The sequence below is a fragment of the Mus musculus genome, chromosome 9 (genome assembly GCF_000001635.26).
Source record: "Mus musculus strain C57BL/6J chromosome 9, GRCm38.p6 C57BL/6J".
Lineage (NCBI taxonomy): Eukaryota > Metazoa > Chordata > Mammalia > Rodentia > Muridae > Mus > Mus musculus.
In genome coordinates, this window is record NC_000075.6 from 122351108 (window position 1) to 122495286 (window position 144179).

The window sequence follows — 144179 nt, forward strand, 5'->3', positions numbered from 1 at the left end:
CCATATCGAGCTCATGAGAATATTTTTATGAGCCCTCAGCCCTCTATCATTTTAGAATGGATTCTAGGAAGTGCTCTCCCTCTCTCCCTCCCTCGCCCCTCTCTTCTGTGGTCTGTGGGGATGATGATGGTGGTGGTGGTGATGGTGGTGGTGTGTGTGTAATTCTAGTACCCACACATAAGCTCTCAGCCTTCCGGAGTCTAGAGTCTGGCAGGGTGGAGTGCAAGTTCCTAGAGGCCACCACCTGAAAGTAAGGGCTGGAGGGTCCAGCACCACAGGATGCGCACTTCTGCCACTCAGGCTATTTCTGGCTGGGGTCTCACTCCAGGCTACCTACGGCTTGCCTAGCGCCCCGTCCAGGGCAGTCCACACGGGCGGAATGACGCATTAATGGTCATTATTCCGACGGATGACTACCTAGGCTCCCGCGGCGTCGGGCTGACCTTCCTTACCAGTGCCCCCGCCTCCGCGCGACAGGCGGGCAGCGCATGCGTGTCTGCGAGGCCGGGCCGCTGGGACGCCGAGCCTGCGGTGGCGCGGCCGCGCCCTCGGATCGTCCCAGCGGGCGGACGACGCATGCGCGGGCGGTGCGGTCTTAAGGGCGGCCGCGGCCCGGGGCCGCCCAGTCGGCCTGTCAGCCGGCTTCGAGGTGTGTCCCTGCGCTTGCGCGGCGGCGGTGATGAAAGCGATGGCGGCGGAGGAGGAGGTGGACTCGGCAGACGCCGGTGGAGGGTGAGGATCACCCGGGAAGGGGGGGACGACGTGGGTCTCGTGCGCTCTGGCGACCCCGGGCGGCCAGCCGAGGGAAGGCGCGGGCGCCCGCTCTCTCGACCCGTCGGGGCAGACAGGCCCGGTCAGGGCCGCGGGGCTGCGGGGAGGGAAAGCGGCTGCTGTTGACGGCCGTCCCGGTGATCCCGAGCGCGGCGGAGCTCAGAACTCCGCGCCGGGAGCCGTGCGTCGCCAGGGTGGGAGAAGGCGTCGGACTCGGAGCCTCGCGGGACAGCCGATCGCCGCCGGTGCGCCTGGGGCGCTTGCGTCCCACCTCCCGCTGCCCCGTGCGTGCGCTCCCGTGACCCGGCGGTCTGGCTTCACTAGCCCTGGCAAACTTTGTGAAAGTTGAAGGGCAGATGCCTAACAGGAAGGAAGCCCTTAAGTTGTTGTTGTTGTTGTTTTGTTTTTTTTGGAAACCGGAGTCACTCTATGTAGCCCTTGCTGGCCTGGAAATCTGTAGACCAGGGTAGCTTTTCAACTCTGCAGAGACCCAATCCTTTTGCCTCAGCCGTCCAGTGCTGAGATCACATGTGTGAACCACCACACCCAACTTCTTCATAGACATAGTAAGTTATTCTTTTTTGTTTTTGATATGTCATGCCCTTGTGAGTAGAACAATGCTTGGTGGAAAAATTAAATTACTATGAAAGTTATTTCACTGATTCTCAAAAGGCTACTTGTTTTATATGGACGGGACTATACATCTCCTTTATAAATTATTTTGACAGTTGTACTTCAGCTATTTGGAGACATTTGTATGGGAAAGATAACCATAGGGTAAATAGATTATGGTAATGTGAAAGTAAGTATTTTGGAAAGATGTTAGGGGAGGAATATTTTTGAAATGCTAGAAACTACACTCTTCAAGTTTTGTTTAAGTGATAATTAACAAGTGGAGCCACTGTTTTGGTCTGTTGTTGAACTTCCTAGTTATATTGACATGAAATACAGAGTGTCATGTGGTACAACTAGGACCTGGTAGCTTGGGTTTCTATTAAATTTGTCAGGACATTTTTCTGGCTCTGAGAATTCTAACTTGTGGGCCCTTTTGGTCTTGATACTGTGAGGCTCAGGAATCCATAGCACAACGGTGAGAGTGACATGGCTCTGATGATGGCTGGAGGTCACTGAGGGCAAGACTGGTTACAGTCCCTAGTCAGAGGTAGACCTCTCTGGTATTTTTGGCAGGACCCGTGAGCAGTGCTGGATAACCATGCAAACAGAAAGAAGGCTAGGTTCTTGCTGGGTGCTCCCCCAGTGTGGTCATGATAATCCTAGAGTCTCCCCTGTGAGTAGATCTGACCACTCCCATTTTCATTTGGAACCGCCACTACCAAGAAGCAGAGCTAACTGGAACCTGCTCCTTTAGGTGTCTGCATTCAACTTTAAGGCGTTTTCCTCATATTTCTGCTACTTCTCAATGGGATTGGGACTCGTGGGATATTTGCCTGCCGTTTTGAGTTAAGTTCTTCAAGACATTTGGGTTTAGATGATGCCATAATTTGGGTCTGGTCTGAATGTCCTAAGAGACTTCACATGTTGGCATTTAATCCTCATTGAGAAGAACTGAGTAGAACTCCAGTGTGATGATAGTTCCTAGAGGCAAGGCTTTGGGATCAGTCAGTAGAACCAAGCCTTGGTGATTGAACCCTTGTGGTTTTCTGAGAAGAGGAGGAGAATTCAGTGTATGCACAGTGTTCTCAGCTCCCTGTGTCTTGCCTAACCCTGATATCCTATGCTACCCTGGGATTTTACCAGGAAAAGTCTAACACTAGGAGTAATCCTATTTTGTACCTCCGGAAGTATGATGAAAACACCTCATTTCTTTACAGATGGGGAGATGATATTGATAAAGCAAGCGATTATAAGCTGCCATCCTATAGCATTTTGGAGCATGTAATTCTTTCCCTTCGTGGCTCTTGGTGGAGACAAGTTTACTGGGAAGCTTTCAAAATCCTATCCCTTTCAGTTGCAATACAGTTGAGAAAGCCAAATATAATAAGAATAGGGTAGATTTCTGCAGATTGCTTTAATGATATCCCAGAGAATTACATAGTGGCGGAATTTGGGGGAAAGCCATCACAGAAATTCACCATTGCAGAGTAGACCAAGAAACAGGTGGTTTTCAGGGCATGCTGGAGTTGATCTGTACTGGCAAATCATTGCTGAATTTTCAGGAATTTTACCACACCAGTACCCTGAAACCAGCCACAGTGGGAATATTTACACCATGGGAAATCAGCAGATTCTATTAAAGAAGACCGGATTTCTCTCTACTGCCTCAGTTGATTTGCCACATCCTGCTGGATATATGTTAAAGTCTCTTGTATAGTTCTGTGCTTTGGCGATTGAAGAGTGAACTTCTTTATCTTATCTCATAAAAAAACTGCTAAGATCTAGACATTTTTTCCTGCTGCTATTGCTCTGTAATCCTTGCTCCAAGTCTTTTTCAAAATCTTGAAATTCTTCAATGCTAATCCCAGTGCCAATGCCCTTACTTATTCACACACACTATTGACTTTTTCACACACCCGTACACACACACACACACACACACACACACACACGTGCGCACACACAGTGACCTCATGTGAGCACTGCACCACTGAGCTACATTCCCAGCCCTCTTCAGTGTTCAGTACTACACTGAAACTCTTATTAGACAGCTAACTCATATTTACTCTCTTAACTGAGACCAGTAGTTAGTTTTATTAGGACCTATTCTTTTAACTATTTTCTAAATACAAGAATTCCTTACAAGTTTATTATAGCCTTTTAATTTTTTAAATTTATGAACAGCTCTTGAACTATCTTTTCTTTGAAGGACTGAGATCTCATTCTCTTCTGGGCTGGAGTATAATTGTACTGTTTGTTTCTGCCAGTTGTTTGTATCTACTTTTTCACATTTAACATGTAACACGTTTAGACCATACCTTGCTTACGTCTTCCTTCCTTTAAACGGTGTAAAGTGTCCAGCTTGGCCCTCTACTCGTCTCATTGTTTGAAGACAGTTGCATTCTTTTGGCTATTCACTCTTAAAACTGGCTTCTATCAAATCTGTTCCCTTTATTGTCTCTGGATAACAAATCAATTATCAAGTCCCCATAGAGTCTAACAACCTGCCCTTTCTTGTCCCACTGTTCCTCGGGAGCCACCTAGTTCAAAACGTTCACACTCTTTCTCGGGGGTTTTTGTAAGGTTGCTAACACACATTGTACACAGCTCATTCTATTACTTCCTTTATCCAAGAGGAGTGTTCTTCACACACAGCGGCTTTATAGTTATGGTCTGTTCCAAGTCCAGCTGCAAAGCCATTTGGAATCTGAGTGGCTTCTACTTAGCTTTGGGATTTTTATTTCTTTTCTGTGCACCTGACTCAAACTCTGACAAGCCATATTTTCATGCTTCCTAAACACATTCCCTGCTTCCCTGCCAGTCATCGTGGTTTGTTTCTCTTCGTTTCTGTAACCCAAAATTGATTGTTTCCTTCTTTCTCTAAGGTCATGGTATTTTGTATGTTTGGTGATGCATGCCTATCTATGTATATGTGTGTATATGCTGCATGTGGAAGCCAGATGAGGAAGGGCATCCAGTGCCTCCCTCTGTTATTCTCTGTCTTACTCTTGAGACACAGGGTCTCTCACTGAACCTGAAGCTTCTGTTCTGGCTCCCAGGCTCCCTGGGATCTGCTCCCAGGCTTTGGGTTGCAGGCATGCTAGGACATGTTTCCTCGCATGGGCCCTAGGATCTGAACTCAGGTCCTCATGTTTGCACAGCCAGTGTTTTACCCGTTGAGTGATCTCAGCCCCCCATGGTATTTCTTAAAAAATGTTTTGAAGTTGTAGCCTTGAACTTTTGATTTTTCTGCCTCCACTTCCCAAATGCCAGGACTGCAGGCATGTGGCACCACAATCAGCTCTAACGTTCCTTTGTCTCACTTAGATACTATTTAACAATGTACGTATTTATATATTTATTTTGTCAGCTCAGAACAAGGCTTTTGTTTACTGAAATGTTTGGCAGAGTCCAAAGGGGCTTTATAAATGACAATCCTTGGTAATTTCTTACTACACTTTCAGCCATTATAAACATGTGCTGACATGAGCACTGAGCTTGCAAACCTAGTAGTTAATTATTCACACCTTAGGGGTGTGGCTTATTTTCATAATATTCAGAAATGTTTGTATTTGAATAGGACAATTAGAATCACACACCTAAATTTTCCTGGAATATTGGAAACAGGATTCTATTTCTTGACCTTAGATGAACCAACCCATGCCCCTCTCTGTTCCTGCACCGCAGAGTAGGTCTGCAGTCACAGACCAGCAAATGCAGATGCCAATCCTGTGACAAAAAACAAAGCTGATAAAATCAGGGTGGGCCACACAATCAAAACATATGCTTCAGGATTCAAAGATGTGAGCCATAGTATTTAACACTCATCTGGAAGCTTTATGGACTTTTGAAGCAGCCTTGAGTAATTGTTAGGTTTTTATGTTAAACGTAACGCCCTTGATTGAGCTACAGAAAATGTGGATAAGCTCCTTTTAGAACTTAAGGAGATACTGCTCCAGCTGTAGAGCAGTGAGTGTGTGTGCTCACGTGCAACTGCTTCCCGTGTGCTTGGCTCCTTTTCTGTGTGAGGGAAGGTAGGAAATGCCATAGAGAGGTTATGTGGGTATGCGTATGCTTGTGGGTATGTAAACTCTTGCTTTTATAGGACAGTGTAATTCTATGTAGCCTAGACTGGTCTCCAAAATCTCAATTTTTTTCTGCTTCAGCCTCCTGAGTGCTGGCATTACAGGCCTGAGTCACACCACTCAGCTTTTAAAAGATTCTAAATTAACATATGGGTGTATTAGAGGACAAGTGCTGTCATGGATGTAGTGGCCAGTTGAGAACCTGAATCCTTTCAGCTTCATATATCTAAAAATGTATTCATCACTTAAATTGTACTTATATGTGACATATTCTTTCCCCCTCTTTCACAAGAATAGGGTTTTAAATTTCTGTTTCCAAGAAAGGATGCCCAATTTGAAACTGTTTAATTCTTCTTTGATTGAAGACTTATGTTAGAGGAGTATGTATAACACCTCTAATTTGTATATTTCTTTTTAAAACCCCCAAAGCTTCATGGTTTCTTTAAATAAGATACAATTCTTTGTTTAGATTACTTAACAGAGAACAATAGTAAGCACATTTTCTGGGCTTCATTATATCAGTAGAAGGATGGCTACTATTTTAAGCAAAATTGTAACATAATGAAATCCTCTTTACTTATAACCTAATTAGAAATGTTACGTTAAGTGCCCAAAAGAGTGTGTGGAAATTGGCCAGGCTTCTGTATATTTTCTTCAGGATACTTTGAAATTTCTTTCACCATTTCACAATATTTATAGATTGTGCAATTCAGGTTTAGTAACACTATAGATAGTCAAATGTCTCAGAGAACAGAACAGGAATTACCAGGAACTTAAGTGTTCATGGCATGAGGAACAAATCCATTGCTAGTGATAGTTACACAAAATTAGGTAGAAAGTTCAGGGGGACATGCAGGATAATTAAAATCAAACTTTTTTTTTTGTAAAATATGTTAATCACAACTACCTGGCTTTCCTAAGAGTTATCACTTTTAGTATGGTTTTCTAAAACTTTCCTTACTAATTTTGTTTCCACTTGGGTGGTTATAGATGTAGATCAAGAATCTTAATTATTTTCTTTTTAAAATTAGATGTTTCGGGGCTTGTATCTTCTTAACCAAGAAGGTCAGTGCCTAGGTCACAGGGCTTTTAGAGAAAATCTTATGGCACACACTGGCAAGCCTTCCCAGTGTTGTGTGTTTACTTTGGGAAAGTTACAGTCTTTACAGTGAATGGCTTTTCTTTGTATTACAGTTGATACTTCCACTCTCCTCTGACATCAGCCCTTGGCGATGGCTAATAGTGCTTGCTTAAATAGGTCATACTTTTCTTTTTTTCCAAAATTGTGTGGAGACAGCTATCTCTGTTTACTGGTCTACAGATAGACCTTGTGGATTTTTACCTAGAATCTGTGACCTCAGAAGAATGGCTCTGAGTCTGTCAGGCTTAGTTCCAGTCTCCACATGCTAAACCCAGGGAATGCCAGACAACTGGATGGCCTCAGAGACCCAGTGGATAGACACAGTCTCCTTGGAGATGTAGTTAAGTTACCTGGCAGACAGAGGAGAGGATTAACCAAGGACTAACAGAGATAGCAAGAAAGTGTGAGGACTTCTGAAGGGTAGGCAGACATTGCTTTTCACTCTATAGGTGTTCGTGGGAGCTGCTGTATGTTTAGTGCCCTGTCTTAAAGAAACAGAATTAGAAGTCAGATTCCATACTCCATCTTACCAGAAATCTGATTAAAGCAAACCTGGACAGAAATTCTGTTTGGACTTAGGGGAAATGCTTTCTTCACAGTTTTATTAGGAATGATTTTTTTTTTTAAATTTCAAATATGCTATAGAAAAAGCTCACTTGTAAAAAACAGCCCTGCATTGATGAAGAGGTAACTACAAAAATAAGAGCTTTGTTGCCCCTTCATTTTTAGTGTAACCCACCTGGTACAAATACTAAATTGAGGGGCAAAAAAATCATGGCTAATTCCAGCCTTTAAAGATTGTTTGTGTAGCCAGGTGTGGTAGTTCTTACCTGCAGTTCCACCACCTGGGTGATAGAGGCAAATGAATCAAACATTTGAGGCCATTCCCAGCTGCTTAGCAATACAAGCTTGGATTTCCTGAGAACCTGTCTCACAAAAAAAAAAGTTTGCTTTGTGGAGTGGTGAGTCAGTGGAGGAAGACCTCTGCCTGTATTGGCGTCTGCTTCATAACTTTTAAAATTCTAATCCTTGTACAAAGAAAGTTTCAGTCTAAAAATTGTTTTTAATGATTGAACCAAATACTGCATCTGTGATTTCTTTCTCCCAACTTATTTATGTCATTTGGAGCTATGGTAAATTTTATTTCAGGTGTTTTTTTTTTTTTTCTTTTTTTTTTACTGACCCCTGGTCTTGCGCGCAGTCGACTGGCCAGGAAGAATGACGCTGCAACAGGATCCTTCCGCACACACGTTTATTGGGAGAGCTTGATTGCAGAGGCGAAGAGACCCCAAGCCCAGAACTGGTGCTGCTTATATAGGCCTAGGAGAGGCATGACTCACACCCGGATTGGTTGTGCTTGGGTTATGCTAATCACCTCATTTGCATGACAACATCTGATTGGTAACTTCTCTCCCATCTTGGCAAAAGAACCTTTACTGCCTATGCATGTGTGGTGGCCAGCAGTAGCCAACTGCCACTCTGCAACTGCCACTCTGTAACTGCCACTCTGCAACAGCTTCCACATCTCCTCCTTTTTGTTTTAATAAAATGAGGCTGGTCTAGGCCTGTGCAATTATGTCCATCCGCCGTGGCTCCTATTTTAGGTTGTTCCTCTAATGTCACAGCCTTTCCCGTCATAGGGTAACCCTATCGCCACTGGGCCCCATGTCTTAGGTTGGTCTGTGCATGAGGAAAGTTGCCCATCTCTGGATACTGCAGTGCTGTGTGACAGTAACTGCTAAATGACCTAGGGCGAACTCTGCAAAAGAGGCCAGCCAAAAAATGAATTAGTGGGGAAATCATGATCACCCTATCGCGTGCAGTGAGGAAACCTCAGGGATGTGCAAGGGCTGATCAATGATCGTTGAGTCTCTCTCATCTCAGTGTCGTGGGGTGCAAGAGCAGAGGACTCAGATGTCGACTAATTCTTGAGCATAGATAACCAACCTTCAGGGGAGGTGCTGTTTTCAATAGCTAAAAGTGCCTGAGTTATAATCACCTTGTCACGTTTTTTTGTTGGGTTCTGAATTTGCATACCAACCAGAGCATGAACACCAGTCCACAGCATATGGCAGCACCAAACAAAATCACTCCCACCCATTCCTTAAAGTAAGAAAAAGCAGAGGTAAGCCAAGAGGTAAAGTCTCCGAGGGTCATTGGTTCCACTCTGGTCCCATTAAGGTTCAGGATCTGTATCTGCAGCCTCGTCTGCAACCTTTCCAGCTCCTGCAACCAGTTCCCCTTCAGGTAATTCGATAGGTCTGTACTTTTAATAAAAGAATCATTAATATACCTAACGGGAGTAGTGCACATGTGCGGAGTGGATGCCACACAACTCATTTGTATGACATCCATCATCTGTTCCATGTTATGTTGTAAAATATCCATTCTCTGATTCACTAACATTAACCCTGAGGCAATATGAGAATCTGCCCTTTGCAGGGTAAGCAATGCCTAAGACTTTTTTTTTTTTTTTTTTTTTTTTTTTTGCTATCTGACTTATAGTGTCAGCAGTATTAATTTGATCTGCCCAATTAATCTTTTTCTTTAAAAAAAAATTACAGGGTGTAAAAGGTTTATCCACATTATGCACAAAGCATAGAGTATAATTTAAATGAAAACTAGTACTCTTATACACCCGTGGCTCTTGAGGAGTTTGTCGTGCATAAGGCACATCCAAAAAACATTCCTTTGCAAAAAACAAAGGCTAGGTAGAAGAATTGGAATGTACCGGTAAAGGTACTGGCCATGATCTTACTATGGCCCACAAAGGTATACTTATCCCGGTCTCAATCATCAGGAGCAGGAGGATCATCTTGGGGTTCATCTTGATCTTTCACGGTCCTTGTCAGTCGCGTCGGAACCCAAAGTGGATTTTCTTCACCCTGCGGAAAAACACAAATAGCTCCCCGGGATCTAACTAATATAGGATCCAGGCCATACCATTTATTATCAAGGACATTTTTCCATTTGACCATTTCATTGGGCGATTGAGGCCATTGTCCGTGCCTTTCAGCTGGTGATCTTCCAGCATCATCCAATTTTAAAAAATTAAGAGTAAATATTGTAAGGGATAGAGCCATCTTTGGTGTCATAGTCTCTATCCCCCCTTTTTGTTTTTGCAAATATTGTTTCAAAGTACGATGGGCTCTCTCAATGATGCCTTGGCCCTGTGGATTATAGAGCAACCCAGTAATATGTTTCACTTGCATTTGTTTGCAAAATTGGCTAAATTTAGAAGAAGTATACACAGGACCATTATCTGTCTTTAGCACTAAGGGCTTGCCCCATGTAGCCCAAGCCTCTAAGCAGTGAGATATGACATGAACTGCTTTTTCCCCTGTCAAGGGAGAGGCATGTAGGACACCAGAACTGGTATCGATGGATACATGTACATATTGTAATTTCCCAAAAGATCGGATATGCGTGACGTCCATTTGCCAAACATCTAGGGGTCGCAATCCACGAGGATTAACACCCACAGAAGGTGCATTAATAAATTCTACACATTTACCACACTGTAGGACAATATTTTCTAGTAATTTTTGAAAATCATTTAGTGTTTTTAGATGATCTTTTCTTATACTAATCTTTTGTGGGGTAACACATCATAAAGTAATAGTGGCTCCTAAAAAATGACTAACATTAGAATGCTGTGCTTTTTCTGGTGGAATAATCAAGCCATTATTTTTTAAAGTTTCATTAAGCAAGCCATAAGCTTGCTGTATACTTTCTTCTTCTGGTCCACCTGATAACACTGTGTCTCCTTTCTTTTTCCTTTTTCTTTTTAAGCCCTTCTCCTCTTCCGACATACTTTCTTGTTGCTCTGTAAGGAATTTCTGACCTGTCTTAACTGCCTCTACACACAGTTTCAAACAGTAACAGAGTCCATATATCAGAACAAACAAGACCAAAACTATCAGACCTACCCACAAAGGGTCAATGGGAGAAAAAAGCATAACTCATGAACCTTAACTTGTCCCAAAGCCGGGAGCCTTATCGTCTCAATCCTTTCTTTCCTTCTCTTCTCTCTTTTCCTTTTCTCTTTCCCTTTTCTTTTTCCTTTTTTTCCCCCTTTCCCTTTTCCTTTCCTTTCCTTTATCACTGGTTCCTTTTATTTTTCCTCCCTTTTCTTTTTCTTAAAAAACATATCCCCCTTTAACCTGGGGACCAATTTGGGAGACTTACCGGTACCACTGTTCCTCAGCTGAAGAGTTCTGAATCCACGCTGGATCCTTCTCAGCAATCTGTTTTACAGGAACACTTATTTACTGCTCCCCAGCTGAAGAGTTCTGAATCCACGCCGGATCCTTCTCAGCAGTCTGTTTCACGGGAACACTTTATTAACCGCTCCTTCCTTGTGATGCAGTTCTGGATCCTCCCTGTAGCAGGGGGTCTTCGCTTGTGCCTGAAGATGTTTCTTTTCCTGGGTTTTCGGCACCACTTCTTGCGTGCGCTAGACTGGCCAGGAAGAACAATGCTGCAACAGGATCCTTCCGCACACGTTTATTGGGAGAGCTTGATTGCAGAGGCGAAGAGACCCCCAAGCCCAGAACTGGTGCTGCTTATATAGGCCTAGGAGAGGCGTGACTCACACCTGGATTGGTTGTGCTTGGGTTATGCTAATCACCTCATTTGCATGACTACATCTGATTGGTTAACTTCTCTCCCATCTTGGCAAAAGAACCTTTAATGCCTATGTATGTGTGGTGGCCAGCAGTAGCCAACTGCCACTCTGCAACTGCCACTCTGTAACTGCCACTCTGCAACGGCTTCCCACACCCTGGCAAATAAACTGTACTATGATCTGAAGGATATCTGTTTAATAAAAGTGATGGAAAGTGGTGAAATTCAGTTATAAAAAACTTCCTGTTCATAATTCTATGATCAAATAAAGGCATGATGCTTGGTCAAAAAAAAAAAAAAAGAGCTTCAGTTTAATGATGATTTAAAAACAAACAAAACCACGTTACCTTCTTTTATCAATATTAAAAAATTGTTAATTAATTTAAAAAGTTGCGTAAGCCATATCATTCCCTAGTTAGTTTGTAGATAGATATGCATACTCAGGAGTGGACTGGTACTAACATCTTCTTACCTCAACAGTTGATCACTGTAGCACTTTTGAGGGGTGCCCATGGTCTTCTTGTCTTGTCAGTGCATAAGTATGAAACTGGCATTTTAATGCAGGCCATTATATATCAAACTATATGGCTATGAAACCAACCAGATATATCTGCTAATATTCTCCTTTTGATTCTCTCTATTTGTGTACACACACACACACACACACACACACACGGTACTACTGAACCTACTAGGAAATTTTGTCTAAAGAAAGTTAACTGTAGAAATAAAGGGATTGACTCATATTGTAGCTACTAGGCCATCATGCTTTCAGTCACATAGCCACATGCTGAGGACTCTTGCCTGGATTCTCTTCCTTGTGTCAATATTAAGCTATTTTTTGTTTTAAAGGTTCAGACCCTTGCCTGGCCCATGTACTTTGTTGTTACAGAACCTGAGGCACACTTGTTAGGCCAGTGACTGCCACCTCTAGTTCCCAGTCACTGCTCTCAAGTGCTCACTTGCCCACCAGCCAGTTGGTGTATTTAGTACTGGATATAAGGTCAGCTTTTGAGATGGATATAACTTTTGGTGTATTCACTATGCAGTAGACAGATAAACATGTAGGAAAAAATAGCCACCGATTACACAGTAACTATATCTGTAGCAAGAACTGATCACACCTCTACGCCCTGGCATCAGGAATAGTTTTTCTGAAAAAGTGAGGCATTAAGACCAAAGGAAGAGCTATGTGAACCTTGGAGATAATTCAGTCTAAAGTTCTGAGAGGGGTGAGGCAAGGCAAGAGGAAAGCTGGGTAGGAGCAGATGGGACAGTTTGTAAAGTTCTTGCCTCACAGGACCTAGGAGTATGGGCCATCTGTAGACAATAGACATCTTCTCGGGCATTTTGAGGGAGGTAATCTCCTGTAGACAACAGGGATTTGGGGGTCTTTCAGAATTGAACTTAAAGTATCTACTTTTGTTACTAACTGTATGTCCTTTATCTTGGTGTGAATCAAACTTCAGCTTTCACATCTGTGAACTGGGCCTAATTTGGACCAAGATTACCCCAAATTGTAAGTGTCCTAATCATCTGACATTAGTTACTAAGTACCTGCTATAGAGAAATGCATTTCACATTGCATTTCACAGAGCCTGTGAAATTTAGAAAAAGCCAAAGGCTGAGTGAGCAAGCCTCCTTTCCCAAGCAGCTTGCTTCTCTATGCACACCAGCTTTTTTTCTCTTGTTGCTTGTTTTACTCTATTTGAAGTACAGGAATCAACCCCAGGGCCTCCAGCATGCTAGACTAATGATCACCACGAACTGTACCCAGCCCCTATTTGAATGTAGTGTGTTCTCTCTCATGATGGTGGTACTGAGGCAAAACACCAGGAATCTTTATTACACCTTCTAACCACTGATCAAATTTAGCTTGTTTCAGTTTTAAATATATTCTTTGGCTAAATCTTCATGTCTTGGTCCCTCTTGCCAGTGCTTTGGTTCAGGCCCTTAACCTTCATATGGAATTGATCACTTTTCAAATTCATTCTTCATTCCTCAGGAGTGTCTCACTACCATTACTGAATCCTTGCCAGCTGCAGATGGCTGCTGAACTCTGTATTGCATCAAATTACTGCAGTAAGGTTTTGGTCTGCTGGTTGGCCTAAAGCTGAAAGTTCACCCACCTTGTAGGTGACTCCTAGGAAGTGTCGGTCATGGCCTCTCCACATCATCTGTTGTCTCAGACCTGCTCTCCCTGTTGAGACAGGCTGTGTCATTCCTCTCAGGTGCAGTTTATCAGTGCCAAGGCTGTTCTGTCAGGTAATCGCTGCTCTAGGCAGGCTGTGCACAGGCCAGCAGCTCGTTGCACTTTTTTCATGATGTCTAAAACTTTTTTTCTTTTTCTTTTTTTTTTTTTTATGAGAATTTTTAATAGCACACTTCTCATTTTAAGCCTGCTGTTCAGGTGAGGTGAAGCTATTCATATATACATAGTCTTTAACTTTTTGCTCTTCTACCTGTTAAGAGATGGCCTTATTTTGGGAGTGGTGTCCTCCCCTCCTTCCCCCACTCCCTCCCTTTCTCCATTTCTTCCTTTCTTATTTTTTATCCTTTCTGTGATTATTTGGAATTTGACTATCCTAGAGGATGAGGTAGCCTTTGTTTCTTACTTGTAGGTACCCGGTGCCTGTCCCGTTGACCTTTGCCACCTGTAGCTTGCCCTAACGGGTGCTGGCCCTCACGGGTGGTGGCTCTCATGGGTGCTGGGGTTCTCTGAGGCTTTTCCAGGATGTAGTAGCTGAGAGCATGACCTTACTTATTTGCATTTTGTTTTTGGTGTTTTAGGTCAGGATGGCTGACAGGGTGGCTTCCTACCTGGTGTCCCACATCTACATCACACCTTAAAGAAGCTGAAGAGAAAATGTTAAAATGTAAGGTTTTCCTCTTGTAAGTTTCTTCAGCTATTTACTAAAATCGACCAACCATAGTGCTTTGTCCTGGAACTGAAGATGAGATCCTGTGGTGTGATAGCTGCTGGCAAAGAGCTTTCTTGCTCTTCTGTTTCGGCATGTGGCATGGGGTGAGGGTGGGGCAGTGATTGTCGGTGTTTTGGGTCTGAGATCCCTGTTAAACTCTTAAAAGTAGTAAGGATCCTAAGGAGTATTGTTTATGGAGTATAATTATTGATATTTACTAGTAGAATTAAATTTGAATTGAAAATTTTTGTTGTTTTGAAAATAATAGTAATAAACTATTCTATGTTAAAATAATATATTTGTAAAAACATTGCCTATTTCCCTAAAAATATAATTAGAGGAGTGACATTGTTTTCAGGAGCGCAGATCTCTGTAATGAGCTGTATTTGTACATTTGTTTCTGTGTACTCACTTGTCATGTGACTTGGAAGCCATCACTATAACACTCATGAATGAGAGTAGAAGGGTAAATGGGTGGAGGGGCAGGGAAGGGAAGTCTGATGGCTCACACCATGCATTGCGATGGCTCATACCATGTGTTGTTGTGGCTCAGACCACATAGTACTTTTGCAGAGAACCAGAGTTCAGCCTCAGCACTCATACCAGATGAATGACAACCACTTGTGACTTCAGCTCCAGAGGATCTGATACCTTTGTCCTCCGTGGGCACCTGCACACATGTGTGTGCATGAGTGTGCTCATGTTTACCCACATAATTAAACATTAAAATCTTTTAATTAATTAATTAATTAATTTATTTATTTATTTTTGTTTTTTCGAGACAGGGTTTCTCTGTATAGCCCTGGCTGTCCTGGAACTCACTTTGTAGACCAGGCTGGCCTCGAACTCAGAAATCTGCCTGCCTCTGCCTCTCAAGTGCTGGGATTAAAGGCATTCGCCACCATGCCCGGCCTAAAATATTTTTAAAAGAATGGCAAATAAAGCTTTAATACTCTCAAAGACTCCCTTGATATGCCCAAACTATATACTTAAGAGCAGATTCTTAGTGTTCCAAAGTCTTATTAATGGACATATTCTCCACTGGAACCAGCTCTTGGACAAGTTACCTTGCCCAGCTTACTCTTCCTTAACTATGAAGTGAGTGTAGGCCACTCCTTTGCGTTCCTTTTGACTGTACTGTTCTTTAAATCCACATTTATATTGGCACCGAAGCCTGCTGTTTTCTCTTATGAGCACTGAAATTGATCCAAACTTCTGGTATTTATTGTACAGTTTTCTTCTGCTGGTAGAATCTACAGGAATTGGTAAAGCAAAGGCTCCCTATCTGTTATTATTTAATGTTTATGCTGATGTCTGTGTACACCTGTTTATCACCCTCTTTACTTTCTCTTTTGTACATTTGGCAGTTCCAGAGTAAGTAACCATAACTGGTTCCATTATTAGGAATGGTTGGTTAGTCCTTTTGTATGGGTTTTAACTCAAAAATGAATTTCTATGTACCTGGATAATACTGCCATGTACAAAACTATTGGAATTTTCACTGTAATTTGCCTAACCACAAAAAAGCTTTTGTTAGGTTTATTAAAATTGCTAGATGCCCAACATGTATACTAATGTCTAAGAATTGGCCTTGCTCTGATGTCAGACATGAACATAAGTGATTGAACACTAAGATGAGCTCTCTAGTAGGTGGTACAGATAATTTTTATGGGAATTTCTCAGGCCTATTTCAAAAGCTGAAGAGATTTGGCTTCTCGCACTTCCTAGATCACCTCCTTTTCTAAGTGAGGGGATTTCTTCCCAGGTAAGGGCAGGGCATCAGTTAAAACCCAAGTGAATGCTGCCTTTGTATGCACAGTGTGCATAGATGGACAGTGGCACTGTGTACAGAGGCCCTAAGGTTAGTTCTAGTCTGTCTTGCACATGAATATGCACAGATAATTAAGGACATTCCTAGAGTAGCTATTTAGTTAATAAAATATAAATCAATTTTAGTTTTATCTTTGGTTAGTTTGTGGGGTTTAAAGTATTTAGTTATATGGGAATTTGAACAGAAGTGTTTTAATCTACAGAACTGTATTATTTTTATTTTCTGGCCAATTGCTTGAACTCAGGTTGCTTCATGGTGAGGTGTTGATGTCATACTCTGTGATCCATCTTTTCCACTAAGCTTTAAAGTGATCTAACTGTCCAGCTGTGCGTTCCTGTAGATACGTTTAATCCTTCTCCAGGTTCCTGATAACTTTCCATGATCCTTTCAAGTTTGACCTCAGTCTCAGATGCTAATCTGTCAAGTGTTCTGCAAATTCAAGATACTATTCTTTTGTTATTGCCTACAAAGCTAGAGACCTTAAGTAATGGGTCCACTAAGTTCTTCTGCAGTGGTAGGCATGTAATACTCTCAATATGCTAGAGTGGAAGAAGTCAGGAGGTCACATGACTTCCAAAGACTCTCACCACAGATACTTGAGGCTTGTCTAAGGTACGTCTTCCCACATAGTTATAAAACATGGTCATTTAGGTTTGCTTGCTTCAGTTAGGCATAGGCTCCTTTAGGGGCTGATATAATAGCTAAAGTAACAGGACCAACGGTTATTCACTGTTTTTGCCCTGAGAGCACTCAAGCAGTGGAACTGAGCAGAGTCCCTCTGTCTTCACCAGGTGTCCCCTGCACTTACAAGAAAGAGCCTGTGCGCATATCCAATGGAAACAGAATATGGACGCTGATGTTCTCTCACAACATTTCTAGTAAGACGCCACTTGTCCTCCTTCATGGTTTTGGAGGAGGTCTTGGACTTTGGGCCCTGAATTTTGAAGATCTAAGCACCGATAGGCCTGTCTATGCCTTTGACCTATTGGGCTTCGGAAGAAGTAGTAGACCTAGGTTTGACAGTGATGCGGAAGAAGTGGAGAATCAGTTTGTGGAATCCATTGAAGAGTGGAGATGTGCCCTCAGGTTGGACAAAATGATCTTGCTTGGACACAACCTGGGAGGGTTCTTGGCTGCCGCTTACTCACTGAAGTACCCATCAAGGTAAGTGTCAGCAGCAGAGGGGAGGCCACCCAAGTGTTCTCTGTGGTTCCCGTTCTTGGTGGTTACCGATGAGCCTCACAAGATAGACAAATGCCACAACTGGTAACCACTTTTGTAGCTAAAAGAATGAAATCAGATTTTCTTGTCACATGTACTGTATGTTGATAAGCTTGACAAAGGACGTTATATTTGTTACTTGTTATTATACAAAGTCTAATATATAAGTTTTTTTTGAGACAGTCTCACTGTGTAGCTCTGATTGGCTTAGAACTCAATATGAAGACCATGATGGCCTCCAATTCACAGAGATCTGCGGGTCTCTGTGTCCCTAATGCTGGGATTAAGGGCATGTAAACCTCACCTGGCCTAATGTATAACTTTAAGCCACTTTATAAAAATCCCATGGTGTTATGCGTATTTTCATGATCACAGTCAAACCTTCATCCATCAGGCTTTTCTAGACTTTTCACTAAATTATAGTTAAGTTATAATGGGAAGCAGGCTAGATCTCTGTGACTGAACAAATATATGCTCTGAACTTTATCTTCATAGTGCACCTTCCATGGTTCTTGACTGTACTATTCCCTAGACTTTCTCATTACAGACCCTTTAAAGAAATAATGGTTTTTGAGATAGGACTTGCTATTATACTAGGCTGACCTCTGACTCACTATGTAACCCATGTTGACTCAAGCTTGAACCTCCTGCTCTTTTCTCCCTGAGTGGTATTTTAGACTTTTACCCCACTGTACTCAGCAAGAACTACTTTTCAGTCCTTGGATTAGTGGGTGTTTTGCTTTAGAATATTTTTACTATTTTTTTGTACTGTTTCCTATGATGTTGCTGTTTTATCGGGAGTCACATATAAGTCCAAAGCAAATAAAAGAATAAGTTAGCTTTGTTTTGAGCCTTCTTTTTACAGAAGAGAATAATATCAGTGTTTTTGTGTTGCTGATGTAATTTTTTCCATTGAACTGTGTTTTAAGTCTAGAATTACAGACATCTTGGACTTTGAGGATTGTGGGTGAGGCATGGGACGGCCATTTTTAGAGTGTCTGAACCCACCGTGAGGCCATCCTGTTGCATAGCTGCAGGCATGTGGTCTGTACAGCATTGGACACGTGGTACAGTATGCTGTGTTTTATCTCTGCCACAGCCCTTATAGTGAGAATTTTAGTTTCTTTAACAAAACATAGAAATATTATTAAGAATGTGGTTTTTCATTTTAATCATGTGTGTGATATGGGGCTGCTTCAGATGGTTCACAGCAACTGACACAGTGATTTGACCCATGTTCTAGCTGGGGCATGATTTTGCCAGCTGCAGATAGTTTTGTGATATTGGAATTCTGGGGAAATTTCAGAGGGTAGATAAATGCTCAGGCCCCCGAGAGGTAGGGGGCTGTTGGTTGGTTATTAGTTGTTGGCTGGTTATTAGTTGTTGGTTGTTGTTTGTTAAGTAGCTGTGTGCAAGGAGGAAACAAGAAGAAATTAGATATCCTGAATTTGAAGATAGAACTTGCCCCATTCAACAGTAACGCTGGCCCCATCTCAACCCCTCACTTTATCCAGGGATCTTTTTCCTTTCCTCCCTGTCCTTTTTTTGGGTCCTTTTTTCCTCTCTTACCTAGTGTTCGGGGTTGAGAGGATAGAGAAGGATGGAAGAGAAAAGAACTGATAAAGTAGCAAAGGCCAGCTGCAGCCTCTTTTCTCCACAGATTTGGTGTGTTTCACCCTTTGTCCTGGAGGTTTCTGGTGGATTCAAAGTTCCTTGTATGTTTGACAGTGATAGTCTTGTCAACCAGACCTGTTCAGGAAACAAAACAAAAAACCAATAAAACCCATTACCCTTCCTTTTCTTAGTAGGCATTTTAAGGCTAGTCTGTGATTACATCATACTCATAGTGACAAAACTTAGTGTTATTTGTTGGAAAGAGAAGAAAAACATAGTTAGGTCAACAGCTGTTTGTAGGATTGACTCCCTTGGTTTTTGCAACCACTGTTATGCTCTGTGTTATGTGTTATGGCATCTCTGGATGAGGCTGTGGGCATCAAGCTCTACACTGTAAACTGTTAACCCTTAGAGCTGGCTGCTGATTAGAAGAGTTGGTGAACATTTCTTGTGCAGTAGTGACATGCTCTGAAGAGGGAGAGCTTGGTGAAAGCTTAAGAACCATGAGTGGGAAAGAAGAGCAGTGCCCCGCCCCGCCCCGCCCCGCCCTGTCCCACCCCATGGAGCTGTTGAGAGATGTTGTGATATTTGTGCCTAGTGCTGGAGATGAAGCACTGTGGGAATGAGAACTACGGAACGGTGGTCACAGTGGATGGGAGGATGCACAGACTGCCTAGTGTGTCTCAGTTCCTCTTCTTGCTATCAGAAGGCTGTACTCTACAGTGTCAAATAATCAAGACTATACTCTTGTCCTTTTTTTCCCTTTCTAGCTTAATGTTATTTTATTTGGGTTTGGTTTTATTTTGAGATGGGGTCTTTATATAGCTCTGGCTGTCCTGGAACTCACTCTGTAGACCAGACTCAAAATCAGAGATATACCTACCTGCCTTGGCTTCTGAGTGCTGGGATTAAAGGCCTTTTCTTTGCCTGTTTGGGTATGACAAATACAGTCTCGTAAAAGAATGCAGTTTTTAAAAATTATAAGAAAAAGCATGGGAGTAGCAGTGACCACACATTTCATCTGAGGGGCTAAGTGACTCGGTCCCCCCATTCCTATCTGAGGCTTGTATGGGCTGTCTCATTCCTTATTTTTGAGATGCAGCTTGAAAAGATTGAAAAACCCCAGTTAAATGTGTCTACTTATGAGCCATTCACAGAGAAAACAAAATCTGTCTGTTTGTTTGGTTTTGGTGCATTAGGTCATTGTAAGTGGTGCATTTCTAAGGGCCCTGTCTGTCCATATTTTACAGCCTTACTTGTGGCAGTGGTCTGTGTCCCCCATACTCTGCCAGTTGGTGAAAGCTGTGTACTATGCACTTGCTTCCTCACACTGAAGCCCAGTCTTCCATTGAAATATCAGTGATGCGCAAGGGGGTCAGTGGTGCACACCTTTAATTCCAGTACTCCTGAGGCAGAGGCAGGAGGATCTCTATGAGTTCAAGGCCAGCCTGGTCTACAGAGTGAGTTCCAGGATAGCTATAACTACATAGAGAGACCCTGTCTGGAAAAACCTGATAAACAACAAACAAAAAATCAAAAAAAGGTGAGGAATGAAATATAGTAGTATATCTCTTAGAATGTTGACATTTAGTGACTGTGTTTGGTATGTGTTGGGGGGGGGCACATTTTGTTTAAATTTTTCATCTTTAACATATCTGAAGAGGCTTTGAGCTGCATTTTTCCTAGATGGTATTAAAACTCACCACACCTTGTTGGTATGTCAGATACATGCCCAGATGTGCTGTGTACAGGAGGGAACGTGGCTCAGGACCATGTGTGCACGAGGCTTATGGTCTACCAGGAGTGGCTCAGCAGCTGGAATGAGTGCTCTGCTGAGGAGGTGGGTAGTGCTGTGAGAACCCGACCTGCTCTGGTCCAGTGATGATCTAACGAAGCATCTCTTGAACTGAGATTTAAAAGAGGAAACTGGGTGGCTGGAGATTATTATAGGCAATGAGAGGCATACATTACCAAGGCCCTGTGCTAGGCAGGCACCTGGGATGTTTAGGAAACAGCCAATGGGGAGAGAAGTTGTGAACTGGTTAGTAGATGACTCCAAATGAAACCACAGCTTCTTGTTCCTTCCCGCACAGCAACGTCAATTCTCAATGTTTTACTACAGTGTGACGAGTGGAGATGCCTCCTATAATTTCATTAGTAGATTAATATTCATTCACAAATAGTAGAACTGCTTGCTGCTTGAAGAGCCTTGAGCTTCTTCCCCATATGGAGAGCGAAGCAAGCCAATGTTGGTAGCCAAGACACTTGCCCCTTCCTCTTAGCTGGATGTGTCTTTTATATTCCCTTCCTTTGCAAAGAAATATCTGTTTTATAGGTATTTGTTATACTAAAGACCACATGATAAAAACTTAGAATGTGGTTCATGAGGTACAAGCCTGCTGTCCTAGCACTTGGGAGACACAGGCAGGGTAAGGGCAAAAATTGGAGGTCACTTTGGAGCACATAGATCCTGTCTCAGAAAAGAAACAAGTAGAAAGGAGCAGCAAAGAAACCCACTGTAGGTTATGCCCGCGAGGGTTATTAATGTCTCTACTGTAAGAGATTGGGGGTAACATTATCTGAGTAAGTGCCCACTGCTCTTGCCTGACTGCTCCTGACAATGCAGACCTGGGCTGAGCAGCTCCTGGATGCTCTTAAGAGCAGCAGCGTTTGTACTTGACTGTTTCCAGGCCGCCCCTTTCTCCCCAGTGGTGTGGCACTAACAGGAAATACCCGGAGCTGCCTCCAGTCTGAGAATGCTCCTTTGTCTAGACTGGAGTTCTCTTCCTGCTCATCTTCCTTGTTCCTTCCTTGCTTCAAAGAGGCCCTGTGGATTTCCTGCTGCATTTTAGTTCTGGGATGGATGGTTCTGGTTATGTCATTCCAGCTGGCAGCTGACTGAGTCTTATAAAGTCAAGTGTGTATATCATTTAGACAAAGCACCGTCTCACCCCAGTCTGTTAGTGAGGGTGGGACCCATTGCTTTGCCTTTAATGGTGTAAGCTGTTTATTGCTGCAGACTCAAGCAAACTCTGGGGACTCCTGTTGAGAAGAACGCCTGTTTCAAGACTGACAGGATGTCCTCTTATTTCTGCTCTTCTGGCTCTGCACTCACTGTTCCTGTAGTTTAATTGCTGTCCGGTTCTTGAGAAAGATGTCTGATAGGATGGCTCAGGTGTGCTGTCTTCTCAGACTCATTCCTTACCTACATGAGAACTGTCAGTCCTGTCAGGGTGGGGCTGGTATACTAGCTCCTATCTGTTATCTTAGCTCTCAGGAGGCTGAGAGGCAGGGGAGCACTACAAATCTACACATAGTGTCTCCTAAGAAAATAAACAAGATCACAATTTAAAGTCCTTCTCTGTATCCTCTGTGGAGTAGATTATGCTATGACAACTGTGCTTAGTGGATGCTTAACCTTGGTAGCCACCAAGTGCTTTGCATGGTTTATTGTATTCAAAATGAAATACAATGGCTTACAATGAAAAACAAGGAAATTATTTTGTGAGGTCTTTTACATGTAGCTAACATGGATGCAGCCTAACTGCGTTTCTGATGTTGGGGGCTTTGAAAAGTTATTTTCAAGCTTTTTTGGTATACATCTTGTGAAGAATTTATGTATGTGTGTGGGCATTGCTCATGCTTGTTGTATTTTTCAGTTCCAAATAATACATTTTATTGAAAATAAATCACATTGGCTCTTGATCCTCTGTAATGACTTCTTTATGAGCAGCTGCGTGATCCAGGGCCATCTGGGGGACCAGTGCACTCCTAGCTAGACTAAGATGGTTCTTTCAAACATTTGGATATTTTTACTTAGGACCAATACCAGACCTGCATCTACCACCTTCGCCACTCTGGGTCCCAAAGACAGGCTTGAGCAACACTGGGTCAGTTTACACCTTTTCAAAAACAACAACAACAAAAAAAGAGGTTCTTCATCCTAGTTCAAAGTACTTTGCCCAATATATTAAGCTGACATTTCCCAGAGGGATGATATTTTGAAAATTAAGCAAGGCAAGTAAAAACAACTTACCTCCAGCACAGTGGGGCTTTTAGATAAAGAGTTCATTTTCTTTGTTTAGGATGTATGAATATTGCTAGCTGCTTCCTTCCATGAGTGCTGTTTTCAGTAAGGTGACCATTCCACCAATTCTACTCCTACCTCTAGCATGTCTTTCCCACTCCCTGAATTTAAAGGAGTCTTCCATTTTGTTTTAAGAAAAAATGTATTTCTTATCTTTTTCTTGTACACTAAAGTATTTTTAAACTCTTAGGTTTGAAAACACACTAAGTAAGTACATCTGTCCTGTGCCATTTAACTCCCTCAAATCCATAGTTCTATCTCCCAAATGGTTTCAGGGCTACAGTTAGAGGCCAGTGTTGAGTTGGCAAACTAAAATGTACTCTTGCATTGCTGTGGTGCTCTCAGGAATGAAGCCTACCCTGTAGGTTGTTGTGAGCATACTAGAGTGGGGAATGAGACTCAGCCTTCCTCAGCATTAACAACCGTAGCTCTCTGGTGCGTGTCCACTGTCTCAGCGTCTTCCATCTGTGAGGAGAGGTTAGACTGAGTTTTCTCCACATTCCTGAGCTGTTCTCTGGAACAGAACTATGTTTTTGTTTTGTTTTGTTTTGTTTTAAGAGGTGATAATGATGTCACAACTTTTTATTTTTGGAAAGGCAATGCAAATGGTGTAGTGACACCCAGGTAATTAGGAAAGGGCAGCTCAGACCTAGTTGTGTGTGTGTATGTGTGTGTGTGTGTGTGTGTGTGTGTGTGTGTGTGTGTGATGCTGCTCTCTGGGGCATTTGGGGATCAGTTTGAATATAGCATGCAAAATAAACAATATAATCTCGGAACTATGTTTTAAAGCTTTCTGTTTGAAAAAAAAGAAATGCCAAGTAAGAATTGTTACTCATCCTTACATGTGCTGACAAAAATAATAAAGCATTTTTATGTAAGGAATAAAACTATGCAGACAGTTTTCAGTTGCTTTACTACTGTTCTGGTTATGACTGGGGAGGCCATCAGAAAAATTGTCATCTCACTCAGGGGGTTAGCCTGGCATCAGGCGACTGGATTGCGTACAGTTGAAACTTTCTTGTGTCAGGGAGTATGGAAAGGAATGTATGGCTAGTGTATCATGGTGTCATGATATAGAAAGGAATGTACGGCTAGTGTATCATGGTGTCATGATATAGAAAGGAATGTATGGCTAGTGTATCGTGGGGTCATGGGTGTCTGGCTTGTGTATCATGGTGTCATGGGTATATGGAAAGGAGTGTACGGCTAGTGTATCGTGGGGTCATGGGTGTCTGGCTTGTGTATCATGGTGTCATGGGTATATGGAAAGGAGTGTATGGCTTGTGTATCGTGGGGTCATGATATAGAAAGGAATGTATGGCTAGTGTATCGTGGGGTCATGGGTGGAGGAGAGAGACATATTCCTTTTTACCAATTCTAGGCTCCTAAACTCAAACGTATTTTCTTAGCCCAAGTTATATTACTGTCATGGTTGTGGGGAAATCCTAGCTTGCCTTAAAATTTTAGAATTTTCATAGGAAATTAACTGCTGTGGTATTTGAGGCCATTTCCTGAGTTTAAAGTTGATCTCTCATCTTTGCTGTCAGCTTTGAGATGTATAGAGCACTGCATTCTTGTGAGTGGTCGGTGGTGTCACCTGCAGAATACCCCTTCCTCCTCTCCTTTCTCTTTTCAGGAAACACATATTCTACATTGGTGTCTCTTTTGCTACCAAAATTTACATATAAGCAAAGCCTTCTTTTTACCAGAAACCCCTCAAATCCTTCCAGTCTTAAGGGTTGACACAACAAAAGCATGATTTTGCCTGATTGACAGTTAGTCTTCCCTTAAGGGGCTCAGCCTACCTTGAGTTTGTTTACTGTTAGCCATTTGCAGATAAAGAATGAATTTATCAAGTGAGCTTAAATCTGTTTTTTCCTTAACAGGGTTAGTCACCTCATTTTAGTAGAGCCATGGGGTTTTCCTGAGCGACCAGATCTTGCTGATCAAGAGAGACCAATTCCAGTTTGGATCAGGGCCCTAGGGGCAGCATTGACTCCCTTTAACCCCTTGGCTGGCCTCAGGATTGCAGGACCTTTTGGTGAGTGTTCATATCCTGGGGGGAAAAAAAAAAAACAGTGTTTATAGACACTAGAGGAGTGAGTGCTTTCTCCACTTAGGTTTGGACAGGCCTGCATCCCCCACCAAAGCCATTGTCAGCTCAAAGTACCTCCCTAACATTACAGAGCAACAGCATAATACACTGCAGAGCCTTTGTACATGGCTGCCTAAGTGGGTCACTGTTACTTCCTTTTAGCACAAGAGTCTGGTTCCACATGTCAGCTCAGGAAACCATCCAGATTCAAAATAAATTTTTACTGACCACCTATTGCTTCTCTGCTGTCCTGAGTTGACGTAGCATAAACTAGGGATCATCTGTGTTTCCTGCTCACCATTGTTAGCCAAGTCCTAACAAATCAGAGCTCTTAGTTGTCCTCCTACTCCCTTACCACGTGTCAAGCTGAATAACAAGGTGGAGCCAGTCACTGTCCCTGAGAGGGAGCTTTTACATTGTAAAGCATTACAAATAATTATCAAAAGAGACAGAGGGAAATGCTGGGGGTAAGGTAGATCCGTCTGGGTACCCTAAAACCCAAGCAAATGCAGTGTCTGACGCGGGCAAGAACAAAGCACGCTGGCCTCTGGTGATCACTTGAGGGTGTGTGGTTCCTCGGAGTTAAGAAGAAGATCCTAAAGCCTACGTGATGGGCTGTGGCGCTGACCCACGTACGTCCCTGTACTCAGATTTCCTCTTTCCTCCTCTATGTCCGTTTGATGGAGAGTAAAACCATCCTTGCGTGAACATTTTGGGCTCTGGATGATTTATTGACTCTGAGTATTTACTTATTTTGAGTGTTAGTGTTTAGACTCTCAGTCTTACCCATAGCCACAGGTATTTCCTTCCCTTATGGCCTCAGAGGATGATGGTCTGAGCTCCCACTTTGTCTCCATAAAACTTGTATAAGTTGTGAATGTTTTTAGCAATACATAACTGAGTATCTGATTAATGGCTTAAACCAAGGGGCCCCTTACTAGTTCCCTAATGCAAAGTCTGGGGCAGAGGTGGCTCTAGCATGTCTAGTAGCTTTCTTGGTGATGTTGGTTCTGTTTCTAAGCCTCTGGTGGTGACAATTCTCAACTTGACACAGGGTCTCACTGTGTAGCCCCAACTGGCCTGGAACCCAAAATGTAGATCACGCCAACCTCAAATTCACAGAGATCCACCTGACTTTGTCTTCTGAGTGGTAGGATTAAAGGTGTAGACCACCATCCTGGCCTATGTCTGTGATCCCTTTAATAATCTGGAGTCCTAGAACAAACACCCATGCCAGCAAGAGGCCTCTGCTCTTCTTCCTGTTTCCCTGAGGCCTTGTTCCCATCAGTTTGAATTTCCCAAACAAGTTCTGAGTTTATCTTAGAAAAAAATTATATATCCCATATATATCCCAGTGTGCTTACCTAGTCTTTAACATGTTGTTATTATGGGGGGGGGGGGGCTGGAGAAGAATACAAGCTAATAAGATGATATTAAGTTTAAGCTGCTCTATTCAATGACCTCATTTAGAAATTTATTCTACAATAACAAGTTCTAGGAAATTAACATATTTTGAGCTTGTAAAGCACACCTGTCAGCCAGTGTAGCATTCCCTTCAATTCTTTCATCTATTCTCAGGGAGCTTAAAAGCAATGTCCGGGATGTATACTTTTTCCAACCTAAGTTAGATATTTAGGACATAGATGTATGTACATAGCACTTACTGTGTAAACAAACACTATTTTTTTTTATTCTGTGAGTAAATTATAACTTAGAAGATTTGTGTTTTTGTTTCTGTCAATAGGGTTAAGTCTAGTGCAGCGTTTGAGGCCTGATTTCAAGCGGAAGTACTCCTCTATGTTTGAAGATGACACGGTGACAGAGTACATCTACCACTGTAATGTACAAACCCCAAGGTAAGGCTTTTGGTTCTGATTTTTTTTCTCATTTTTATTAGTTCTTTGAAAAATTTGTACCAACTATTTTGATTATATTTACTTTCCCTCAACTACCACAAAAACTATTGCTCTTCCCCATTTACCGAGCTTTGGGCAAGGTAAGAGTAGAAAGCAAAGTCTAAGGACGTGACCCCTGGAGGGCAAAGGCCTGACGTTCCCAGCAGGAACCTCAGGAAGGGAGTGTGATTCAGGGATATTTTTGCTTCATAGGGAGTTTGAAGCCAGCGAGTGTGGTGACTCCTAAGCTCACTTTAAGGCTCTGCCTCACTGACAAATACTGAGACAATCCTAGTTTAGCCAGGCCAGGGATGGTGCTGTAGTGCACTGCAACACTGCTTCACTAGAGGCAGACCTAGGGCAAGGCACACACAGCTTCTCCTGGTTCACTGGTAGTGGAGCTGCAGCAGCAGTCTGCCAACACAGGGTAGAGTCACTGCCAGGAGTAGAGCGGCTGTAGACTGGGGCCTAAGAGCCTGCAGTTCTGTGAGTGGCTGGCTGGCCACTTAGACCTGTGTTCATCAACTTGTTCAGCAGCTTCTAGAGCTTCTGCAGAGCATCCATTATTTCTGCTTTAGTTTCTATTTCAAATTAGAAGAAAACTTTGATTTAGTTACATTATACTATAGCCCTGTTTACCTAACAGCAGTAATATGTGGCTCCTCCCATACATTATCTAGTAAATAGTTTAAAAGTTTAAACAGATTTTTTTTTAATCCCAGGAAAGCCAAATATGAGTATGTTTTAACAGGTGAGACTGTAGCACAAACTCATTCCCTAAGTCACTCTGTATGGTTCTCTCCTCTCTGTAGTGGTGAGACAGCTTTCAAAAACATGACGATTCCTTATGGGTGGGCCAAACGGCCAATGCTTCAGCGGATAGGTGGCTTGCATCCTGACATTCCAGTTTCAGTGATCTTTGGAGCCCGATCCTGCATAGATGGCAACTCTGGAACCAGCATCCAGTCACTGCGACCGAAGTCCTACGTGAAGACAATTGTGAGTATGGAGCTGGCTTGGGCTTCCATTCAGGGACGTGTGTTTGATTATTCCCTCGAGGTTTCCAGTCTGGGCTCCACTCACAACCCCATTCAGAGACCTGACGTCACAGGGCTTTGGGCGAGGTTTGTGCCATACACACTTTGGTGTCCCAGTAGTGAGTCACCTTTCTGAGGTCTTCCCAGTCTCTCTGGAGACACTGAGAGACTGGCTCAGAATCAGATAAGCTCACACCCACTTCCCAGTGCAGTACACACAGTTGTGGTTTTTCCTGGGCCCTGCATTAGTCCTTTAGTTTAGAGTGTCATTTCTGCTGGCCCTTGCATGGTGGAATTGACTAAGATCCAGGAAGTTTTCCTGTTTATCCCAGAGCCTTCTGATAGAAAGCCTAAGTCATTTTCAGAGGAGTCTCCACTGTTCTTTTAAGAGTGGCTCTTTGCTTCTGGGGATCGCTGTGTTTCAGTACTGCTTTCTCACCTGCCGTGGTGGCTCTTCCTTTCCCAGGCCATCCTCGGGGCGGGGCATTATGTGTATGCAGATCAGCCAGAAGAATTCAACCAGAAAGTCAAGGAGATCTGCCACACAGTAGACTGAGCACACAGAACCATGCAGCACCCGTGACGGGTGCCGTTCATGAGCAATCCCCACAGCCCGAGGACCCCCGCAGTCTCCTGGACTGGACTCTGCAGCTTTCCACATTTAAACCAACCAGTGCCTTCTAGAAGAATGGCTTTCCTTTCTCCTACACAGAATTAAAATATAGGAGAGTCTCCCAATTTAATAATCGCCTTAAATAAAGGTTGTCCTTCTGATGTACTGAAAAATTGTGATTTTTCAGCTGAGACTTTTCTCAATTTCACCTAACTGCTTGTTAGGTGTTTGGTGTTGCAGTCCGTATGCCAGTGTACCTAGTCCATATGCCAGTGTACCTAGTCCATATGCCAGTGTACCTAGCGACTTCTGGGCCTGTGGTGTTAGGTGTTGGGAAGCTGCACTTTATTTTCCTTGCATGTATTTACTGTCTCTAACAACTAACATAGTTAACCCAAGTATTTTTATGTAAAAAGATTTCAATTTAGAATACTTCATTTTTGAGATGGAGTTTAGAATATTTCATTTTGAAATGGAACGAAAGGGTTAGGTTTTGATGTAAAAGACAGGAGTCAATCACTAGCGTTAACTTTCCTTGTTTTCCTGTTTTATGATCAAGGCCGTGTTTCAGCATTTTAAATGTGTTCCATGGTGACATAGTGCTTACAGCAACGCAGTTCCTGGGGCCCTTCTGTGTGTAATCTACAGGGTTCTATGAGAACATATGCATAGACTCAGCCATTCAAGTGCTGAGTAGCCCGAACCTGAAACCTGTCCCCTTTCCTTCCAGTATTCCCAGGACCCAGGATCTAGGTCCCCTCACTTGCAGGGATGTTAACACTGTTGCCTATCGGGAAACCAAGTCCCACTGTGTTCTCATGAGCAACCAGCTTACATGGTGCTTAAACTGGATTGCATTTTACCACTAACATTTAAAACTATGTGGTGCTGTTACGTCTCATGGCGCCAGAAATGAGATAGAACTTGTGGTTATTTTTATTGAATATTATGTTAATCTAACCACTTATATACTTGAAGTAAAATTATGAAAAAAATCTATTATGTTGTTTGAACTGTTTGGCAGAAACCACCATTGGATTTATAACTTTCTGACAGTGTTAAAGTGAGAGACAATTTGAAACTATGAAAAAGCTCCATGGAATAGCTGGATGCTGAGAAAGCCTTCTGTCTAGAGAACAGAGAACAAAGAGCATTGTTACCAACATTGTTTGTCCAGGAGAAAAGCAGATTACACAAATAAAACCTCGACCTCACAAATCACGACTCGATGACTTGAGCTATTACATTTTTAGTGACTAGTCAGGAAATTTTTTTGAAAATATAAAATTATATCACATGTAATTAACTGCCAGCAAGATTAGCTCCATACTTTAGGAGACCGTGAAAATCATATTGAAGCGGGACAAAGCAGCCTCCCAGCGACCCTTTATCTGACTCATTTAACGCATTAGGTTAGTGCAAGGAGCCACCGTGAGACCAAAAGTGCTTGTTCTCACCACCTTGAGAATAAAAATAGCCTTTTTCCCCCTTTATAGTTAGTGTTGTGGGTGGCCAGATCCACACTTGAGAGTGGTAGAACATTTGTGCAGGACTCTTACTTGGCAGTCACCAGCCTCAGTCTTTTGTTCACCAAAGAAAAAAAATTCTGCACAAGAAACCGGTCTGCCCAAAGAAACTGACTTCCCCACTGAGCTGCTTTGCTTTACTGGAAACCTGTGAAGCTTCCTAAACATTAAAATTTCCATGGTGTGTGCAGTGATTGTTGTAAAGGTTGAAGTAGTAAAGTTTATAATCTGCAAATTCTTGAGAACAGTGGTTGCTAAACATCTTTCTTGTAAACGATCTCTTAACTATCATTGGTCTTTGCTAAGTTATTTTACAGAATAAACTCGACAGTGCTAGCACCCGTGGGTGAGCTGTGTGTTTTCTTGAGTCTTTGGCAAGGACCCGTCTGTTAGAATGGCTGTGACAGTCCCATGAACACCGTGGTTTGGAGGATGGCTGCTCTGCACCGTGCAAGCTTTGTGGCAGTTGTGCACAGCTTCACTCATGGTCATGCAGGTCCTTAAAAAGCTTCCGGTTATCTTCACGGTAGGGTTCATCTCAGTGTCAGAACTCTTTATTCATATGTGTCTTTGATTAAGCAGCCATGCCAGGTCCCAGCACACTTGTACCAAGTATGGAAAATAAGAGGCCTAGAGAGTAGTGGTGGGGAGGGGAGACAGACTCAGTAACAGCTACAGGCAAGTGCAGAGAGTTGATAAAGGAGGCATCTCACTGATGGGGAAACAGGTGAAGTGGTACAAGTGTGACGGTCATATGAGGAATAAAGCCAGCTGCATTGCCTTTGTACAGGAGTGAAATCTGAATGCATCAACAACCCAGTCCGAGGAGTGAAATCTGCTAAGCATTGAGAAATTAAGTCTGGAACTAGACTTAGTGGTTCAGCTACAACATAATCATTGTATTAATTTCCCTGTTGCTGGGACAAAATATGGGGCAGAAGCAGCTGGAAGAAGGAATTACATCCTCAGCTTGGTAGCAGGCAGGCATGGTGACATCCGGGTGGCAGGTGGCAGGAGCAGCAGGCTACTTGTTCATGTCTCATCACTAGACGACCAGGAAGCAGAATGCTCAGGCAGGAATCTGGACGGGCTCTCATCCCTTACTCCTGGCCCTTCATCTGCCAGCCTCGGTCCCATGTCCGAATGCTTGCATGACCTTGCAAAACAGCCACCAGCTGGTGACCAAGATGACATCTGTATCAATAACAGCCATACACTGGAATATTATACAGTCTTACAAATGAGGTAGATCTGTAATGCTTTGATTTTTCAAAAACATCAAATTTTGAAAACCAGAAAAATGCAGACTATTCCATGCATTCACAGAAATATGTGAATGCATACAGAATAGTGTGTGCCTGAGGTTTTTTAAAGTTACGCTTGACACACATATGCTCATAGATATGTATAGATAGTTTTTGGAAGAAAAACTTGAGTTTGTTATCAGTGGTTAGCTTCAAAGAGGGATGCTTCTGTTTATACATATAAGCACTGGGGCCTTGTACATTCATTGTGTCATAATCAAAGTCACATAAAATACAGGGAAGAAATCTTGGTTACTATAAGGTAGGTAAAAAAGCAACTGTAGGGTCTTACCAGCTGCACTGACTTCCATGTGGTCATGTAGATCCACACTGAGGCCGGGGGGGGGGGGGGGGTCAGACTCTGTGTGGAAGACTCTATGCCACTTATTAGAACTTAAGTCATAAAGTCTAACCTGGAAGCACAGAAACTTTCTGTTTTAAAACAGGATCTTGTTATGTCACCCAGGCTAAACTCAAACTCATGATCCCTCTGCCTCTGCCTCCCAGATGTTGGGGTTGTAAGCGTGTACTAGCACACCTGGCCTCCTTTCTTGACTTAAACCTGTTGGAAGAGTCCCTGGGACTAGGATACACATTTCTCTATTTTATAATTTATTTCTTGAGCTGGGAATGTGGCTCACTTTAGGTAGAATGCTTGCTTTGAATATGCTTATTTCCAGCACCGAGTCAAACCAGACATGATGGGAGATATCAAAAATCCCAGCACTCGAGAGGTGGAGGAGGGAGGATCAGAATTTCAGGATCATCCGTAGCTGTGTCGTAAGTCTGAGATCAGCCAAGGCTGCATAAGAACATGCCTCAGAATATAAAAACCACATTTCTTTCTTCATCTCATGTAAGCTAATTTGCCCATTTACACGCAATGGCCCGGCTTTATGGTCACTTAAATTTTAAATCTGGGAGCTAAGTTAATTTAAGAATTTTCTTATCAGTTTTTTTTCTAAGTGATTTAGATAAGAAGTTTTATTATTGACCGTTCTTAATCCTTAAAGACGTGTGTATTCACTCAAAAGTTAAAATGCTTCCGTGAAGTGCCTATTAATTGAAGATTCAGAATAAATCAGGCCTACCTTTTTTCTTTCAATATATTGTATTCATTTTTGCAGGAAGAGTCCCTTGGCTGGCATGATGAGAAGGCAGAACATTCTTTGTCACCTTATCTGATCCTGGGTGTGAAAGGCCAGCCGAGCAGCCTGTGTGTTCCATAGAGGGAGGAAGTGGGGTTATAGTGCCCTCCTGCCACTACTGCAGTGTTACGGTGCTCATGGTGAAACTGCCAGTTTTCAGTCAGGTGTTACAGCAACAGAAACAACTGGGTGTAGCATCTAGTATACCAGACGCCAGTGACTAAGGTTATTTCCCTCTCAGGTACTAACCAGCTCAACACCGTTGTGCTGCCTAAAATCCCACAGATACCTGTCCAAGGCTGACAATGCAGGTGAGGCCAGGGCATGTGGTGAGTAACGGCGGTGAAGGAGAGAAGCCAGAGCAACAGGAAAGGGCTGCATTCTGACTGACTACAGGGGATAGCTGGGGACAGCTGTCTGCCCGCTGTGTGGCCCTTCCATATCACGGTGTTTCGGTGGCAGCTGATACCAGAGTCTCATTCTCACGCATGAGCTTCCCGAGTAGAAGTCCAAGCGTGGCATGGGTGGAGACTACGTCTACTCAGAGCAACAAAGTGGGAACGCAGGCACCTCAGAGTCCTCACAGCTGTCTGCTGCAGATGCAGAGCCAGGGTGCTGCTCCCAAGAGAGTGTCATTCTGAAGCCAGTGGGCAAGGCCTGGGAACCTGCATTTTAGCAGGCACATTCCCCAACCATGAAACTTCACACAGACAATTCAGGCAGACAGTTCATTTGGCTAAACTCAAAAACAAAGTTTTTAGCATGTTCATCTTTAGCCCAGTAGCCCACAGAGATAGGCAGGAGTTTTATCGAGACCTCAGACTTCCCTCATGTTCCCTCTATGACCCCACTTCATTTAACCGTGAGCTGCCCTTACTTAGTCCTTTGTCTTCTGAAGTCAGAAGAGTTTCTGGTTTACTAGAGTTTGGGGCTCCTCCTCAGTTCACTGCGTTGTGGATAAAAAGTGTGTGCAGAAATGCCCGTCTCTGTTTGAAGTGTTGGCCCTTCCCTGAAACGCCTTGCTGTGTCCCTTCTCCAGCATGCTCCTGTGCCATCAGCATGTCCCTGTGTCTCCAGCATGCTCCTGTGTCATTACCTGATTCTGTCGTGAGTGGGTACTTTGGCTCATTTACTGTCCTTGAAAATGAATTTCTGAGTCTCTCTGCTGGTGTCCCATAAGTCCTGGCTGAAACATACAGAAATACATGCTCGCCCCTGTCTCTGCATTTACCTCTCGACAGCCTGCTGTGACTTAATCTGGCCAGCTGTGGCTACTCCTACTGTGCTCTCCTAACCCTGATTTTACCAAGAACTAGCCAGCGCAGGGAGACCTGTGTTCTTGCACTGATTTTAGAGAATAGGGTTAATGCCAACAGGTGGTTTGTAGTCTACATCTGGTCTGGAAGTCACCACTTCAGCTTCATTCCAAAGTAGCATTGATTTGAGGCTTTGGCCTCGCAGGCCCCCAGAGGCTGTAGCATCTGTTGGCCTGATGTCCCTGGGATTCCGTTCACCTTGGCATGACCTGTGGTCAGAGCTCTGTTTCATTGTTATCTGACAGTCCCTGTACTTTGGGTTAAACTATGCAAACACAAGCAAATGGTTAAAATCTTGGAAAATGCCGAATTCTTGCAAATGGGGGAAATTTGGATGCTTCTAACAAATTTAAATTACAAGGTACCTCAAAGCTTCACTCAAAATCCCAGGGGTAACTGCAATTGTGAATATGCCAGGAAGTCAGCAATGTTGACTGATGAGTGTTTTTTAAACTTCTGCATTGCTGATGGCAAAAAAAAAAAAAAAAAAAAAAAAAAAAAAATAAGACAGGCCAGGACAACGTAAAATTAAAGAGACATGGAAGAGGGACAGAGGCACCTCACCCCAGAATCTGAAATGTGGCTTATATTTCTGATCGAGTCAGAACTTCCACACAGCTGATGAGATCACGACTGGCTACAGAGACCTCAGAGTTATGATAAGCCAGCAAATCATGTTGATTGAGGCTGAACAGATACACAAACCTTGTGTTTATCAGAATCAATAGCCTCTCTACCCCGATGTGGACAATGTGCCTCACGGTTTATGTTCAAAAGAAAATTATCTGAGAGAAGTAGTAAGCCAGCGCATATATTTTTATTTAATATTTAAACTTTGCAGTCTTTGAACCTGATTGTAAATTATGCATCCTCTTAGCACTTTAAGCCACAAATCCTATGGATGCCACAGAACGCTACAGACCAGACTTTCTCAGGGGCCCCTCCATGCTCTACAGGTCGATCTGCCTCATTACTGTCTCATGAGTCCAGGTCTGCTCCACTCAGGCCTCTGAAATTCTTTTCTGTAGTAAAACTAAGCTCGCTCCCAGTTGGACATGACTGATAGTATCCAAGGAGGAGAGCTCAGGGTAGCTGCCATTTTACCAGTCCTGGTTCCCCGAGCCCCTCCCCTTACTCATAAACCCAAGAGGTGATACTCCTGAAAGGATTCCTCCATACTTGAACCAAAATGGGACCAGTGCCAGGTTTCCTTGATGCTTAGAAGTAGGTTAAGTGGGATCTGTAATCTGAAAGTCAACACCCTGTGACCCACTATCTGCCACCTCATCATTCTTTTCTGACCTACGGTGCCAGAAGCCAGCCATTAGGTCATCTACACACCGCATGCAGACCTGTCCAGTAGCTTGGGCTCCCAGACTTGTCTGGGAACTGAGGAAGTCTGAACAAAGGAGCCTCAGGGCCTAGCAGTGTAGGCTTAACAGCCATCCAGTAAGAACCTGTATCCACAGTGAGCCAGGAGACCCCCCACCCTAGCCTGTCATGACCTGTATTCTCCTAGCTCTTCTGAAGTGCTTTTTAATCTGCACGGTAGGTTAGAATCCCTTTTGCTAAGGACATGGGGCTCCTTTACTGGGAAACAGTGGAGAACAAGCTGGCTGCTTTTCAGATGTGCACTGTTGAAGTTTACACCGCAACTGCCCCTATCGAGAGGAGTACACATAATAGCAGTCTCCTCGGAATGACCTCAGAGTTAGAGAAGCCCAGAATACATGGCTGGGGTGTCAGGAGTGGGCAAGTCATCTGAGATGATGGGGGACCATCCTCACAATGGAGGGAAAAGCACCACTGCTGCCTCTCTTCTTACCATCCACCTAAGACCTCATAAACTTTGGATTTCATCCGAAGCGTAACATGCATTTGTGGATAAAGCAAGATAGGAGACCTCCTCCTTCAGACACCACCTCCGTATCTCAGACAGAGATGAAACCCACGACACATAGCTAGTGCCTGGGAACCAAAGAAATCTCACTCCCTTTATAATTACTTCTGGTGTAGTATCGCCAGGTATTACAGATAGCAGGGTCAGGTTGGTGTACCATGGGTTACAGTGGGCAGAAAATTATAGACATGATAAAGGTAGATAGCTTCACCACAGAGCCAAGTTTTGATCAAGATCTTACAGAACTGCCAACGCCATGGCAAGGTGAAACGGGTATGTTCGGAATGAATGAAGGTAAAACCATAACAACGGTACAGCCAGTACTGTAGTCTTTGCCACAGACTCTACTCAAGAGTGTGAATAAGATGTGGACACTTTCCTGGGGGATCACAGCCTATTTACAAGCAAACAGCTGCCACTGTATTCCCTTGTGTGCTTTGTCAATTACAAGACAGACAAACGTCACTGTAGAGGCACTAAGATCGCATCTGACCTGGTGATTAGCAAAACTGAGGCAAGAGGTGTCATTAAGACAGAAGGAGTAGACTCTACTCACTGTGAGTAAGAAGCAATAGCATGGGAGAGTCATCTCCAAACCTCCCACATTGTTTCCTTTAACCCTTGGAGCAGCCTGGAGGGAAAGATAAGCTTATTTCAGTAAAGGACCCAGAGGCACAGCATTTGCTGGAGCAGGTGTTGGTGGAGGTGTGTGGGGTCACATGGCTTTTCCTGGGCCAGCTCCTGCCGGTGGCAGCTGCCACTTGACTTCCACACACCTTCCTCCCAAGGGTTGCTCTTAGAATACTCTAAAAGGAGTCTCACCTGCAGATGTAATCTGGAAGACAACATCAAGGAAACCTCCTCCCTGACAGAGGCAGAAGGTGAAAAGCAGCCGACAAGAGACAATGTGAATTCCAAAGATTGGAGGAGAGAGATCACTGATCCACAGGACCATGGCCAAATTAATTAATTAAAGTTAGCTTTTTTTTTTTATTTGTGTAAGCTGGCTGTCTCCCCCTAAGGTGGGGTTCAAGAGGTCAGCATTGGGCCCGAGGAAGTCAGGAAACCCAGGATAGACTCAGGAAAAGGAGTTTTCAAGTTGGTTTAGGAAGCAAATAGGTTAGGTCACAGAAGCAGATCATAAGCACAACAAGTTAGTCATAACGAGGTGGTCATGGAGTAGTTATAATAACAAACTTTTGAAACAAAGGTAGAGTTGCAAGATGGTCATAATGTTTTGAAACAAAGACATGGTTTCCTGGAGCAGGCAGTACAGAACCATTTGTAGTTGAGCTTAGAGTTGAGTCATAGCCCAATCCTTAAGATAGAGGTTTGATCATGAACAGGAATGAACCTAGCTTGTCTTTAATTTAAGATGGCTTTTAAGTCTAAGATGGACACAGGCTGGTTCATCAACAAGAGACATAAATACTGGTGGCCCTGGTTTACACTTTGCGCATGGTAGACAATCTGAACAGAGAGGCTGAGCACTTTTTTATTTAAGTGGGGAATAGCAACCTATCCATTTTAAAAACAAATTACTTTGAAATGCTCTTGAGTGTAGAGCAGTAACGGTGGAGGGAATCGCCCAGTGAGACTACCACCTAGTAAGGTCACCAGGGTCTTTGATTAGAGCTGATGGAACTCTCTAGAGAGAGTCACACGCCTTCAGCAGTCAGAATGGGAAGCCTGGCAGTTCATCTTTAAAACAGGGATTATCTAAAAGTTTGAAATTCTTTCCAAGGAGGATGATTTGAACTTAGATTTTCACAGAGTTTCCTGCATGTGATAGTTTGAAACTGAACTGTCCACCACAGGTTCATGTCTTGTGCACTTAGTCTCCAGTGGATGGTGTGAATTGGGGGAGTGGATGGTGTGAATTGGGGGTACGTGGAACTGCTGCGAGGGGACCTAGCTGGCACTATTGTAGCGGGCTTCTCTGCTTCCTGGTCACTGTGTGAGCATTTCCGTCTTGAATTCACGCTGCCGTGGAGGATGGTCTACCCAGCCTTTCCCCTCAGTGGCAGATAGAAAAATCTAAAATAAGCCTCCCCCCCCATAAACTGTCTATGTAGAGTGTTTGGTCACAGCAAGGGGAAAATAACTAATACATAAGAGGAGGAGCAAAGAGAGAGCATCCTGGACACACAAAACCTCAGTGTGGCAATGAGGTGGTGGAGCCCAGTACACAACGAAGACGTGAGACCTCTGTTCAGGAAGTGTAAGGAGTGCTAAGACAGCCACTGCAGGGCATGGGGTGAGTGTGGAGCCCTCCTGAAAGTGGTTCAGTGATCTAGGCATGCACAGGTCATATGCCTAGGAAGCCGACCTCAAACCATGAAACACATTGTATTACAGTTCATCTCTGGCTATGTAAATGGCACCTCTGCCTCCTTATAGTGCAGTGTACAATCTGTGCTTGTCTTCAGACTACCATGACCACCACCAACAACAACAACAAAAATAGACTTTATAATCTAGAATGTCCTGCCTGTGAATGGGGTTAACCTGGGATCCAGTAAAAATCCTGATTGTAAACAAGCCTCAGAAAAGAAAGTGGGAGGAACACTCACTTCCTGGACAATCAGGCTTCCGTAGTCATCAGAAGATTACACAGTCTTGTGATGTCCTATTTTCCAGAAGGGGAAGGAGGTGGGCCCAGATTACCTGATGATCTGCCTCTCTGGAATTTATCCACCTTATCTCCATGGTATTTAGCCACGTCGGCATTACATCACAAGTCCTCCTGGGGCCAAGAAAGAAGAATGGTCCATTTAAGAATGGCTAATAGGCCTTTTCTGCTTAAAACTCCATTCCTGTGTTCCCTGAGCTGCTAGGAACACAATTCCATGATAAAGTCAGTTAACCTTTGACCACTGTCTCACCATAGGCTGCTTCAACAGATCCAGGACTGAACAACAGGTAGGTGAGAGTTGACGTGTGCAGTAGCTATCAACATTAGATAAAACGGAAGCCCCATTCCCCAGATGTGCCTAAACAATTGGCAGAGACCATCCCTGGAGGGTCTACTCCTGACAGGGGGTCTTGTTCAGTGAAGGCTCATGAGCAGAATCCACTTCACATGAGCTGGGAGGTAAAGGGAGATATAGCTGGATTAAACAGACTTGGAGACTTGAAGGGACAGGCCAGGGAGAGCCCAGAGAGGTGCCAACCAGAGACAGAAAAGGCATTTCTGGGGCTGGGGCTGGGAAGATGGCTCAGTTAATAAAGTGCCTGCCATAAACTTCTGAGGGCCTGAGTTCAATCTCCTACCCCCACATAAAAGCCATCTTCTGAGAATGGGTAGGGGGGAGGTCAAAGACATTCAGATGCCTAAAGCACATTGGTCAGCTAGCCTAGTTCATTTAGTGGGCTCTGCATTCAGTGAGAGATCCTGTCTCAAAAAGTTAAGGTGAAAAAGAGCTAGAGAGATGGCTCAGAGGTTAAGAAACTCATTGCTCTTACAGAAGACTCAGATTTAGTTTCCAGTACTCACATGATGGTTCACTCACAAGAAGAAGACGAGGAAGAGGAGGAGAAAGAGGGGTATGGGGAGGAGGGGGAGGAAGATGAACAGGAGGAGGAAGGGGGGAGGAAGATGAACAGGAGGAGGAGGAGGGGGAGGAAGAGGAGGAGGAGGGGGAGGAGGAGGAGGAGGAGGAGGAGGAGGAGGAGAAGAAGAAGGAGAAGAAGAAGAAGAAGAAGAAAAGAAGAAGAAGAAGAAGAAGAAGAAGAAGAAGAAGAAGAAGAAGAAATGAAGAAGAAGAAGAAGAAGAAGAAGAAGAAGAAGAAGAAGAAGAAGAAGAAGAAGAAGAAGAAGAAGAAGAAGAAAAGAAGAAGAAAAGGAGAAGAAGAAGATGACCTGGCCCTAACCTCATGAATTAGACTCCTCTGGGATGCAGGAGAACATCTCCTGGGTGTTGTGGATTTGCAGCCTGAGCTGAGCGCATTGCCCTGGGATCCACCAGAGACTTCTACTGTCTTAGAGCAAAGCTACTGTGGCTGCCCCGAGCTGCATCCAGGCCTCTGCCTTGCTCTATATGGCTGAGAGGAAGATGAGGCGTTCAGATGTTAAGGATGATTCTGACCCCACACCCTTGATGCACAGTTAATGTCTTCTCCAGCTGCAGCTGTAGGGAGCCTTGGTGGGGGTAAACATGATCGTGTGTGTGTGTGTGTGTGTGTGTGTGTGTGTGTGTGAGAGAGAGAGAGAGAGAGAGAGAGAGAGAGAGAGAGAGAGAGAGAGAGGCTTCAGTCAACTGGTGACAAGCCCCACAACCCCAGTTTAATCCCTGGGACAGCATAGTGGAAGGAGAGCTGAGCCCCACAAGCTATTCTCTGACTTCTGTATGTGACACACACACACACACACACACACACACACACACACACACACACCCCACCACCACCACCACCACCACCAACCACTGAACAAAAGTATAATAAAAAGTATTAAAAGTTATCCTACTGTCTCTTTTCTTTCATATTAGGTAAAATCAGACTTGTCACCTCTGTCTTTTCATGAACTCACACTCTTGGCTTTGGATTCTCAATTTTCTTGCCTCTCTCTGCTTTTCCTGTGCTGGGATTGCAAAGTACGCTGCCATGCCTACTCTACTCTCTTGACTTCAGTTGTTGTTGTGGTGGTGGTGGGGGGGGGGTGAAGGTGAAGATAGAAATCTGCCATGCCATGCCATGCTATGTGATTCTCAAAAGCAAGTGGTACATAGGAGTGTCTGTATCTATCTTCATACTTCCAATTCCATCCATAAAGTCACTGTGGAGGGAGAGAGAGGATGAAGAGCAAGGAAGATAGCATCCAAGTAGAACTATAAGAAAATGTGTTGAAATACAAAGTGAATACTATAACTTTTCGAGGAGCATACATGCTAGAATATTGTATAGTTAGTACTGAGCACAAAAATATATAGACACACAAGGTGGGAGTACATTTTATGCTACTCTGACAAAGGAAAGAGCTTTTGGTAAAATCCTATGGTGCCCTACCTGGGCCCAGAGGCTTTCTTTTTTGAGAGACTTTAATTACAAATCCAACCTCCTTGATGGTTGGTAGGCCTGTAACCATTTTGTGGGGCCGTGAAAGGCAGCCTGTTTTAGTTGAATGAGGCTTGCTCCGGAGACCCAGTAGGAAATTCTACAAGGGACAGAACAGTGAGCCACATTCCCAAAGACAGGTGTATGACACCACAGAGCCCCCAACTCCATAATTCTGTGACTATAAGTCACACAGACAATGTCCCAAGCTTCTGGCATTCTGGCTAGACTCCACTCCAACAGTTACCAGACTATAGTCAGGTAGGCTCCTCCCCACAGTTACCTGGCAACAGCAAGGTAACCCTGCCCACTATAAAAGAAGCTGCTTGGCTCCTCTTCACTCTTTTAAAGTCCTCACCTTTCTTACTTTCATCTCTAGCCCCCCTTCTCTCTCTCCCTTTCCCCCTTTCTTCACATGGCCATGGCCAACCTCTCTCCCTCTTTCTACCTTCTCTCTTTCACCCTGCCTTTCTGCAATAAAGCTCTAAAACCATAGACTGTCTCTGCTCATCAAGGCCCCCGTGTTTGAACAATGGGCTAGGCTTTCCCCTAAAGAGTTGTGTCTAACCTCCCAATGGAAGGCCTTCCTATATTCCAGCCACGGACCAGACTAAGGACCCTCGGACCCTCGCCTATGTGGGAACCACCCAGTGTCCTCTCTTTCCCTGCCCTCCCCTCCCTTCGGCCCTGGGGTTGACCAGGCCGCCCCCAGAGCCCCCATTTTGTTCTCAGCTCTTCCACCATGTCCAGCAGTGTTTGGGATGCCTGAGACTGAGAACATGTTATCTCTGTCCTCTGTGAGGCCCAGAGACCTCTGACTACCCATTGTCCACCCCCTGGCAAGGTGGGGTTCCGTGGCTTCCCACAGACACACAGACACACAGACACACAGACACACAGACACACACACACACACACACACACACACACGAGGCTGTGTGGAAAGCGTGCCACAGTCCTTCCTCCTGCGTCTGCCCACCCAGAACACTAGAACTCTGGCAGGATGCGGGTTTTCTCCTGCTCCCTTTATTCTACTGCCCTGCACCATTAAGTAAACTGAATGAAGATTTTTCTTTTTTTTTTAGGCTTCCTAAAAATTAAATCTTTTAAAAAACTTCATGTGATAGTTTGAATATGCTTGGCCCATGGAAAGGGAGACTATTAGGAGGTGGGGCCTTGTTGGAGGAAGTGTGTCACTGTAGGGGTGGGCTTTGAAGGTCTCTTCCTCTGCTCCAGATCTGCCCAGTGAGAGTCTCCTGGCTTCCTTTGGATCAAGACATAGAACTCTCAGCTCTTTCTCTAGCCCCGTGTTTGCCTGGATGCTGCCATGCTTTCTGCCAGGATGATAATGGATTGAACCTCTGAAACTGTAAGCCAGCCCCAATTAAATGTTGTCCTTTATAAGAGTAGCCTTGGTCATGGTGTCTCTTCACAACAGTGGAAACCGTAAGACATTTTACATCTGACATTTAAAAGCTGGAAAACATCTCTCTTACTCTGAGAGAAAAAAATGAAAAGAATTGGAAAAAAAAAATGCTAGCCTTTCTTGACCTTGATGGAGAACTAAGGGCATAGGACAAACAGCACCCCTAAAATCTGGAGAGGAAAGCAAACCCAGTGTTAGACTGGAGCCCCCAATCATCCCCCACAAAAGTAGGAACCCCCTCTACCCTCCTTCTGCTCAATCCCGCCCACACAGAGAAACACTGGGCTAAAATGTCATCACTCTGTATCCCCCTGTTCCTAGTGACCCACCCAGGAGTGCCCACCCAGGGGCTCAGTGTTTGACCTTGTATGGGTACAATCTTAGCTCCTGGCTATCATGTCATCACTCCTTGGCTAAACTTTATAAAACCCCCTTGCTTTAACCCAGATGTGTGATTTCACTGACCTCCACCTGTGAGATCCATGAACCCACCCACCCAAAACCTGCCTTCGAATAAAGCTACCTTTATCTTCTTTTAATCTGGTCTAATCTGGTCTATACCTACATCATAGGGAGGGTAAAAGCCTATCACAAAGAGTCATTCGTCACCTGGCTGGCATTTGATCCCCAACACTGCCAAATAGATAAACACAATGCAGGCTGGGTAGACAGCCTCTAAGCCATAGGCACTGTGGTGAGGTGGGTGATTTGTTCAGCTTTGGAGTGATGGGTCTTGAGATCTGTCTTCACACAGGCCCTCGGGAGGCAACTGATCTAAAACTGGGGTTGAAAGGGTGGGCTGGATGTAAAGACTTGGGAAGTGGAGTGTAGTCTAGTGACAGAAAGCTTATGTAGTATGTTGTAAGGCTTTGGGTTCAACCCCCACAACACAACCAAAATAAAAACCGATCTGTTAGGAAGAGGGAGACAGTTTCCAATCAGGCAGTAGGGTTGTTAGTAAGGGAAGTGGATGGAGGGAATCCAGACCTGGGCTAGAACCTTGGGAAGCATGCACATCCAACATCCAGCTTTGCAAAAATGTTGAGAGCAACACAATTAGGACTGGGTTGTTCCTCCTTGATTAATTATCAGGGAAGAGGGACTCTTAGGCATGGGATTTTGAGAGTGGAAAGACTACAATGAGCTTTCACAATTACATTAAAAAAAGAAAAATAGACATGGGACAAATTTGTGATCAAGGAAAAACATTCATTCTAGGTCAGGTCCAAGGATGAAGCCACAGGTGTGCACCGTGATAAAGCAAGGCCATATGAAACTGTTGCTTTAAACTTATAATGAGCTTAAAGAATGAAGCACTGCTAAAGCAGCCTTCTTCTGTAACTCCCCTTTTGTGTAAAATTTTACCTGTGAAGTAATTTCTAAAGAACTTGTCTAAGAAGATATAAGGAATGCCAGGGTGTGACCCATATGCCAAATATATGTGTGTGTGTCTGTTTGTCTGTACATACATGTGTATGTGTGTCTGTATGTATATAAATATACATGAGCACGTATGCAGCTTACAAGACAGGTGGCCGGGCCAGACTAGAATATATGTTTGTGAATGTGTGTGTCTATGTAAATAATTTTCTTTTTCTATTTTTCTTTTCTCTCTGTTTCATGAAGAGTTAACAAATTTCAAACCACCTCTTGTCTGGCCAGCAATAGGTCCTTGAGCCAGAGAAAAGGGAGCCCTAACAATTAAGCTTTTTTTCTTTTTAATCTCCTTGCTGACAAAAAGAGTTTATTACAAGAAGCCACCAGCTTTTGGCCTTAGAATAGTAAAAAATTATAGTCAGCAGAATTGCTAAAGATAAATAAACTTTGGCCTCGACCACTGGCCCCGTACCCGTCGCTGCCTTTCTCATAGAACTGGTTGCTGGACTCTGGCACACATCAACGTGAAAATGAAGACCACTACTCCTGGGATATTTTTAAAAAGCCTTTTAAGAAGAAAAGCCCCAATAGGAACTGCGCATGCAGCTGGATTCCAGTGCCTTTCAGAGAAATCAGTGTAAAATGCTCACCTGCGCCTTCCTGTGCTCTGTGTGTTTTAACCCAAGCTTTGATTTATGTTTTTCATATTGACCTTTGTTGTTTGTCTCATTTAAAGGGAAAAGATTGATAAACTACTGTCCATTTTATCAAAAAACTTCATAAGTCAAAAGAAAGAGGCCTAGAGTTAATGACAGGGAAATGTTTGTCAAAGCTGTAACAGACACCTGTAGAGATGGTGCTGCGGTTAAGAGCACTTGCTGCTCCTGCACAGGATGCGGTGTGAGTCCCAGCACCCACATGTGCATGTGTGTGGAGCGCTTACATACACTCTCTCACACACATCAACACTAAAGTTAAGTAAATTTAAAAAATGTAAAGTTGTGACAGATGAAAGGATGCCGAGTCATTGCTGAACAGCTTACCACAGGTAAGCAGGGGTATGCCAAAGCTCACAGTGCGTATGGGGACAGACCATCCACATGCTTACAACAGCTGAGGAGGGAAGTTCAGATCACCAAAAGAAGCAAAGTGAAGCTGTCATCCAGCAGACCCATGTGCAGCCACCATGGTGGCTACTGTACTCTTCCACCCTTCTTGGAAGGCAACTTTGCAACTGGTGGCAAGAAACTCCAAAACGTGAGCCTGTGCCCTTTTACCCAGCAACCTCCATTCTAAGAAGCTGCCAGAGAAAATAGACACATCGGGTCAAAGGTTCACACAGACATGTTTGTCTCTGTGCCCCAACGATAAGGAAGGAACAGAATATGCTAAATGTTGGCAAGTTGGGCTTTGCCTAAACAGCTCACAAATACGAAATCACACTCTGGATTTTTAATGGTATTGTAAAATATTCATGATGTCAGGGGAGAAAAAGGATACGAATTTGCATAAATCACAAAAAGAAATACACAAAATATTAAGAGATCGACATGTGGGTGGTGGCTGGCTTACTGATTGGAAAATGCAGATGTCTTTTCTTTTTTTTTTTTTTACAACTCAAACTTCAATAACAAGCACACTCGTTTTGTATTATTGACTTTAAAAAACAGTTTTCTTGAGCTTAAAACCCTTTGTGACTACAAAATTAAATCAACTCTGAAAAGTTAATTAACTTGAACAATGTGTTGAAATAATTAAATTGATAAGAAAAGTCATTGAATTTCTAAAAAGCACTAAGACTACTATGAATGTTCTGTATGCAGAGAAAATTGTTAGTTTTAATGACAGGAAAAGTGTTGGGGGTGGAGAATTAGCCCATGTAGAACCAGTGTGATTGAGTGTGTGTGTGTGTGTGTGTGTGAGTGTGTGAATGTGTGATTGAGTGTGTGTGAGTGTGTGAGTGTATGTGTATATACAGAGAGATAGAGACAGACAGGCAGACAAACAGACAGGGACAGAGACAGAGATGGATTTTTTTCTTTTTAAAATTGTTGTATTTATTTTCATTTTATGAGTGTTTGCACATGTGTGTATGGTGCCTGCAGAGGTCACAAGAGGGCATCAGATCTGCTAAAGCTGGAGGCACAGGTGGTTGTGAGCCACCATGTGGGTTCTGGGAACCAAACTTGGGTCCTCTGTAAGAGCAACCAGTGCTCTCAACAGGTTTTTGTTTTTTTTTTTAAGCCATCTTTCCAGCCTCGGACAAGGGTCAGGGGATCTTCAGGAAGTGCTGCTCACTCCCACAGGCAGCAGCATCACCAACTGCTTGAATAGGAGAGTCTTTATTCCAAACCCACCTTCCTGGCTGTATTCAGGGAGCTGCAGAGGAGGCTGTGTGCTAGGCTCTCTGAGTGGAGCTTAGGTCTTACACTGTGGTGTTTTCTAGGGCTCATGACTCCCTTGCAAGTGCCCTAAATCTTTTAACAAAAAACACATTGAGAACTAGCTTTTGGCCTGTCCACCATAAGGCCGCAGAGAGGCTAGGCCTGTGGTGTTGGTGTTGGTGGATAAATCAGATAGCCTTGGTTCTGCCCTTGTGACTCAGAGATGGTCATTACCTCATAGCTCCCAGGAGTTGCTCCTCCTCATGACCACTTCTACCCCCAGGTCTGGGGCAGAGCAGCCACCTAAACAGTCACTCCCTGCTGTCTCCAGAACTTCTACTGTGACAGTTAAAGCTGCCTTCTATGTGAGAAGGCCCTAAGGAGACTGGAGCTGTGGTGTGAAGACCCTGGCTCAGGGGAAGACAGGACTGAACAGGAGCCCTGAGGGAACCCACACTATATTAGGAAGGACTCTGAGTAAACCACTTGCCTTGGTTTCTTTAACTGTGAGGAGGAAAGGATGGCCCTGACACCGCTGCCTCCTCTTAGGGGCCTCAAGAGATGAAACAGGAGAATCCTGTAGATATGCCTTGAGCACACCACCCAGGCCAGACTGAGTTCCATCAGCACAAATCGAGGGATCCTGTTAACGTCTAATATGCCCAAGGTTTATGGCTTCCCCAGAGCAGAATTCTCTCATATTCCAAGTGTCAAAGGTCAAATACTACAATCTGCAAACATGTGAGAAAGAATTATTCAGGTGGTGCCGGCATCCACATGTGTGAGTGTGCATGTGTGTGCCCCCGGGGGCCAATGGCCCTGTGGGAGATGGTGGGAGGTGGCCCACCCAGAAGTGTCAGTTCAGCCCAGATGGAGGATGGCTGAGTTCCTTCACTTACCATCTGTGGTCTGGGGGTCGGAACAGGATAGATGCTGGGAAGACCATGAGTAACAGTGGGGTTTGAGGCTGGAGAAGCGAGGATAAAGGGGTTCCCTTTGCTCACTCTTCCAGATGGCCAGAGACACAGTGAAGGGTGTCCATCAGCCACTGTCACCCTCTTGGTCCACTCCTCTTTCTCTTGTATGTCAAGTTAATGGCAAACCTAATTCTGAGCCGACTTAGGGGATGGAGGTAGGGCATGGAGTATGCCATCTGGGGACTAAGGATCCCCAAGAAATGAGAAGCAGCTCTCTGGGTCTGGAATACGCAGACTCTTTACTACGCTGAGGAGATTCTGGTGAGTAAGGAACCTGGATGGATGCTCCAGGTAGGAGTGGGTTGGATAAAGAACCTTGGACCTAAATAGCTCAGAATTCAGCTCTGACACTGCAAGGAGCCCTTGGCAAGCCCTTGGAGATGGCCCCTCTTGACAGAGCCATGTTGTCTCTGGGAAGCTCCAGCTTCCAGGTTAGCATTGGCTCAGCAGAGGAACTTCCCAAACCCTTCTCCTTGTTAGCCACGTTTGTTGTAGTATCTCCCCCAATCCTCCCCATTCCTGGGTCCCTGGTCCTTCTCATTCATGTACCCAGGACAAAAGTCAAATCCTCCCCCACTGACCTTCTCCAGCTGTATGTAGGGTTGTTATGAAGCCAGGCTGGGGAGGTTGCAGGTTGGAGAAGAGCGGTCTGGGCCTGGTTCTGGGGTTCAGCCTTGCAGGGGATCACAGAGCAATGTGCTGCTTCCTGTTTCCAAAAGGCTGCATATTAATTAGGACGCTAGTTTGCTTCACCTATTCTGGGATGAGTTCCCGAAAATAGTATAAGAGGAAGAGAGCTCTCCTCCCGCTCTCTGCTTGCTCGCTCTCCTCCCTGCTCTGGCCTGCGCCTGCCTCCAGGCAGTTCTCACTGAAAGTGCTGTGGCAGTGGGAGGGAGGAGCCAAAGAAGGTGTTAATTCGCACACATCAAAGATGCACACTTTCATCTGGCTGCAGAAAAGAGAACAAGGGAACTCACACAGCTTTAGTATGATCAATGAACTTCCTCCCTTCTCAGAGGGGTTTGAAAAGAAGACGAAGAAGAAGAAAATCACCAGGCTTAAGAAAACCTTCCCAGTAGCTTCTACAATTCAAAGGACCTTCTCTGCCATATTACCTGCCTGGACTTCCTGGGGCCACGGTGGTGTCTGTTGGGCTTTAGAAAGGTTCCTGAAACTCCTGGTGGTCAGTCAGCAGATGTCAGAGCCAGACTGTGCTTGGGCCTGAGCTCTGAGCCCCTAGCAGGAGTGGGAGAGACTGGTAGGTTGGGGCTAGGGGCAGAAAGGGGAACAGTCCAGGCCAGGTCTCCTGTCTGTCCTTGAGCTGGTACTGTTGGAATGGAGGGGCTGTGTACCTCTGGAGGACATTGATACTGAAAATAATTGACCTTGAATTTGAACACAGGCCCTGCTGCTGACAACTAAGTGATACTCTGGGTCTGGGAACCAGAAGCAATCCTGGAGATCATTATTATTTGCATAAAAGTATTTCAGCAGGGCCAGAAAGATGGCTTGGTGGGTAAAGTCACTTGGCTATGCCAGTCAACAGAGATTCTGAGACTGCTTGACTCCTGGACTCTAGTCAGTCCTGGAATTCAGGCACTGAGTGTGAGTCTCTTCCTCCCTCCTGTCCCATGGAGTGCCCTCCTTACCCTGTTAGAGCTGAAATCTTGGCAGCCATGCTCAGCCATGCTGGGCTAGGTGGGTGGTGACATTGTTTTCTGGCTTTAGAGAGACAGAAACCCCTCCAAGGCAAGGCGGATCCTCTCTGCGTGCTCCTGTGACTCTTCTGCCTCTTTTTGGATGCTCTATGCTGAGAGACCAATTGCTTACTTTGAAGATGTGAACCCTGCTCAAAAGATTTTTGAGGGTCTGGAGAGACAGTTCGGTGGTTAAGAGCCCTCAGAGGTCCTGAGTTCAATTGCTAGCAACCACATGGTGGCTCACAACCATCTGTGATGAGATCCGATGCCCTCTTCTGGTATGTCTGAAGACAGTGACAGTGTACTCATTTACATAAAAATAAGTAAATAAATCTTTCAAAAAAAAAAAAAGAAAAAAGAAAGAAAATACTTTTGAGCTGGGTGAGGTGGTATGCGTCTTTAATTCCAGCATCCAAGAGGCAGACGCTGGTTGGATAACTGAGTCCAAAGCCAGCCAGAGCTTCACAGTGATACCCCATGTTAACAAGCAACTATGTTTGAAAGCTTTCTCCTTGTTTTCCTTCAGAGCCCGCTTAACTCATGAAAACCCACAGCTATGTGCCACACATCATGCTAAGGGCTGGACAGGCATTCATTACTTAAGTTTGTAGCAGTGTGTGAGCCAGGTACCATTACCACCATTTAAGCAGAACCTGATTCAAAAATCAAAATACTTTTAGCATGTACCACTATTTTAGCAAGCATCCCGACAAGGTGAGGATAACGGGTACACAGGTCTGCCCACCTGTGAGCTATCTTTGCTCCCAAGCCCTGGATCCCTAATGACATTCATGGGTTCCTCTGGGCCTGTCCCACTGTTGGATATTCACAAAAACTCTCCCTTTGGAGCCAGCACTGCAATTGTGTGAGATTGCTACACTCCCTCTGGACGACATTGCTCAAGTCTAGCTTTATCTGCTCTGCCTCTCCCAAGCAGAAATTGGTCTGGATTTGTCCCCTCCACATGCATTTCCCTGTGGTTAAGGTGTTGCTGAGAACTGAGGCCTCAGTGGGAGATGGTAACAGCTTGCTTGACTGAAGCTGAGGAGACACAGACATCACAAGAAACTGTGGATTCAGAGAAATGGCTGAGGAGAAGGGTGTGCTGTAGCCTGGGTGCTTCTCACTGGTGTGCTGAGTTGGCATGTCAGCCATATTGGCCCTTTTAGGTCTTGAAAAATGGGAGCGGTTTTTAAAAGCTTTCAGGTGAAGAGAAGGACGCAGTGCCTGGCAGCAAAAGTGGAGGAACAGAATCCACAGGTTTTCTGACGTGTCCCAGCCACTTCTAATGCAGCCACCTCACCCACTGAACAAGAATATGCCAGTCAGTCAAGACTAGCCAAGGATGCGGTGGCCAGGATGAGGAGACAGCAGAGTCAGGCTGGCCTGCAGAGCGGATGGGCAGAGGGAGAGGAAGATGAGCTGACTGGCTTCCTGAGCAACTCTTGCCCCATAAGCCTGGAGGACTGCCTCGATTGTGCTGCTATCTGCCCTGACCAGCCCCTTCTGCCTAGATCCCCTCGAAGACTCTCATGAGGAGACACCATGGGCAACTGGCCTTGTATCTCCACAAACCATTGAAGCTCCTGAGCTTAGTTCCTTACTGGCAGCTCCGGGGGAAAGGTGAGCCAAGTCGGAACACATCACTCCACCTGTGACTCAGCTGCTGGCACCTGAGCAGAGTCCAGGGCAGTCCTGCCTGACATCCTGAGCAATCTGGTGTGTGTGTGTGTGTGTGTGTGTGTGTGTGGTGTTAATGTGGTCTATGTGTGAGGTTTGAGGGTTGTATATGTGTGTGGTATGAGTGTATGTGTGTTGTGTGATGTGGTGGTGGTGGGGGGATTTTTGTAGTAGTGGTATATGTATATATGTTTGTTAGTATGTAGGGTGTGTGAGTGTATGTATGTTATTAGACGCGTTCTCACGACCGGCCAGGAAGAACACCACAGACCAGAATCTTCTGCGGCAAAGCTTTATTCTTACATCTTCAGGAAAAGAGAGCAAGAAGCAAGAGAGAGAGAAAACGAAAACCCCGTCCCTCTTAAGGAGCATTCTCCTTCGCCTCGGACGTGTCCCTCCTTGATTGGCTGCAGCCCATCGGCCGAGTTGACGTCACGGGGAAGGCAGAGCACAAGTAGTCATAAGATACCCTTGGCACATGCGCAGATTATTTGTTTACCACTTAGAACACAGGATGTCAGCGCCATCTTGTAACGGCGAATGTGGGGGCGGCTCCCAACATCTCCCCCTTTTTCTTTTAATAAGAGCAAATAGGCCACCCATATTAATGAGAGTGGAGATAGAGGTCAAATCCCCAGTGTGTAGGTAAAGGAGCCATGTACAGGATTAGCTCTTAGGCTTACAGGCTTTTACCCAGAGCAACCCTGACCTGCTCCCGTGTCGTTTTGCCTGGGGGAAGGGAACTAGGACACTGAACCTTCATGAAAGATGACATGTCTCCCTAGAATAGGCTCATATATGCCGCAGAGCCTTTCCATTGCAGTGCTTAGCCTTGCAACTCTCTCGGGCTGCTGAAGCACACTCACTCTACCCCGTGCAATGAGTCTAGCCTCATGGGATATAAGAGCTGAGTGGCCAGCGACCTATTGCCTAAGCATAGATAACCATATATCAGGGGGAGCTCCATGTTCTAGTCCTGCAAGCGCCTGGGCAATAACCACCTTGTCTCTCCTAGTTTAGGCCTTAAGCTTACAGACCAATCAAAGAAGCAACACTAATCCACAGCAAAGTGTATCTCCAAATAATATTAATCCCACCCATTTTTTAAAGAAAGAAAATGCTGAGGAGATCCAATTGGGTAATCTTTTGGTCAGGGACAGGTCCAAGCGCGTGGAGTTGACCTGAATGATGGCAAGCCTCGAAGGGTCTGTTCAAATTCAGCCATCCAATTCTGTAACATATACTGAAAAAGACTTTTTGACAAATTAGCTGCCCTAGTAAATTTAACATACTGAATGGAAATAACACACAATCCCGGAAACTTTTGTTCACATCCCTGCTGAGTTATTTGTCATAATACATCTAGTTGTATCTGGACAAGATCTATGAGTTGATTAACCAGCATGAGACCTCTCTGTATCTTGACATTAGCTGAGGCCTGTTCATCTATGACTGTAGTCACTGAGGCTGACAAAGTGTTAATGGTGTCAGTCATCTGGACCTGTCCAGACAGAGCCAAGGCTGTCTGAATTAAGGCCAAACCCAGTTCCTAGTTAGTGGTAAAAAAGCAGGAGAATACTTGAGCATTATACATCACCGTCATTGGGAGTGGAAATGTCGACATTATCCCCCAACGCTGCTCTCTCTTTATTATTGACGCCCTGGACATCACCAAGACGAGGGACATTAGTATTCCCTTGGTCAGTCTGGATTTTTCGGGTGAGTCTTTCTGGTACCCAAAATGGGTTGTCTTCATTCTGTGGGAAAACACAGATAGCTCCCCTGGATCTTATCAAGATAGGATCCGGGCCATACCATTTATTATCAAGGACATTTTTCCATTTAACCATCTCATTGGGCCTATCTGGCTCTGAACAATGACGTTCAGCCGCAGTATGGCCATGAGCATCAATATTTAAAAAATTGAGTGTAAAGAGTGCCAAAGACACCGACACTCTTGGTGCTCGGGGTACAGTCTCCTCAAAAGTTCCCCTCTTCTGTTTTATAAGATAGGCTTTGAGGGTGCGATGCGCACGCTCAACAATACCCTGTCCTTGAGGGTTGTATGGAAGTCCAGTCAGGTGGGTTACGTCCATCTGACGGCAGAACTGTTGGAATTTTTGAGACGTATAAGCTGGTCCATTATCAGTCTTAAGGAGTCTGGGTTTCCCCCAAGCACTCCATGCCTCAAGACAATGTTGAATCACATGTGAGGCTTTTTCTCCAGTTAACGGAGAAGCAAACATGATGCCAGAACATGTGTCAATGGACACATGGAGATATTGAAGTTTTCCAAAGGAAGAAACATGTGTAACATCCATTTGCCAGACCTGTAGAGGTCGAATACCGCGTGGGTTAATTCCCACATGAGGAACTGGCAAGAACTCACAGCAGCTTTGACATTGAGTAACAATGTCACGGGCTTCTTTTCTTGTCAAGGAGAAACGACTGCGTAATGTTTCAGCCGTCACATGAAAATTGTTATGAAAATTTCTTGCAGCCTCTACCGGGGATGATAGGGCAGCAGCCATCACTTTAGTGGCCTTATCTGCCAAATCATTTCCCAGAGCCATGGGGCCAGGTAGGCCTGAATGGGCTCTAACATGAGTAATATAAACAGGAGATCTTCTAGATAACAAAACTAATTGTATCTGCTGAAAAATATTGGCAACTCTACTGGAAGGCTTAATCACTCCAGCCACTTCTAAAAGATTTACTGCATTTACCACATAACAGGAATCTGACACAATATTAAGGGGTTCTAAAAAGGTTTTTAAAACTTCTAAGACCACTAAACATTCTACCACTTGAGGTGAATTTTCATTATATTGTTTGGATACCACTTTACCATTAGCCACATAGGCACCTATGCCAGTTTTTGATCCATCAGTATATACCACAATCCCATTTTTAAGTGGGTTTCTTACTGTTATTTGTGGAAACACAACAGATTGATTTTGGGCAAACTGTAAGATTGGATGTTTTGGATAATGGTTATCTATTTTTCCTGAAAAGGAGGTAACTAAAACTGCCCAATCATTAGATGCGGCTGCCAAGGTTTGAACCTGTGCAGCGGTATAAGGTACAATTAAAAGATATGGACTTTGCCCAAAGTGGGTGATTGCTGCTTTTAGGCCTTTAAGGGCAAGCTGTGCAATTGCATCAGGATACCAATCTATTATTTTAGCTGGGGATACGTTTGGATGGATCCACAACAATGGCCCATTTTGCCACAAAACTGCAGTTGGCAATTGTGCTGTCTTAAAGACACACAAACTGAAAGGCTGCGAATCCTCAATACGTTGTAATTGTGCATTCTGTAAGGCCTTTTCCACTTTTTGTAAGGCCTGGTTAGCAGCTAGAGTAAGAGTCCTAGGGGAGGAGATATGAGGATCTCCTTCTAAAATACTAAACAAAGGCCTTAATTCAGCAGAAGGAATCTTTAAAAAAGGTCTGAGCCAATTAATATCTCCCAACAGCTTTTGAAAATCATTTAAGGTATGGAGGTGATCTCTTCTTATCTCTACCTTTTGGGGCACAATCTTATCTGGGGACACCACAGAGCCCAAGAATTGTCCTGTATCAGAAATTTGGACCTTTTCTGTGGCTATCTGTAGACCCCACTGACTTAAAGTTTTAAGTAGAAAAGGATATGCCTTTTGTAGCATGGTAAGGTCTTTATGGCACAGGAGGATGTCATCCATGTAAAGGAGCAAAATTAAAGAGGGGAATTGTTTCCTCACTGGCAAAAGAGCTTCTTGCACATAAAGTTGGCACATTGTAGGACTATTGGACATTCCCTGTGGTAAGACCTTCCATTGATACCTCTTATCAGGTTCCATGTGATTAATAGAGGGGATGGTAAAGGCAAATCTGGGCCTATCTCTTGGACACAAAGGTATAGAAAAGAAACAATCTTTAATATCTATAATGATTAAATTCCAGCCACGTGGTAAGGCGGAAAGTACAGGGAGACCCCTCTGTACTGGGCCAAATAAGTTCATTTGCTCATTAATGGCTCTGAGGTCATGGAGCAGTCTCCACTTTCCTGACTTTTTCTTAATTACAAAAATTGGAGTATTCCAAGGTGAGGTAGAGGGTTCAATATGGCCTAGTTTTAATTGTTCCTCTACCAGTTGAATCACAGCTTCTAGTTTTTCAGAGGATAGGTGCCATTGAGGAACCCACACTGGGTCCCCTGTTTTCCATGGTATGGGTCGTGCTGCCCCAATGGCCGCTAAGGAAAACCCAGACCCTGTCTGTCTTGGTTTCCATTAGGTGAGATGGGCTCTATCCTTCCCTGTTCTTGATGTCCTAACCCTTTTCCTTCTTTATAACCCATCTTTGCCATGATATTTTTTGCTTTAGCTGAATACCCTCCTGATGGGGCGTTTTCATTGGACAAAATAAGGCCCAAATGCTGCATAATATCCCTTCCCCAGAGGTTAACCGGGAGTGGGAGCACATAAGGTATGAATTTCCCTTGCTGCCCTTCAGAGGATTCCCACGTCAAGGCAACGGAGCTTATAGTGGGACATGATTGATATCCTAGGCCCTGTAATGAATGAGATGACTCTGTGGTGGGCCATGCTTTGGGCCACCAATGTGTAGAAATTATACTTTTATCTGCTCCGGTATCAAGGATGCCTTCAAACTCTTTTCCATTAATCTTAAGGCGGAGCTTAGGTCTATCATTTAAAGATACAACCAAATAGGCAGAATCATTTCCTGAGGAGCCCATTTTCTTTATCTCAGGTCCTGCAGATTTCTCCCTGGTATTATCAGGGAGGAGCAGCAGCTGAGCTATCCTATCTCCTTTACTAATAGAAAAAACGCCTTTAGGGCTTGAGCACAGGACCTGTATTTCAGGGGAATGTTGACAATCCATAACTCCAGGGTGGACTACTAAGCCCTGCAAGGTGAGTGAACCTCGGCCGAGAATAAGGCCCATGGTTCCCGGGGGCAAGGATGGTATAGGCTCCACCGGCACCGGCTGAATACTCATTTGAGGCATTAATAGGAAGTCGGAGGCGGCACGCAGGTCCACCCTTGTGGGTCTTCCTGGGTCGTCTCTCTGACTGCTTCCTGGGTCCTGACAAACCGGTTCCCATATCTTTGAGGGCCCTGGGACCGAGGGCCCGATGACCCGTTTTTTGGCACATAAGCTGATTGACTATCAGGTGGGGGAAGGACTCTGCCCCTTATATCCCTCACAGAGCGACACTGGTCAGCTCTATGATAACCCTTGCCACACTTAGAGCAAAGAGTGAGAGTCCCTCCCTGTTTATCTGGAGCTCTGCAATCTTTCTTAAAATGCCCAGGCTTTCCGCAATTAAAACATGTCCTCTGATCATTTCTGCCCATGGAGCGGTTCTGAGATTGAAGGATGGCAGCCGCTAAACCTGCATTGCTGAGAGGTCCCCCAAGCTCTCGACAGACCCTGAGCCAGTCTTGTAAGCCTTTGTTCTTTCTTGGGGCTATGGCCGCTCGGCACTCCTTTGTGGCTTGCTCGTAGATTAGCTGTTCTATGAGAGGCGCAGCTTGCTCTGACTCTCCAAAAATACGCTCTGCTGCCTCTGTCATTCTGGCCACAAAATCTGAGAAAGATTCCTGAGGTCCCTGGATTATCTTTGTTAACTGACCAGTGGTTTCACCTGCTCGAGAGAGCGCCTTCCAGGCCCTAATAGCCGTGGAAGAAATCTGGGCATAAGCTCCCCAATGGTAGTTTGTCTGATCAGCAGAATAAGCTCCCTGACCCGTTAACAAGTCAAAAGTCCAATCTCTCTGCTCTGGAGTCAAAGCAGCTGCGTTTGCTCGGGCCTGCGCCTGTGCAGCTTCGTGCCAAAGCGCTTTCCATTCCATATATTTGCCCATACTAGGGAGAGCGGCTTTTACAACCGTCTGCCAATCGGCAGGAGTTAGTGCCATGCCAGCAAGCCTGTCTAACTGCACCAAGGTAAAATTAGCATTGGTTCCGTATTTACGAACCGACTCGGCAATTTCCTTAATCTGTACGTATTCTACCGGAGCGTGGACACGCCCACCCTCGGCTCCTTCAAAGACTGGAAATGCCTGTTCTATTTTCCTTTGTTCCTCTCGGGGAATGAATGAGTCTGCGCACTGCCTCTCTGCGCATTGCTGACGCACTACGGGCTGACGCACTACGCAGGGCGGGGACTCCGCATAGGGCGGGAGTGCACCTGGTAGCCGATTGCCCTGAGGCCAATTAGCAAACTGGCCTTCGCCAGCCGCTTTTGGCTTTTTTCTTGACCGATTAGCTGGCTGGTAATGGGCTGCTTCTTCCTCCCAGTCTGTTTCCTCAGAGGAGGATTCTTCATCTGCTTCAGAACTACTAAGAGCTGGCTTCCTGAGCTCATCTAGTGACGAGTATCTCCTAGAGACCTCCGCTAATCGATCTTTTTTCTTCTCCCTTTTTCCTCTTTTTCTTCTAATCTCTCTCCAGGTATTCCTACCTAACCTTAACTTTTCCTCGGGTTCAAGACCCTTGGAAAGGCCTGTATACTTACCGTTTCTCCTTGCTCCTACTCTCTCTCTCCGCTTTACTTCTGATAGACTGTCCTGAATTTCCTCTAGAATTTTTAGCCCTGCCTTAAGCACTATATAACATGTGAAAAGGAACAAAAGGGCTCCTAACACCAGAAAAAATTCAAGGCCAAACATACTCACTGGTACTCTCGTTCCCCAGCTGAAAAGTTCTGAATTCATACAGTTGAATCCTTCTTAACAGTCTGCTTTACGGGAACCTTTATCACCGTCGTTCCCCAGCTGATGAGTTCTGAATTCGGCAGTTGAATCCTTCTCAACAGTCTGTGTTACGGGAACCTTATAACCTTGATTCGCAGTTCTGGTTCTGGAATGAGGTATCCCTCCTGCGCCAGTCCGGAGTTTTTTCTCGTCCCGGATTTTCTCGTCCCGGAATTCGGCACCAATTGTTATTAGACGCGTTCTCACGACCGGCCAGGAAGAACACCACAGACCAGAATCTTCTGCGGCAAAGCTTTATTCTTACATCTTCAGGAAAAGAGAGCAAGAAGCAAGAGAGAGAGAAAACGAAAACCCCGTCCCTCTTAAGGAGCATTCTCCTTCGCCTCGGACGTGTCCCTCCTTGATTGGCTGCAGCCCATCGGCCGAGTTGACGTCACGGGGAAGGCAGAGCACAAGTAGTCATAAGATACCCTTGGCACATGCGCAGATTATTTGTTTACCACTTAGAACACAGGATGTCAGCGCCATCTTGTAACGGCGAATGTGGGGGCGGCTCCCAACATATGTATGTGTGTGGAATATATGTACATGTGTGAATGTATGTATGTGTGACATGTGGGGTATGTGTTTATGGTATGTATGCATATGGTATATGTGTGTGTGTATGTGTATGTGAGTGGTACGTGTAGGTGTGTGTGTGTGTCATGACACCTGCTGTCTTTTAAAGCCTGTAGGGCCCCCTGTTGTCCACAAATACAAATGCAGAGTTCATGATTACTGAACAAATCATAGCATGCCCCCCTTGTGTGTAAGATCTGGGCTAGAGATCTCGATCCACAGTAAGGAGTGTGGACAGAGTCACAAGACTGCCTGAGTTCAGAGAGAAAGGCAGCATAGGGGTCTACCTACACCACAGAGCAACCCTGCACTGAAGGAGGTAGTATCCACCATCACTGTGGTTCACTTCCATGTCAAAGCAAAGGAGAGCTCTTGCAGAGACAAGTTCTGCTTTCTATGCAAATTCTCTGGGTTCTGGGCAGCTTTCATATTAAGAAAAAAAGGAGCCAGGCATTGTGGCATAAGCCTATCATCTCAGGACTTGAGAGATAGAGGCAGGAGGACCAGAAGTGCTAGGTCGTCTTCAGCTACGTAGTGAGTTCGAGGCTAGCTTGGGCTCCATGAGGTGCTCACTTTATACACAAAGGCACGCATGCTCATGTACACACAAACACACACACATGTGCACACACACTTGCGCGTGCACACACTTTTGCACGCACACACTAAAGAAAGGAGGGTGAGTAGTGAGTGGGGACTGAGAGGTGCCACAGGAGGCCCAGAATGTGAGCTACCACATAGGAGCTGCTGTTGATTAACAACTTCAAAACATTTACGCAAACAGTTGCTGCATGTTATGAGCAGTTAAATACTGTTGTGGAGCGCTGTGAGACACACCTGGAGGAACCTGAGGATCAATGTGGCTTTGGCTTCCTTCAGAGTTCAGGCATTTAGCAAAAGAGACAAGGGAGGAAAGGTGACAACTTGTGAGTGTCATGACGCTAGAGCAGAGCGTGACTCACAGTGACCAATGAGAGGGCCCTGCAGACCCACCTTGTGACTCACAGTGACCAATGAGAGACCACTGAGCATGACTCTGTAACCAATGAGAGGTCCCTGCGCGTGACTCAGTGACAAATGACAGGCCCCTGCATGTGACTCACAGTGACCAATGAGAGGGCCTGCAGACCCACCACTAGGCAATGTTTTTATCATCACTTTACAGTCAATCTGTCCACATAATCAGCCTTCAGCAATGGCTGGCCTTTGCTTGCCCTCCGTGAATATCCACTGGTTTTTAGCAATGATTCGTTTTCATTTATGGAACCTCTCAAGGGTTTCCCCAGTCTCTGGCTTATCTTTTCTTTTTTTCGTTTTCACATTAAAAAAAAAAAAAAACTTTTTTACAAATGTTTTATGTTCCAACACCAGATTAGTGAGTCTTTTCCTTTAAGATTTATGCTTTAAGTATTTTTTTAATCCTTATAAAGATATTATTATGTATTGTATAGTTATAGTATATATGTATGTATTTTTGATTTGGGCTCCCTCACCCATCAACATGCTAGGATTTGAACCCAGGGCTTTGCACGTGCCACTCACTCTACCCCTGAGCTACACCCCTGCCTGGCTTTGAGCAATTTAGTTAAGAAATCTTTCCCACCCGGTGGTCATTCATTTCTGCCAATCACATTTTCCGAACTGCTCTAAGCGTCCTTGTAACAGGCCTGGCAGAAATGGAGATATTCTAAGGACACTACCAGACCATTGAAACAATGCCCTCTCCTTCCCCCAAACGAGTTTTCCCCAGGAATCGCATGCTGGAGAAGGAAAGTGTGGTAGCTTGAGTGGGAGCTTGTCTCCTGGAGACACTTCACACAGTTCTAACAGATGAGCCTAGACTGACAGGCAGGTCTGTGTGGGCGGGACCGCGCCATGACCAGAACTGCTTAGATGAGCCCATCCTTAGCCCTCAATTTAAACTTTGATCTAACGTAAGGACCCTGAAGATGGACTAGAAGGTTTGCTAAATCTATTTGTCCCTCTTCTCAGTGTGGCCATATTGAATAAATCTTCCTCAGGTGACCGGACCTGATTTGCGGCACAGGTTGTAACTCCCGTAAGCTCTATAGCACGCTCCCACCCCACTGCCCCACAGCTCTTTCAAATCTGTTTGCTCTGTATCCTCTCGAATGCTCTGCCTTGTGTCTGTTTTTACTTTGCATAATGGGGTTTTTCTGTAAATCTCATTCTGGCTCCAGCTCCTGTTTTTCCCACTCTGCGTCTTGTGTCCTGGACTCTGTTTGATTCCACGGTTTTGTATTCAGACGATACCATCTCAGTTTCCACATCTACCTCCTAGGGAAACACGCCAATGTAGCTTCCCAGGATAAAACCACAAAGTGAACCCCTGGTGCTTTGTGGGTGTTTGTGTGGGCAGTCAGGGCCAATGGCTTCTGCATACAGCTTAATGCCACCATGAACTTTTCCAGAGACTTGACCCCAGCTTACACCCTACAGCAGTGCATGGGTCCCACCCCCTCACACCTCTCCTGTTGTCCTCTGTCTGGAGAGTAGGTGTTTGAAAGTAGAGTCCTCAGGAAGACCAACAGAGTCAACTAACCTGGATCCTCCGGGGTCTCAGACACTGACCCACCAAACAAAGAGTGAGCATGGGCTAGACCTAGGCCTCCACACATAAGTAACAGTCTTAGTGCAGGTCCCCCAACAACTGGGGAGGAAGATGTCCCTGAATCTGTTGTCTGCCTGTGAACCCCGTTACCCTAACTGGACCACCTTGTCTGGCTTCAGTGGGAGAGGATGCTCCTAGCCCTACAGGGACTGATGTGTGTGCCCGTGAGTGATGGGGGGGGGGGGCAGGAGGCTCCCCTTATCAGAGGAGAAGGGAGGTGGGAATGGGGAAAGGAGCTGTGGGGGGGGGGGGACTGGGAAGAGAGGGGGCTGGTATTGGGATGTAAAGTGGATAAACAAATTAATTAATTAAAAAGAAAGAAAGAAAGTGGATCCCAATGGCTACATTTGACCTTGAGCTTGACTGGTTGGCTCTTCCTCTGCACACTGCCCCATGATGGCCACCTACTTACTTCCTGTTGGAAGTGGTTAATTTGATAGATTTGCCTACTTGAGAGCAGAAACTACCATCCTTGGATTTTTGATACCACAGATGTTTTCTCCCAGGAGGTTAGTATGTTCCCTGTAGCCTTTACTAAAGCAAGCCGTGCACATACAATGTAAATGTTAGCTGAAAACATGCATTTCCCTCCTCTGGTTGGCATGTTCTGCCCCCATCGTGTCAGTGTCTGCGTGAAGGCTAGAGTGCTGGAGGCTGCCGGCACCCGATCTGCTTTCCTGGAGAACTTCCTTTGCCTTGGCATATGTGAGAAGTGCTGGTATCTAACCCCTCCCCAACCTTGCATCTCAGAGAGTGTGTCTCTGAGTACAAGCCCCACAGTGGCTTCCGGGATTCTCTGCAAGGTTACAGAATTAAAGCTCATGTGGCTAGCAAAGTATCTTGTATGATTGTTAACACGACGTTCATTAGCTTGGCCCCCTCCTCAGGTACCTTCCCCAGGACCCTAGCACATTGCTTTCACTAACCAAATAAGCTGCTTGTGCCAATATCCTAGTGTCAGGAAGAACTTCAGGGGAACCAGACTCAGACAAGAAGAAGCAGGGAACGCAGGGACGCTTTGTTGCTTTTATGCGTGTCATCCTAAATCCAGAAGTCAACAACAACAACAATAATAACAATAAACCTTTACAAGAAGGTAATGTGATGTCATCTTAATAGTCAACTTGACTAGACTTGAAATCACCTAGGAGACACACCTCTGGGTGTGCACATGGGCATTTCAAGAAAGGTTTAACAGAGGAGGGAGCACCCTCCCTGGATGTGGAGGGCACCACCACCTGAGCTGAGGACCTCCCCAACCCTGACTGAATAAAGACAGATAAAGGAGAAAGGACACCAAGTGTCAGCATCCACTTCTCTGCCTTCTGATTCTGCTCAGATGTGAGGAGTCTCAGTCACACCCTCCCTTTGGCTGCCATGAATCCTGGTTAGCCTTTCATCAGCTTGACGTAAGCTAGAGTTATCCAAGAAGAACTGCAGCTGAGAAAATGGCTCCATCGAGTTGCCTGCAGGCAAGCCTGTGAGACAAACCCTTGATTAATGATTCACATGGGAGGGCCCAGCTCACTGTGGGTGTTGCCACTGGTGTGCTGGTGGTCCTGGGTGCTCCATGAAAGCAGACTGAGCAAGCCATGGAGAGCAAACCGGTTAGCAGCATCCCTCCATGGCCCCTGCTTCAGTTTCTGCCTTGGGTTCTGACTGTGACCCTGGATATGTAAGACAGACAGACCCTTTCCTTTCTAAGTTGCTTTTGGTCATGATGTTCGTTACAGCAATGGAAACCTAACTAGGACACAGGTCTCCTCATAGTGGAGAACTGTAGCCATTAAAGCCATGAGCTAAAATGAATTCTCTTTTCCTTCAAGTCTCTTCTGTCCAGTAGTTAGTCACAGTGATGAGAGATGTAATGAACCCATATGGCTACGTCCATTCCAAAGGGCCATGTCCTGTTAGTGGTAAAGAAGGAATTCAGAAATAAAAAATGCACAGCTGAGCTGCCTCGGGGCACGGGAGACTTTAACAGCCTGGCACTGGTCTAAACAAGATGCCTGGCACTGGTCTAAACAAGACCCTGAGACTTGCATTTCTTTTTAATTAAACATATTAAAAAAAACATTTTATTTTTATTTTATGTGTTTGTGCCTATGTGTGTACAGAAGGTAGAAGAGGTACCAGATCCCCTGGGGTTGCAGTTAACAGGCAGCTGTGAGCCACCTGATGTGGGTGCTGAGACCTAAACTCAGATCCTCCTAAGGAGCAGAAACACCCTGAACCAGTGAGCCATCTCTCCAAACAGAAACACCATTAACCAGTGAGCCATCTCTCCAAGCAGAAACACCCTTAACCAGTGAGCCATCTATCCAAACCAGAAACACCCTAAACCCTAAACAGTGAGTGAGCTGTCTCTCCAAGCCAGATTTCTGCTTTTTGCTTTTCTTTCTTCCTTTCTTTCTTTCTTTCTTCCTTTCTTTCTTTCTTTCTTTCTTTCTTTCTTTCTTTCTTTCTTTCTTTCTTTCTTCCTTCCTTCCTTCCTTCCTTCCTTCCTTCCTTCCTTCCTGTTTGTCTGTCTGTCTTTCTCTCTCTCTCTCTCTCTCTCTCTTTCTTTCTTTCTTTCTTTCTTTCTTTCTTTCTTTCTTTCTTTCTTTCTTTCTTTCTTTCTATCACGGGTTTGATAGAGGCACAGCTTGGGCACCCTGAATCTGAAAATCCAAAAGGCTCCAACACTTGCAAGCACTAACCTGGTATCACAAGTGGAAAATTCCATCCCTGATCTCATGAGACAAGTCAAGATGCAAGCACATTCGGAGAGAGCTTCTTGCAGGCTACATGCGCAGGTTATATCTGAGACACAAATAAGCTGATAGACTTGAGGTTCATCCCCAAATATCTCATTATACAAATATTTCAGTGCTGGGGCTGGAGAAACAGGTCAACAGCTAAAAGCACTGACTACTCTTCCAGAGGAAAGAGGTTTGATTCCCAGAAGTCACAAAGCAGCTCACAGCTGTTCTTAATTCTAGTAGCTGGGGATCTGATGCCTTCTTCGGGCCTCTGTGGGCAGTGCATGCACCCGGTTCATACACATACATGAAAGCAAAACACTCATACACATTAAAACAAACAAACAAAAAACCCAAAACAGCAAACCCTCCAGAGCCTTGACAGATGGCTCAGCAGCTAAGAGCACTGGCTGTTCTTCCAGAAGACCAGGGTTCAATTCCCAGCACCCACATGGCAGCTCACAACCATCTGTAACTCCAAACACCCTCTTCTGACCTCCAACAGTCACAAGGCACATGTGTGATACACAGACATACATTCAGGCAAAACACAGATACACAAACATTTTTAAATATCCATACTTATTAGCTTAAAGCAGAAATTAATATTTCACATAGCAAGTGAGGGTCAGGAATCCCATGGTTGCCCAATCCATTTTCAGGTTCCTGTGTAAGTTCCTCCCTTGCTGTTAGTGATGAAACTGTTGAGGGGTTGACTCTGGTGAGGCCGTGTGACCCTGTACAGATGACAGAAAGAATAGAATTGCACACACACACACACACACACACACACACACACTCATACACACACACATGCACACACACACTCATACACACATACATGCACACACACTCATACACACACTCACACACATACATGCATACACACTCATACACACACATGCACACACACATGCACACACACTCATACACACACATGCACACACACTCATACACACATACATGCACACACACTCATATACACACACACTCACACACACACACACACACACACACACACACACACACACATTGTGAAAGAGAAATCCGAGAAGTACTTGTGGTCCATGTCCACACAGTCTCTCTGTGTAACATTTTACTATAGTTTTGTAAGATGTTCCGTTTAAGGGGTCTGTGTGTGCACAGTGGATCCATGCCTTTCGTCACAATCACAGAAACAATTATCTCAAAATTAAAAGTTTAAGTTGTAAAATGGATTGGAACATGACTGTTCGCAGTAGCTCTATTCATAATTACCTTATTTAAACCACCTCTGGGCCAGTAAAACAGACGCATGGGTAAGGAATCTTGGTATGCTTGCACAGTGATTGGCTCACACTGACAGCGGGGAGAGAGCACAGCTACATGCACTGTAAACAAATCTCACATGTGTGATGTTGGGTGAAAGCCAGGCACAAGAGTGAACCTGTGAACACCAAGCTGTAGGCCCAGCAACTGGAGACAAACAGTAATTGTTACCGGTGCACAGGCACTTGGCAGCCCTGCTTAGGTCCCCCTTAGTCTTGCTCAGAGAGGTGTGTCCTGGTCAGGAAATATATCAAGTGCACGATGATAGTGTGAGCTCTTTGGTACACTGGTGCTCAATAAAAGCTTTGCATGTGTTTATGTGTGTTCATGTGTGCACCAGCATGAGTACACATGTATGTGTGCTCAGTGTTGAGGGTCTTCATCTTGTTTATTTACTTTCATTGATGTGCTTGTGTGTGTGCAGTATGTGTATGGGGGTGCCCTTAAGGTCAGAAGAGTGAACTGGACTTTCAGGATGTTGTGAATGCCAACCTCGGGTGCTCTGAAAGAGCAATACACTCTTACCACTGAGCCGTTTTTCCCTGCACTCCACCTTATTTTCTGAGATAAGGTCTCTCACAGAATCAAAACTCATCCACTTGGCTAGTCTGGCTGACGAGCAAACCCCAGGGACCCTCTTGGCTCTGTGTGCCCGGAAGTGGAACTTCAAGCATGGATCACCACCCCTACTTTTTTGTGTGAGTTTGTTTTTTAATGTGGATCAAGGATATCAGACTAGGCCCATCTTGCTGACTGAGCCTTCACCCCAGCTCTGTAAGGCTTTCTCATAGTGGCCAGCTCATGTATAGTAGTTCTGAGTGTTACAGACGAGGGTCCCCGAGGCATTTCACATGCAGTGTCCTTTGGGGTTATTCTTGGGGTTTTTGTTTGTTTGTTTACTTGTTTGTTTTTGAGACTTCTGATATTGTGGGAGAAAGCTGAAGGTGTGAGGCATTTTATACAGTTACCCAGCTGCCCTGATTAAAACCTGGAAATCATGGACAAATGGTTTTTATCACCTTGAGGTTGGATCTGAGCCATTAGCAGCACCCACAAATGGACCTGGCCATCCAGCAGCAGGCAGAGCATGGGCTGATGCACAACAAACCTTCAGATCCGATTCTGTGTTGTCAGAGAGGGGAGGAGCACCCCTGCCTGCAGGAAGCAAGAGTGCTGCCTTGGCCTAACTGCTCTGCTGACACCAAATATGATTATCTTGTTCACACCAAGAGAGGCTCTCTGCCCAAGACCCCTGCAGGGAACTCTTGCAGAATTCAAGCCCTTTGTCTTTTATTGAAAGCCAGGGACGGGCTGTGGTAGCTGATGAACTGTTAATTGCTAAACACTGTAATTAAGTGGGGGAGGCCTCCCTTTAAAGCACCAGGATTGTGGAAGTGTGAAAAGGACCATGATTAATGAACTTGTTAACAGTCTGTCCTGTTAATGGCATTCTTTTATGTCTTGGGTGGGAGCTTGTGCAGTGGCGGCAAGCTAGTGGGATGGGGCTATGGGACCTTTCCTTTCTGCACCTAGTTTCTGTCCTGGAGTCCCACTCTGCTGGATGGTGGAAAGCTCAATTCCAGTTAGCTCTAGGTTTTATTCTTTCCCCATGTCTGTGGGGAAGAGCATGTTCAGGGTCCAGGTCTCAGTGGTGCTTAGTAGGGCATCTGGTTCCTATTGTCTCTCTCCATACTAGCCTTCTGATGGGTTTGCTGGCATCCTGCCAGTTGCCTTAGTAGAGGGGGCAAAGGGCACAGGATACATTGCCCCCCCCCGCCCCCTGCCCCATGCCCTTTCTCTGGGCCTCTATATGTATCTTGCCCTGCCAACAACTGTTCTGGTCAATGGGAGATGCCAACTTTCCGGGGGATTTGAAAAAAAGCAAGTCAGTCTTGTTCCCTAGGGTTGCCCATGGCCAACGGCTGGTTTGGGTGGTATATAAAGACCATTCTCCTGCTTTACAGGGAGCAACTGTGTGGCCCCTCCCTACAGCAGCAGCTTTGAAAGGCCTGGATGCTCCAGTGGGGACCACACTGTCCCTTGACTCTTCTTTCTCGCTGCCTTCAGGGTTCATCTTTTCAGACTTTCTTACCCTTATATTTTTATAGGTGGTAGGGAGGTGCTTACAGAGTACACACACGGAAACATTCCTCCATAGGAATGTTTCCACCTCAGCTCCAGCTTCTAGGGACCTGCTTCAAGCCAGAGCTCTATCCCATGAGGCAGAGCATGCTGGGATGTCTCTGAGTCCTCACTGCAGGGGTTTGCATAAACCTCTGCTGCTTCCTTCCCACCTCTTTCCTCCCCAGGCTAGCAGGTGTACGTGTGAGTATGCATGTGTCTGGGATAGGAGGGTAAAGCTCTTCTCCTACGTGCTTGTCACCCTCCGCCTTTCATCCGGGTGCAGATGCCTTCATCCCTTGCTGTGGTTTGAGTGTGGAACGCTCCTCACAGGCTCGCCTGTTTGGACATTTAATCACCAACTGATGGTATCTTGGAAGGCTGTGGAACAGGCTAAGGATCTAGTGGGTGGAGAATGGGGGAGTGGATCTCTGCAGAGGCGCCACAATGAGGTTTATAACCTGTTTCATTTCCACCTGTGTTTTCTTGTCCACTGAGAAATGGACAAGAGGCTACTCTGTCCTTTCCTCTTACACCACCTCTGCCCCAAAGCTGCTTGTTTGCCCCCATGCCTTCCCACTGCCTCGACTTATCCACAAAAAAATAAGCTGCCTCAAATGAGTCAATTGGGAGCCCAAAGGTTGGGTGGCTTTGGGACCAAGTTAGATGACAGCCATGTTCTGTCTCCCCTCTCCACTCTACGATTTCCCAGGCATTAGCACCATCTTCTTTCAAAACAGACAAGGCTTAGGTGTTGTCCCATTCCCCAGCTGCAGTGCTGGCTCAAGGGAAGGAAGACGGAACGAGTATGTATGAGCTTCTAATCTTCAGGCAGAGTGGAGCAAGTTCGAAAGCCTGCTGGGTCTGACTTCACTGACCAGTTGCCTGGGGTGAGGAGCACACAGCCAACTTCTGGGGGACTTGAGTTCATTGTCAGCAACGTCAAGTTGCCCTTGTCCCACACTGCTAGGATATAGCTGGCAATCAAAATTTGTTTTACATATATTTATTTTATGTGTCTGAGTGTTTTGCTTATGTATATGCACATGCTCCATATGCATGCCTGGTACTCACAGGGGCCAGCAGAGGGCGTCAGATCACCTGAAACTGGAGTTAGAGATGGTTGTGAGCTACTGTGTGGGTGCTGGGAACTGAATTCTGGTCCTTTAGAAGAGTAACAAGTGCTCTTAACAACTGAGCCATCTCCTCAGCTCCTTACTGACGATTTTTATGGAGTATCACCTACTCATTACTCTCTAGTATCTATTTGGAGGAATGATACAATGTTTTTTTCCCCCATAAAAGGCTACATAGTAAATATTGTAGGCTTTGTGGTTCTTTATTACAGCCCTGTAGCTTTGCAGAGGTAACACAGACATGAATTAATGCAATTGTGAGCCAATACAATTTTATTTATAAAGACAAACAACCAGCTGGATTTGTCCTGGTTCCTGCCATCTGCCTTTATTCTACACCGTAATCTCTTGCTTGACACAATGTAAAGTAGTCTCTCTGAGCTCACACAACACACAAAATGGCTCTATTTCTCAACAGCCTTATTTTGGCCAAAATCCCTCATTTCAATGTAGGACAATCTATGCGACTTTTATCTGAGATTGTGATTCGTGGCGTTCAGATTATGTGATGATCCTCTTAGGGTCCCCCCTCTTTTTTTCTGATTAGCTCCTGATTTCTGTTGCCCTTCATGCTGTGAGGTCTTGGATCTTTCCACTTATCTGTGATGTGAGGTGCAGCTTGCTTTTTTTTTTCCCCTGTAGTGAGCTATTTTTCTCACCCCAGCAACCAACCAAACCTTCCCTCCCAGGCCTGTAACTAATGGAACCTTTCATTATAGAAATATAATCTGTTGGAAAGTTCCCTTCAGCAACACATGCTGCTGGAGGCTTCCTGCCCACCTGTCTGGGCAGTCCCTCTCACCTCACTTCCTGTCCACCTGTCTGGGCGTGCCCAGGCCCTCTCACCTCTGTTGCCTCAAGCTTCAATTCTTACCTCAACAGTCACTCCTCACAAACGACTTCCCGAACCTTCTTCCCTATCACTTCACACAACTGGAATTTTGTTACTTAGTTTCCCTGTTTTTTTCTTTGCCTACTCCCTCTCCCCCTACAGAATGTGAGTTCCACAGTAAACTGGGAAATTCTCATGCAAACTCCATTACTAGACAGTGGTCACTTCCCTGGTGCCTAGCACACATTTCCAGGAAGGCTGGGATGTAGTTCAGTTGCTAGAGTTCACGAAGCCCTAGGTTCCACCTGCAGCGCTGCAGAAACCTGGGTGTTGTGGCGAACACCTGAAATCCCAGTGTCCGGGACAGAGGTGGATGCAGAATTGGAAATGCGAGGTCATCCTTGACTTCATGAGTTCAAGACCAGCTTGGCATGGGCGAGACATATCTTTTTTTAAAAATCCTAGAAAAATAGATCCAGGTGAGTTTGTTGCACCTGTGTTTGTTAGTAGCTCAATCTGAGAGTCCTCGTTAGCTCCCTTAAAATATCTGATTGACTTTCATGTGAAAGCAAGTGCCACAGATTAAATATATGTTGTGCTAAGAAGTTTCCCGATTTACCACAGCCTGTGCACTGCCAGAAAAGCATTCTGCATGTTAATTACGATGGCTGGGGGGTTTCTTAAGTCTTCTTGTTCTCCTGTTAACTTTCTAATGCATGCAGGGAAGGGAACAAGGGAGCATGCAGAAAAGCTGTGAAGATCAGTGTCACTTTGGGTGGCTTGTGGAGTCCCAGTGAGCTCTGCTGACAGGCCAGGGTGGTGTTGGCAGCAAGCTGTCTGTGAAGGCTGTGAAGGAACTCACTGAGGCTGCAAGGGAGGAGGCTCTGACTTCTGGCTTCACTAGGAGCTGTGCCCTTTTGGCTAAGACTAAAATTTCATCTAGGGAACAGTTAAGCAAGAGGCAGGGGTGAGGAGAGATCAAATCCCAGAATACAAATGCACAAGATGAGCCGGAATACTGAGAATGTGGAAAAATCTGACCTTGCTCCCCATTTGAACGTCAGAGGAGCCAAGGCAGTGTAGCAAGACTGTGGGGGCATCACGAAAGCCTACTTTGGCTTCAAGTGAGCCACCAGGACCCCCACCCCTCACATACAATGGGCGCAGACTCAGAGATAGCTAGGTGATGTGAATAAAGCATAGTGCTTAGACTATGGTTAAAATCCTGACTCAGAACCTGCTTTGACAGATCACTCCCTGAGACTCTATTTCCTCGTCTGTCAAATGAGATTAAGGTCCTTGCTTGGTGTAGAGGCTATGGGTCCCACCCACATAGGGCCACTCTGTTGGGAGTGTCACTTGCTGCTATAACGTAAGAGTCTGCCCCTCACCTCCCCCTCTCCACTCCCTGCTCTCGTCTTGGCTCACAGCTGGTGCCTTGGAGGCAGGGAAGATATTGGTGACACTACTTCTGAACATTTGCACAATTTGTAAACTTTGCTTAGGAAATCCTTCCCTTCCTCCTCCCCTCCCCACCCCCAGTTCCAGAATAACACTGCTGTTTGTCTGAAACTTCCTGACCCGTAGCTTAAGAATTACGCAGGATCACACAGACTCAGCCGGGTGACTCTCAAAGCAGCAAGCAGATGCCTGCCCTGCCCAATAACCACTGCAATCCCTCTCCCTCCCTGCCGGGAATAGGATTATTGATATGCCTTTCCCAGCTGTGACCAGCAGGGGGCGACCTCTTCTTGCGTCCATTTCCTTAATGCTGACAAGGCTCCCTGGCTCCCCACCCTGTCAGAGCTTCCAAACATTGAGCTAAGGTCCATGTTTCTTTCTCCTTCCATTGGTCAAGGTTTTAGATACATGCACGAAGCCATCAATGCCAAGATCAGGGCAAGGTCTCCTTCTAGCCTGGGGAACAAGGGTCCTAGTGTCCTTGGCTGTGTGATGGCTAATGTCACAGCTACATAGATGTGGCTCAGTGGTAGGTAATGTGTTCCACAGAGGTGACCTGGCTCACCAAGGCAACACACTCCACAGCTATGTGTTGCTGCCTATAACCACGGCAACTACTAACCTGTAGCTACAAGCTACAGAGATAACATGCACCGTCGTGCTTCACAGAGGTGGCATCTGAATGCAGGTTCTACTCAGCCTTCAGGTGTCAGGCATGTTTTGCAGCACCCACCTTCAAGCCACTGAATTAGTTCCAAGACCTTGCTGAAAGCAGCCTAGCTCCTGTGCCCTGGCTTCCCTGGGGTTCTCAGAAAAGGGCCTCTTAAACCCCTGTACTTCTGCCATGGTAGTCTATTGCTTTTTCAAGTTCAGTAGGTAAAGATACGATTTAGTGAGAGAGGAGAGAGAGAGAGAGAGAGCATCGTTTATAATTTATCCTGGGTTTCTTTTGTGTCTCCCATTTAGTAATTTGTTCCATTCCTTAATGGCTCAAGTTGTTCATCAGACTGCAACAGAGAGGTGGAGTGAGTCACCAGGGAATGGGGTGGGGGTGTGGGGTGGCCTATATATCAGGACCGGGAAAACTGTGAGCTCTATCTCCCACGCCTTCCCACCCGGACGTCACGTCACCAGGTTGGTGCAGCTCCTGTTTCTGAATCCAGGTAGAGGAAAAGGAGCTGGCTGGGGTGGCCATTCAGGGAAGCATGATGCATTCTCTGAGGCTGTGTGAAGCACTCTGCTGTTACCTGGACTGGGTGGTGGGAGAGGAAAAGCGATTGAGCCTGGTTTCCTCACACGGCCTCTCTTCACTCACACTGAGAAAGACAAATCCTGGACACTGAGCTCTGTCTCTGTGACTCTGGCAGTATCACGACATCCCCACCCCACCCAGAGCTGGAAAAGATGCTCCCAGCATGGACCAGCCTCTTGCCTCTGTCCTCACTCTAGCACCTGCTCTCTTGAACCTGTTGCTTTTGATTTCACATTGGGGGTTTTGGGAAGAAAAGCACCTTAATGAAGAAAGAGGGGGGTCTGTGACTCTAGACAAGGAGAGACTGGAGCCCCAGAAGGACCCTCACTTGCTGCTTTCCCCCACTTCTTGCTCAGCTTCAGGACACAATCGCCAGTGTGGGCAAGCAGACTCCAGCCCAGCCCCTCGGAGCACAGGCCTTGGGATCGGCTAGATGCAGGGCTGGGGGCGGTATTCACAGATCTGGCGTTTATGACAGAAGGCTCAGTTAGCATCTTGTGGGCATTTACCAGGTGGAGTGAAGGTCATTGTGCCTACCTTGTAAGTAGATAGACTTGGGACGAGGATAATCGTCTCAGTGGCCCAGCTGGTGTGGAGTGGAAACACCTTCTTCCAGAATCTTCTCGGGATGTTGTCACACTGCCTTTGCCAGCCCCAGTTCGGATGGTGTGGGTGGGTGGATGCGGCTGACGGTTCCATGGTGATGGCTGTCCTCTCCTGACTCTCGGCGGCGGTGGCTTAGAGATTGTTCTCAAGGCAATCGGCCCATTTGACTCTTGCAGCACACTGAGGCACGGGCAGATCTGAAGGAGGGTTAACTGTGTGGATGGCAGGTGAAAGGAAAACAGACTTAGTATCTTAATTTTTCATTTCTAGAGAAATGACACTCGGGCTCTGTATATGCCAGGCAAGTAGGCGAGTCACACCCCAGTCTCAAGAATGAGCTTGCTAAAGCTTAATATCAGAGCCGGGGAGTTGACTCCTGCAGAGGACCCAAGTGGGGTTCCAGTGCCCAAGATGAGCAGTCTACACCTGCCTGCAACTCCAGCTCTCCGGAATCCAACGCCCTCTTCTGGCCTCCTCAGGCACTGCATCCTTGTGTACCTGTTCATACATATACATGTAATGAAAACTAAAAATGAAACATTTAAATAAAGTGTAATATACAAGCAGAAAAGTGTTCCCATCGTAGGTACACAGCTCTCTGACTTTTCTTAAGGTCTGTTGTCTGAAGGCCATTGACTAAAAGAAAACTGGGATTTAGGTAATATGACCTGCTGGGTCTGCTCATGTGTTAAGCAGTAAGGACAAGATTCCAGTAGCGCCTTTTAATGTCCACACTTTGAGAGGAACCCTCCTTTTTGTGTGTGTGATGTGTATGTATATGCCTTTCCACCTGTGCACATGTATCTGCACACATGTGCATGTATGTGTACGCATGTGCATGTGGGATCCCGGGCTGATGTCAGGAATCGTCAATACATGTCTCCCTTCTGATTCTTTGAGGCGGGGTCTCTCAGTCAAACCCAGGGCTTTGTTGACATAGCTGGTCTGCATAGACAGCTTGCTCTGGGGGAATCCCCTGCCTCCACCTTCAGAGGCTGGAATTACAGATGGGCTACCACATCCAGCCAGCATGTACATGGGCTCTGGGGATGCAGATTCTAGGTCTGACAGTTGTGCAAGCACATGGGTTTTCATACTTAGGGTTTCGACTTTTGAGAACAATTGGCTTCATCGAGGGCAGCAGCACTTTTATCTGATGAGCTTCATTACCACAAAGGGCTGCAGGAGAGGGAAGCTGGGTGGTTTAAGTCACTCTTCTGTATTGAAGCTCTTTATTTGGGGGATGAGTTTCTTCTGTGGAGTATTTGTTAAAGCCTCATAAGGTAGGCTAGGGGATGTGGCTTAGTTGGGAGAGTTGTGTGTGTGAGCCCTGGGTTCCACCCCTTGTGCAACATAAGCTGGCTGTAGGGGCATGCACTGTACCTGTAATCCCAGCTCTTGGGGGACAGACGCAGGAGGAATAGGAGTTCAAGGCCATCCTGGGCTACATAGCAAGTTAGAGACCACCCTGGTCTACATGAGACCTTATCCCAAAATATAATAACAAAACAAAAATGGTGACAGGGTAAACTCCCACGGTGTGCAGACTTAGAAAGGCTTGAGGAAGGTGCACGGTATAAATTATTCCTTCCTGCAGTGTTGACTTTAGCAGTCATTAATATCAACCCTTTGTAGAATCAACAAAGCCTTCTTAAAAGCCCCTTGAACCTCCCTCCAATTACAAGTCTTTTTTTTTTTTTAATTTTAAGCTGTGAAATGGCCTTTATAATCCACATTCTAAAAGAAGGGAAATGTGCCTGTTACTATTGGTTAAATGAGAGAAGAAGGGGTGCCTCCCATTTGTGGTCACTGAAGAGACCCTGCATCTAGGAGGCTCTCTCTCAGGGAGGGGGAAGAGCGAGAGAAGGGGCCTGTCCTTGATGTTGGCAGGCCTGCTTATCTGGATGATCTTATGGAGGCCCTGAGTGAGGACAGGGTGAAGCACGCACGGAAGCTCCTTCCAGTTCTACAGGAGTTTAATTTAGGACAAAGTGAAAGCAGCACACCCGAGTCATCTTTCCCCTCAAAGACAAGCTGAGGACTTTCCCGACAGGCTTTGGAGCTGGTGCAACAAAAACCCAATCGATGGACCAATATCTGTCACGGAGACACACTGTATCTCCAGCTGGGGTTGCTGGGGAGGCAGAGGCTGGGAAGACGCCTGGCAGGGAGGTGGGGCTGCGGGGAGATCCACCCTAAGCTTGGGAGAGCTGGACCCACAGCCCTGTTCATTGCCAAACTAGACCTCCCGCCTCCTCTCCGCCCAGACATCACCACAGGGATCCTGCAGCTTGGTTAAGGCAGGGACCCTGCTCTCTGGGCCAATCAGGCTAGGAGAGAGATGGTTCTTCCTGAACAACCAGCAGGTCACCCTGCCTCTACTTCTGGCCTGCGGAGATCCAGCCTTGGCAGCAAAGAGGAGTGCGCAGAGGAGAGTTGACTCTTACAGATTTTTGCTTTGGGCGGGAACTTTCTGGCAAGATTTCAAAACTGTTTGATCCGCCAGTTAACTCTGTGCTGCATGCTGCTCCCCAAAGGTCAGATCCACATTGTGAGCAGGCAAGAGTGCGCATCTCCCACACAAATACTCAAGAGCGCCCCCTTGTGCCGGCAAGGGCACCTAGGGAGAGTGGGTGTACTTTGAGGGACAATTGGCTGGATAATCTTGTGAGTTTGATGAAACGGGTCCCAGTCTCAGAATTCTGGAGAATTCATACACCCAAGTTCGGCAGTTCTGGTGTTACCCACTTCCCCACCATGATGGCCTGTACCTACAAACTGTGAGCTAAAATAACCCCTTCCTTAAGTCCAATTTGCCGGATACTTTGTCCCAGCCTCGGGTCAAGGGTTTGGAAAGATAGTGTACAAGATGTGCCCAGGACTCACTCAAGCATCTGGGATGATACATGGATCTTAGCAGTTCCAGACATGACCTGGATAGGGTGCTGGCCCGAGGTCTTATCAAAGCCCCACTTTAGTGTGGTCAGTTCCGAACATGCTGTTTGGCTTGTTTTCCCAGTACTGCTGCCCAGGACTTTACGGCGTTTCTCCTTCCAGAAGAGAGGAGAAACTCTCCTCTGAGGTAAATATTCTCCCAGTCAAATTTCAGAAACATTTTACAATATATTTTTTTTCTTTTGTTTCTCCCATAAGGAGCTGTGGCCCAAGAAATCAAGGGCCCACATTGCCTAGTGGATTAGAGCAGATGTCAAACAGCAAGGCACAGATCAATGAGGGAAAAATATCCCCCCACAGATGCAGAAAGATCCCTTGATATCAAAGCCCTCTTCTCTCTCTCCATTTCCATTTTAAAATGTATTAATTTTTATTTACATGTGTGCATGCACACAGAGGTTCCTGTGGAGGCCAAGAGAGGGCTGGCATCATTGAGCTGCCCAATCAACAATGAGTGCTGAGAACGAACCAAGCTTGGAATCTCTGCAAGATCAACAAGAGCTCTTAACTACTGAGCTGCTTCTCCATACCCTCCTTCACATTTTATACCCAGGCCTGCTGTTTGGTTCAGGCTAGCCTGTAGCTCTGGCTTTGGCCTCAGAACAGTGCTGCTGGGATTGTAAACTGTGCATCTTCATGCTCAACTCACTCTTCCCAGGAGCCTGGGGTACCATAATTCCCGAAACAAAGAAAGACAGGAACTTGCCAAGCCTGGGTGAGTTGATACTCCAGACCTATAGATGAGTGTCTTAGTCAGGGTTTCTATTGCTGCAATAAAACACCATGACCAAGAAGCAAGTTGGGGAGTTCAGTTTACACTTCCACATTGCTGTTCATCACCAAAGGAAGTCAGGACTGAAACTCACACAGAGCAGGAACCTGGAGGCAGCAGGAGCTGATGCAGAAGCCATGGAGGGTGCTGCTTACTGGATTGCTTCATCTGGCTTGTTTAGTCTGCTTTCTTATAGAACCCAGGACCACCAGCCCAGGGAACCACAATGGGCTGGGCCCTTCCCCCTTGGTCACTAATTGAGATAATGCCTTACAGCTGGATCTCATGGAGGCATTTCCTCAACTGTAGCTCCTTTCTCTGTGGTGACTCCAGCTTGTGTCAAGTTGACACACAAAGCTAGCCAGTACAATGAGCAAGATTACCCACTGGATTTCAGTTCTTGCTGAAACTCATAGGTAACCCGTAGCTGGGCATCACTCTGGTCCTTCCTCCCAGCTTGGAGTTGGGGGCAGAATCTGCAGCAGAAAGAGAAGCGGCTTTGTACTGAGAACAATTATGAAAGGCTCCTGAGGAACGTGTCCGCAGCCAGTCCGAGCCAGGGGCTGGGAGCAGAGCAATGGAACCCTCACTGCCCTACAGCCCTAAAACAAGACCAGCAGAAAGGCTTATTGTTTGAATCGCCTCCCCTGAGACTTCAAAGTATATGTGAATCACACTGCAATCTTATTAAAAAGCAGTGAGGATTCAGGGGCAAGGCAGGGCTGAGAATTCTGTCCTTCTACAAGCTCTCCTGTAATGGCAAGGATCTATGGGCCAGTTTATATACTGTGAGGTTAAACACAACCTCATGGTACATCACTAAAGGAAATAGACGCGGAGAACCACGACTCACAGCAGCCATTGTTCAGACTTCCCAAGGAAAGTCATCTCTACTCATCCTATACACATTTATTTATTGGACACCTACTGTGAGCCAGACCCACCTCAAACTCTTAGAGGCCCAGACAGAACAAAATAGCCCTGACCCTGTGGGAATTTTTGGTAGGGACTGTGTGATAACTGAGTCAGGCACACAGGTCGTCTAGTAGAAAGTGGTCAAAGTGGTAGGCAGTACACACCCCTGAGCCCAGAGAAATCTGCTCAGCCTGGGAATGAGCTCGTGGAGTATGTACAGGAAGTAGAGGACACTCAGCTCAACCTTAAGGGAAGAGTTGGACAGGTGACAAGGACCTGGTGGTAGGAAGACAGAAGCAGACACAGGGAAGTGAGATATCCTTGAGCCTAAGAAAAATGTCAGTCTCCTAGTTAAGTAGATCCTGTGGCTTACAGAGGCACAGTAAGCTGGTAGCCATGACACCATCCTCTTAGGGTTCACCCTTTGAGCAGAGTTACTCCATGGAGGTTTGCAGAGGAATGACTCTACTGGACAGAATGTGATGAGTAACTGGGAGCCAGCTTGATTTGGTAGCAGAGGGAAGCTGGGGTTTTGGTCCTCAGCTCCATCTCAGTGTTTCCTGTCACTAACCCCTGAGGGCTTGGAGACAGAGTGAGACCAAAACCCAAACTGATTGTACCCTAACCTCAACCTAGTGAGACCTCACACAGAGATCCCAGCTCAGCGGTGACCGGACTCTGGCCCTACAGACTCTTGAGATAGCCAGTTGTGTGTTGCTTTAAGCTGTGGGCTGTGGTGATTTGTAATCCAACATAAAAGATGAGCACTGGAGGTGAGCTTGGTCAGCCAAGGGAGGCTGAGTCACAAAAGGTAAATGGAAAGGGTAGGTTTGATTAGCTTTGGGGAGAAGAGGGCATTGGAGAATCCATTGCTGGGAAGTGGTAAGCTTAGGTTTGTGGAGATAGGATGAGTTGGAGGGGCATGGCGGACTTGGAAGTGAGGATAGCCTAGCCAATGGGAGGACAGGGGCAAGATCAGATAACAGGTTCAGGAGGTGAGATTGGGCTGGGGACTAACTGGGTGCTATCTCCGCCAGGAGCAAGAAAGAAGGGGAGATGGGGCTCTTCATTAAGTGACAAAAGTTACTCTTTAATAGACGACCTGTGTGCCTAACTCAGTTAGCACACAACTCCCACCACAAATTCCCACAGGGTCAGGGCTATTTTGTTTTTGTTGGACAGAACTGGCTCCCTAATGCTGGGTCTGAAATTAGGCGCACATTTGCTCCCAGCCTGGTCCACAGCTCCTCATGGGGACGGCCACAGTTACACAGTAAGGTCTAAACAAACCTCCACGTAACTTCTTGTCCCAAACCTCTTTATGGTCTATCATCTTAAGCTACTTCCTGGCAGCTAAGGATGGCCAGCCACACAACTAAGACTATCCCGTAGGAAGCGAGTTCTGCCCTTGCCTTTGGGTCATGTCACTTAATGAAGAGTGACATCGCCCCTTCTTACTTGCTCCTGGTAGAGATAGCCGTTTGCAGGACACTATCTTTGAGAGGAGAGTAAAGGCCACACCCCAGCATGGCAGAGATGGAAGGAGCCAAGGCTTTGCTGGGTCCTTTGCTCTAAGCATGGCTTCCAAGCTTGTGGTTGGACATTCCTCAAATCCTCACTGAGGCACGCCCATTATTCCTGTCCCGTGGTCCCCTCCCCTTGCTTGTGGTTGGAGAGATGACTGCACAGCATGGCTTTCTCCACTGTGCAGAGGCAGTGAGAATGTGCCAATGTGTGTAGGGCCTAGGGCAGAGTAACCCCGTGCTCTCTGTCATCAGCCTGGCGTGGAACCCAAGCAAGCTCCACAGACATGCTGACCTGCGTATTTCCCTCACAACCCCACCCCAGCCTCAGTCCCCACGGCAATGCGCACGTGCCAAGCCCATAAATATCTTATTTTGTGTTCCTGCCAGCCCCCACTAATAGGGCTAATGCTTCCGGAGGAGCAGCCTAAGGCTGCATTAGGCGCAGATGTTGGATTGATTTAAAACAAAGAGCCTGACCACCAAGCTCTCTCCATGGTTTCTCTTCCGGCCACTTTGCTTACAGGGTTATCTCTAAAATGCAATTAAGGCATTTAAAAGTACATTTTCAGGAAGATGCAGAATTGATGAGCAGCGCTGGTCCTGTGGGTACCTCCGGATTATTCCAGTCCAGGGGAAGGGAGCTGTTCCTGCCCTGAGGGTTCACATACACAAGAAGTTTGGGGTCTTCAAGATGAGGAGCTGCCTCAGGAGGGTAGGTGGGAGGGTCTACCTGTTTGTAGCCAGCTCTCCTCCTTGGGGCCCCTGGGAGGGGGACAGGGCTACAGAGTGGAATGGACTTGACCCCCAGCTTCTCACTTCCTGAGTGCAGAGTCTAGCACCAAGAAAGATGGGTTGGGGCTCCCATGAGGATTCTGTCACAGCTGGGTTTCATCTGGACGGAGCCCAGGTGTGGCTGTCTTGCAGCAGCTGCTATCCTGACACACTGTAGGCTGCCATGCTGGATCCAGGGCCATGCTTCTCAGGCTCCCTAATCCCCAGCATTCCCCTCTCTCTCCCTGGAGGGTCAGCTCTGAGGGTCCTTCCACATCAGTAGAATGATCCATGCTTGGGTGGGAGCAAAAGGATGGGGCAGCTGGAGAAGCCACAGTTGGTCACTCACACACCCACGTGACCATCATACAGACTCATCATCAGACTAAAGAAACTCAAAAGTGGGCAGCTTCAAACCCCAGCACATGCAAGGCTTCTTTTGGAAGCCAAAGTAAGACTGTGGCTTCAGAAGGGGTCAAGAACCAGGACGTATTACTACTGCTATAACTCATGGGGAAGGAGGAAGGAAAAGGTTGTGTTTATGGGAACTTCCTTTAAGACAGGCTTGCACAGGTGAGGGACAGTCTGAGGCAGTGACCATGAAGACAGGAGGAGTGGCAGGATGGGTGCCAGTAATCACAAAGCATTGTTTAGAGCCATCCGTTTAGGAGCTGTGATGGGTTGGAAGCCAGTTGCTAACTAACAAGTTCAGGCCCTTGCATCCTCTCTTTGCTGTCTCTTGCTCCCTAGTGCTGAGCACAATTTAAGAGTCTCAGGCACTAAGGAATATCACAAGTCTGGTCCCTGTGGGTAGGAGTCTTACCTGGATCCTTACTGCCTCATGAAAGAATCAAGAACAGCTTCTGCTAAGGTCACTGGTGAAAGGTGCATCTGGCACACTGTCCTAGCAGGGTCTAGGAGGATGGTGAGTGGGAGGGGGGGAGAGGAAGAGAGGAAGAGAGGAAGAGATGAAGAGAGAGAGAGAGAGAGAGAGAGAGAGAGAGAGAGAGAGAGAGAGAGAGAGAAGACTCATGTGGTCTCTGTCTCTATAAAACATGCAGTTTTGATACTAGTGGAACAAGTTGTTCAGCCACCACCTGGTGCCCACCTGCCTCAAATGCAATCTCCATCCCCACTCTTCTGTCTCTCTAGAGGCTTCAAGGTGCTTATTGCCTTCCTTGGTAATCTACTGAGACGTCGAGGAAGAGAGGACCCTCTGGGAAGCTGCATGGGGCACAGCTGAGACCCATCCCGCTTGAGAATCTGGGGCCTGAGGTACCCACACTCCAACTCTACCTTCCTGTGTCTGAGTGTTACCCCAGGCACGAGTCCCTGCATATTCTGATCACACAACACAGATGATCAAATTGCCCAAACACTAGGAAATCCCTGGGGAGCACCAAGACAGGCAGGCCCTGGAGGGTTGTAGGTACTCATCTCTTCATGCCCTGAGTCCTCTCCCTGGCCATGTTTCTCATCCTTCATCTCTTCCTTTCACAATCATACCAATTAGAATCGAGGCCCGAGGTCACTATGCCCTTCCCTCCCTCCCACTGGCATCTCAAGCCTGTCCAGTCTGGTCTGGACCATTCACCTGGTACCCACATTGTTTACTCCTCTGGATCATTCCCGGCTCTCAGCATACTGACCCTTCAGCACCATGGACCACGGTTCCCCTCCACTTTCTTCAGTCATTCTTTTAGCACGCACAGTGTTACCTGTTTCTGACCTCACTCCTACTTCACTGAGAGTGCTCCCTGACAATTGGGGGACCCACCTTTGGGGTGGGCTCATAGGACTTCAAAAGGCACACAGCGTCCCTCAGGAGCTTCATTCCTCCCCACAGAGGACCACACATTTAGCTTCTACTGCTGAAGAAATCATTCCTAGACTTTGTGTGGCTTGATTATTTGACACTTTCCTCTGGGAAACCTGAAAGGTGCCCCCGATTCTCCCTTCACCCAAACACCACCTCTGGACCTTTGTCCCATTCCAGATCACACACGGTGGTGCCAAAGTTGGAGACACCCTTCACACCTTCCTCTCACCCTCTCCCTCAGAACCTGACACAGTCCGGCCCATTCCCGAGACGGGATAGATTTACCTCCTACGGCTTTCCCATGTGGGCTCTGACTGTCTCAGCTATGCACACAGGTCTAAGCCGCTGTCATCTCATCTTGGATACTTGTTACCTTCTCTACACTTGTGCTCAGTCTGGGTCCCCGCCCCCCGAGTCCTCTCAGCCTTTCACATCATGTTGGGGAAGGTGACAACAGCAGACTGGATTGTGATCTACCTCTGCTTGCTGGCCCTACCGCCTTCTCATTGCTATCCTGACGTGGACGGGTCCAGAGTCCACTTGCCTTCAACCACGTTCCATGTGAGCTTCCCTTTCCTCTGTGGTCTCATGGCTGCATGCAGCAGCCAGCACTGAATCTTCACCCATACTGGGTCCTCTGCTTGGAATGCTTTTCCCTTGTGAGCTCTGACTTCACTCCTGAATGGCAACTTCCTGAAGGTCTTGCTTCCACAGATGAACTCTCAGGAGGTCCTAAACACAATTTTAGTTCTGATTCATGCTTATTCCTGCCATGAACAGTGAGTAAGGGTGACATCTGGGTTGGATGACCACTAGGTCCTTGTTTCAGACAGTACCTGGCCACCGCAGTTGCTAAATCAATGTCCACCCCATGAGTGATCCCATGTGAGTAATCCAGTCCTACGATGCTTGGGGTCAGGTCAATGTGCTCACCAGAAAGATGATGGTGCTTAACAGGAGCAGGGGTGGGGGTGGGATGCAGACATAAGCACCGCAGCAAGGGGGACTTTTGATCACTTCATCTAGATCCCTGATTTATTCATGGGGGAAGAATTTTGTATTTGTCTCTTCATAGGAAAACCAAATTCAAAGCCATTTGATTGATTTCCAGACCACGGTTTGAGCAGCATACTGCTCTAGGTTTACACCCCGGTGTTGACATTTGCCAGTCTTCCTGAGTCTTTGTCTCCTGCTGTGTTATCAGAAATGGGACTGAAAGGGTCAAGGAGGCGCTAACAAGCGACTTGCTTTCAAGGTTGCTGGAGATGCTGGGAAGATGTGCTGAGCATACTTAGTACAGGCCCTCAGAGGGGCAGGGGCTCCTCAGGGACATGAAAGCTGGAGAGAAAAGCTGGGCATGGGGGGAGGGTGGGGAAGCACTAGATGGAAGCTGGGAAGCTGCCTGATTCATCCTGACTTGAGGTCAGAAGTGAGAAGGCTGTTCAGCCTCGTGCTCTGCTTTTGGGCTCCTAGCCTCTTGGCTCCTCCTTAAGCAAGCCAGGTGAAGATCTCGATAATTTCATCGCAGAGCCCCAGATTGCTTCTCGGGTCTTGTGTTGACATTTGTAGGAATGGCAAGGCAGAAGATTTTAAAAATAGGGTTATTTCACACACACACACACACACACAAACTGTACAATTGAGCTTTCAGGAGAATGATTCATGGGCATGCATTTACAGCTGAAGTTGTAGATCTGTTTTTAGAAATTATTATCAGGCATTAAACAAAAACAGGCCTTATTAATAATTCACCAGGAAAAAGATATGGTGCAAGATCCTACAATAATAATCGTTAATGCTGGAATAAGTATTCTGCTTTTTTTTTTTTAATTCCTTCACCCTAACTCTACGATCTGTAACCTGAAATAAAACAGAACTAAGAAGGGATATTTATCATCTGAGCAGGGGTTGAGTCCATTTCTAGGGTCCCCCCAAATTCAGGACAGATTCTTGGTGTGAGCATTTAGACGCAGAATAGAACCGTTTGAAGGTGAAAAGCAAAGATTAAGCTGCCAAGGAAAAATCAGCCTCTGCCTTTCAGGCCTCATCTTAGCTCCAGCATCATGGCTCCAGACATCTTAGCTCCAACATCATGGCTCCAGACATCTTAGCTCCAACATCATGGCTCCAGACATCTTAGCTCCAGCATCACGGCTCCAGAAACCCATGGATGCATCTGACCCCATTGGCACCGTGCCCACACCTGGTAGGCAACACCATGGATGTTGCTATAGACAGTTTCTACTTCTTGTCTTTTTTTTCTGGGGTTTCACCAAGCCTCGAGCATATTTGGGAGGTAGGAGAGACACAGTGTTCCCATCCAGAGGCAGGCACCTCCACCCAAAAGCGAAGGGAAGGATTAGAGGATACCCCTGGTCTCTTTGACTCTGCACAAGGCAGTACTGACTGTGCTCAACATACCTCCCCAACATCTCTGTCCCTCTAAAGCAAATTGCTCTTGGTCTATCCTTTGCCATGTTCTTTTCTTCCTTTTCTAGATTCTCCATGGATAACCCAACTGTACCCAAGTCATCATCTCTGGGTTTGGGGGGATAATGGGGTGGAACCAAGGATGGAGGAATAAGCAAGAAGTTGTTAAGCAGCCAGCACATTCCTGGGACCTGTATAAGGATCCTGGGGACCCATAGCCACACTGAGAGGACACTGCCTAGGAATTCCCTCCCTGGAGAAGAGGAAGGCTGAGCCTTTACCCACCAGCTTCTGTTCCTAACTGGTTGAAGGTGGACCCACCCACGGTCCTTAGTCCCTCACCTGCCATCTACATCTGTTTCTAGGACCAAGTCCCCATCTTGAAGCATGTTCCTAAGCATGAGAGAAAGACACAATGGTAGATCTGAGAAGGTGACAGCATGCTGAGAATATCTCTTGTGCTGCTAAGAATTTCAGGTGACCCGACATGAGGACATGGACCAGTCAGAAGAGGTAGGGGGAGGGGGAAAGTATGAAAAGCAGAATAAGACACAGTATGGATAGTAGCCTCTACCCATGCATAAGGATTTGTCAGGCCCATGTCCTCTGCAGGGGAAGCTACAGCTATAGCTGGATATTGAGTACCAGAGTCCCCACCTTGGGCATGCTCTCCTTAACTGGTCTCTCCTGCACAGTGACTGAGGCCAGGTTACTTTGTTTCTCTCCTTGCTTGAGACGTCCTTCAGACTAGAGCGTGCTCTCCTGCCTCATCCTCAGTTCTAATTCATTTCTATTGCTCTCATAGAACACTGTGTCCAAAAGCAACGCAGTGGGGGCTGGGGTAGGGAAACCCAGGGGAGAAAACGGTTTGTAGTTTCAGGCCACAGTCTGCTACTGAGGGGAAGTTAAGGCACCTGGTCATGCATCCACAGGCAAGAGCGGGGAGAAGACCCCATGCTGCCTGCTTGCTCAACACTCAGCTATTTCTACTCTTACATCCAGTCCAGGACCCAGCCCAAGAAACGATGCCACCCACATTGTCTGAGTCTTTCCATCTCAATTAACAAGACAATCTGGGATAGACATGCCCATAGGCAAACTTGGTCTAGATAATTCCTTAGTTGAGACTCTCAGGAGATTCTAGGTTGTGACAGTTGGCAAAGCTAACAATCACAGCCCCCTAGAGCCTTCTGTCTAGAGCCTCAATGCCCAGGGATCTGCAGGGCTTGTTCCAGGGTTAACCCGCCTTCTCCCCCACCCCCACCCCCGCCTCCTCTGAAGATATATCCCATTCTTCAGACCAAATAATATTCAGAGAAAGGCCATCATCTAAAGGAAGGAAGCTGTGTTGATGACCACACCAAACTCTATTCTGAGAGGCATGGCTCCCCCAAAGAGAATATCTTGCAAAGAAGTGTTATATTAAATATATCAACATAAAAGGTCCTTTTGTATGGTTATATGTACCCATATGTGTACCAGTACACACCTATATGTGCAGGCACATGTGCATGTTTGTGTGTACACGTGTATGCACCTTGGGTGTCATTCCTCAGGAGCTGTACATCTTGGGTGTTTCTTGTTTGTTTGCTTGCTTGCTTGCTTGCTTGCTTGCTTGCTTGCTTTTTTTGAGTCAGGATCCCTCACTGGGACCTGAGGCTGACTGATTGGGTTAGGTTGGTTGGCCAGCCCCAGAGTCACCTCTCTCCATTCCTTAGTGCAGAGATTACAAGCACACACTGCTACACATGGCTTTTTACTCGGGTTCTAGGGATCAAACTCAGGATCTTATTTATGCTGGTTCAGCTGGCACAATGAGCACTTCACCCCAGCCCCCAAAGTTCTTTTTGAAGGAAAGGCAGCATACCATTGTATGAATTGTGATGGCTATGGATTCTGAAACAAAGAGCCTTGGGTTAAAAGCTTAGTGGTAGTCCCATCCCACAAAACCACTTAATATTGGGGTACACCTGGGCAACTTACTTAGCCTCTCTATGCCTCAGTTTTCTCCTTTTCAGAATGAAATAAAAGACTAGAGTCATAGAGTGAGAACAAAGCAAGTTAATACCATCTAAAGGCTTTGAACTACTCCTGGGACACACTTAAAGCTAATAAATGTCAGCCAGCCACTTTGGTCTACACGATGATCAGCAATGGATCACTCTCTGACTTCAGGCTGTATCATAACAAACTTCAGTGACATGAAATCTAATGGGTGGACTCTTGGGGAGGTCTGCTCTGGCCCTGAGGGTTCTGGGCACTGAGGATGATGTAATCATGGGCGGTGCTTCTGGGCCTCTTCTTTCTTCAAGGCTGAGTGGATAACAGGAACTTTGTCTATCCTATCTTCAGGGGCACAATGGGAAAGTACCCAGCTTCCTGTTTCCCTGTTATCTAAGGAAACTAAAGAGAGCTATGTAGCTAAAGAGAGGTCTTCAGTTCAGCCTACTTCCCAGGAAATGTTCTTAAAGTCCTACCAAAGCTTAGATGTGGATCCAGTGAGACATTCCTCAGTAAGTTTCGCCACTGAAGTGGACTCCGTGTGGAAAAAGGCCTGACTTTGGACTTCGACGTTCACCTGTACAGAAATGATGGTGGCACATTAATGTTCTCTTAAGGCTGTAATAGTATTTTTATCAGTGTGATGGAATTTGGAATCACCTGGGAGTCAAGTCTTCAGGCACATTTGTGAGGGATGAGAGTGTTTAGATCTGGGCACACCTGTGAGAGATTGTCTTAATTAGGTTAGTCAAGGTGGGAAGACCTGCTCTAAAGGAGAGAGGCACTACTCTGGGCTGCAGTGCCAGACAACACAGGACTGGAGATTAGCTGCTTCCTGAGTGCAGAGGTATCAACTTAAGCTCTCACTGTCAGGGCTTCACTTGTGATGAAACATAATCCAGAACTGCGAGACTCAAGGTGCTTTTGTTGGGGTGTTTTCATCTAAGCATCAAAAAAGAAACTAAGACAATGTCCTAGGAAAAGATGAGTTTGCCTGCAGGGGCCTTCAGGGCCCAAACTTTGAGGCTCCCGCTCTTTTGATTCTGTGTCTGAAAAGAAAAGTAGAAAGGGGAAAAAAAAGGAAGGGAAAAGAAAGGGGAGGGGAGGGGAGAGGAGGAATGGGAGGGGGAGGGGAGGAAGGAGAGGAGAGGGAGGGAAGGGGAAAGAAAGGGAAGGGGGAGGGGAAGGGAGAGAAAGAAGGAAAAGGAAGAGAAGGGGAGAGAAGAGAAATAAAGGGACAGAGGAGAGGAGAGAGGAGGGGAGGGAAGAGGAAGGGAAGAAAGAAGGCTTCACCAGAACACACCTGCTCCCTTGATCTTGAACTCTCAGCTTCCTGACTGTGAAGGAAGAAGTTCAAGACTCCTGGCAGCTGGAATAGACTCAGCCCACAGGTGTGTCATCTCCCCTATTAATATTCCTCAACTTCCCACTGCCCTCCCCTCAGGGTAGCATTTTCCTGTCCTTTTGAAGTCAGCAGGGCCATCTAATTTGATTTGGTCTGTGACACACGAACAGAAGGGACATCTGTGGACTGTAGCTCTGAAGCTGAATCACTCATCAGGATTGGGGCCGTGCCAAGAAAATTCATCTCATATTTCTGTGAAACCACTCAGCCCAATTCCAGGCCTTCTGCCATTAGCTTCCTAACACAATGGCTTCACAGTTCACAGAGAGGAACCTGCACTCCAGAAGGATGAGAAAGTGAAAACTTGGAAGGCTGCCCTTGCCTCGATTGACGCTAAAATATACCACAAGCCACTCATTGTCAAAGCAGTGTGGTGATAGGAAAGGAAGAGGTGAGTCAGAGACAGGAGCTAGATACACATCCCAGAATTCACTGCAGTTTACCATACAGAGCTGTTAGTATCTGCATTGGCTGAAAGAATAATGCTTCAATAAAATAAAATGACATCACTTGTTATCGATTAGAAAGGAAATGAAGTAGGATCCCACGTGACAGGAAATAAATTCCTAATGTATCAAAGGCTTAACTATGAAAGGAAAATGATAAATCTTCCATCACACGATGCTTGAGCATGTGTGGGAAGCCGTTGCAGAGTGGCAGTTGCAGAGTGGCAGTTGGCTACTGCTGGCCACCACACATACATAGGCAGTGAAGGTTCTTTTGCCAAGACAAGTTAACCAATCAGATGTGAGACACGCCTCTCCTAGGCCTATGTAAGCAGCACCAGTTCTGGGCTCAGGGTCTTTTCGCCTCTACAATCAAGCTCTCCCAATAAACGTGTGCAGAAGGATCCTGTTGCAGCGTCGTTCTTCCTGGCCAGTCGAGCGCGCACAAGAAGCATGAGCAGACTCTAAAATATCAGAACCTCGGTCCTCTGACTTCCCTGGGGTATCCTCCTTAGAGGTGGTTGGTGGGTGGGACCAACAGGGAACCGGTTTTCTGGTTACCTGCTTGTGTGAGCAAAAAGCAGAACTCCATGTCTCCTGTCAGTGGGGGGACAGGATCTAGCTCCCTCCCAGCCTTACCCCACCTCCCACTGCCACAGGGCCTCACACTCAACTACCCCATGGGATGTACTATTGGGATGAATGGTGAGCTACTTCCCTTCCTCCACCCAGGAAAGGCATAAAGTGCCCCTCCTCCAGTGGGACCACACCCCACAAAGCTCCATGGTTCCCTAAATCAGCACCTGGGGAGTCAGAGCTCATCACATGACCATAATATCCAGACCATAATACCCTTCCCGGGTGTGGGGAGCGGGTGTGGCGGCAGTCCCAAAGGCGCCAGGGACTGCAGCTAAGTCATATGACTTGCACCTGACTTCCTCATATAAGACACAAACATCTTGAGTGCTGCGCAGGTGTACCAGGATACAGGTGAATCCAATTTGGTGGAGATTTGCCCCTGCTGCCCTGATTAGCTGAAGCCTCGTGACTGGCGAGGGGGCGTGGCCTGCGGTTCGTGGATGAGAGAGAGTATAAAAGGAGTGAGAGGCCCAGGGTTCGGGGGAGATATAAACAGGGGAGATATAAAAACAAGGGAGATATATAAACAAGGGAGATATAAACAAGGGAGATATAAAAACAAGGGAGATATAAACAAGGGAGATATAAACAAGAAGAAACAGGACTGAATAAACGTGTGCAGAAGGATCCTGTAGCAGCGTCGTTCTTCCTGGCCAGTTGAGTGCGCGTAACAGTTGGTGCCCGAAACCCGGGAACAAGAAACATCTTCAGGCACGAGCGAAGACCCCCTGCTACAGGGAGGATTCAGAACTGCATCACGGGGAAGGAGTGGTTAATAAAAGTTCCTGTAAAACAGACTGTTGAGAAGGATCCGGCGTGGATTCAGAACTCTTCAGCTGGGGAACGGTACTGATGAAGAGAAAGAAGAAAGATGAAGACTGAATAAACTGCTGTTAGAAGGACTGGTGGTCGCATCGTTCTTGCTGGTCGAGAGCAGGCGCGACAATTGGTGGCCCGTACGGGGAACCGACTCCCCCACCGAGTTCAGAACTTTCAGCAGTCAGTGGTTGCCGGCAGGGTAAGTTCAAGGTGAGTGAAACTTGCGACCCCAGGAGTTTGGGAAGGACCTCGGATAAAATAGAGGTGAGCATAAAGTTGCCAGGAAGTAGGCACAAAGTAACCCAGGAGTTTGGGAAGGACCTCGGATAAAATAGAGGTGAGTATAAAGTTGCCAGGAAGGAGGCACAAAGTAACGATAAGGTTCCTGGTTTTGGGACAAGTTAAGGTTCCTGGTTTGGGGACAAGTTAAGGAACTATGATAACCTCAGTGTAGTGATCAATAGATCCTCGCTGTGTAGTTATGCTTTTTTCTCCCATTGACCCTTTGTGGGTAGGTCTGATAGTTTTGGTCTTGTTTGTTCTGATATATGGACTCTGTTACTGTTTGAATGGAGAGGCAGTCAAGACAGGTCAGAAAATCCTTATAGAGCAACAAGAAAGTATGTCGGAAAAGGAGAAGGGCTTAAAAAGAAAAAGGAAAAAGAAAGAAGACACAGTAAAATCAGGTGAACAGAAAGGACGAAACAAAAGAGCCGAGGCGGAGGAGGAAGGCGAATTAGCTTCTATGCCTCCTCCCTATGCCTCCTCAGCATCCACCTGTAGGTGGACCTTCTGTCCGGAGATTTGGAGAGGATCAACCAGATCAGGTGTTGATGTGGGCGAGAGGGTCTGTTTGTGTGTTTCCACAGGACCAGATGGAACCTCTTTGGGTGCCGGAGAGATTGGTAAGACGCTGCAAGAATGAGGCTCCTGATCCAGTTGCCCCTGTGGATGTGGTGGATGATCCCACAAGCACAAAGGATGGAGCAGAGATGAGAGATCCTTTCGGTGTTCCAGAAGCCGATACCAGCTCGACATGACGTTCAAATTTTTCCATGCCTTTTTGATCCCTGAATTCCCCTTAAAGAAATAGCCCCTCTGGCTATCTATCCCTTGCTTCAGGGAAGATGAGTGGGGATGAGAGCCCTGGGATGTATGCTTGTTATAGTGTGTGTGTGTTTTGTGTTTGGCACATGTGTTAGGTGCAGAGTGCGGCCCGCACTTTCGCCATGGTAGCGTAGGCTTTTGCTGCAGTGGAGGCGGGACAATCTCCTCAGATTCGGTTTGCCGCTCTAAAAGAAATTATGCTGCGTTATGCCGTGGGGTGCGAGGCTAAGCACTGCACAGAGGATAGCTTGCTGTTGGCATCCTGTGGAAGGCACATCTGATTGCATGAAGGTTCAGTGTCCTAGTTCCCTTCCCCCAGGAAAAACGACACGGGAGCTGGCCAAGACCTCTCTGGGTGATGAGCCTAAGGGATGGTTTTGTGTAGGGCCCCTATGCTTGCACACTGGGGATCAGACCTCTACCTTCACCCATGAGGCTTGCTTGCAGCAATTAAGATCTGGCCATAGGTTAATTAACATCCTGGCCCTTTGATGCACCTGCCGCAAGCAAAACACAATCTCCCCAGGTGTGGCTTGGCATGATTGAGAGGTAGTCAGTGATAAGACTCCCTGGGCATGTCACCAACCTAAGACAGGGATCAAACCAATGCTGTTTGTCACCCAAGGACGGGTAAGGGCATGACTACGGGGGGCTATCTACAGACATTCTCTCTGCCAAAAAAGAAAAAAGGGGGAATTGTGGGGAGCGGGTGTGGCGGCAGTCCCAAAGGCGCCAGGGACTGCAGCTAAGTCATATGACTTGCACCTGACTTCCTCATATAAGACACAAACATCTTGAGTGCTGCGCAGGTGTACCAGGATACAGGTGAATCCAATTTGGTGGAGATTTGCCCCTGCTGCCCTGATTAGCTGAAGCCTCGTGACTGGCGAGGGGGCGTGGCCTGCGGTTCGTGGATGAGAGAGAGTATAAAAGGAGTGAGAGGCCCAGGGTTCGGGGGAGATATAAACAGGGGAGATATAAAAACAAGGGAGATATATAAACAAGGGAGATATAAACAAGGGAGATATAAAAACAAGGGAGATATAAACAAGGGAGATATAAACAAGAAGAAACAGGACTGAATAAACGTGTGCAGAAGGATCCTGTAGCAGCGTCGTTCTTCCTGGCCAGTTGAGTGCGCGTAACAGTTGGTGCCCGAAACCCGGGAACAAGAAACATCTTCAGGCACGAGCGAAGACCCCCTGCTACAGGGAGGATTCAGAACTGCATCACGGGGAAGGAGTGGTTAATAAAAGTTCCTGTAAAACAGACTGTTGAGAAGGATCCGGCGTGGATTCAGAACTCTTCAGCTGGGGAACGGTACTGATGAAGAGAAAGAAGAAAGATGAAGACTGAATAAACTGCTGTTAGAAGGACTGGTGGTCGCATCGTTCTTGCTGGTCGAGAGCAGGCGCGACACCCGGGTAACGTCAAAAGAGGTCAGGCTGATCCTCCATGCCACCCAGAAGTATGTGACTTACTGAGATGGGGTTGGGCAAGCCTGCCTGTGTCCCTTCCTCTGTTGTCAATAAGGTGAACAGAGAGCAGGACTCCCATACACTGCTGGTGTCACAGGCAGAAGGAACAGAGGGACATAGAGCCGGCTAGCACTCTTACTCGGGTCTACTGGGTCCAGAAGGGTGCTAGATTTACACACTCAGTGGAGGCAGGGGGACAGTGCAAGCCAACACCCACTTGATCTGGGGAAGTGGGACTCTGCTTACTTTTATTGAGGTGGTGTCAGTAAAGGCCACCATAGAGCTCCATACCTGTTAGGCCACATGTGGGGATTGCTTGCAAAAGTGAGAGATAACAGGGCCCATCTCGTAATAAAGACGTGTGAGCAGTCAAAAATGTAACTAAAGTCATCACACCGAGAACCAAGCTGTCACAACTTGAATGAGAAAAAGCCAAAAATTAAAACATCAACACTGAGATTAATTCGCCATTGGAATCATGCGGCAAGACTTTTTAAAAAGCCATCGTGAAAATGCACCGAGTTCAGACAAATTATCATGAAACAAAATTTTAGAAAACAGAAAATCTCAGCAAAGAAATAGAAGGTATAATAAAACCCAGGATTCATAAAACCCCAAAACACGGTTTATGAAATAAAAACTAAAACTCTCAGGTCTAGGAGACATTTTAAGTAAGCGTAGTTCACGTTGGTTTGACTAGATGGAAATCCTAGGGATGTGAAGGTTTCTGTCGGCCGTGTGTTACATCTACAGGTAACACCATACTTAATAGTGAGAACCCAGAAGAAAAACAACGGGTGTCTGTTTCGACCACTGCTATTCAGCACGGTAACAGAAGTGCTAGCTAGGGAGACGAAGCAAGGAATTGTTCATAAAAGGAAAAATGTAGAATCTATCTCTCTTTGTAGATATGAACTAATGTGTAGGAAATCCTAATAAAACAAATTATTTGAACTAACAACTGAACCTATGTGGTTGTAAGAGACTTAAAACCAATATTCAAAAGTCAAGTGCTTTCACATCTCTGAGCCAAGTGGCCTTAGCCAAGGTCATTGAAGACATTTGCATTGGCCCAAGCAGTGGGAAAATGATTTGTTCTAAGGAGCAGATGTTTCAGCAGCAGAGACTATAAGGGCCACCTGGAGGCTCACCCTTATTACAGAATGACCTGTCGCCCTCTTGTCAGGTCCCGAGTGTGGGGAGCTTCTCTCCCTCACTCCCTACCAGTCCTGCCTGTTGACTCTCTCTCTCTCTCTCTCTCTCTCTCTCTCTCTCGCTCTCGCTCTCGCTCTCGCTCTCGCTCTCTCTCTCTCTCTCTCCAGCCAGCACAGTGTGAGAAGGGAGCACCTCACTGTGGTTTCACCTGTGTATCCTTAATGACTCCTGAAGTCACAGGAGGACATCGATGTTTCCTGGTGGAAAAATGGTGTCCAGCTTCTGGGTTTTTTAAAGCCTCTGCAGTCCGATGTGGTCAACACTGCTTCAGTTCTCAGATATGACACTCAACTCTAACTTGATGGTGGGTCTCTAGACTCAGAGACAGAGGCTCTGTTAGAGGAGAGAGGGGAAGGAAATGATGGCTGTCATCTAAATTCCCATTACCAACAGGTTTTCTCCCATCAGAACCCATTTGCCACTGTGCGTTTCACAATACGTTGATGCACGTGTGCACGTGCGTGTACACACACACACACACACACAAAGACAAGGAAAGGGAGAGAGAGAGACTTCACACACATTGTAGACTACTAGAACATTTCAAAAGTACCAATTAATCTTCCCAAAGTAATTACATGGTTGAATTAGGCTACATCTAGATCAGATGATGAGAACGTCTTTTTATACATGCATTTACTTTTATTATGTGTGAATGTGTGCTTTGCTTACATGTATGTCTGTGCACCATGTGTGTGCAGAGCTCAAGAAGACCAGAAGAAGGTCTCAGGTCCTCTGGAACTAGACTTGCCATGCAGGCGCAGGGAATCAAACCCAGATCCTCTGCAAGAATAGTCAGTGCTCTTAACCCCTGAGCCATCTCTCCAGCTCCATGAGCATTTATGCACAGACCTGAAAGTCACTTTCCTAACTATACTTGATTTTGCTGGATGCACAGGGAATCCTTCCGTGTGACTGGGTAGTTCCGTTGCCAGCATTTGTTGCATTATTTTCAACAGTTTGATAGTGAGTATTTTTGTCCCTGTGGTTTCTTCCAGTATTTCAGTTTTCTATAGGAACGATTCCCAGAGATGGAGTTAATAGCTCAAAGTGTTTTGTCCATAGCAATAGAAAGGTAACTAAGACATGATCTTTCCTGTGATTCTTCCTGAATCCATCCAGTAGGATTGGGTCACTGCTCTGAGAGTTTCTCAAGTGAGTGTGTGCTCTCATGGTGGGGGTGGGGTGGGGGTGGGGTCTGGTCCCTGGACACCACTGTACCTGGGCTTCCTAAACTTTGATGTATCTACATGGGCCCTGCAAGTATGGGACTCTCTGTCCCTGCTTCTGAGAAAATCTTATATTTGATAATCTTTAGGAAGGCTGTCTATAATTTCATCTATAGAAGCTCTGCACAGTCGTTACTTCCTGGGGTCTTAGGACTTCCTGGGTGATGGCACAAAGGCAAGGAAAACCTTTGCTATCTGTAATCCTTTAAACAGCTGCATGTCACCTGCAGAGTCTCTTCACCCTACACAGAAGACCACAAATTCAAGGCCATCCTGAGGAATTTATTGAGGCTCCATTTTTTCTTTTCTTTTTTTTTCTTTTCTTTTCTTTTCCTTTTTTTTCAAGAACTAGAGATAGTTTATTTAAGCAGGAAAGAACTTTCAGAGATGGAGTGGACTGGTGGCTGAAGAAGGAGCCCCACAGCTGGTGAGTGTTGTGTCCGGCCAGCAGATCACAACATGGGTTCTAGCCTGGAAAGGCATTTTGGAAACCTGGAAGAGAAGAGGGGCTAGGTGGCGAGATAAAGAAATGTAGCTAAGACAGTCATTCTGATCAAAGCTCAATTTTACTATTCCGCACGCAATTATAAAGCAGGGGAAGGGGCCCGATTCCCGCCAATTAGTCTTGGGGTCCAATAGCAGGGTGACCACGTGCACGGCTCTGAACAGCAAAGCGGCAGGTTCCAGCAGTGGGCATGGTAGAATGATTGAGCGGGAAGCTCCACCCCTGAGCAAGCAGGTTTCAGGCTGGGGGAAGGAAGACTAAAGGTGAGAAATTTGATTTAAGATAAAAAGTAAAAGGAGGGGTAGATTGTAAGGTTCTGGGTTCAAGCCTTGGTGCCACAGAGAATTGGGGAAGAGGGAAACAGGAAGTGTATATGTGCGTATAAATTTCCTACTTCTTGGTTTTCAGCTTTTCCCTGGGTCTCAGCTGCTCCTCTGCCTAAGATTCTGTCAGGAAGATTTGGTGTGATACATCCAAGAGGAGTATCCATCACTGCAGTGCCCGCCCTGGAGGCAGAGAGAGCTCTAGGGTCAGTGTGGAGGAAGATGTACACAGACAAGAGTGCAGGTTAGGGGAGCATCATGCCTTAGGCTAAGGGTTCAATTTCACCTCCAGCTGTTTCCCCATTAGCACCTGACTACCTTGAGATGTTTAGGTCACTTGCTAAGACATTGATAGGTACCCTTGGTTCCCCCAAATCAGTTCATGTTGGCAACAATGTGACAGGTACAGTAGAAGGAGCCTTCACGGTAGGGGAGGGGGGGACAGGCTGAGTTTCTCTTCAGCCCTCCCCATTACTCACATAGGTGAGCAAAATGTGGACAAGCAGGGTACACTGTGCCCTAAGACACTGCAAAGGGAAAGAGTATCCACAGAGTATCAGGCAGAAATTAGCACAGTGGTGGGGCCTCTGGCAGGGTCAGGGCTGACTGGCTCCTGCACTCTGAGCACTAGGCCTCAGTACTATACATGCAGAGTGCTCGCTTATAGTAAGCCTGGCCCCATGGTGATTAGCTCTGTCTCTGCTCCCCACGGGACTCTAGGTGACCACCCCTGTGTTAGTCAGGGCTCCTGAGAGAAGCAGAGATAACATACACGGAGGGGGACAGGGTTATTAGAGTGGCTTATAGGCTATGGTGCAGCTAGTTCAACAATGGCTGCCCACTTAACAGCAAGTCCCAGAATCCAGTAGTTGTTCAGTCTACCAAGGCTGGATATCTCAGCTGCTCTTCAGTATACACTGGAATTCCAAAGAAATAGGCTCAAAAATGCCAGCAAAAGAAAACTTTCCAGAGAGAGAGAGGGGGGAGGGGCAAGCAGGCAAAGGGAGAAAGTGTCTTTCTTCCGTATCCTTCATATAAGCCATCACCACAAAGTGTGGCCCACATTTAAGGTGGATCTTCCCACCTCAAAAGATTCATATTAAAGGTGGGTCTTCCCCCTTAAATGGTTTAACTGAACGATTTAATTAAGAATAAAGGTGTAGCCAGCTTCTTGCATTTTAGTTAATTCCAGATGTAGTCAAGAATCTTGACAACCAAGAATAGCAGTCACAATCCCAACTGGGCGTGGCCTCCATCCACTACAGCCTGTTTTTAAAAACAAAAACAAAAACAAAAACGATTCAGGTCTGAGCTCCCAGGGAGATGCCAGGCATTGGTCCTGCAGGGGGCACTGTCTGCAGTACAGACTGTTGACACCAGGGGCCAAGGGAGCTTTAGTGATTGTGCATCCATATTTAAAGAGTGTTGGGTAAGGGACATCTTGGTCACTACTTACTCTCCATGCCCATGCTAAGGACAGTTCCTAAACCCCAAGGAAGCTTTCTCTAAAAGACCCGCAGATGCTAGATGCTGACTCAAGTAAGCTGTCCAGTGACCTATGGTGCAGAAAGTCCTCTGGACTGCCACTTCTGGGAGCATTGGCTGCATGAATGACAGCAGGAGTCATTTGGAAGAAGTAAGCTCCAGGAATCCATGTCCCCAGATCAATGGTAAAGAGACCTATAGGGCAGGATACTGCAGCTATGAGCGACAAGATCCCTCGTGGCCAGTCTCAGCAATCAGAATCAGCAAGCAACTGGAGAAGAGCCAATAACTCCCTGTTGGCTGACACAACAGTAAGACCTCCTCCCACCAGGCCCAGGACAAATGACAGGACAAATGGAAACTCAGGCTACAGGCTGAAGGAGAATAAAGTTGAGAAAGGAAAGGTGAGCCTCTCTCTGGCACAAGAACTAGGTCAACTTCTAAGCAATATTTTTGAGAAAAAGAGGCAGGATTGCTAGTGTGTCTCTCCAGTTCCCAGCAGACACTCCGGACAAGCCATGATGTTATAACCCATTTGCCTAGAGGGTAAAGGTGACTAATGTATTTTTGTGCAGGGTCCTCCAGACCTTCTGCCATCTTGGATTTCCTTTCAGGAAATGTGGCTTTCTTGGAAGTTCATCAAATAAACAGGATTGGAACCCTCTTTTATGCTTTTTGGGGGGAAGGCTACCCATTACTCTAGTCTAACCAATATGTTCTTAAAGTCCACAGGCTAGTATTTAAAGTCATCTACAAAAACTCTCAGTTTACCCTTGAGACTGACCTAATAATGAGCTTAAATTCTTTCGTTTGATTCCACATTCACTGAGGGCCTACTAGGTGTCTGCTGCTGTGCCTAGCCTCGAGGGTTCCATTATTAAGAATCAGATGGAAACAGTAGGCAGCTCCATGTTCAGATGCCCATCAAATAGAACCAAAACAGAACTCAGTGACCGGTTAACAGAGCTCACACCCTGGTAGGAATTGTCTGATCACAGCCACCTTGGCGCTGAGTCCAAGCAAAGCTGATGAGGCCGTGTTAATGAGGACATGGGCCTTGGCAAGGCTGTAAAACGGAGTTCCAGCAAAACCCCTTGAGCCAGAAGGACGGCAGGGCGGAGGTGGTGGTGTGGATTTTATTGAGCTGAAAGAACAAGAAATCATCTTGGGAACCTTATGTGCATGAGACCAGATGCAGTCTGAGAAGTAATGGAGGCAGGGCAGGGAGTGGAGTAGGGGAGTTGGGGCGGGGGGGGGGGGGAGGTTGGCAAATGGAGATGAGCATAGGGTGGGGGGGGGTAGGGGTAAGGTGGGGTTGGTTGAGTGGGGGCAGGGGTATGGAATGGGATGGGCATGGGTGTGTAGGGGGAGTGGGGAGGTGGGAGGTCAGGGGAGTGGGGGAATAGGTGGGATAGGATGGAGGGTGGAGTGGGGGTGGGCAGTAGATTGGGGGTAGGGAATTGGGAGTGAGGTTGGTGTTGGGGAATGGGGGTGGAGTGGGGTTGGGGTATAAATGGAGTAGGCAGTGGGGCTGGAATGGGGTGGAGGTGGGGTAGAAGAGTGGGGGTGGGGCAGGGGGTGGATTGGGGTGGGGTGTGTGAGGGGTGAGGGTGGGCCCCATGAAGTTATTAACAGTTTTCATTCATGTTTAATTTTCTTTTCTTCCCTTTCCCTTCTTTTCCTTCCTCAGTTCCTCTCTCTTTTCTCTAATTTATTTAATGATGCATTTCCTGGCATTACTGAAGTAAATTTGACAGATCAGCTGTGTGTAGTCAGAGCGTTCAGCTCTGTGATTCGACATAATGAAATGATCACACACACACACACACACACACATGCACACACGCACAGACCCATCCCCCACTCACTGCTGCCTCTGCTCCATTCTTTCTTTTCTCTTATGTCTCGTTATTAATTGATACTAGATGGTGTGCCTGTGCTCACCTCTCAAAACAAAGACTCTGTTTCAAAATGAAGTTAAACAGGAATCTAAGGAAGATTAAGCAGCAAAGGGGGTAAGCTAAGTGTGTCACAGGGCCCTGTTTCCCCTGATCTCTTCCCAGCCGCTCTCTGTTTTCACTTCAGTGGTGTTAGTCCAAGAGACCTTGTGTCTGGTTAGACAAATGAACTTTCAAAATTGCCGTGGTTCATGGGTCCATGTGTCTGTTTGATTGTGTGTTTGTGTGTGTGTGTGTGTGTGTGTGTTTATGTGTGTATGTATGGTGGAATGCTTTGGTGCATGCACAAACATGTACACATGGATGTCTGGGCCTGAGTGCAGATGCAGAGGTCAGAAGATGAAGAGACTGAGTGCCCTGCTTTATCACTTTCTCCTTCCTCTTGAGACAGACTCTCACTGCAGTTTGGCTGGAGGCCAAGGAGCCCCAGCAATCCTGTCTCTCTTCACACCCACCTAGCACTGGGGTTACAGGCCTGCACAACCACACCTAGATTTTTCTGTAGTTTCTGAGGATTAGAACTCAGGTCCTCAGGCTTGTACACAAGCATTCTTATCCACGGGGCCATCTTCCCAGTCTCTTATGATTCTGACCATTTCCCTCTGTTCAGAGTGTGCTGGACAGTTTAGTGTCAACACAAGCTAAACTCAACTGAGAAAATGCCTACCTGAGGTCGGGCTGTGAGCAATCTGTAAAGCATTGTCTTAATTAATGACCAATGGGAGATGTCCCAGCCCATTTTGGGTGGGGCTATCCAAGGGCTGGTGGTCCTGGGTTCTATAAGAAAGTAAGCTGAGTCAGCCAGTAAACAACCCCTCTCCATGGCCTCTGCTTCAGCTCCTGCCTCTAGGTACTTGCCCCGTTTGAGTTCCTGTTCTGACTTCCTTCAATAATGAACAGCGATCTGGAAGTGTAAGCAAGATAAACCAGGTTTATTTTGTTCATGGTGTTTCATCATGGCAACACTAACTCTAAGTAAGACAGAGTCATAAAACTCTTTTTTTAGGTGGTTGCTTGGCATTAAGAATGAACATAATTAGGAGATCAAGAGAGCACCCCAAACAGTGACTGAAATGATGTTATTATTCATCATTATTATTTTAAGAAATGTCCTTCTCAGTAAAGACAGGCACAGTTGCTTATACCAGAAGTCCTCGTGATTGGGATGCTGAGGCAGGAGGATTCCTATGCATTTGAGGCTAACTGGGATATACAACCTGGGATAGTGTGTGTGTGTGTGTGTGTGTGTGTGTGTGTGTGTGTGTGTAGCACACATGCCATGGTATATGGTAAAAACACTCCAGAAGAAAAAAGAAGTGAAAATAAAACCATTATGACTGCTTAAAAACCAAACAGAAGTAAAGCTGCTGTTCCCAGGATTAAATCCATCAGTGAGGCTGAGGGAGGGCAGAACTCTGTGTGCCATGTCCTGATGCCTGAGGATTTAGGCGTCGCACACCCTGGCTCATGCTTTTGAGTCAGGAGCCATTAGTGAGCTACAAAATCCATGCTGTAGATTGAGCTGATGGTGTCTCTCTCTCATAGTGAAGAGAGTACAGTATAGGACACACACGGGTGAGCATAGGTGTGTGAATACATGTGTGTGTGTTTGTCTGTGTGTATCTATGTATGTGTGGTGTGGTGGGTAGCAGGTAATACGTTTCTCCTATGGGTTGTAGTTGCGGTGTCAAGGTCAGCTCAATGCCTGGAAGTGGGCTGATGGAACATCCACCCTTGAAGGAATGTTTCAAGGGGATTCTGCTGCAAAGGAGCAGTTGGAATTAGTGACTGCTGAGGCTCCTTCTGTCTTTAAAATCTCCATCCTCAGCTAGACAGCAGGCTGGTCAATAGGATATGGCTGCCCAGGTTTTAAAACATAGGTCATAGAAATCACTGATCAAGATTCTGATCCTATAATGAGCTCTGCAGTGACTCAGGGTTTCTCTCCCACGTGTCTTGAGATGATCACAGGATATGAAAGTAATTTTCCAGAGCTCAGTCCCATTCAGATTCTCCTTCTGCTTAGTGATTGGTGTGGATTGGAAAGACAATCTACTTCAGTGTCTCTCTGCCAAGCCCCTTCAACACCAGTGTGGAAGACAGGGAGCTGGTAGAGAGATAGTCAGCGGAGAGTCTGCAGAGAGCCAGGGAGCTGGTAGGTAGTCAGCGGAGAGTCTGCAGAATCAGCGTGGCTCTTTTGTTGGAAGACGGCATCCCAGATGCTTTGGAGGAGTCCCCAGGGGAAACTTCTCTCCCTTCTGTCTACTGCTTTTCCCTCTTTCAGGAATGACAGCTGCATTTGTGATGTAGGTATAGTGCTGACTTCTCTTGCTACTGTCACCAAAGACCTCACAAGAAGGAACATAGAGGAAGAAGAATTTATTTTGGCTCTTGGTTGAGGAAGCAAGGTGGTATGCACCTCCCAGTGGCAGCAGTGTGTACCTGAGACCCTTCACCTCCTCATATCTTGAGAAGTGAAGAAGGGACCTGGGCTAGGAAGCAAGGTTGGGCTAGGAAACCCGACATGTCGTCCACCTGCTACTTCCTCCAGGGAGACAGATGCACTTTCTAAAAGTTCTAAACCTAAAACAGGGCCACCAGCTGGGGACTGAGCATTCGAACATATGTTTATGTCACAGTCAGGGGTTGTCTGCTTGGACCTTCCTTCCCACGGTGAGTGGCACAAAAGCCTTGCTTGCTGTACTGAAGTTGGGACTCCAGTCCGTCCATTTCTGTCCTGTTTCACTTTGGGTAAAGCGACCCTCACTTCCTACACGACCAGATGCACCTTCATCTGATCCCTGAATTTCCACTCCTCAAAACTCACAATGTTCCTTGGGCCTGACTTTTCATAGGGACAAATGAAATCATGTCCCTTCCCCCCCAAAGAATCATAGCTGCAAATTGATGCTGAAACAGATAATTCAATTCTATCTAAATTTATAGCTCACCTTCCCGTACAGGACTCATTCTGAATTAATAGACTTTTTAAAAATCCTCTTCTTCCTTTAATCTGTCATTTCTTTCTCCCACCCACCCCTAAACTCTTTGCAGCTGCGGACCAAGCCCAGGTCCTCATCACATTAGGCAAGCACAGGATCGCTGAGCCTCACCCCTAACCTTCTTCCTTTTGATCATTGATTTCCCTTCACCCCCTGATCCTACTACTCTATCTCCACCTCCATCCCCACCCCAGTTCTTCCTTTCCTGTCTAAAGAGGAACGGCTCTTGGAATAATGACCGGAGTTCATTTCTCATGTGGCCACAGTGAACTGGTTCTAGGGCATCTCACTGGGGGTCTCGGTGTCACTGGAGTGGCCCCCTCACTTCCTAGTCATGTCCACTTACAGAATGAATCCTCTGCTTGTTCGGCACTCCTGAGGATCCCACTTAATCAGTAAGGGTATCATCACCTAGGTGATAGGTACCTAAGGTACTAGGTGATAGGTACCTAAGGTACTAGGTCTAGGTACCTAAGGTACTAGGTCTGCTACTTCTTCTCCCCCCAGGTTCCACTTAGCACCTGGCCTTGGAAGTTAGCAAGGAGAAACTCATCTAGGATCAATAACACCATCATTTCACAAAATTACAGTATTATGTACTGAAAACGAGCCATAAATCAACTTCAAGCTTCCCTTGTGGGAGGAAGTAGTGTTCATGAGAGACAGAGGCCCTGAAAATAGTTCCAGAGAATTGGAGGACCAGCCCCGCTCCCAACAGCCATTCTGGGAGCTGGGAAGTCAGCAGACTTTGAGGGGAGAAGGCCTGATTTACAGACAGGAGGGACAGATCAGAGCAGTGTGAGCAAATGGGGCAAAACCTGAGTCTCCACAGCCTGTGGGGCAGAAATCGCTGCAGAGGCAGCTGTGGGGAGCTGGGCTCCGGGAGAGCTCCCGATGTAGAATTCCTGTTCCAGCCTGTGCTGACGACCGTGCAGGCCTCCTGGTTTGTCTTTGGTTTTCTGTCTCTGCTCAGTTCATTTAACACACAGCTTTGCCTTGGGGGTGTTTATGGAAATTGTAGGCTTGAGAGTCACAGGGTTATCAGGGTCAAGGGTTACCCCAGTGCCCTGACCCTTAAGGAAGCTGCGTTGCCATGGGATGTTCAGATGTTATCCTGTGAATGTGTCTTGGGTAGCCTCTTTGCCACCATACAGAAGTGTAATTGCTGAAGGGCACAGACCATACCCTTCACCTTGATACTCTCCCCTTGGTCTTAACATAGTGCTGAAACCTGTAACTACTAAGATTAAGAACTAAATATATCCCCTAGTTTTCTGATTCCCAAGACATAAATGGGAAAAAAAAACCCAGGTTACATAATTCTAATTATCTAGGTTCTTATCTGCCACCAAATTCTGAAAGGAGTTTATTTTGAAGTGTACTTACGTAATAGACACTGGAAAGCATAAGGAAATTATCTTCAATATAGCTTATTGAGAAGTATTCTCAGCAAGCTGTACCACCTACCTGCGGGTCCGTTTCCTCCTTGGTTAAATGGAAATAATGATTGACAGCTTTACCTTAGGCTTGAGTATAACAGCACTGCAGTGGGTTTCAAAAACCAACATCGCAGGGCCAGAGGGATGGCTCAATGATTAAGAGCACCAACTGCCCTTCTAGAAGTTCAATTCCCAGCACCCACAAGGCAGTTAACAAACATCTGTAACTTCAGTCTCAGAGGATCCAGTGCCCTCTTCTGGCCTCTGTGGGCACCAGGCACACACATGGTGCACAGACACATATGCAAGCAAAACACTCATACACATGAAATTAAATCTCCAATAAAGTTTTAAAGTCAGGCTAGTGCTGGGATGTAGCTCATTGGTAACTCAGTTGTAGAGAAGTTGTTTTGCAGGAGAGAAACCTGTGTTATAGCCCCAGCAGATGAATAGATAAAGAAATGAACATGTGTGTGTGTGGGTGTGTGTGTGTACCCCTTTAAAACAGAAAGGTGGGGCTGGAAAGGCAGCTCAGAAGGTAAAGGCATCTACTGCCAAACCCTATGGCTTAAAATCTCTGGGATTCACATGGTGGAAAGAGAGAATTCACTCCTGCAAGTCGTCCTCTGACTGCCATACACACTCCATGGTACATGCACACACACCCGTGCATATTATAAGTGAATATAATTTTTAAAACTTTAAAATCCCCAGGTGTCATGTGGGCATGTACCATGTTTCAACACATCTTGTTTCAACACAGACCTGCTGAGAATCATACTCACAGTGAGAACCCCACTGGGTTTCGACAAGAACCCTTGCAGACAGCCTTACCTCTCCATAATGCTTCTAACGTTTTTCTTTTTTCATTTTTTTTTTCAGGATAGAGTCTCTCTATGTAGTGCTGACTGTCTTGGAACTCGCTATGTAAAACAGGCAGAAACCTGCCTACCTCTGCTTCCTAAGGGCTAGGCTCAAAGGTGTGTGCCACTCCACCTGGCCTCCTCCACTATCTCAGACACTGTGTCCTTATACACTGCCTGCTTGCATGTCAGCCCAGAGAGGCCATTCCCAGCCTGCCTCCCACCAGAACTCATAGGTCATGTGATAATGATTCCAAGCATGTCTCACAGACTTTGTTAACCATGGGGGTACATGACTCACAGGGAGAGCGAGCTATATGGGTCTGATGGTTGATGGTCATAGTCGACCTGAATGGATGGAGAGTTGCTTAGGAGACGTGATCCAAGGCATGTCCGTGAAGCTGTTTCTGGAGGTTTAACGGAGGAGAGAACACTCAGCTCAGTAGAGGGGACTCCATCCCATGATCTTGAGTCTTAGACTGAATAAAAAGGAAGCTACAGACGGGATTGCTCATCCTTGTCTGCTTCCCTAATGCAGATGTGACCAGCTGTGACACACTGCTGCCCTGCTCAACCCCTGCCATGGTGACCATGCAGCTGCCCCAGTGACACACCACTGCTGTGCCTCCTGTGCCATGGTGACCACACCTTCAGACTGTGAGCCACAAGAAACCTCTCCTTCCTTAAGTTGCTCTCCTCACGCATTCTGTCCCAGGAATAAGAACAAATAATTCAGCCCCACTGGGGAGGACCTCTGAGACAAGTCTCCAAGAGAAAATAACAAAAGACTGAAGTGATGTGTCCTTGACACATCAAGTCAGAGCAGGATCCTGAGTGTGGCCCGATTTACTCACTCTGTCTATCCTGACCATCATCAGAATGACACAGGTTAGTGATTCTTGTCTTTGAAGCCAAATCTAAAGAGGGTGACATGTCCCTGTTCCGTCCACTCCTTCTAGAACAGTGGTTCTCAACTTGTGGGTCAATCCCCTCTGCAGGTTGAGCATCCCTTTCACGGGTGTCACCTGAGACCATCAGAAAACACAGAGATTTACACTGTAATTCATAGCAGCAGCAAAATTACAGTCATGAATGAGCAATGGAAATGATTTCATGGTTGGAGGTCACCACAGCATGAGGAACTGTAGTCAAGGCTCACGGCATCAGGAAGGTTGAGACCTGCTGCTCTAGGATCTCCTTCTCATTTGTAAATGCCCAGATCTCCTTCACCAAGCAGCCACCAGAACTGGATCACCCACGCAGGAGTCCTGGGAGCTGAGCAGGTCTCACTGAGTGGACACTATTTCAGGCAACACAGAATCGGTACCTTAGTTACCGTTCTCAGTCCTGTGACTAAGCAACTCATGGAGGAATGAGTTGCTTTGCCACACGGCTTGAGGACACATTCTGTGGAGGAGGGAAGGGTGCGGCTGTAGGGTCTCTGACTGCAAGAGTGCAGGCAAGCTGCTTGCTCACATCTGAGGAGTCTGACTGGGAAACAGAGGGAGGGCTACCCACAGTCTGCAGGCGTTCTCTTTTCCTCGCTTGATTCACTTCAGGACTGAAGCTCATGGGGTGATGTCATCCATCATCCATAGGGTAGGTCTTCCCTCCTCAGATAATCATCTCTGAAAACGCCTGCACTTATACTCCCAGCAGTGTGTCTCCTGGGTGATTCAACATGTGATCAAGTTAGCAATGAAGATGAACCGTGACATGCAGTAAGCAGCAGAGAGAGCCTGGCTTGGGCATCAAAACCCCTGAATGAAGTATGCACCTCTGCTCTCTACAGAGGCTGCCCTTCCACTCTGGGTGACCCTCAGGCCTGTCCACACGCCCATCAGTACATCTTCTATTCTCAAGCCTTCACTCAGAGGGTTGCCAGTAAGGAGACATTTGAGGAAACGTGACCCAGGAGCTCTAGGGACCCACATTAAGTCAGTGCCTGTGTGTCATGTTCAGGCTCCACAAACTTCAGGAACCTGGCACTCTGTCTCACTGTGATGAGTCAACAGCCACCTTGTGCTTCCAGGAACCAAGGAGGCGGAGAGAATGCTGAGTTCCTTGTGGCTCTCCTGGGGCCAGTTTTTGCCTTGTCACTTTGCTTTGTGCCATGTACTGTATCAAACCACCACGCATCCACGCCCCCTGTGGTCTCATGGGAAAGTGTTCGGCTTTGGGGCACTGTCAAGATCAAAAAAGCAAACCAAGTTTCCCCAAATCTCATTTTCCTTGAAAGTTCAAATGTTAACATCAGTAACAAATATTGTCAGTCATTTTTCCCCAAAGCAACACACCTTTTTCATGACTCTGTAGGAAATGTCTGCCTGTAACCCCAGCACACAGAGGGCTGAAGTGGGATAGCATGAGGCTGTGTACGCTCTAGGCTGTAGAACAAGACTGTTTTTGTTTGTTTGTTTGTTTGTTTTTTAAAAAGCCAAGTGTTATGTTCCTGGCACCAAGACTTACAACCACTGCCACAGAGCACACAAGCATCTCCAGACTGGAGAAAGTAAGTTATTGCATAATTCCTTACCTCAGAGAAACATCTCATTCATCATGAAACTTCCCTCGAAGCTGATGAGAGGAACTTCTCAGTGAGGGTTCTATCAAGCTCCCCAAATCTTTCCTACAAAAGACAGTGTGTGTGTACACACACGTGTGCATGTGTGTATGTGCATGTATGTGTGGGTATGTAAGTGTGTGTGTGTGCATGTATGTGTATGTTGTGTGTGGGTATGTAAATGTATGCATTGTGTGTATGTGTGTGGGATATGTGTGTATATATGTATGTTGTATGCGTGTGTGTAAATGTTTGTATGGGTGAATGTGAGTGCATGTGTGTTTGTGTGTATGGTGTGTGTATGTGTGTGCACATGTATCCATATGTGTGCATATGGGTATGTAAATGTGTGCATGAGTGTATGTATGTGTGCATGTATATATGGAGGGGGTGCATATGTATGTGGGTATATATGTATGTATGCTGTATGTGTATTATGTAAATGTGTATATACATATGGATGTGTATATATGGGGTATATGTATGTATGTGTGTGAATGTACATATGTGTATGTTTACATATGTATATGTTGTATGTATGCGTCTGCTGTTTGTGTGCATGTGGAGGCTGAAGATCCACCTCGTGTATCATTCCTAGGCACTGTCTACTTTGTCTTTTGAGACAGGGACCCTCACTAGTCTCCATCTTGCCAAGGAGACTAAAGTGTCTGGCCAGTAAGCTTCAGGGATCTTGCTATCTCTACCTCCACAGCACTGAATATATCCACCACACCCAGTTGTTTTACAGGGGTTCTGTGGCTCACAGTCAAGGCCTGTCCTCAAACAGCAAGCACTGTACCTCCTGAGCCATCTCCCAGTCCTGAGAATAGCATTAACAATGCATTCCTAACATAGACAAGAAGATGCGATCTTAAAGAGATATTCCTTGGGTTTATTAAAACATTATTTCTTACACGCATTCGCGCGACCGGCCAGGAAGAACACAGCAAACTGGAACCTTCTGCGGCAAAACTTTATTGCTTACATCTTCAGGAGCAAGAGAGCAAGAGCGCAAGAGCTTTATTGCTTACATCTTCAGGAGCAAGAAGCAAGAGCGCAAGAGCTTTATTGCTTACATCTTCAGGAGCAAGAAGCAAGAGAGAGCATGGCGAAACCCCGTCCCTTTTAAGGAGAATTATTCTCCGCCTAGGACGTATTACTCCCTGATTGGCTGCAGCCCATCGGCCGAGTTGTCGTCACGGGGAAGGCAGAGCACATGTAGTGGAAAACTACCCTTGGCACATGCGCAGATTATTTGTTTACCACTTAGAACACAGGATGTCAGCGCCATCTTGTAACGGCGAATGTGAGGGCGGCTTCCTACAATTATTCTCACTGTTCTGAGGCATGACAGGCTCAGACATGTCACCAGCACAGGAGCCATTTGGTTTGGAAGCAGGGGAGTGTCCACAGTTGTGTCAAGAGCTCAGCATTTGTTACAAAATGAACACGCCATGATTGTCCACTCCATCTGCAGACTCCTCCTACTTAGCCTGAGAAGTTGCTTGGCTGTCCCTTCCTCCGCCCACTCTCTCCCACTTTTTATTGTTTTCCCCATGGGAATGGCCGGCCACTGAGGGAAGCACCACCTTCTACACTGCCCTGCCCTCGACCATGGCTGATTGGCAATCACCACACATCTCTGAGTTTAGAACACAAGATACAGAGAGTCAAATTAACTTCATTTCAGTCAGCTAAAGGGACAGCTCATAAATCTATAGTGACTGTACTGACATTATTTTCTGTCACACCTACACACAAAGAAGTAAATGATGTCAGTTTGTACCAAAGATGAGAATGAAGGTGATTCAGGGAGAGACGCCAAGATGAAAAGGGTGGTGCTGTGTGCATCCTACACCTGAGAGCCTGCTTCCCACCACGTACTCAGATTCCTATCTTTCCAGGGCGTGGCTGCTCTGTTCTTCCTTGTGCACATTTCCTGCTCCTCACACCTCAGACCCCTTACAGACTTTTTGTTTGTGTGCTTAAGTCAACCTGCCAGAACCCAATTTCTTGTTTAGCAGCCACAGCATGACACATCAGGAGACAGTAATTTCCTGTGCTAAACAGAAAACAGAGGACTCCACATTTGGAGATGACAATGGGTGAGTTGTACTCAGTTTGAGCAGAGCGTAATGGTGTGTGTGTGTGCATGTGTGTGTGTTTGAGTGCATTTGCATGTGAGAGTGTGATGGTTATTGTGTGTACATGTATGTATGCATACATACATGTGTGCACATGCTGTTGCATGTTCATGAATATGTAAACATGCTAGTGCATATGTGACTATGTAGGTACATGTGTGCATACATGTATGAATATGCTGATACATGTGTGCATGCATGTGTGACTATGTTGGTACATGTGTGCACACATGTGTGAATATGCTGGTACATGTGTGTGTGTAGGCTTCTATGTTACAATCTGACTGGCACCCACAAACCTCTCCTGGCTAGAAAATGTTACTCTGGTTACCCTAGAAAGCTACAACTTTCCAAAGAATCACCATCTTCCCTGTACTTATGATATGAAGGCTAAGAGAAGGTAGAGTGAACACTGGCTTTTCTGACAGCCTGTACTTTGGAGACAGGTTGTCTTCTGACTCAGCATCTCTACTGAGATGTGCAAAGGTCTTTAGCAGGCCTATAACTGGGTGGCTCATGGCTCTCCATGACAATAGAATTCAGAGATTGTGTGAACATGCATGAAGGAAAAAGCAGCAACAACTTCATTTTCACTAATATTGAACTGAAAACTAGCCTTTAATTATTCACGTGGATAAGAAACCAGGGTTATTTAAACCAGAAGTTAGACATTACAGACACTCCCACGTCATTGAAGTGTCACGGTCTTGTGAAGTTATTTGTGTTCATTGTATTTCAGATTTACAGTAACTATTGTTTTCCACATTCATCAGATTATCAAAAAAATCAGTCGTTCAGTAACTACATTTCTAACTAATTGATGTATGCTGTTTTATGAGTTAATAAACATTGCTCTAAGAACTGATCAATAGAATGTATGCAGGGATTCTATGGGTTAAAAGAAAAACAGCTAAGAACTCCTGGTTTAACATATTTTTTGTTTGAGACAGGGTGTTGATATGTAGCCATGACTAGTGTGGTCTGGAATTCGCTGTGCAGACCAGGGGAGCCTTGAGCTCAGGGATCCACCTAGCTCTCCCCGAGGAGTGCTGAGAGTAGAGGCGTTCTCCACCAGGCCCAGACTTACATGTCGTTTTGAAGGAAGGGCTAATATACACCAAAAGTACACACACGTGTACACACACACACAGTATCGACTGGTCCTCTACACCAGCATCTTCAATTCAGATAGGCCTGGGTGTCCATAGGGACTTTCCACACATGATTGCTGCCAGAGAGCATGACAGGCTGAAACAGCTCCAAGAGGAACCTGTTACCCATGGTCAAGTGGGGTTGGCTTTGATGTCAAAACAGTGAGGGTGGGGAGGGGGGGTCCGTTGGAGTCTCACAAGGGCCTCTGGCCTCCTGCTCCAAGTCATTGGCGCTGAAAACATAGGATGCTACCAGGCTGCAGGCTGGAGCCTGAAAATGAGGACAGCTACTCTTCCACAGTCTTTTCCTATTTAAGCAACCAGGGCTGTCAGATTCTAGGAGAAAGGACAGAAAACACAGCCCCCATCTCCTGCTGGGAGGGGTGTCAGTCTGCAGCTATTTCTTCCTGGTTTGCACTCATCCTACCTCAGGGGAGTGTGATTGCCCCCGGATTGTTTATTCTGTAAGATAAAACTTAAACATTCCTTAAATGAAATCTTCATCATTGATAATTTAATGGCATTCTAGAAACCCAGTTTTATTAAAGGGGCACAGAAAACTAAAAGACACTGTGCGTAGGCCTCAGCTGGAGTTGGGGCCTCTTTCAGGCCATGAGACAGTAAATGAGTTCCAACTTGACTGGGAGTTAGTGGCTCACTTGTGGGTGTGTCTGGGGGGCGGTGGTAACTAAGCAGAGACCTCCACCTTGAATGTGGGTGGCACCACCCTGTGGGCTTGGGCCTGGGCTGAAGAAAGCAGGGAAGGCTGAGACCAGCTCTCTGCTTTCTCTTCTGTGGTACTGTGAGGAGTTTCTATCACCATGCACTTAGCCAGGGGTGCTGCACCCTCAAACCTCGAGCTACAACCAAACTTTCCTTTAAGGAGCTAATACAGCCTGTACCTTCTGTGACCTTCCACACCCCAACTCCTCAAAAGGCTGCAGGTTGACAAAACACAGATCCAAGGTAGAAGACGGAGGAACAACCTTTAAATCACATTTTCAAAAAATATCTGTTCAGTTAAAACTACTGGAGCATTTACTTCTCGCCTTGGCACTAACTCTCTCAAGGCTAAAAACGTTTCGTGTCATTGAAGACAAAAGGTCCTGGGTGGTTGTTGATGGTGTTGGTGGGGATAGTGTTGTTTTGTTTGGTTTGTTTTTGTTTTTGTCATTGAAAACCTTGTGGTGCCAACGCTTGAGAAAAAAAAATATCATATTGATGGATGTATCCTTGGGAGGTTATTTTACTATTATCTCTAATTTTAGGTATACTTGAAAGTTTCCAGAAATATGATAACATCAATCTCGTCTTGGCAGTAGTCTAGGGGGACTGGCAAGTGTACAAATATATCCCAGAAGAACATGCGGGTAAGATAGGCCTCATACAACTTTCACAGACACTCATTGAAAAGGAATTGGAAATCCAAAATTATAAAATTCGTAAAGAAAAAAAAAAGTAAACTATCAAGACTGAGTTGGCAGAGGACTTTGGAAATGGTTCAGCAGGCCAAGCGCCTGCCAGCAAGCATGAGGGCCAGGGCTTGGGTTCCCCAGCACCCACGGCATGGCGGCCCACCTGTAGTCCCAGAGCTCTGGAAGTAGATGTACCATCCTTAGTGGAAGCTGGCTAGCCAAGCAGCTCTGAAGAAAGTGGGAATAGGGGAACATGCCTCAGCATATACAAGCTATGCGTGACAACCCTACCCAATGTCATATTAAAGGGGAAACACTGAAAGTATTTCCTCTAAAATCAGATGTGAGCTATTGTCCATTTTCTCTACGGTCCCTGAGTCTTGAAGTCTTAGAGGAATAAGGAGAGTAACGAATGTAGAATAGGAAAGGATGTCAGGTTGTCCTATTCAAAGAAGATACAATGTTACACTTAAAAACCCCGAAGAGCCTACCAGGATCCTTAGATTGGAGGATACTTCAAGTAATGTAGCAGGATCCGAAGTAAACACACAAAACCCAATAGCTTCCCTGCATGTCAGTGATTAACCTCCTCTTCAACATCCAATGCTGGTGCTTCACAGCAGTGATAAAAATGATCCTAAAATTCAGATGGAAATGCAGAAGACCCGGAAGAGAGGAAGCAATGACAAACATCTCTCTACCTAATTAGAAATTACGCCATAGAGCCCTAGAAACAAGACCTGCACAGCACTGACACACACACACACACACACACACACACACACACACACACACACACACACACACAAGTAAATACATTTAACACTGCTAGAGAAAGAAACATTTTGAGATATAAATGTAAGAAAGAACTTTCTCCAAAGACTCTAAAGCTCAGCCAGAAATAGCAAGATTGGAGTTGAATGGTCCAGAGACCTCTGCACTGCAGTGAAGACACAGCTGCCAGAGTGGGGGAGCCTTTGCTAAATACATATGTGTCAGGAGATTAACATCTACTATCTATACAGAACCCAAAACATAAACACTGGCCTCGGTGTGGTGGCACATGCCTTCGATTCCAACACTGGGGAGGCAGAAGCAGGCAGAGCTCTGTAGGTTCAAGGCCAGAGTGGGCTGCATACAAATCAGGTCCAGCTCAGTAAAGACCCCTCCCCCCAACAATTAAACACCAAAAGTCACCCAAACAATAAATGGGTGAATTAATCAAACTGAAGAAAGACGTTCAAATCCTCAGTCATCAGGGGAGGCAAAGTTAGAGCTCCAGTGAGGTTCTCTCTCCCCAGTCAGAACAGCTGCCTTTAGGGAAACAAGAGGTGACAAATAGTGACCAAGATGACAAGGAAGAGGAACACCTAAGCACTGCTAGTGAGAACATAAGCTCATGGAATCACTTTGGAAATCACTGTGAAGGTTCTGAATGAATGAGTGAATGAATGAATGAATGAATGAATGAGTTAGTGGATGGATGGATGGATGGATGGATGGATGGATGGATGGATGGATGGAGCAAAAAAATAAAGGAGGAAGGAAGGAAAGAAACAAACAAACAAAAAAGAAAAGAGGAAAATAGAAAATGGAGCTACTGTATGAACCAACTACATCATTCCTAGGGAGATCTGACCAAATCTAAACCAGTGTGCTAAAGATATACAGAGACCCATGCCTTCTGAGGCATTATTCACAACAGCTGAGATATGGAATCAGCCCCGGACACCTTCAACAGCCAAGCAAGTGGGTGAAGAAAATGGCAGATGCAGTGGCTGTGGCTTAGCTGGTGAGACACTTGCCTAGAATGCACAAGGCCCTGGGTTTAATCGCCAGTGCCACAAAAATCGGGCATAGTACCAACCAGCACTGGAGAGGCAGAGGCAGGAGAATCAGGAACTATCCTTAGCTGCACAGTGAGTCTGAGGCCAGACTGGGCTACATGAGACCCTGTTTCAGCAAAAGATGAGGGAGGGAGGGAGGGAGGGAGGGAGGGAGGGAGGGAGGGAGGGAGGGAGGGAGGGAGGGAGGGAGGGAGGGCTTATATACAAATAGGAGTTTAATTTATGCCTGGAAGGACAAAATTATATCATTTGCAGGAAAATGGATGGAACCTAGAGATTATCGTCATGAATGAAATAAACCAGACTCAGCCATATATTACAGTATTTTCTCTCATATGCAGAGTGTGTATTTTAATACATATATATGTGAACACACACATACAAACATGCAAGGATAATTGGGATGGAAATGAAAGATAAATATCCCATTTTCTATCATATGGAATCTATAGTTACTTATAGATTCTCTTAGCTAGGGTTTATATTGCTACGATAAAATACCATGACACAAAGCAACTTTGGAAAGAAAGAGTCATTTCATCTTGTAATCCCCAGGTCACAGTCCATCACAAAAGAAGCCAGGGCAGGAACTCCCAGGATCCTGGAGGTGGGGATGGATGCAGAGGTCATGGGAGGGCATTGCTTGCCAGCTTCCTCCTCATGGCTTGCCTTGCTTTCTTGCATAACTGAGGACCGCCAACCTAGGGGGTGGTACTGGCAACAGTGTGCTGGGCCCTCACACATCAATTATTAACTAAGAAAATGCCCTTAGACTTGTCTATAAGCCAATCTAATGGAGGCTTTTTCTCAGTTATGATCCCCTCTTCCCAGATATGTCTAGGTTTGTGTCAAGTTAACCAAACCAAACCACCACTTGTGTGTGTGTGTGAGAGAGAGAGAGAGAGAGAGGGAGAGAGAGAGAGAGAGAGACAAACACAGAGAGAGAGAGAGACAGAGACAGAGAGAGAGAGAGAGAGAGAAGCTAAAACAAAGAGGGGATACTTTGAGGGGTACCCATGGGAGGCAGATGGGGTAGAGAGGGAAGGGAGGGTGAGTAGGACAGGACCCAGTGATTTTTGAGTGAAATTGCTGTAGTGAAAGCATCATTGTGCATGCTAACTAAAACCTTAATTAAAGAAAATTTAGCTGGGCATGGTGGCACGAGCCTTTAATTCTAGCACTTGGGAGGTAGAGGCAGGCAGATCTCTGTGAGTTTGAGGCCAGTCAGGTCTACAAAAAGAATTCCAAGACAGCCAGGATTACACAGAGAAACCCTGTTTTGAAAAACAAAACAAACAAAAAAAGAGGAAAAAAAAAAGAAAAAAAGAAAGGAAAGGTAATATATAAGGCAGAGCTGAAAAAAAATGAGGAAGGAGTTCTATACCGTCAAAAGCGCTTTTCCTTTTGAAAAAAAAAAAGAGAGAGAGAAATATAAATCTCAGGGTTTTGGGTCACCAGGAAATTAAACAGAGCTGAAGAGCGAACACATCAGTTAGTTGGAAGACAAAGGGGCAATCCTGTGACAAGTGACAGAAATACAGAAGAAGGAAGCAGAAGAAAGTCTACATCCGATTTCCATTCTGGAGACACGCTAGAGGCAGGCACAGAGAAAGCATTTTTAAAAATTAATGACAGACAGTTTTTCCAATGCTGATGCTGATGTGAACTAAACCAAAAGATCCAAAGAACACAAAATCTATACGCAACTATGAAAGAACTGGCAGAATTCCAGAGAGAAAACAAAAATCAAAAGCAAGCAAGAAGTGAGCCACCGAAAGGAGCAAGTCTCAGCAGCAATGACAACAGAAACAGAACTAAATAAATGCTAAGAAGGAAACATTTCAAGTTACTGGAAAAATAAAAGAAGAAGACAATGATATATTACCGTCAAACCATTTAGGAAACAAAACAATTATTCACAATGATCTTAAAGTGTTTTAACCATCAAACAAACAAAAAAAATATATGAGGGATTTATTCCTGGAGTTCCGTGTCTCTTAGGAAGTCAGCCCAGAAGGAAAGCAGTGACTCTATGGACTGAGCTCAAGGAATAGAAAAGACACAGCCAGCTAGCTGTCTGAGGTGGCTGAGTGGGGCCCCACCTCTGGGGGGTGCCAGTTGTACTATAGACAGTGATGGTGGTCTGTTTTTATGTGTTTTGTTGTTGTGTGGTGTATGTAGTGTTCAATAAATGTCACTTTCCACAGATGGAAATAAAGCATTTGGAGAAGGAAGCACCTTTCCTAATTTGCATGAGAATGTTCTGTGCAGCAAGCCAGAGCAAATGTGCCAGGGAAATTAAACAAACACTAATGGCATACAACATATAGAAGCAATCATTAGTGACATAAAAGAAACACGGATGGGGGAAAGCATGGATAACACAGAGCATGTAAGGAGAGGTGAAAACATTCGAAAGTCTTTCTGCTGTCCTTTACAGAGATCTGTAAAGTTGGGGGCGGGGGGGGGGGCTCAGCGTTCTTGTGAAGCATTTTGAAATAGGGCAGAAGCTGGAGGTGTAGACTGTACATGCTCTGTCAGGCAGACACCTGCACCTGCTTCTCACGACTTAAAGAGCACAGGATGAAGAGTGGAGAGTTGCGTCCAACTTCGTGAAGGCAAGAGACAGGAGGAGCTTTCCACCTGCTTCTGCATCTGCCAGGGCTCCCACCTCCCCCAGACCTCCTTGTTTCTACCCCTGAACCACTCCCACAGAGTGGTTTAGCTTCCAGAACACTCCAACAGCTCCGAAGGCACTTTCCAGGGTGTCTGGCTGCCCGGGGCTGCGAGGTCAGCCAGCTGCAGCCCAGCCCTCAGGAGCTGCAGTGCAGTGAACCAGCTCCATTCACAAAGCTTGAATAGTCTCAAAACCCAGGCTGTTCAGCAGAGTTACAGAAGTAAGCGTGTGAGTGCAGAACTCAAAAACATGAAAAAATTACTATATAGTGCTCAGTGGTACACTCATCTGTCAAAAGTATATAAAGACAACCATGGACCTGATTGACAAAATCTAGGGAAGTGATTGTTGCAAGGGACAGAGGGGACAATTTGGGCAGGGAGAGGGAGATCTTTAACTGTATTTGTGATGTTCAATAAGGACACAGAATGATAGGTGTGTTATATTTGTATTTATTCTCTATGTTTTGGGCAGACTTGGAAGGTTGGTAGTAAATCAAGGCAGTTGTGAGAGTTTAGACCAGACAGCACTCATATACCAAGCAGGGTAAATCAATGTACTGACACCTGCACACAGCATAATGGAATGGTTGGCCCTCAAATACCGAGTTGCGGGGGGGTGGGGGTGGGGGTGGGTGGAGGTGGGGGGGAATTCTACACACTGTCAGAGAGAAACTGAGGAGCAAAACCAAACAGCATCCAGATTAAACAGGATACAACTGCAGGTTCATAATATTTAAACTCTTGAAAATGAATGAGTGTATATGTATACATATACATAGTCCGATGGCTTTGTAAACTAAGTTATCAGCAATTAAGAAGTACACCCAAGATTAAACAGGAAGTAAAATGTCAAATGAGTTAGTGGTGAAGAAAATATTAGAAGCCAGAGAAACATTCTTTGGAGGTTTAGAAATATGGCTGGTACCCTAGTGTGGTAGTGTACATCTACTGTATCAGCATCCAGGAGATGGGAGGAAGGGCGTCACAAGTTCAAGGCCAACTTAGGCTTCCCAGTGAGTTCAAGGTCAGCATAAGCTACTCAATGAGATGCTACAGGGGCTGTGGGCACAGCTTAGTGGTAGAGTGATTGCCTAGTGTGTGAATGAGAGGAGAGGCAGGGAGAAAGAGAGTTAGAAAGGAAGGGTGGGAGGAAGAGGAGAAGGGAGGGAGGAAGGAACGGAGGGAGGAAGGGAAGGAGGGAGGACCAAGGGAAACTGGGTGACCAAACACATTCAAGGTCACAGACTCGTTCTTTTATCTTAGCCTGTTATTGAGCCCTTCCCGTGAGTTTTTTATTTTTAATTTCCCTTGTGAATTCTTCTTTGACAAATGGGTAATTTCCACGTGTTTAAAAAAGCATATTTGGGGCTACCCAGGACATCTTTTTGTTGCTGATTTCTAGTTTAATTTCAAGCTGGTTAGTTTTAAAAAAAATCATCTATTAGCTAAATCTTTGTATATCTTGGTTCTTTTATATTTCAGGAAATGATGTGGTGTGCTGCTGATATGTGTGTGCGTGTTTGTTAGTATATGTTAATTACATGTTAATTATGTATGATAGTGGGTTTGGTGATAAAATTTTATGCAAGTATGTAATGCATTTGGCCGTATCCATCGCTCATTTCTGTCCTCTTCCCATCTCCTTGGTCCTAGTTTAGGGGATATTTTATGCACTCTTGAACAGAATATTCTAGTAATGTCAGCAAAGCCAAAATGGCTGGTGGTGCCTCTGAATTTTCCATGGTCCATGGACTATGTCCACTGGGAAAAAAGAGTTGGTTTGCTATCAGCCAATTTGCCAACTCCTCTTCAACTCTGTCTGAGCTCAGTCTATACCCACCAGGAGATCTGTTATTTGGTGGGTATAGATTTAAGTTTTAGTATTTATTGGTGATTTGACCATTTTAAAATTATGAGTTCCCCCTATTTATTCCTGGTAACAATCCCAGTACAGAATCGTACTTTGTCTTAAGAATTTAGCGACTGCTGCTTTTTGTGATTAATGTCAGCTGGTCAGTACCTTCCCCAGCCTTTAACACTTAACCCCTCTATGTATCTGTTGTTAAAGTGTGTTCCTTATAGACAGGACATGGGTAAACGCTGCTTTCTAAATCTTAGCCTCACGATTACATTTTAACTGGAGTGTTGTTAACATTCAGTGAGAGCGTTTCTGTTGTTGGACCCGAGCTGCCGTCTCGCCGTTGGTTTCTGTTCGTTCCATCTGGTCTTTCTTCCATATTTTTCTCCTTTCTGACTTCTGGGATGAGAACTCTTTGAACATTCTGTTATATTGGCTTATTAGCCATACTTATTTCTTTCGAGTGTTTTTCTTGAGATCACAAAGTATTCCTTTAACCTAATCCAGTGTATGAATTAAAGCTTCTAATTATTACATAGCGCTGCAAAGTGCCAATGCCTGGTAGGTTAAGCGCTCACCTCCACAGACCTCCATGTTTCCTTTTATCCTGTGATATGTTATTACTGTTTTGTGCTTCCACATAGGTTGTACCCACACAGCACTTTACTTTATATAAAAGTGAGGAAACCCCTGGATCTTTCCTGTTTCCTTTGATGACTTTTTTATTGACCAAATCCATGACAAAAAGCAACTTAACTGAAGTTATTCTTGCTCACAGTTTAAGGGCACATAGTCCACCATGCAGGGAACAACCAGCCAGGAAGCAGGAAAAGAGAGAGGGGGAGGGAGAAGGGGAGGGAGAGGGGGAGAGGGGGAGAGAAGGAGGGAGGGAGAGAGAGAGAGAGAGAGAGAGAGAGAGAGAGAGAGAGAGAGAAATATGAATGCTGGAAGCCAACTGGGTTCTTCTGTTCCTTTTTCACTCTGCCTGGGAACCCAGACCATCAGAGGGTGACCCCCACATTCGTGGTGGGTCTTCTCTTCTTGTCTAGACCTCTTTGAGAATCCCTTTGCAGATATACTCAGAAATGTGTCTTCTAGGTGATCAAAAGCAGTCAAACCAGCAGTGAAGATTGGCCATGATGGCTGTGGAGCCTTTACCCCTGCCAGAATTCTTATTCCTCGAGGTGGACTCACAGCATCTCAAACCTGTCCCTCTCAGAAGCACTGCCCCCAACACACGTCTGCCATGCAAGTAGACTGCTTAAAATTTGTCTTCTTTTATTGCCCAGAAAAAAAAATCTTCATTTTGCTTTCATTTTGAGTGTAAAGAATGGTGGGTTTGAGGGCTCCCCTCCCCCTCATCAACACTGTGACTGTATTCCTCCTGTTTTTTTGGTTTGCAAGGCTTTGCCCCTCTCTACATAATGTATTTTTCCTCTCTGGTTGTTTCTAGGAATTTCTGTCAGTCATGAGCTATCACTGTGTCCTCAGATTGGCAAACACTTGTTTTTAGTGTCTAATCTACTATTGATCTATTCCAGTCAGACACTTTATTTTTCATCTACGGAAGTCTTGTTTTTAATATTCTGCATTTTAATACTTACTGTTTTCCAGCCTCCACTGAGCCCTCAGATAGCTTTCTTTCTTCCTCTTTCCTCCTCCTCTTCCTCCTCCTCCTCCTTTCCCCCCTTCTCCTCTTCTTCCTCCTTCTTTAAGATAAGTTCCCCTCTATATAGTCCTGGCTGTTCAGGAGCTGTGTAGACCAGGCTGGCTCACAGGGATCCACCTGCCTCTGCCTCCCAAGTGCTAGAATGAAAGACATGCCCCAGCACACCCAGCTTGAACATATTTCTAATAAGTTTTTAAAGATTCCGTGTGCTAATTCTATTCCCCCTCTGTCCCTCCCGTTCATGCATGCTTGTGTGTATACGTCTGTGTCTGTGTGTCCATTGCCCAAATTTTTTCCGAGTATTGGGTCATATTGTACTGGTTTTTCCCCATCTGTTTTGTACAGACTGGATGCTATACCTATGAATTCCCTGGCTCGAGTGCTGGGTTTTATTATGAACTTTTAAAGGAGTAGAGACTCATTCATCCATGGCAGGCAGCTAAGTTGCTTGCAGATATGTTTGATTCCTTGGAGATTTGCTGTCAAGTCTTTAAACGTTCTTAGTTTGAGTCCTGAGTCTTGTTATAGGAACAGCTTAGTCTCACTACCTGGATGTGACTCAGTCAGGGTCTCCACTGAAAGCCTGAGAGTCAGGCTTTCTCTGTTTGGAACTTGGTGGCTACATGAAAGTTCCGTGAACTAGTCATGTTTTAGATCCCTAGCTCACAGCTTCTTAAAGTGTAGGTTGTGACTCCACATGAGGCCACATTGCTCAAGAGTGTCAGCATTAAAATTGGGCAACATTAAAAGGTTTCTGAACTGCAGTGACCAAAACTTACTTCAAAATCTAACGTAATAAATGCATAGTGTTTCTGCTGAGCTCACCCATGATGTATGACGTGACTCTACTGCAGACTTGGCTCTGAACACAGGACATGAGCTGTTTACTCTGCATGTGCTGTCACACCCAGTACCAACAAACGCAGCCTAAAACACCTCGGATCGCATTCTAGACTATTCTCTGTTATGAACTGTAGTGTTTATATTGCACATGCAAAGTTTTCCACTCTTATAGAAACATAAGGATTCAATTAAGGAAAACAAAAACTTATAATTTTCTCCTCCTGCCATTCCTCAGCATATGAGCATCACATCAGCATTGGGTTAGTAGTTAGATGCTTTCTATTTGAGTGGCTGGTGGGTTTCATAGGGAAAAAAAATCAGTAAATTTTGCTTAGGATTAGGACAAACTTTTTGACAATTTTCTGAGCTAGAAATATTTCTGCTTTTGTTCATTTTTATTTTGTGTACGCCAGTGTTTGCCTGAATGATGTATGTGAATCATGTGTGTACCTGGTGCCTGCAAAGGCCAGAAAATGGTGTCAGATCTCCTGGAACTGGAGTTACAGAGAGCCACGAGTGGCCTACCATGAGCTCTGGACCCAAACTTGGGTTCTGTACAAGTGTTCTTACAGTTGACCCATCTCCAGACCAACTTTTGCTGTTCTTTATATATATTTATGAAACGAGGAATTCTCAGCATTGATGATATAAAAGCAAAATATTGATCAATTCTGAGAAACATTGAAGATATCCTACATCCTGAACATTAAATATTCAGATAAGATTTGATTCTTCATGCAAAAATAAATGAGCACACTTATCTCGTTATTACAAAAATTTGTCTTATATACATATACACCAAATGTTATATTAAAATTAACTCGTGACTTCTTATTAGTACATATTTTACTTATATATGTAGCTTATAAGTCTGCGTGCCCAGGGTCACAAAAAAATTTTCTCAGGAGAAAGGGGGTCACATGAAGAGGTTTAAGAATCCATGTCCTAACTGGTCTTTAGAATTCAGGACAGAGTCAAAGAATTCTTGTGTAATTTCCCGGGGACTTTTCCCTACACAGCCCTGGTTTGCTTTCTGCATCGCCAGCTCTGTTTTTAGAAAGATGCAAGCTCTGCTTGGCTCTCCTTCCTAGCAGGCAAGACCTTCACACAACCAGGCTGATCATGGACTCCCTTTGCTCCTCTTAGGGATCAGTGTGGACCAACATCTGGACACTTTTCTGAGAATAACCCTTGCTGTGTAGCCCAGGGTGGCCTTGGGCCTCTAATCCTCCTGCCTTTGCCTCCAAAGTGCTAGGGTTTCAGATCCCTGTGTCTGGCCTGGAAATGTGTGCTAATATTTTCTGTTTATTTTTCTAGCTAACAGTGAGACATAATTCTGATCCTGGTTACTCCATTATGGATAAGAATGAAATCTCTACCAGGCATGTTCAGATGTTTTATTTTATGTATGTGTTTTGTGTGTCTGTGTGTGTCTGCCACATGGGTACATATATGTTTGGAAGCCAGAAGAGAGTGCTGGATCCCCAGAAGCTGGAATTCAAGCAGTTATGATCCTGGGAACTGGGCTCAAGTCCTCTGGAAGGGCACCAGAGTGCTGAGTCATGTGAGGCACCAAATTGCTGAGTCATGTTGAGTATCAGAGTGCTGAGTCATGTAGGGCACTAGAGTGCTGAGTCATGTCTCCAGCCCAAAATGTCCAGACTCTAGACAATGCAATACAATATTGTCATCTACAAATTTCACACCGGAGAACCGGTTTTTAAAAAAATCACCAAAAATCTGATAATGCTTTAAATTAATGTATTTGTGTTGTGATGCATACATGTGATCTCCTGTCATAGAGTGGACACATCTGGGTGAGCATCTTTTTTTAGATTTATTTATTTTATATTATATGTATGTGTGTTCTGACTGCATGTATGTGCTCCACATGCATGTCTGGTGCCAAGGAGGCCAAAAGAAGGGATCAAATACCCCGGAACTGTTGTAGAATATTTTAATCCCAATTCAAGGTTTCTACCCCGCCTTTAACCATTTAGTTCCCAGATAGAAGATACATAGGACTTTGCATTTACAATAATCTTTAGTCAGCACAAGAGCAGGGCAGATATATACAGTCTATGCTATTAGAATCTACTTTCCCATCCATAACCCCGAGTTATTACTTACCATGTTTCGTCTGGGCTGCTCTTAACTCCAATAGGCCAGCCCTAAGGGCTCTGTTTTTATGACTCACCTAATCCATGGTGGTTTCTCTCTCCCCCTTTTGGGTGGTGTGAGTCGTCATGAGGGTGCTGTAAATCGAACCTGGATCCTTAATGGCAAAGTTCTTTCTCTAGACCTATGACTATTCTTTTAACACTCACAGCATTTAACATAATTTCGGTTACATGGTTAAAATATTTCTGAATAAAATATTAACATTCATTTGCCGAATTGCTGCCCATGAAGAATTCATGCACTCCTGTTTTCAGGACTTCGTACCAAGCACACGGAAGTCTGTGGTTCGTGGAACCATCATTCCTAAAAATTCCATCTGATTAAAATTTAAGATGGGCTGAAATGTATTCTCAAGAAGCACAGAATTAGATTCACTGTGCACACAAGTCTCAATGTGTTTAAAACAAGTCACACAGGGAACAGTCTTTAAATCAGTCTGATGGGGTCTCACAGGAGGAGAGAGGAGGGGATGAGGAGAGAGTGGTGTTGGTGGCGGAAGTGCAAACCAAGTCAAGACTTACTGCTCATTTCCATAGACAGGCTCCCTGGGGGATCTGGAAAGAAGGTTTCAGAAAAAAAAACCAAGGCTGTGTGTATCACATATTACTTCATAGAGTCTTTAGAGCAAAACTTTTATCCGTTCAGAGGGACCTGGTGTGAACCCGGCCCCAGCCCATTCACAAAGTTCTCCCATGTGTTCTGAGCTGCTTAAAAGGCTTTTAAGCTTTGTCTTTGTCTAGGAGTCACAGGTACTGTGTGGGTTGTTTTTTTTAATGCCCCTTTCTTTGTACATTTTTAAAGTCATTGCTTGAATTGTGCTTCTTTAGAGGACATGGGGTGGGGGTGGGGGATGTGTAGTGGGCGGTGGCCAGGCTAGGGCAGTTGATTTTCCCTCTTCTTTGGATACTAGTTACTAATGCAGCATGACTACAGAGATCTATACGGTTGTGTGGCATCTCCACAGCTGTATACATTGAGGATTGATCAAATTGGGACACAAACGAACCCCTCTCCCTGTGTTACTCTGTGTTTACAGCCTTTGAACACCTGTCTTTTATTTGTTGCAAGACATACAACAGGTTATTGTGAAAATCACCACCTCCCTGTGCTGTAGAAATGTAAAGCTCACCCCTTCTGACTCAAAACCTCTTTTCTATTGAAGACAGCGACCTTAGATCCTCTCTGAAACCCCAATCAATTCCCCAGTCTCCCTGGCCCCAGCCACCATTCCCATTCCACTCTCTGGGCAGTCATTTGTACAGTTAGCCCCCGAGTCCTCTGTGCATGCCTTGAAGGAAGGCAGCTTCCTACAACTGCTCCCCCTACCCTCATGTCCCACATCCCCTGTCCTTTCTTCTTATTTTGATAGCTCCCTGCTCCTCTGATATGTGTGTGTGTGTGTGTGTGTGTGTGTATTAAACATTTCAACTTAACTGTCTGCCATGGTTAGGTTATTCAATTTAATAACATCATGCCTATAATTTCTCCCCCAAAAGATTATTATTCTCTGCCAGAGCATGCTGGTTTCCCTAGACTATTTTTCCTCCCACCACCTGGCCTAGTCTCTAGCTCTAAGGTCAGAGTCCCTGGCTTTCCTGGCTTCTTTTGCTTTCTGGCTTTGGCAGAAGCCACACCTTTGGGAAACACTGAGTGATATGGGAAAGGCAGGAAGAGGGACTCTCTTGGGGCACCACAGCTGGCTTTCTGTGTCTTCCTCTCACACTTGCCATGCCTTTGTTCCATGGCCCAATCTTCACCACGGGCTCCTCTTTTCCTGGCTTCAAGTCTGTACTCTGACCACACCTCTCTGGCTCTTCTGTGAAGTGACACCTGCTGTTGATAATTTCCAGATTCCTTCGTCATCCCAGGCGTCTTGGAAGTAACCTGTTCCCTGTGTTTGATTTTTTTGCTCTACATAGAGTATTTATCTTTCTGGCTGAGCCCTTTTCCCACAGAGAATGTATCTCAAACTGTAGACTATTGGGTTTGGGATGCAGCTCAGAAGTGGACCATGCCTAGTGTGAGGCCGTGGGTTCAATCCCAAGCATTGCCAAAAAAAGAAGAAGAAAAAGAAAAAGAGAAAACCGTAGGTTGTTGTTGTGATGGTTAGATATTGTCAGCTTGACAGATTCTAGAGTCACTTGGGAGATGGGGCTCTGGCTTTATCTGGGAGGGGGATTTTCTTGGTTACTTGGTATGGGACCATTCTCCAGGCTGGGGATCCTGAACTATATAAACATATGGACGTAGGAGTTGGGCACTCGCCTTAGTTCATTCCTTTTTGCTTCCTGATTGTGGATGTGATGTGACAGCTCCTTCAGGATCCCGCTGCCTTGACTTCCGGCATGATGGATGCACCCTTGAGCTGTGGCTGGAGTAACCCATGTCCACTTGGAACTGCTTTTGTCAGTATTTTGTCACAGCAACAGAAGAAGACACTGATGTGTGTCACTTACACTAATACCTGAACACTAGCCCCTCAGTGCACCCCATGGGAACAATATAGAGCTTCTCCCCACTACAGAACCTCTAACCCCGTGCTATGCTTGGCTGCTGGAGCTGCCCAAATAATATCTGTAGAATGAACATATGAAGGGGAATTAAGGAGCTGTGGAATCAAATTTATGGACAAGAAGGTGACCAGAAGGTATTTTCCCATGCTAGCTTGTGTTCATACATCAGCATGAGTAAACTGTGAATCAGTGCTTTATGATGCAAGAAAGAGTCTGGGTGTGGGGAGACTGCACACTAGGGTCTGAGTGTGGGAAGAGTACACACTCAGGCCTGAGTGTGGGGAGAGTGCAAACTTGGGGCTGAGTGTGGGGAGTGTGGGGAGAATGCACACTCAGGCCTGAGTGTGAGGAGAGTGCAGACTCGGGTCTGAGTGTGGGGAGAGTGCACACTGAGGTCCCAGTGTGGGGAGTGTGGGGAGAGTGCACACTTGAGGTCTGAGTGTGGGGAGAATGCACACTCAGGCCTGAGTGTGAGGAGAGTGCAGACTCCGGTCTGAGTGTGGGGAGAGTGCACACTTGGGTCTGAGTGTGGGGAGAGTGCACACTGAGGTCTGAGTGTGAGGAGACCACACTCTCAGTTCAGCTTGCCTATTTCCTTTTTCTTCTTTTCAAATTTGAGTTTAGTGGAAAGCAAACTTTCTCATTTCCCATTTCAGCACACTGAATTATTCATCCAGAATGTTCTGCTGGTATTTCCTCCCCTGTCAGATCTCTGCAGTTCCAGAAACACTCTACCCAGAGCTGCAATCAGAACAATTAGCAACCCATTACAGGACTCAACCTGCTCACACCCTTGGGTTCCCAGGCCTGAGTCCTGTGCATGGAGAGCTAGTCTGACGATAGATAGAGTCTGATTGTTCTATAGGGGTTGAGGCCTGTCTGTGTTTCTGACTCCACAGAAACCAAACTGCCTTCTCATCTTCCTCACTGGGGCCAGATAACTGGATAGCGTTGGTGCTGAGTTCAGGATTCCCCTAATATCACCCTTGGCCCATTATCTGGAGTGTCCAGTCTTGTGATGACTTGACATGACATTGTTATCTATAAATGAGCCAGGCATCGTCCATAGCTCTCCTGAGTACTTGTGGCACACTAGCTGACGTCTCTGCTTGCTGATCCTTCGACCTCAGTCTCCTTAGCTCCAGAGTAGGAAAGACAATCTTTGCCCATCTGCCCCCAGTGCCCTTGTTGACCCATGAGGCACACCTTGAGCTCTGTTCACCTCTAGGGTTCCAATGGGTCTGGCAAATGGTAGACAGTTCCTTCAGAGGTTGTTTCTTCTGGGAGCGTGATATCCATTCCACTGCCTGTTATCCGGTCCCACCCCTGGAAGGAAGGCTCCATTCCATATCCCTGCTCTCGTGTCTCCTTCACATCCAACCTCAAATCTGTCCCCAAGGAGGCATGTCTACTCCAGGCCTGAGCTCTCAAAGAACGAAGAGCCACATACAGTCCTTCTTCCTCTATCACAGGTCTCTCTGGGTCTTATCACCTTGGTGACCCTTTGTGTCTGACCTTGAATTTATGAATCACTCTTTGTGGTACTGGCCAGGGACTCTGCAAAGCAAGGATTCTCTCCTGTCAGCAACACCCTGTTGTTCTGACCACCAGGGGGTGCTAAGAAGAATGGAAGGCCAAGCAGAAAGCAGGTACTCCAGGGCAGTCTCTCCTCAGAGAGCCAGCTGCCCCTGCCTGGGCTCCTTTTCCCTCCCAACTGCAGCAGCTGCTTAGCAGCTGCTGGACCCACGAGCAATGTCTCCATCATCTGTTTCTCAGATGTGGCTCTTTGGCCTATGCTGTGCCAGCACCCTCTCTGCAGAAGAGGCCATGCTCCGCTCCTTCCAGATATCTGGGACCATGCTGTACCAGGTCCCTCCCTCCAAATCGTCTAGGCACTGTGACAATCTTAGTTCTTTGATTAATTCCCCCAGCCCTGGAAGTAGAGACAGCTTCCTACAGTGGCTGCTTCTGTTTTCCCTTAGAATCTTCTGTCTTGTTCTTACACAGTTAACTCTTTACAAGGATGATCTCAAATTCTTAGGCTCAGGCCATGCTGCTGCTGGAGCTCCGGAGCACTCGGGACCACAGGTGCCTGCCGCCAGGCCTAGCAACACTTCTTTGTATGAATTTCTTTTTGCTCAAATAATTGGCATCTTATTCTTCCTCAAGGGACCCTAACTGATCTGTAAATGGAACCCAGGAGAGAAGATAGGGCTAGTGGGCAACAGGAGAGAAGGAAGCCACAGAGCCCACAGAATGCAGAGCAGAGTGGGAGAGGAGGAGTGCTGATGGTCAATCAATGTGAGCCATGCTAAGCTGCACCCCTGCCCGAAGGTGATATCTGTCTCTCTGTCTATGCATCTACCTAACTTCTACTTGTCATCTATCAGTCATCTATATATTGTCTATTATCCACATCTCATTTATCAATCTCTATTATCTACCAGTCATCTATCAATTATCTATATATCTATATAGAGAGATATATCTACATCAATCTATTTTATCACATATCTACAGGTATCTATTAATAACTATCAATTATCTATTATTTATCAGTCCTTTACCTGTATTTATATCTTTCTACTTATCATCTATATGTACCTATTATATGCTTGATTAGCAATTTAATAGATGGATGGATGGATGGAAGGAAAGATGGATGGATATACATCTGCCCTATGATAGAGAGGCAGGCAGCCAGACAGGAATGTCAACAGCTGATTCCTCGCTGTTTAAAAAGTCAGGTAAGAGTATGCATTGAAGATATTTTGGGGTGACTGATGCTTACCTCTGCAACTTCTCTCAGACAGGCCAAGAGTCATCAGGCCACCTGGGCCCTATGGTGCTGTGTGTGGCATCTTTAGGTCATGCTCTTGGAAACAACCCCTGAAGGGTGAAGAGATGAATGCCAGCATGAGCACAGAGTGTTTGGTTCCATGGGACTCAGGGTTGAAGAACATCCCGGAAGGTTCTCTATGGAAGATTGGACTGGTGTGGCCTCTATGCATCAATGGTTGAGAGTGGTTGCCCTCAGGAACAGTGTGACCTTGGATGGTAATGACCTCAAAGCATGCTCAGCTGAATGGGTTTCTGAACAAGGACGTGGTTAAATCTGTTCCCTGAAAAACTGTATCAGACTGTGTTCCTGCCATGCAGCCTTAACTCTTGGGTCTGAGGAAACACCCTCCTCTGGCTACCCACCATAGTGCCTGTGCTATAGAGCCAAATCCCAGTCACCCGGAGCCTCCAATGCATGTTCTACAGAGTTACTTTTAAACAGTGAGCTTGTGAGACTACAAGTTTTGTCTCATCTGGCCGGTTCTTTGGCCAGTCAAATGTGGCCCAAGGTGGACCATGTGCATGTGAACTTCACCTTGACTGCCAGTCTCCAGAGCCTGTGCAGCCTCCAAGCTCAGAACCTGCTGCCTGGCATCGCATTAGCAGCTGGATGCTGCTGGCTAAGACTCCGGGAAGATAATCTATCCGGAAGCACAAGAGTCGATTACTAGATCGATAAACACTGCTGCCTCTTGGTTCCCTGCTTCTCAGCAGACAATACCCCAGCCAGCAGCAGCCACTGGCTTCCACACAGAGGAGGAGAATGTGCTCGGGGGGCATCACCCACAGGCCAGTCAGGGAGGGGCCTCCATGGCAAGGAGACCTTTCTCCACCAGTGTGTTTCAGGCTTCAAGTTATGTACAGGGGTCTGACACTTAACCCTGCCTGTTAGGTGTCACCTTAGAGAAGACCTATCCCGAATATCACATCTCAGGTGTGGCTCCTCCCCTGTGCAAGGAAATGCCATTTAGAGAAAAGAGAATAATTTACAACAAGGCAGTCCAAATTCAAGTGTCTACTCTGATGTTTAATAATAGCAAGGGCTGGCTTTGCAGATGCAGCTGACCCCTATCCAGGCTTGCTGCAGCCAAGGTTAATTCCACCATGTTCTCTGACATGGCAGGCAATAGTGAGCCCTTGGGTCTTATCTCCTTTGAGTTGGTTGCAGAAAAATTTCCAAAGACAGCAGAAAATGTTCATGCTCTGAGCACTGGAGAGAAAGAATTTTGATACGAGGACTCCTCCTTTTACAGAATTATTCCAGGGTTCATGTGTGTGCCAGGGTGGCAACATCACACACCATCATGGCACTGGCGGCAGGTCCATCCATGGGGAGAAATTTAAGGATGAGAACAGCACCCTGAAGTAAACAGGTCCTGACATCTTGTCCATGGACACCAATGTTGTCCAGCTTTTTCATCTGCCCTGCCAGGACTGGGCTGGGTTCGTGGCCAAGGTGGCCTTGGGAAGGTGAGAGACGGCCTGAACTTCATGGAGGCCATGGAGCATCTGGAGTCCAGGACTTGGGAAGGCCAGCAAGAAAATCATCATTGTCAACCACGGCCAAGTCACCTTCCCAGGAATCTGATCTATGCAGGACCTGGATTTCTGAGTGAATCTGGGTGCTTAAGACTAAGTACTTCCAGCTGCAGGGGCTGCAAGGGTCAGACACCTGCTGGTGGTCTGTGCAGTCTGGAACACTTGTCTGACCTTCACTAGTCCCTGTATTCATGACAGCTGAGCCAACTGTCACAAATCAGGTCCTCCTGGCTTCCACTCTGACTGCTGACAATCCTCAGTCAGGCCCGAGCTCCCTGGAGCCTCATGAACACTCAAGACAGACAGAAGGATCCCATTCCCAGACTGGGGGCAGTGGGAGGAGGAGCCTTACCTGGCTGACAGTGAGGCAGAGCACCCATCTAGCATTGGGAAGACATACAGTTACGGTGGCTAAGGGGGAGCCTTGTGACTGCCCAGCCAATCACATGGGCATCACCTCTACCCACCTCTAGCAGTTGGATTCCAAAAGCATTATCTGTTCTTCGATGCTGTTCTCCAGCCTATGTTGTTCCCATCTGAACCCCGAGATGTGATGGTCTTTAGGAACCATTGTTATTTCTGGTGACTTTTTCTCCTGTCAGTATATCTAGAGAGTTTTTTGACAAGCCTCAAAATCATAAAATGGTTTGGGAAACCAGTACAATGATGGGGAGAAGGGGGGACAGACTTGTAAACTCTTGGGTCCTCATGGCTCTTAGACAGCATCCTACCCACTTAACTTAGTTAGCAAATGGAGAAACTGAGGTTCTCACACACAAAGACATGCAAGGCTGGGAAGAAGGCTCAGCGGATGAATGCGTTTGCTGTACAAGAACGACCTGAGTTCGGAACGCTCTTCCCTAGGGCCCAAGCTAGCCTTCAAAAGCACTGTGCTCTGCAGTATACAGCCAGCTGAAAAGGACGAGCTGATATTCAGTAGGTTGAAGTCACTCACCCCGAGTGTCCTCCTCCCCGCTCAGGAACTTGCTGAGAAGGTAGGAGTAAGGTCACCTTGTACACCCCCATAACCAAGATAGAAGCAGCCACCTCCCCATCTACACAGGGCAGAAAGCTCACTAGCTCGCTTCTTTGTCCACCCTTCCCATTTGTGTGCCTCCATCAGTGTGAAGGGCCCGCCCTGTGGCACAGAGCCCAAGGTACCCAGGCACATCTGCTCTCCCAGGAAATAAAGAAGGTTAAGAATGAAGAGCTTTCAAGTTCCAGCCAAGGTGTGGGCTGTAATGGGGCTGTCTCTGCCAGGAGGTAATGGCTGAAGAGCGGACCACACTGGATGGAAATTCTGCCGCATTCTGAAGTCCATTTGGTCTTATTGCTTGTTCAGCCTCTTGATGCATTAATGATAAAACAGCAGAGTGAATATGTATTAAAAAATGCAATTAATCAATACTGCACTTCTTCCATTTGGCTAGCTCTAAGTGGTAGATAGGAGTTTAGCTGCTCCACCAGAGCAAAGCTCTCTGTGTCTAGGGCTTTCCTGGCAGAATGAGGGTCCATGGGACAGAGACTCAGGAAGGAAGTGGGTAGCCTCAAGGCCTTGTGGCCAAGTACCCAGGTAAATAAGCTCAATGTCTTCTAGAGAGAACTAAACACTGGGGCTGGGTTGGCTACTACTCCTCATCCTTGCTCAATGCTATCATTTCCCTCTCCATCTGTGAAATGGAGACCTGACATTAGCTCCACCTCCAGCCCTTAGTGGCTCTACCCACTCAGCACCAGCCTACTCCTTGCCACTCACCCTAACTCTTGAAGAGGCTTAATCGATGTGTGTGTCATTGCAAGACCCGAGCAGGTTAATACAATTCCCCTGATCACCCCGGTGCTGTCATGGTGAGTATGCCTGGCCACCCTGGTGCTGACATGGTGAGTGTGCCATCCTTCCAGACATTATCAGTTCCTTTTGCTTCCACTCCTATGTTGAAATCCTAAATTAAGCAGTCTGCAGCAGGCACTGCTCACCTGGTTCTGAGGAAAGCCATGGACAAGGGCTGGAGTCTCATATCATCCTTTTGGGGATTAAAGCTCAGAAAGATGACATCATTTGTGCAGTCATACGCTAGGATGGGGGCAGCGTTTCATGGTCTTATCCCTGGGTCCATACCTCTAACCATGTCTGACCTAGGTATTGTGGGATGTGCAGTCTCCCTGAATCTTGCACATATTTGTTCAGGATGTATTGGTTCGGGGCCAGGTTGAGACCTGTGGTGGACAGGGAGAAGAATTCCACCTACTTGCCAACAAGACCCCAGGCAGCAGTTTAGACACCCTCAGTGACTCACAGGTATCCCTCCAAAAAAATCTGAGTAGGTAATCACCGGTGTCAGCCCCCAAGTTACTGTAGCATGCCCCAGAAGAGAGCATCCCGGACTCCATGAGTAATTCATCCTGAGATTCATTTCAAACACGGGCTGCACTGGGAACATCTTGGCTCCCTGAAATTTCTGGTAAATTCATTTTCCTCTATGGCTCTCCCTCTGCAGCACTTCCCACAGATCTGGCTCCCAGAGCCCTCTGGCATAGTTGCTTTTACCCTGCTCAACCTTGGCCAGCTGCTTCCTGTCCCAGAAACAAAGCACATTATAGATGGTGCTTTCATGGCCAGACTGTTCTCAGGTCAATGCAAAGTGTTCTGAAGGAAATCAACCAGATCAGTAGCCCCAGTGTGTTGGTCACAATGGCCTGGTACTTGGTGGATACACAACAAAGCCTTCCCACTAACTGTATTCCAAATGGGAAAGAGTGTCCCCACAGTCTCTCTGACAAAGGCAGGTCCTCCTCAGTTCCTTTCTCCTTCTTTCCCAAGATGCTTTTAACCTTAGTTTTCTGGCTTGGGCCCTAAAGGGACTCTCCAGTTCCATTGCTCCCAACAGGAGAGTTAAGGGAAACCACAGAACCATGTCTCCACTGTTAGCAGCAAGAGTGGGTGACAGTCAATCAAACCTGAAGATACCTATCCCAAGGCCTACTGTGCCCACCATATTGACCTCTGAAAATCCACATGGGCACAGCCAAGATCACAACTGAGGCCAAACTACTGCTGGTCTGATGGCAAAGACCAGAAGGGGGTTTGAGCTCTCCTTTGGCTTTGAAAGAAGCCAGTGCTCAAGGCCTGAGCAATGCCCTAGGCTGAGGTTTTCTCTCCTAGGATCCCAGCTGCCTACAGGATGTATCTCCAGCTGCCCTGGAGGGATGAGCCTCAGCAAGATACCATGCCCTGCTCGCCCCACCCAAGTGCATTTGCAGAGAAAGGCATTCTGTCAGGTAGCCATTTGTCTTCCTGCTGCTGCACAGCATCCTGCATTAAAGTCTCGGCAACCTTCCAGGGGACCGTTGCTTTTAACTTTATTATGGTGGCCGGGCAACTCAGGAAATCTGAATTCCATTGACACATTTATGATTCTCCTGCCTCTCAGCTAGTGGAGAAAATCTATCTCATTGACAGCTGCAAGGTCCTCCAGAGCTCAGGGCTTCAAAAAGGGCAGAGGTGCCATCACGGTAGACCACAGAGGACAGAGTCTCCCGCAAAACCACACCCGTGATGAGTGCCTTCCTCTTTAGATTCCTTTCCTCTGGGTTTCTCATAGCAGTGGTGACCAGCTGGAGAAGATGGCCCTTGAACCTATTGTTTGTGATGCTTTGGTCACTGCTTTAGGCTTCCATCAGAGACACTTCCCCCACAGGCCCCAGGACTTTCAGGGTGGGGGCTATACAATTATCCTGAAGAAAGGAAGACACAGGTGGAGAAATAGCTGTTGTGCTATGTAAAAAGAAAACTGTTAGAAATAAACATGGAGATGATTACAACAGCTACAGGCCTTCCCATTTTGTTGGCTAGTCAACTGTCGCATCCGCTCTCCACCAGCAAGAACGACACGACCACCAGTCCTTCTAACAGCAGTTTATTCAGCAAACTTCAGTCTTCATCTCTCTTGCTTCAACTTTATCTCTCTCAACTTTTTCTCTCTCTCTAACCCGGGCCTCTCACTCTTATATACTCTCAGCCCTCATCCACTCACGGCAGGCCATGTCACCTCACCAGGCACGCAGCTTCAGCTAATCAGGGCAGCAGGGGCATGTCTTCACCAAAATGGATTTGCCAGTATCCTGGTGCACCTGCGCACCTCTCATGATGGTTGTGGCTTATTTTCAGGTGTATGAGGAAGTCAGGTGCAAGTCATAAGACTTAGCTGCAGTCCTGGGCGCCTTCTTGGGACTGCTGCCACACCCGCTCCTCACAGTCAACAGTACTAGTCAACTGTGTCCTGGTTTCACATGTGTGTTCTTAAGTGAAGGATGAACATGGTGATACAAGGGGAGACATGACCCTGCAAAGTCAGGAGGCCATGCCAGTCAGTGACTGAGAAAACAGACCCCAGGCCAAGCATTCAATTCAGGGAATTTGACAGGAAGAAGAAAGAGTTTCAAGGGTGACAGGGAAGGCCAGGGCACAGTTTGGAGCTGCAGTGGAAGCCGCCATCACTCTTTATCTGAAGGGCCAAATGAGGAGGGATGCCTAGCAGCCACCGAGACAGGGCCCATTGAGAGGAAGAACACAGTTTCCCAAGGACACAGCATAAACCAGACAGCAGCGAAAGCAGAGGCCTGACCTCTTCCTCTGCTGCTCCAGGCTCTGACCAGGGGGTCAACAGCCAGCTCCCAGAACTCTAGAGTGCAGGGCTCCGCCCTGCAAAGACTGAAGGAAAGGGAAGGAAAGGCAGGGACTGAGGGATCACAGACCTGTGGCCTGGCTGCTGGTCAGTAGGGATGATGTTGATTGGAAAGGAGCTTTCAGGAGGACACAGATCCCAATTACAGGACAAAGGCACAGGAATCACAAAGGCTTGCATGTAGCCCCTCCGGGTCCAATCTTAGAACAACTTGCTTTCTGGTTGTCCAGAGAGGAAATGAAGGCAGAGACAGAGAGGCCTACCGGTTAACTCGGCTTGCCCATCTACTCCCCGAGACGGTGACTCTGTACCCCAAGAGGCTGAGACCTTGATCACAGTGCACAGACAAGGTTGGGATGCTGTGGCATACAGCAATGAGAGGAGTTTCCGCTGTGATAAAGCTGAATAATTAACAGCCCCAGCAGCTCAGAGGCCTACAACAACCATGGGTTCTGTTCCTGCAAGATGCCACTTGGCTGTGATCTGACTGATCTTGGCTGGACCTGACTGACTCAACGAACACTGAAGGTCAGACTCCAGGTTGGGATTAGGTCTGCCCTCCACCTCTTTAAACAGATTCAAGATGCAAGCCAGTGGCTTCGTAAGCAATTTTCTTATGGTAGAGAGTGAAACTCAAAAAGGACTCCAAATTGACTTTTTATTTTAAAAATTATTTTATGTATTTCTTGTATATAAGTATGTTCTTGCATGTACGTGTGTGTGTGTGTGTGGTACTTGAGGATGCCAGAAAAGGGTGGCAGGTCCCCTGAAACTGGAATAAAGATGGCTGTAAGCTGACATGTGGGTGCTTGGAAGTGAACCCAGGTCCTCTACAAGAGCAGCCAAGGGACCTCAACTGCTGAGCTGTCTAACCTGCCCCTGACTGCTTTTCTTGTTGTGACAAAGCTCTTGACAGAGCAACTTTAGGAGGATTCATTTGGGTTCACAACTGAAGAAGCGACAATTCATCTGCTGTGGTGCCGAAGGAGTGACAGAGTGTATTTATTGACAGGGCCTATGGCTAGGTTCCTCACGTCTCCACAGACCGGGAGGACAGAGAGAGGGGAGTGATTAGCTTAGTCAGCACTCTCTTCATCTCCTTTTTAGTCAGTCTAGGACTCCAGGCTGATAGGATGCCACCATCATTGTTAATCCTCTTCAGATCTCAATTCCATCACAGACACACCTACAAGCACTCCTAACCAAGGCCCATGAAATTGACAACAGAAACCAGCCACCACAAGTCTATTCCCTGCCACCCTGCCACCCTGCCACCCTGCCACCTGCACACATCACTTTCCAGACATGTCTGTTCCACAGCCCCCAGACTGCATGGAGCTAAGGACAGATAGCTAGAGGTGTGACCCAACACAAAATCATCAATATACAGCATTAAGAGGGGTTTGCTTCTTCTTGCTTGCTTGCTTGCTATCCCCCACCCTGTACTTCAGTCACTCTAGTGTGAACTACGCAGATGACAATGTCATTTCACAATGTCAAAAGGTTGGACATACCTGCATGGCAACAGACTGGCAAAAATGTGCCACACCACCTCAGGCCTCAGCTTGGGTGGATCACAGTAATATCCACCATCTTGTCTCTTTTGGCCAAAGTAAATCATAAGATCGAATCTAAAGCTAAAAGTGGACCTGTAGAAGACTGGCTTTGCGTATGACTGAGTAGGGACTCTTCCCCTCAGGTTCATGAGCATGCCCGGTCCCTAGCTGGTGGCACCATTGTGGAAGGTAGTAGAATCTTCAGGAAGATGGGTCCGGTTGGAGGAAGTAAGTGACTAAGACTGCACCTTATAGGGCCATATCTTCTCCTCAGTTTTATTTTGGGCCCTGTGATGGTTTGTCTATGCTCGGCCCAGGGAGTGGCACAATGAAAAAATGTGGCGCTGGGCAGTGTTGGTACATGCCTTTAATCCTAGCACTTGAGAGGCAGAGGCAGGCAGATTTCTGAGTTTGAGGCCAGCCTGGTCTACAGAGTGAGTTCCAGGATAGCCAGGGCTACACAGAGAAACCCTGTCTCAAAAAAACAAACAAAAAAAAAAGAAAAGAAAAGAAAGAGAGGGGGAGGAAGGAAGGAAGGAAGGAAGGAAGAGGAGAGGAGAGGAGAGGAGAGGAGAGGAGAGGAGAGGAGAGGAGAGGAGAAGAGAAGAGAAGAGAAGAGAAGAGAAGAGAAGAGAAGAGAAGAGAAGAGAAGAGAAGAGAAGAGAAGAGAAGAGAAGAGAAAATAAAATATGGCCTTGTTGGAGTAAGTGTGTCACTGTGGGCATGGGCTTAAGACCCTCATCCTAGCTGCCTGGAAGCCAGTATTCTGATTAAAGCCTTCAGATGATGATGTAGAACTCTCAGCTCCTCCTGCGCCATGCCTGCCTAGATGCTGCCATGTTCCCACCTTGATGATAATGGACTGAACCTCTGAACCTGTAATCTGGCCCCAGTTAAACATTGTCCTGATAAGAGTTGCCTTGGTCATGGTGTCTGTTCACAGCAGTAAAACCCAAACTAAGACAGTCCCTTTGCCCGGGGTAAGCCACACCCTTCTAGTGCCCGTTCTCCTTAGGATGAGAACTGGCAACATCCAAAGCAGTTGCAGCAACAGAGGGAACCGGGAATATGCTGGTGTCTCTAAATCCACGAGCCAAACGCCATTCCCGATGGTCTCCAGGTGCGCAGCTGTTTAATGGGTAACTGGTGATGGTGACAGACACAGACTGATACACATCACATGAAGGAAGTCAGGGGAGCAGCCATTTTAGACAGACAAGTGCTCTCCTACCAATCACATGAGCCTTTCACAGTGATATGACAGATAGTCACGTGGCTCAAGACACAGAGTGGTTTGCCTTTTTGTTCTCACCCTGTGCCTTCTGCATTCCAGGCCTGTCCCCTCATCTAGAGAATGGAGCACTCGTGTGTAGACCTCTTGGTGTGGCTGAGGTGACAGGTGGGGAATACTGAGTTACGTGACAGGCACCCAGCCAGAATCTAGCAGGTGCTGGCAGACATGTTGTTAGGAAGATTCTCTTGGAGACTGCCCTTTGGGCTCACTGCGTGCAGTAAGAGAAGGGAGAGGTATCTCAGAAGATCCCCATGGTCATTTGTGTGGAAGAGAAACCCTTCAGAGGCTGAGCCCACCCTGAGCTCTGGGGACAGACAGCCTGCAATCAGACTCTGCTCACTACAGACTGTGACAGTCTGATGGAGGTAGAGGCAGACTTCCTTTCCCAGCTACTTGCTCAGGTTTACCCGCAGCCTGTTCACACCAAGGTCCGTTTTCTGGAGACAGCCTCACTGCCAGGAACTGCCACTCTGCAGTTGGAGGCTCTAAATATAGGCGGACGCTTAGTCTTTTCATTTAAAGAAAGATACAAATCCCTCCAAAAATACACCGTCCTCAATCATTTTTTATTCTTGGGTCTGCCCAAGTCAAGTCTTAGTCTGTTGAAAAATAAAAAGTCAATGATAAAGGAAAAGGGGTAGGGGAGACAGGTCAGTGGGTTAAGTGCTTGGCTAGCAAGCAAGAAGGCCTAAGTTTGATCTGGAGGGAGAGGGAGAGGGGAGGGAAGAAGGGAGAGGGGGAAGGGAAGGAGGGAGGGAAGGATGGGAGAAAGGAGAGAAAGAGAGGGAGAGGGAGAGAGAGATATGCTGGCATAAGCTTGTAATTCCATCATCTGGGGTGCAGAGAGAAGCCAATTCCTGGGGCTCACTCATAAGCCAGCCTAGTCAGATTGCTGAGTTTCAAACCATTGAGAAACCCTCAAAACCAAACCAAACTGAAAAATGAGGATGTAAGACAGAGTATTAGAAATGGCAGCCAGAGTTGTCCTCTGGTCCCCACAGACACATGCACACACATACAAATAATCAATAAGAATAATCACAACTATTATTACTTCTAAAAATGTTCTTGGCTGGGGCTAGAGGACAGGTATATATTTTACATGTGACCCAACCTTTAAAGTGCATTATTCAGAATTGGTAGGAGTGGGGATGATTTAAAAAAGACATGTGGTAACCCAGAATCCTTATGTGCAAACCAGGTAGCCATGAGGGTTGAAAGGAATCCCAGTGGTTCTGAGAGCATTCTCTGAGCAGTAGACAAGGCCGTTGCTTGATGGATCACCAGAACAACTGATTTTCTCTCTGGTAGCCAAGGCCAAAGACTTTGCTTCCACATGGACAACTGTCTTCTTTAGGGACATCCAGTGAGCATGAAGATACAACTGAGCAGGATATACTAACTGCAGGCCAGACATGGCCTGTGGCACCAGCCAGTTGGCCCTTAGCTGGACTATGGGCAGTGTTTGGTCACGGCACTGAGCCAACTTCTGCATTGAAGGTACTGAGTCAGAAGGAAGGCCAGCGTCTGCATTGCCATCTCCCGATGCACAAAACCAGTGGCTGTTGGGAACCTGAAATAGAAAGCACCAGGTTGCTATCAGCACAATGGGTGCTAAGCTGCTGGGACCATGGTTAAAGGTGACAGAGTGCCTGAGATAGACATGCTCTATGCAACAGCCCTGCTGATGGTCACATTTCCAGGACCTAACGGGTCTGTCAAGATGCTATTAATAAAGATCTCATGTTGGAGACTCACTGACTCTTGCTTTCCAGGCAGGGAAACCTCTTTATAAACTGGGTTGGCTGGGTGAGGTTCTACTCTTCACAGGAAGATGGATGGATTTTATAACCTGCCAGTCTCCACCACAGCAACAAGCAAGGGGCCAGGAGCCTACACTGACCACCAGTGCTGAATGCAAATTCCCCTCCCTCACATTGCCCAGAGCAGCATGAGAGGTCAGAAGGTCTAAATCCTCCTTTGCTGTGGCAACAGGGGAGCTTTGGGTCTCTCTAAACTTCATCCCTTAAGAACTAGCTGAAGTGCCTGTCAGCCTCTTGGGGAGGACACTGAGGCTACATCTCAGGCCTCCTCTCCTCTGCAGGGTAGAGGTGGAGGACACATCTCAGGCTTCCTGTCCCATGATCTGAAGCCAATGTCTTTCCTTTGGCTTATGTCTCATGTACTCAGACAGACACACACATACACACACACACACACACACACCACATACACACACCACATACACAGATGTACCACATATACACAGAGATATATACTGCACCCCCCCACACACACACAGATGCACTACATACACATTCAGAGACACACACTACAAACAACACACATACGACACGTATAAAGACACCCTACACACAAACACATACACACACACCAAATATACAAGAGACAAACATATACAGACATACACACCCATAGTATACACACATATACACACACACACACACACACACACACACACACACACATGCCATATACACATATATACACACCGCAAACACAAACACACACCCCATATACAGGCACAGAAACATAGATGCACACACACACACACATCACACACACAGAGACATAGATGCGACACACACACAGAGATAAAGAGACACAGATGCTCTCTCTCTGTGTCTCTCTCTCTGTCTCTCTCTCTCTGTGTCTCTCTCTCTGTCTCTCTCTCTCTCTGTCTCTCTCTCTGTGTCTCTCTCTCTCTGTCTCTCTCTCTCTCTCCCCAGTTCTCATTTCTCCAGTCACAATGAGCTGTGCTGTAGCCCTCCTGCCTCTTTAAGGTGACTTGGCATTTCTCTGTGTGGATCCATTTTGCTTGCATTATGAATTAACTGGCAGAGGCATACTTTCTTTTCTGGTTTCTGGACTCTCTTTGGAGTCATGGTGGCCTCTCCACAGTTCACCCCATCTGTGGACTCCACACAGATCATCTTCAGCCGTCATTTCCACAGTTGCTCCTCCCTGCCCCCACTGCTTTTATGTCACCATGGGTTTCACCCTGTCCATCACCTGTAAGGTTTCTGGGATGCTTTCAGTATTTTAAGATATTCTTGTTGTAATAGATATGCACATTTATTGCACAAAACACATAGGTAGGGAAATACAAACACCAACCTTAATCCAACATCTTATCTCTGGTCATAGAGTGTGGATAATATCAGGATAAGAGGATGGCACTGAGAAACAGCTCGCAGTTTGTTTATTAGACAAGGTCTTGGAATATAACTCGGGTAGCCTCAAACTCAAAATCATCCTGCCTCATCCTCCTGAGAGCTGATTACAGGTGCGTACCAGCAAGCCTGCCTAGCGGTGCCTTTATAAACCAAGTGAGCCAGTCACTTCCAGTCCCTGCAAATCTGGCCAGTCCCCCTTAAATTGTTATCAGGTAATTTAAGTATCCCCAAGAAATGTCATAGCAATATCTTCTCTAAAGGCTGCAGATATTGACATACTGAGAGGCCAGCAGTTCTCAACCCAGAGCCTGGGAACTCAGAAAGCCTGGGCATGTCTGTTCTGTGTGGGTCCACTAAGCACAGGTCCCTGGAACTGCCGGGCTTTCCAGGCAAGAGCTGGGTTTGGCTGGCAGCCTGTGTCATGGGAGCTTTTTTTGTTTCCTCGTCTTTCTCTTCTTTCTTCTTTCTTCTTTCACAACTAGTGGATGAAAAGGCAGGCACCTGTAGCCATGCAGCACAAGTCTACACTCCCGTCCCCTGGACACAGCCCCACCAATACCGGGACTGCCTCCCAGGCCACCCTGGCTAAAGTACAGCAGGCTGTAGCCTGACACACCTGTTAGAAATAAAAGCTGATGGCTCATTTTCAAAGGTGTCTTCACCTAGCTTCATCCCAGTCACAAATAAGTGGAAGACACTAACCCTAGCTCAGGAAGTCACTAGTACCTGCCAGGAAAGCTGCCCTCCAACCACCCTCCACTCACACTCTGCTGAGCAGCTTGCCCTCCCAGCCTTGGCAACCCAATGTGGACCGGAAAATTCTCACGGCCACACTTGCCCTAAAGGTCCTGCTTCTGATAAGCTTTAACATAGACAGGATATGCTGCAGAGATGAGCCACACCTGGCTTTTGTTAAGAAAAAGAATGCAAATATAAGCTACAGGAGGCAAAGATGGGACCTAGATGACATGCAAGAATGTCCCTGTCAATATTCAGAAGAGGGAGCATGGGTCATGAGCTCAGCGGTCGGAACTGTCCTCTGCACTCAATCAGCACGCCTGGGACACAGAACAGAGACAAGGTCAGAGAAGAAACCCCTTTCAGTACTCTGAGTCTCCAGTGCTCTTAATAAGTGAGTACCACTGAGAGAGACTAATAGCGCCCACCCCAGGAGGTCACCCCATCCCAGAGTGTTCCCCTAAGTGAACACTTGCCATAGGTATGTGTGTGTATGTGTGTGTATGTGTGTGTAGTGTGTGTGCATGTTTGAGGGGTGCATGTGTAATTGTGTGTGTGTGGTATGTGTGTTGCTGGAGGTTGAGCCTGTAGCCTTGCATATACTATGGGAGACCTCTACCACTGAGCTATACTGCCAGCCCTCTTTACTTTTTTTTTGAAACTGGGCTTCACTGAATTGAGCCTTGGCCCTATGATCTTCCTGCCTCAACCTCAGGAAAAGCTGAGGTTACAGGTACATACTTGTTTTTTGGGGTTTTTTTGTTTTTTTTTGTTTTTGTTTGTTTTTTGTTTTTTGTTTTTTGTTTTTTTTTTTTTTCTGTGCTGTAAATGGAACCCAGGAGCTGCAGCCACCATCCTATGTGTTTAGAAGAGATAAGGGCCAAGGACTTTAAGGTTACCTTAGAAAAACAAGAACATCTCCAGTAGCATTTGGGCATGATGTATGGCCCCATCAGGTCAACACAGGAACTTAACCGCCCTTCGTACCTGCCGATTATCTGTGTGCCTTGATTGCTGCCTTCCCCCACCCCCACCCCCACCCCCACCCCCACCCCCACCCCCACCCCCACATGGATTATTTCTTTGCGTTTGGAGAGAAGAGACTGTTTGTTTTGTACATCTCTTTCCATTCTAGAATTTTCCAGCATGGTATTTTGCAACAAATAAACACTGAATGTTTGTTGTTCCATAGGTAGTTAATTTGGCTCTTCATGTTTTTAGCATATATTCCTCCCACTAAAATATTAATATAGCCTGTGAGGAAACATCAGTCACATCACAAAATCTAAGTATGCAATAATAGCTTAAGTGCAAATATCAGAAAACAGTTTCTCTTCAAGAACATTTTTATCCAGGGCGAAGGAAGTAGCTTGATTGGTGGAGTGCTTGTGTGTACACAGAGTCCTGGGTTCCAGTCCCAGCTCTGCACAAACCAGTCATGGTGATGTACACTCATAATCCCAGCACCCAGGAGGTGTGGGCAGGAGGATCAGAAATTCAGCATCGTTCTAATCCATACAGGGAATTTGAGGCCTTCCCGGGCTACACGAGACCTCAGAGTGGGGAGGAAAGAAGGAAGGGAAAGAAAGAACAACATGTCTGTCTGTCCTCTGACTCAGGCTTTCGATGTGATCTGTAACAATCTGATCTTTGAACGAATTCAAGGCAGAATCAGAGCTCTGGGCAGTCTTTCTCCTCAGAGTGTGCAAACTGCTTTTTCAATGCCCTCCCTGTAAGACTTAATCCTGATCATAATAAAAATGATTCACCAGATTTAGACACTAGTAAATCCTGTCTGAACAACTTGATATTATAGTGTTTAATTTCAAATTTAATTATTTTGGCGTTTAATTACTAAACAGTTAATGACTTTGTTGTAATTGTGCATCTCTTTAAGGTAGGAAAAAGGTTAACCCGCTGATCAGGGCTGTTGCGAGGCGGAACCCAGCGTTTCCACCTTATCCCCGTGGAGAATCTACCTTGCTCTTTATTGTGAGGGTGTGTGCTTTGATGTTCCTCTTCTTCGGTGTCTCACAGGCTCGAGTTCCTGCCTCCTCTTTGTGCTCCTAGAACCAATATCCAAAAACCCTTTTCTCCTGTCAGGGTGTCCAGCACCTTTTTGTTGGAAAATGTGTCCTTAATCATCTCTTGCTCCTGGCCCCTTCTCAGAAGCAGTGCTTCTTCGTGAGTGGCACTTATTGGAAGTGGCAGCTATGTGGTTTTTGAGAGGCACCTTGGCCGTGTCACCAAACACCAGACAGAGCAGGCTCCGGCAGTAAACAGCCAGGTCTCAGCAATGTCCCACAGGGACTCGGCATGCTAATTTTACCCCTTCGAATGAGGGGTCCTAGGGAAGGTGCCAGGGTGGGTAATATGTGGATTCCCTGGGGATGTGGGGACAGGGCTGTTTATCCCCTGGCACAGAGGCATGTCAATGTTGTCACAGCCTGTTAGAATGTCACCAGAGCAAGTTGACAGAGTCTCTTCCCCGTGTGTAGAAACACTGTTCACTTTAGGTCATGGTCCCTCCACCATCACTGGAACCTCTGTCTTATCCTCTGTTTAAAAATAACAGACTAAGGAAATATCCTGCTCTAGCAACAGGAAATGAAGCAAACAAAAATTCACAGCTTTTCTTGAACCTGTAAGAGAGCTAAGGCGACAGGACAAATACTGGACCCCAAATCTAAAAAGAGATAAGGACCCTCAGGGCATAAGCATGTGTTTGCCCGGACAGATGTCACCAGAGCCAGTTGGCCAGTAAGAGTTCTATAACTTAGGAGGACTCACTGAAGGCTGGGCAGAGGTAGAATGAGCCCCTGGTAAAGTTGTGTGTTGAAATCCATCCTCTAAGGGGGGTGGTATTTGGACGTGAAGTCTCAGGGGACTGGTTTGACATCTGGGAGGACCTTCCTGATTGGCATTGTTGCCCTTCTCAAAGAAAATCGACTGTGTTCATCAGTCTAACCTTGCTATAACAAATACCTGTGACACATGATTTAAAGAAAGAAAAATCAACTTTGACTCCCGGTTTCAACCCAAGGCTGAGGCCTCATTGTTTGTAGGCCAGAGGTGAGGCAATTGTAATGTGTAAAGGAGAATCTGGTTGCCTCACAGTAGCCAGAAATGGAAGTGGGGTGAGAGGGAGAGGATGGGGAAGAAGGCAGAGGAGAAGGTACACCTCTGTGACTCACTCACTTCCTCCAGCTATTCCCCTCCCCCGAATAACACACTCTTACTATGAATCCATCAAGGGATCTGTCCACCCCTTAAGCCAAAACTCTTCGGATTTTGTCACTTCTAGGGGAACAGGTATGCACACACAGGATCCTCCAGACCTCCTCAGCGGGTGCAGAAGAAGCAATTGCAGACCCAGGGGAGCAGGAGGCTCTGAGAGGAAAGGCAAGATATCCTTCTTCCTAGGATAGAAAGCCGAGGTGCTGTAAGACAAGGAACTTGGGGCAGCTGCGTTCAGAATATCATACTTAGGGGTGAGAGTGGGAAATGGTCTCTACCCTTGAGAAAGACACAGACATGTACCCCAGGGCCCAAATAGCTATAAAGGTCTTCTGTAACCTGGAGCAGCACAGATTCACAAGGCCTTGCTCTGGATACACGTGGTGCCCACCCACTGGCTGTGGATGTTGACTCAGAACTGGGCAGGTTCCTCAGGCCCCATGCTAGGTAACCAGAGGCAGCATCCATTATGAGGACAGGGGTTAAGAAAGACACCTGGTGACACCTCCTATCAGACCTCAGGGACAGCAGAAATGCCTGAATCAAAGGTGAAAGCACACAGAGCAAACCCCTCTGAAAGCAAACACTCGACAATTGGGAAATGGACAGACAGAGGAAAAGCTGGACAGATGGACAGCTGGTGACTGGGAGACATGGAGGGGTCACACCTGCACCTCATGAGCTCCTGTGACATTCTCAAAAAGACAGAACTTGCAAGGACAAGAAACAGCCTTTGTTTCTAGAAGCTGGCATAGGCTGACAAGAGCAGGGGCACGGGGGGATGGGGCTGTCCTTCATCTTGACAGTGGTTCTGTGACTATCTTTTTCCCTCCGGGCTTGCAGGAGTGGCCACTAAACACAGGAAACCTATCTGAACGCTGCACTTTAACACAGTACACAGAAAATGAGAATCATGAGACCAGCGAGTCTGTTTATTGTGACCGTTGTGCTGGTCACTCTCCTCAGATCTGTGCCAAAATACGCAGGACCCTGCAAACCAGGCCTGCCCTCAAGCCTAACAAGCCCGAAGATACTGTAATCCCAGCTCCCAGGAGGGTGGATATGGGAGGATCCCTGAGGCTTGCTGGCTTCCAGCTTAGTAGAGAAAACACGAGTTCCAAGTTTAGGGAGAGACCCTGCCTTCGAGTAAGATATGAAGAGTGCTGGAGGGGGTTACTTGACATCCTGTTCTGGCTCTTATTAACACACAGGAAGGGAGGGAGGGTGGAGGGGAGGAGGGGAAGGAAGGGGAGGGGAGGAGAACAGGGAAGAGAGGAGAAGGAAGAGGAGGAAGGGGGAGGAGGAGGAAGAGGGGGAGGAGGAGGAAGAGGGGGAGGAGGAGGAAGAGG

At 46.1% G+C, this 144179-nt stretch overlaps 1 protein-coding gene and 3 long non-coding RNA genes across 8 annotated transcripts; 2 read left to right on the top strand and 2 right to left on the bottom strand.

The window, feature by feature from the left end:
* Window positions 1-508: 508 nt before the first annotated feature.
* Abhd5 (abhydrolase domain containing 5) lies at window positions 509-30417 on the top strand. Of its 4 annotated transcripts, none has more exons than NM_026179.2 (7): window positions 509-732; window positions 14029-14114; window positions 16782-17154; window positions 24799-24953; window positions 26752-26863; window positions 27715-27901; window positions 28406-30416. In NM_026179.2, exons 1-7 carry the CDS (start codon window positions 680-682, stop codon window positions 28493-28495), a joined length of 1056 nt encoding a protein of 351 aa, NP_080455.1. In that variant the 5' UTR covers window positions 509-679; the 3' UTR covers window positions 28496-30416. The 4 variants fall into 4 exon arrangements, 3 of the variants coding, with proteins under 3 accessions (NP_080455.1, NP_001346136.1, XP_030100386.1); XM_030244526.1 differs by lacking the exon at window positions 509-732 and adding an exon at window positions 789-1337 and having other exon boundaries at window positions 28406-30417; NR_152865.1 differs by lacking the exon at window positions 14029-14114.
* Window positions 30418-30914: 497 nt separating this feature from the next.
* A730085K08Rik (RIKEN cDNA A730085K08 gene) lies at window positions 30915-47694 on the bottom strand. Its single transcript, NR_045967.1, has 3 exons — window positions 47547-47694; window positions 38414-38492; window positions 30915-31253 (listed from the first exon to the last, which is right to left on the bottom strand). It is a non-coding gene; the product is annotated as an RIKEN cDNA A730085K08 gene (long non-coding RNA).
* On the top strand, window positions 31732-33691 carry Gm46135. The gene is made up of 2 exons (XR_001779327.2): window positions 31732-32162; window positions 32772-33691. It is a non-coding gene; the product is annotated as a predicted gene, 46135 (long non-coding RNA).
* A 37080-nt stretch (window positions 47695-84774) lies between the features above and the next one.
* Gm35454 lies at window positions 84775-87027 on the bottom strand. Of its 2 annotated transcripts, none has more exons than XR_380025.4 (4): window positions 86271-87027; window positions 85628-85687; window positions 85444-85544; window positions 84775-84862 (listed from the first exon to the last, which is right to left on the bottom strand). It is a non-coding gene; the product is annotated as a predicted gene, 35454 (long non-coding RNA). The 2 variants fall into 2 exon arrangements; XR_871392.1 differs by having other exon boundaries at window positions 86960-87010.
* Between the last annotated feature and the right edge of the window lie 57152 nt (window positions 87028-144179).

Coding starts and splice junctions, on each gene's coding strand:
- Abhd5 (NM_026179.2), top strand. CDS start 680: ATGAAAGCGATGGCGGCGGAGGAGGAGGTGGACTCGGCAGACGCCGGT. Junction 24,954..26,751: donor CAGGATTGCAGGACCTTTTG/GTGAGTGTTCAT, acceptor TTCTGTCAATAG/GGTTAAGTCTAGTGCAGCGT. Junction 26,864..27,714: donor TGTAATGTACAAACCCCAAG/GTAAGGCTTTTG, acceptor TCCTCTCTGTAG/TGGTGAGACAGCTTTCAAAA.